At 43.7% G+C, this 144,179-nt stretch overlaps 1 protein-coding gene across 2 annotated transcripts; it reads left to right on the top strand.

Annotated features, from left to right (window-relative positions):
- The first annotated feature begins 30,791 nt into the window (after positions 1-30,791).
- On the top strand, positions 30,792-96,526 carry LOC141139205 (cysteine-rich venom protein tigrin-like). 2 transcript variants are annotated; one of them, XM_073625122.1, is made up of 9 exons: positions 30,792-30,923; positions 37,648-37,715; positions 41,345-41,476; positions 54,144-54,263; positions 55,882-55,972; positions 79,464-79,612; positions 84,103-84,200; positions 90,238-90,326; positions 94,196-96,526. In XM_073625122.1, exons 2-9 carry the CDS (start codon positions 37,653-37,655, stop codon positions 94,318-94,320), a joined length of 867 nt encoding a protein of 288 aa, XP_073481223.1. In that variant the 5' UTR covers positions 30,792-30,923; positions 37,648-37,652; the 3' UTR covers positions 94,321-96,526. The 2 variants fall into 2 exon arrangements, with proteins under 2 accessions (XP_073481223.1, XP_073481225.1); XM_073625124.1 differs by lacking the exon at positions 41,345-41,476.
- The last annotated feature ends 47,653 nt before the right edge of the window (positions 96,527-144,179 follow it).

Genomic DNA, 144,179 nt, shown 5'->3' with positions numbered 1-144,179 from the left:
CTGCACCCTGTGATCAGTTACAAAGCCTCCAGCAGCACTGAATGTGCGTTCTGAAAGAACGCTGGATGCAGGACAGGCCAGTACCTCAATTGCATACTGTGCAAGCTCTGGCCAGTGATCCATCCTCAAGACCCAGTAACCCAGGGGATTTTCGGTGGGAAAGGTGTCCAAGTCTGATTTTGCCCTTAGGTAATTCTGCACGATGTGAATCAGACGCTGGCGATGGTTGCTGGAACCGATCATACCTTGGGGCTGCGGACTAAAAAATTGTATAGGTGAGAAGCAGCACGAGACGAGGCGTGCTGCTTCTCACCTATACACCGGCTATTACCGAGGCAAGCCTGCCACCCTCAACCACAAGTCCCCACCTGCTGGATTGCCGCCCCCCGCGCGGGGCATGCTGGGAGATGTAGTCTGCTGCTCATGCACTGATTGAGACCTCTGACCTTCTAGAACTACAAATCCCGGAACCCCCGCGGCCGGCTCCTCCATCCCTTATCACAGCTTAATTTACCCCTATTGTGGTGCTTCTCCTGGGTGAGAGGATGGAGCTCCCTCCACCGAGGAGGAATCTTTGCACTATTGGAATCTTTTTTTCGCTCCTTTTGGGTAATTCACTGGTTACCTGGTCCGTGGAAGCGCACAGCCATTGGTGTATAGTGATTGTCTCCTGGAAGTGCGCCATTGAGGATGATCTTCTTTGAAGCTGACCGGTCACCTGTGTAGGAGGTCTGGGAGATCCTAGCAGCATTCCTGTTGCTCTACTAAGCCTATTTAGACCTCCCTGAGTAAGGGCGGTCGCAGGCTTTCTGGTAAGCCTCCATTGTTTCTATTGAAAGGTGACGGGCAGCACAAGTGGTGGAAAACATAGACCCTGGGTCACGCATTGGAAATCTTCCTTTTGGATATTTTCATTTATGAATTGTATTTGTCACCAATATTTTGTGTTTTTATATGCATGTTTATTGCAAATTGAGTAATTACATGTGGACTATCTTTTCACTTGACTTCTTTTTTGCACTGGATTATTGATCACTATTGTTATACTGGTAATATACTGTATACATTATCATTACACATATCATACTCACTTGTAGTATTTATCCGGCGCTGCACTCTTATTTTTATCTAAAACATTGTTAGGTGCACACTGTGCAAAGGACACAGTACACTAACTGTAAATACTGTAAAAATGCCTGCCTGTCAGTATATTATTAATTAAGAAGAGAATAACAGGAACGGATCTAGCTAAACTGAATACAGTGTGTGTGTGTATATATATATATATATATACACATACACAACACCTAGGATGCATATATATATACACAATACACTGTAAGTGCAGCTAACTGACTCGCCTGCCTACTCTATCTAACTTAAATCAAATGACACTGTCTCTCTGTCTATCTCTCTCTCTGCCGCCGCAACACACTACACAAGGCCACCACGCAGGCAGCCTTATATAGTGTGAGGCGTGTACTAAACCCCCTGAGCCATAATTGGCCAAAGCCACCCTGGCTTTGGCCAATTACAGTTCTCTGTACAGACGGCGCTGTGATTGGCCAAGCATGTGGGTCATAGTGCATGCTTGGCCAATCATCAGCCAGCAATGCACTGCGATGCCACCATGAATTATGGGCCGTGACTCCAATTTGGCATGAACGGCCCATAACGTTCGCAATTCGACGAACATGGGTTCGACTCGAACTCAAAGCTCATCCCTGTTCAGCAGGAACCGGCTGAATTTCTATCTGTATGTAGCCCTCTCTGTTTGGTAGAAGTTGATCTTTAGATGCCACACTGGAAACATTTTCTGCTATAAGAATACAATGCTGCAGAGAGAATGACTCCTCCATCCACCTTGCTTGTGGGCAATCGGTTTGTTTTTTGGGCTGAACAAAAAAAAAAAAAAAACTAACCATGTATACCCAGCTTTAGTTACACTAGTCTGTTATGATGTGAACTATCTCTGTCCATTCACAATCTCCAAGTCCCAGGTGTCAATCTGGCACTGTGGCCTGTCTGAGATTAAACAGGTCTGGACCTGTGCTCCCCACATGATAGGATAGCATAAAGGAGCAAAGACTGCGTAGAGAATACTCTTTTATGGTCAACACCCACCTTTCTCCAAACAGTTTTAGACCTGTTCAGGGACCCTTTCTATGCAACAGGTGTAAAACACCGTAACTATAAAAGAGACCATAAAAGAGAATGGTGTTGACCATAAAAGAGAATACTCTTTTTATGGTCAACACCCACCTTTCTCCAAACAGTTTTAGACTTGTTCAGGGACCCTTTCCATGTAACAGGTGTAAGACACAGTAACTCTCACTATCTGCATTTCTACACAACCCTTTCAAAAATAGGTACAACTCATGATAGAATGTGGTGTACTTTGACTGTTCAGTCAAACATTGGTGGTCAGTGGAGTAGGAACCTCCTAGATTGGTGGTCAGTTTTGGACACCCTTACATTGGTGGTCAGTAGGGATGAGCCGAACACCCCCCTGTTCGGTTCGCACCAGAACATGCGAACAGGAAAAAAATTCGTTCGAACACGCGAACACCGTTAAAGTCTATGGGACACGAACATGAATAATCAAAAGTGCTAATTTTAAAGGCTAATATGCAAGTTATTGTCAATAAAAGTGTTTGGGGACCTGGGTCCTGCCCCAGGGGACATGGATCAATGCAAAAAAAAGTTTTAAAAACGGCCGTTTTTTCAGGAGCAGTGATTTTAATAATGCTTAAAGTCAAACAATAAAAGTGTAATATCCCTTTAAATTTCATACCTGGGGGGTGTCTATAGTATGCCTGTAAAGGGGCGCATGTTTCCCGTGTTTAGAACAGTCTGACAGCAAAATGACATTTTGAAGGAAAAAACTCATTTAAAACTACCGCGGCTATTGCATTGCCGACAATACACATAGAAGTTCATTGATAAAAACGGTATGGGAATTCCCCACAGGGCAACCCCGAACCAAAATTAAAAAAAAAAAATGATGTGGGAGTCCCCCTAAATTCCATACAAGGCCCTTCAGGTCTGGTATGGATATTAAGGGGAACCCCAGCCAAAATTTAAAAAAAAAATTGACGTGGGGTTCCCCCTAAATTCCATACCAGACCCTTCAGGTCTGGTATGGATTTTAAGGGGAACCCCGCGCCAAAAAAAAAAAAAAAAAACGGCGTGGGGTCCCCCTAAAAATCCATACCAGACCCTTATCCGAGCACGCAACCTGGCAGGCCGCAGGAAAAGAGGGGGGGACGAGAGTGCGGCCCCCCCCCCCTCCTGAACCGTACCAGGCCACATGCCCTCAACATTGGGAGGGTGCTTTGGGGTAGCCCCCCAAAGCACCTTGTCCCCATGTTGATGAAGACAAGGGCCTCATCCCCACAACCGTGGCCGGTGGTTGTGGGGGTCTGCGGGCGGGGGGCTTATCGGAATCTGGAAGCCCCCTTTACCAAGGGGACCCCCAGATCCCGGCCCCCCCCCTGTGTGAAATGGTAAGGGGTTACTTACCCCTACCATTTCACTAAAAAACTGTCAAAAATGTTAAAAATGACAAGAGACAGTTTTTGACAATTCCTTTATTTAAATGCTTCTTCTTTCTTCCTTCATCTTCTTCTTCTTCTGGTTCTTCTGGCTCTTCTGGTTCTTCCTCCGGCGTTCTCGTCCAGCATCTCCTCCGCGGCGTCTTCTATCTTCTTCTCCTCGGGCCGCTCCGCACCCATGGCATGAGGGGGGAGGCTCCCGCTCTTCTCTTCATCTTCTTCTTCATCTTCATCTTCTTCTTCATCTTCTTCTTCTTCTTCTTCTTCTTCTCTTCTTCATCTCTTCTTCCTTCTTCATTTCTTCTGCGGGCCGCTCCGCATCCATGCATGGTGGGAGGCTCCCGCTGTGTGACGGCGTCTCTTCGTCTGACGGTTCTTAAATAACGGGGGGCGGGGCCACCCGGTGACCCCGCCCCCCTCTGACGCACGGGACATGACGGGACTTCCCTGTGGCATTCCCCGTGACGTCACAGGGAAGTCCCGTCAATTCACCGTGCGTCAGAGGGGGGCGGGGTCACCGGATGGCCCCGCCCCCCGTTATTTAAGAACCATCAGACGAAGAGACGCCGTCACACAGCGGGAGCCTCCCTCCATGCATGGATGCGGAGCGGCCCGCAGAAGAAATGAAGAAGGAAGAAGAGATGAAGAAGAGAAGAAGAAGAAGAAGAAGAAGATGAAGAAGAAGATGAAGATGAAGAAGAAGATGAAGAGAAGAGCGGGAGCCTCCCCCCTCATGCCATGGGTGCGGAGCGGCCCGAGGAGAAGAAGATAGAAGACGCCGCGGAGGAGATGCTGGACGAGAACGCCGGAGGAAGAACCAGAAGAGCCAGAAGAACCAGAAGAAGAAGAAGATGAAGGAAGAAAGAAGAAGCATTTAAATAAAGGAATTGTCAAAAACTGTCTCTTGTCATTTTTAACATTTTTGACAGTTTTTTAGTGAAATGGTAGGGGTAAGTAACCCCTTACCATTTCACACAGGGGGGGGGCCGGGATCTGGGGGTCCCCTTGGTAAAGGGGGCTTCCAGATTCCGATAAGCCCCCCGCCCGCAGACCCCCACAACCACCGGCCACGGTTGTGGGGATGAGGCCCTTGTCTTCATCAACATGGGGACAAGGTGTTTTGGGGGGCTACCCCAAAGCACCCTCCCAATGTTGAGGGCATGTGGCCTGGTACGGTTCAGGAGGGGGGGGGGGCCGCACTCTCGTCCCCCCCTCTTTTCCTGCGGCCTGCCAGGTTGCGTGCTCGGATAAGGGTCTGGTATGGATTTTTAGGGGGACCCCACGCCGTTTTTTTTTTTTTTTTTTTGGCGCGGGGTTCCCCTTAAAATCCATACCAGACCTGAAGGGTCTGGTATGGAATTTAGGGGGAACCCCACGTCAATTTTTTTTTTAAATTTTGGCTGGGGTTCCCCTTAATATCCATACCAGACCCGAAGGGCCTTGTATGGAATTTAGGGGGACCCCCACATCATTTTTTTTTTTTTATTTTGGTTCGGGGTTGCCCTGTGGGGAATTCCCATACCGTTTTTATCAATGAACTTCTATGTGTATTGTCGGCAATGCAATAGCCGCGGGTAGTTTTAAATGAGTTTTTTCCTTCCAAATGTCATTTTGCTGTCAGACTGTTCTAAACACAGGAAACATGCGCCCCTTTACAGGCATACTATAGACACCCCCCAGGTACGAAATTTAAAGGGATATTACACTTTTATTGTTTGACTTTAAGCATTAATAAAATCACTGCTCCTGAAAAAACATCCGTTTTTAAAACTTTTTTTTGCATTGATCCATGTCCCCTGGGGCAGGACCCGGGTCCCCAAACACTTTTTATGACAATAACTTGCATATAAGCCTTTAAAATTAGCACTTTTGATTTCTCCCATAGACTTTTAAAGGGTGTTCCGCGGCATTCGAATTTGCCGCGAACACCCCAAATTGTTCGCTGTTCGGCGAACTTGCGAACAGCCAATGTTCGAGTAGAACATGAGTTCGACTCGAACTCGAAGCTCATCCCTAGTGGTCAGTGAAGAAGGGCCCCATTGCCTTGATAGTCAGTGAAGAAGGTCCCCTTTACATTGGTGGTCAATAAAAAAGGTACTCCTGACATTGATGGTCAGTGAGGAAGGACCCAATTACAGTGGTGGTCAATTGTTAAGGGCTCCATACATTAGTGGTTAAGTAGAGAAGGTCTCTATTACATTTACAGTCAGTGAAGAAGAGTCCCCTTTTATTGATGATGAGTAAAGAAGGGCCTCCATACATTAAGGTTAGGTAGAGAAGGACCACCTTACTTTTGGTGGTCCATGGAGAAGGGCTCCATGACATCAGTGATCAGTAGAAAATGTCCCTCTTACATTGGTGGTAATTGTCATTGTAGAAGGGTCCCCTTACATTGGCGTTCCAGGAGAAAGGCTCTCCTACATTGGTGGTCAATGGAGAAATGTACCTTTACATTGGTGGTAAGTAAAGAAAGTCCACTTTGAATTGGTGGTCAGCAGAGAAAGTCTGTAAGGAAAGGCTTCTTTACATTGCTGGTCAGTAGGGATGAGCCCGATGTTCGCCTGTCCGCCGAATACTGAACATTATGGGGCGTTCACGGGAAATTTGAGTGCCTGCAGAATGCGCCATAATGAATGGCGAGACCGTCAAAATTGCAGTGCATTGATGGCTGCTCTGCTGTGAGAGCCAGGATTGGCCAAAGGCAGGGTGCCTTTGGCCAATCATGGCTCAGGGGGCCAGTATGTAAGGCTGCTTACACCGCGGCCGTACATAGTTTTATGAATGAAAGCAGCACAATGACATTTGTAAAGGAAAAAATAGGATTTTTATAACAGCTTACCTGTAAAATCCTTTTCTTGGAGTCACGGGTACCATTTTGACACTTTTTTTGGTGAATATGTAGGGTTACAATGTACCCGATACCTATTCACATAGGGGGGGCAGGGATCTGGGGGTCCCCTTGTTAAAGGGGGCTTCCAGATTCCGATAAGCCCCCCGCCTGCAAACCCCCACAACCATCAGGCAACGGTCATGGGGATATGGCCCTTACCTGCTTGAATAAGGGTCTGGTATGGATTTTGGAGGGGACCCCAAGCTATATTTTTTTATTTTGGCTCGGGTTCCCCTTAAAATCCATACCAGAATTGAAGGGCCTGATATGGATTTTGGGGGTCTGTTAGTCTCTAACATCCACCAGCTCCGGGATGTCGTCATGGAGGACTCCAGTGGCAACCTGTGAAACTCTGATGAACTCCATGCTCAAGAGGGTTAAGGCAGTGTTGGAAAATAATGGTGGCCACACAAAATATTGACACTTTGGTCCCAATTTGGTCATTTTTACTTAGGGGTGTACTCACTTTTGTTGCCAGCGGTTTAGACATTAATGGCTGTGTGTTGAGTTATTTTGAGGGGACAGCAAATTTACACTGTTATACAAGCTGTACACTCACTACTTTACATTGTAGCAAAGTGTCATTTCTTTAGTGTTGTCACATGAAAAGATAGAATAAATTATTTACAAAAATGTGAGGGGTGTACTCACTTTTTTGAGATACTGTGTGTATATATATATATATATATATATATATATATATGTGTGTATTTTTTTTCTAAATATATTGGAAATATATTTCTCTTCCCTGTGGGTTGCTTCATCTATAGAATAAATCCAAATATATTTATTTAAAATTAATGCAAAGAGGTCAGTTACAAAACGTTCTCTTCTTGAGCTTTTCCAGTTAATTCTAGAAAGGTATTTAAATCAAAAGGTCATTAAACAGAACTTCTTCCTTCATCCCGTGTCATGCATTACTGAATGCACACAAGTCTTATTGTCATCAGCAGGAAATAAAATCAGGGAAGTTTTCCAATGACTTGTCTCATAAAAATTGTCCTATCTTTTGTTTAGCAAATGAATTAATAAAGGTTCTGGAACAGAATAATTTAAAGCTAGCCTGACCTTGTCCATGCAGGTCAAAGTAATGGTTTCACTTTGCAGGAGAATGCCAATCTATCCCTTCCTGGTAACCCTTGCTAAGAAATTCAAAATTTACATAGAACTAGGTACTCTGCCTGTGCTGCCCCAATGGGGGCATAGAATCTATATAGACTGTTTTCCTAACCATTTTCTATGGATGTTTATATTTAGTTCACATGCTGCCATCTAGTGACCTTTTGTGGTAATGCACTTGTTTTCTCAAGTTTATTTCCCCTTATGTTATGACACACTTCCTTTGTATGTAATGCTTCACCCTTCTTCCTGTGTTTGTACTTCCTGTGTCATTGATGCAGCTACAAGCCACATGTAGCAAGTCACGTGTATTCTGCATTGTAAGCTACAGACAATATCATCTTTTGGCCGCATAAATACCACAACCTATTCATCTGTTTGTATCCTGTCATCTGCTGTAACCTGATGTTCAGAATAAAAGCATTGTGTGAATGGAATCGGTATTTGCTGAGTTCAGACTATCTGATGAGGATTGTCCTCAGTGATTATGTCTTATACAGGCCAGACAAGGGATAGTCGCTTCACAACAATCGGAGTCAGAATAGTCAAAAGATGTATAGAATCCCACAGCATGATGTGTATATGTGTGTGCCTGATCTGCAATCAAGCTAAGTGCCATCCGCCATCTTGTGAAGCACATGGTCGCACGAGGTTACTGCACCTCATGTGAATGTTAAAAACTGTTTCTCTACATTGAACTGTGTTACCCCACCTGTGTAAGCTGCTGCTCATCTTCTTAAAGAGACAGTACCATTTCTTGCAAAAACGTGAAAAATGTGTAGACAAGACTCTGAGAACCCCTTTGTGGCTGAACCAACGCAGATTTATTATGCCTCTGAACTTGCAGATGTACAGGGAGCAGATTCTGCAGATATTGCCGAACAGAGTGTAAGACCCAAACGTACAATAAAACACAGAAACTCAGAGAAAACTATGAAGCCACAAGAGATGAGTTCTCCAGCAATCTGTCAGACTTATGGGACAGAACTTCACACTGCATGTCAGTTTTGTCACACTTGAATGATCAACCAGCTGAACTAAGAGACTATAGATCGCTTATCTGCCGCGTACGAACACTACCAGTGGCTGTTTGCAAAATACACAGCTTTGCAGGACTGTAATATAGAGGACTCTTCAGCAGAACTGACCAGGGCTGATGCACTAAACCATCAAAGGGATCTCTTAGTGCAAAATGCCCAGTGTAAGGCAGAACTCCACATTGCTCAACTGCAGGAGACCAGATCTCACAGATCCACATCATCAAAGCACACTGCACTTTCTTCTAGATCCTTTTGCTCCAGAAGTTCAACATTAAGCGACAAGCTAATAGAGGCCCATGCAAGTCTGGAAGCAAATAAAGTGCGAAGCTCCTTTACGAGAAAATAAGCAGAAATAGAAACACAAAAGGCAAAGATGAAAGCTCAACAAGCAGAGGCAGATTCCCAATTAAAGATTCTGCAAGTGGAAAAGGAAGAAGCAGCTGCCCTAGCAAGGCTGAGAGTTCTCGAGCAAGCAATGGGAGAAAGTGCTAACTCAGACTGGTCCATCCCAGTGGAATCCCAAACCGAGTTGAACGCACCAGTGAATATGTACTAAAGCATAATGTTTGCAATGATACAGAGTTATCTTCTGTACGTCTTACTAACAACACTGTTCTGACTCTCAACACAGAGACCTCTCAGCTCCAAATGCCTGAGCCTCTTCAAGTCTACAACACAAGTGCATCTATGTAGCAAACTGCATCACCTCTTGCTGACAACAAGGTGACTTCCAGTGACAAGCCGCAGCTCAAGTCACAGCCAGCACAAGCCTTAGGGACTACACCACAGTTAAAGGCTCTTGCAACATAATTTCATCCTGGCAAACCTCACCCTACTTCACCAGAGAACTTTTACACCCGAAGGGTTCCACAAGTTACTTTGGCACCGAAGAGTGAGAGACCAGACTTGAATGACTTTGCCAGATATATGGTACGCCGCAAGCTCATTAACACTACCCTCTCAAGGTTTGACAACTGTCCGGAGAGCTACAGGGCCTGGAGATCAACCTTCAAAGCTGCCATTGCTGATCTGAACCTTACTACCAAGGAGGAACTTGATTTGCTCATAAAGTGGCTGGGGCCAGAATCTGAAGATTGTGTTAAAAGATTGAGAACAGTGCATGTTGACCACCCGGATGCAGGTCTTGTTGCTACATGGGAAAGACTTGAGCAAGCCTATGGTAGCTCTGAAGCCATAGAAAGCACTCTATTCAAGAGACTGCAAAACTTCCCAAAAATAGGGAACAAAGACTATCGCAAGCTCCAAGATCTGAGTGATCTTCTCATGGAGCTGGAGTTGACAAAGACAGACCCACGTCTACCTGGACTAAGCTTCCTGGACACTGCTCATGGTGTCAATTCAGTGGTGTCTAAACTGCCATACGGCCTGCAAGAGAAATGGGCACAACAAGGCTCAAGGTACAAAAGAGACTATAATGTATCTTTTCCTCCATTTGCATATTTTTGCAGGTTCATCAGTGATCAAGCCTGGATGAGAAATGATTTCAGCTTCAGTGAACCCAACTTGCCTACTTCATCATCTTTATCAAGGTATAATAACATAGCAGCTAAACGTAGAGACTTTAATAGAGCAATATCTGTTAAAAGGACAGACATCTCACCACCCGTATCCTCTCCTGCTCACCAGAGTGATTCAGGTGGCAGAGATAAAGACCCTAATCGTCAGTGCCCTATTCACAAGAAGCCTCACCCCCTAAAGAAATGTCGTGGGCTTAGGGCAAAGACGTTACAAGAGCGCAAGGAGATTCTTCAGAAATTTGGAATATGCTACAGGTGCTGTGCTTGTTATGGACATTTTGCTAAAGACTGTACAGTTGTCATCAAGTGCACAGAATGCAGTAGCGACAGATATGTTACAGCTATGCATCCGGGTCCACCCTCAGACAATTCACAGCAGCCTCTTACCTCCAGTCCTGTCTCAAGTCATGGTGGGGAGCAACAAGGTCATGCTCCAGCCACAGCTAACGTTTCTTCTTCATGCACAAAAGTCTGTGGAGAAGGCTTAGATCACAAATGTTGTGATAAGATATGCCTAGTCAAGATATACCCAAAGGGTCAACCTGAGGAAGCTATTAGGATGTATGCCATAATAGATGAACAGAGTAACAGATCCCTGGTTAAGCCTAAATTCTTTGAGATCTTTGGTATAGAGGGACACGCATCACCGTATACTCTCAGAACCTGTTCTGGTCGTGAAGAGACCTTCGGTAGAAGGGCCCATGAGTTCATGGTCTCTCATATCAATAAGGGAGAGGGCATACCCCTACCAACATTAGTTGAGTGTGACCAGATACCAGACGAAAGGGAAGAACTTCCTACTCCAATGGCTGCATATCACCATCCTCACTTGAGGCCCCTTGTTAATGAAATTCCTGCAATGGACATGAATGCTGAAATCTTGATCTTGCTAAGAAGAGACACTAGACGCTAGGAAGAGAGTTGTGAGAGACACAAGACTCTGATCTGGAACAACTGATGTTTATTTCAGTACTCACTGTACACTCCAACATGCATCTCAGGACAGGTATATCTTATTATGCTTCCTTACATGATGTCTGTTCCCCATCAAATTCACTTAATGTCCCAATCAATGACATTTTCCTGCTGGGCTCTGTGAGTGCTTTTATCCAGGTGACAATCCACACTGCCTTTGTCTCTCTCTCTCTCTCTCTCTCTCTCTCTCTCTCTCTCTCTCTCTCTCTCTCTCAGACTGATAGACACTTTGTAAATCCCATCCTTGTCGCCACTGTTATATTCTCTGAGTTGTGACAGACACAAGACTCTGATCTGGAACAACTGTTTATTTCAGTACTCACTGTACACTCCAACATGTATCTCAGGACAGGTATATCTTATTATGCTTCCTTACATGTGCTCTAAGATGGCTACCATGCCCCTTGACCCTTGTCATCACTCTTGGGTGGAGCCAGCCTTAAAGTGACAGTACATGTGGAACCTTCATGTATAACACCTTCCATCCTTCCCTAAAAAAAAAAGAAAACACAACAAAAACGAGAACAGGCACAAAAAATTAACTAATAACAGTCCTCCAAACACAGGAGATTCACAGGACTTCTCCCGCATTAAGATGTGGGACCAAGCTTCCAGGGACAGCTGCGGGGATAAAATGGTATTGGATCACTTTCGGCAGCCCCGTCGAAAGTCTTGCAAACGGTCTTGCAGCTAAAACCAGTCAGGAGGGCGACAGTGTCGTTGAGGGCGGACACCCAGCGACTCAAGACTGGAGGAAACCATGCTGGCCGGAATGGGCACCGGCGGGGCCAAGACGGGATCCACTAGCTCAGAGGGTGAACAGACCTCCGGACCAGGGCTGGAGGGCTCTGTTGGAGCTGAGCTCAAAAGTTCAGAGTCCCCCCAACCATCAGTCTCGGTGCATCCTGATCCGCTGGGGTCAGATCCTTGCGACACTGATGGTTCATCCGGCGTCAGGGATTCGGGCAGTTGAGAATGAGGACGCAGTTGGTCCACATGCCAACTGCAAATGGAACCATCTTCCAGGCAGACCCTATACATCTTGGGTCCCAAAGTCTCTGAAATGACAGCAAGAAGCCAAGGGTGTCGGAAGCCCCATAAGATCGGGTCCATACCTTTTGTTGGGCTGTGAATGGGGGGAGCTCATCGTGTCTGACCATCTTGTCTTGGGACTGCAGTACATGTTACTGGACTGTCCAAAACAGTCCATGGCTGCCGACCCAGAAGGAGTTCCGCTGCAGTTTTCCCAGTGGTTGCATGTGGTGTGTTTCTGTAAGCTGAAAGGAAGGAGTTCAGCTGCTGGGGTGACAGGGACTGTTATTTACTTGCAGCCACTGTAGCTTTGAAATAGCGTTTGAAAGTCTGCACAAACCGTTCTGCTTGACCATTTGTAGCAGGGTGGTAAGGTGTGTTCAGCTTGTGCTTGATGTTGTGGGCAGTCAGGAAACACTGAAACTCCTGACTGGTGAATTGTGCACTGTTGTCCGTGACGATTTCTCTGGGGTATCCAAACGTAGCAGCGAGATGTAACAGTATGGAAACTGTTGCCTTAGTCGTTGGCTAAGTAACAGGAATGACCTCCGGCCACTTTGAATGAGCATCCACTATGATCATGAAGGTGTGTCCTCTGATCGGGCCTGCAAAGTCCAAGTGTAGGCGAAACCAAGGAACCGCGGGCCAAGTCCAGGGCTGGACGCACCCTCGAGGAGGGTCTCTTGCAGTTTGTGCACATCCGACACAAGCATTCACATATGTCGTGATATCTGAGTCTAGTTTTGGCCACCCCACATGCCTTTTGTTTCATATGTGTGCCCCTGGGATGACCAGTATGTACCAAGTCCAGAATGTGTCTCCGGAGGGTCTGTGAAATGATCACTTGGTCTCCCCATAAAACACAGTTGCCAGCAACAGTTAATTCCATACGCCTATGCAAATAAGGTTCATAATCCTGTGTGACGGTTGCACGCCAACCGGACCATACCCAGGAGAGTATTATTTTTAGAAATGTATCCTTGGCTGTATGGGCTGCTATCTCTCCAGAAGACAAGAAGGACAGGCTGGTGTAACGACAACTCATGACCAGTGGAGAAGAGTCCACTGACATCCCTGTCAGTCGGGACATTGCGTCCGCATTAGCATTGACATCATGACCGCGATACTGGATTTTGTAGCTGTATGCTCCCAAGAATAGGGCATAGCGTTTGAGGCAGATCGCAGTTGTCTGAGAGATGCCTTTGTCAGGGCTAAAGATCTGAAGGAGTGGTTTATGGTCCGTTAGTATGGTGAATTCCCTACCATATAAGTAAAGATGAAACTTCTTAATTGCCCATATCAGTGCAAGAGCCTCTTTGTCAATGTGTGAGTAATTGCTTTCTGCTTTTGTCAAAGACCTGGAGGCAAATGCCACTGGTTTTTCTGACCCATCTGGTATGATGTGAGATAGTACAGCCCCCAGACCGTAGGGTGAGGCATCACAAGCCAAGGTGAGAGGCTTCTGGAGGTCATAGTGCATGAGCATGCATGATGCCAACAGCTTCCGCTTAGAAACTTCAAAAGCACGTTGGCATGCAGCCGACCAGTCCCATCTGGAGTGTTTCTCCAAAAGCTTGTTCAAAGGAAACAAGGTGTGTGTCAGATCTGGCAGGAATTTGTGGTAATAGTTCAGCAAGCCAAGGTATGATTGCAGCTGCTGGACATTGGTTGGGACTGGAGCTTTGACTAAAGCATCAACCTTGGCTTCCGTGGTGTGTATACCCTCCGCATCCACAAGGTGGCCACAAAACTCCAATTTAGGCACCATGAATTGGCATTTTGCTAAGTTCACTTTTAGACCCTGCTCTTGGAGTTTCGCCAACACAAGCTCCAGGTTCCGCTTGTGTTCCTGCTCTGTCCGTCCCGTGATGAGCATGTCATCTAGCAGGCTCTGCGTGAAAGGAATGTCCGCCAAAATGTCATCCATTTTTCGTTGCCAAATGGCTGGGGCGGAGGCTACACCAAACACCATCCGATTGTATACATACAGTCCCTTGTGGGTGTTGATGGTTAGAAACTTGCGGGAAGAAGGATGGACCTCCAACTGTAATAATGCTTGTCTGAGATCAAGCTTGGTGAACTTTTGACCCCCTGCAAGAGAGGCAAAAATGTCATCTACTCTGGGTAGGGGATACTGGTCTATCCCCAGTTGGGAGTTCAGTGCCATGCGGAAATCGCCACAAATGCGTAAGTCCCCATTTGCTTTCTTTACTGGTACAACTGGTGATGCCCACTCACTGTGCTCTACTTTTGAGATGACACCTTGTTCCTCCAGCTAACCTAGTTCCGCTTCCACTCCTGCTCGGAGTGCAAAAGGTACTGTCCGAACTTTGAAGAACTTAGGCTGAGCATTGGGTTTCAGCTTGAGTCTCACACAATCATGCTTTATTTTCCTCAACTGGTCATCAAATATCTTTGGGAACCGCTGCTTCAGGGACACCACCCATCCCTCATTATCTCCTAATGGAATTGTAACGGTGTTACAGGGATTTATGGTGATGTCTGGAATACCAAAGTGAGCAATCCAGTCTCTCCCAAAGAGAGGGGGTCCCTCATTTTCTAGGATATATAATGGCAGTCTCTTTGTCTGACCCTTGTACAATACCTGTACTTTCACGTAACCCAGTGGATGGAGCACCTGCTTTGAGTATGTCTGCAGTTTGGTGTTGGGCAGACAGTTGTTCAGGTCTGAAGTTGTCTCCATTGCTTCTGGGTGATAACTGAAAATGATGCTCCTGTGTCCACATCCATCTTGAGTTTCTTTCCCTCAACAGTTACCTCTACAGTCATTGCGGAGGGTGCTGAATGCATATGATGTATGTCTACTCTGTGGATCACTTCCCCATACTCTGACTCAGATGATGATGTATATCTTCCCACCATATATGTCTTTGTCTTGGGGTTCGAGAGGTTGTTTATCTCGCACCTTCTTGCTACAGCACACTCGTTTCAGATGGCCTGTCTTAACGCAATTATGACAGGTCTGATCCTTAAACCGGCAGACTTTGTGGTCATGGTCTGTATTCCCACAACGGTAGCAAGCTGACTCCCGGTTTGGTGGGGGTCTGTATTTCCAGTTTGCGGCAGTTGGCTTGACTGCTGTTCTGAAAACTTCCTGTTTCACGTCTTCCCTTCTGCCCTGGGGGTTCAATTTCTCTGTATCTTTCACAGATATTTCCATCACTGAAGCTATCTCAGTTGCCTTTGTAAGGGTAAGGTCTTTCTCTGTGAACAGTCTCTTTTGGCTAGACTCACTGTTCAGTCCCATGACAAACTTATCTCTTAGTGCAGTAGGTAAGTACTCCCCAAAAGAACAGGTAGAGGCTAGTCTGCGAAGGGCGAGCACATAAGCCTTAATTTCTTCACCTGGCTGCTGCTGCCTCTGATAGAACCGGAATCTTTCTGCAATCTCTAGTGGTTTAGGCTGGAAGTAATCCTCTATCAGGAGCTCTGCCAATGTCTTAGTTTCTGGTTTTACAGGGGAAAGGTGATCCCTAAGAGTGTCATATGACTTAGCACCAACCACTGTCAGAAATACTGCTACTTGCCTGTTGTCTGGGATGGCATTTGCACTGAAATACTGTTCCAGTCTCTCAACCCAGGAACTCCAGGATGTCTGTTCCCCATCAAATTCACTTAATGTCCCAATCAATGACATTTTCCTGCTGGGCTCTGTGAGTGCTTTCATCCAGGTGACAATCCACACTGCCTTTGTCTCTCTCCCTCTCTCAGACTGATAGACACTTTGTAAATCCCATCCTTGTCGCCACTGTTATATTCTCTGAGTTGTGACAGCCACAAGACTCTGATCTGGAACAACTGTTTATTTCAGTACTCACTGTACACTCCAACATGTATCTCAGGACAGGTATATCTTATTATGCTTCCTTACATGTGCTCTAAGATGGCTACCATGCCCCTTGACCCTTGTCATCACTCTTGGGTGGAGCCAGCCTTAAAGTGACAATACATGTGGAACCTTCAAGTATAACACCCTTACGCACAAAAACTCATTCTAGGCTGGGTAATCGTGGGCAACATATGCTTGGATTGAATGCGTACATCATCCGAGATCCACTCCTTCAAAACTTACATATTAGGAAACGGACATGCATCCCACTTCAAACAGTGCCCTCGCCATTATGAAGTAAAAGAGAAGCCTCTTGACATCATCCAAGTACCTGATGTCACTCCTAACCTTTGTGATGACAACCTAGGTACCACAGTGTTTTGTACTACAAGCGATGACGTCAAAATAGCCTTGTCAGTCGAAGACAGAGTTCATGAAAATAATGGACAAAGAATTCTTCCAGGATGAGTCTAACAGCTGGGTCAAACCATTACCTTTTCGTGCTGCAAGGGTTAAACTCCCAACCAATCGTGAACAGGCTCTATCCAGATTCAACTCACTTCAACGAACACTAAAGAACAGGCCTGAAATGAAGGACCATTTCATCGCCTTTATGAAAAGGATCTTTGACAACGATCACGCCGAACCAGCCCCACCACTTCAAAGACACGATGAGTGCTGGATAACTGCCTTTCTTCAGAGCGTATCATCCACGTAAGCCAAAGCAAATCAGGAAATCATCTAAACCTGAACATTGGCATTATGTTCCATCTGAAATCAACCCTGCAGATCATGCTACCAGGCCAGTGTCTTTGCAAATTCTTCTTGGTTAACAGGTCCTGAATTCCTGCTGGATCATTCAGATGAAACCACAGCCGAGGTCTTCAGTCTTCTAGAACCTGACAAGGATGCAGAGATTTGTCCTGAAGTTAAAACCCTCGTCACCAGAACTGAACAAAGACTCGTCTTGGGCTGTCAACGCTTTGAGCGTTTCTCCAAGTGGAAAAGGCTTGTGCACACCACCGCAAGATTAGTCCATATTGCAGATTGCTTCCACACAAAGCCCACAGATGCTCACTGTCAAGTTTGGCACGTGTGCTAAAAGCTTCTTTCTGCAAAAGACATTGCGGAAGGTGAACTGATCATAATAGGCAGTGTACAACAGATTGTCTTTGGCTCAGCAATTAAATGTATCCGTGTCAAGAGGGACATTGCAAAAAACAGTACAATTGCCAACCTGAATCCATTCATTGACAATGATGGCATGTTAAGGGTTGGTGGACATTTAAACAAGACTGAGTTGAGTGGGCAAGAACAGAATCCTCTCATTATACCTGCTCGCCATCACATTATCACTTTGCTCATACGGCACTACCATGAAGGGGTTAAGCACCAAGGTAGACACTTCACAGGGGGTGCCATAAGAGCTGCAGGCCTTTGGACTATAGGAGCAAAAAGACAGATCACAGCTACACTGCACAGCTGTGTTCAGTGCCGCAAACTGAGAGGGAACACCAGCAACAGCAAATGTCAGATTTGCCAGCTGACAGGTTATGTACCGACCCACCTTTCACTCATTTTGGTTTGGATGTCTTTGGACCATGGATGGTAACGGCCCACAAAACTCAAGGTGGCCAAGCAAATAGCAAACGATGGGCAGTGCTGTGAAGGGTTAGTGTGTGGGTATGGCGCTGTCCTAATTCATAGAAATACTTGGTAAATCGTGTGTAGCCAAATCCCATATGTAAAGTCGCATATAAAGTATAGACCAAAATTGCAAATAAAAAATTAAACGAAAATAAAACCAAACATAAAACAGCAAAGTGACCCCCTTTGGAGTGTGTAGGTGTAACGTTGTCCTAGTTTAAAAAATACTTTGTAAGTCGTGTGTAGCCAAATCCCACATGTAAAGTCGCATGTAAATTATAAACAAAATATGAACAAAATCGCATATAGCAAATTTAACGGCTAGGTTGGCCCCCTTTGAATTGGGGGAGGGGGGAAAGGGAACAGGGGAGGAAATCAAAAAATGACTTTAGTCAAAACTATTCCATCCGCATAAAAACCCCATATAGTGATTGATTTAAAAGTCTTTGACAAACATAACATTGCTGAATAATTACATAGGTTAAATCGTGACTAGTGCTCAGTGCAACTTAAGTGAAAAACTTGACATCTTTGTAAAAAAAGGCAGGTATTTGTATTAATCTTGGTGACCAGGTGCTCATGTCTTGTGATCGTGCGGACACTCACCAGCTTCTTTAACCCCTGCGGGGGTAATGCGCAGTCACAGTGTATGCCACTGTGCGGCAATCCACAGGCTGTTTCTGGGTCACGGTGACGTTTTAGGCAGCTTCTTTAACCCCTGCGGGGGTAATGCGCAGTCACAGTGTATGCCACTGTGTGGCAATCCACAGGCTGTTTCTGGGTCACGGTGACGTTTTAGGCATAAGAGAAGAAAGAGGAGATTCCATAGCGTAAAACCATAAAACACACTTCATTGAACGCAGATGACAGAATGGTACTCACATTTAAGCAGTTTATAATAGGCAACCAAGTGTCATCAAAACAGGAGAGCGTCAGATTTAAGTTGGTGATCCTCTGGGAGATGATGCAAAAGCGTCAAAATAGGCCACGCCCTACGTGTTTCCTCATAGGGACGTCAACTGGAGCGTGTGGGCAGTGCTGTTCACTTGCAAGAGTGTGCGTGCAGTACACATTGAAGTAATAGAATCTATGGATGCCTCAAGTTTCATCAATGCTCTAAGACGATTCCTAGTCATCAGAGGACCAGTCAAGACACTACGATCTGGCTATGGAACTAATTTTGTTGGAGCCTGTCGAGAGTTACAGCTCAACTCTAGGCCAGTCCAAGACTTTTTAGCTGAAAAAGGCTGTACATGGATTTTCAATCCTCCTCATTCTTCCCACATGGGTAGCTCATGGGAGAGAATGATAGGCATCACATGTAAAATATTGGATTCTATGCTTATGGACTTTAACTCCACAAGACTTACCCAAAAGATTTTAACCACCTTCCTGGCAGAGGCATCTGCCATAATCAATTCAAGACCACTTGTTCCAGTATCCAAAGATCCAGAGACCCCAACTATCCTTACTCCAGCTACACTTCTTACCCAGAAGCTTGGGTCTGTTCCTGTTCCACCTGGAAATTTTAAAGCAGGAAATCTGTGCTATGACCAGTAGAAACGAGTACAATACCTTGTCAACTGCTTCTGGAATCGTTGGAAGATGGAGTATCTTTCTACTCTGCAAGGATGCAGGAAATGGCAACGGCTGAACCCTAACATACAAGTTGGAGATCTTGTTCTGCTTAAGGAGCAGCAAGCTGAAAGAAACGAATGGCCCATGGGACTTATTGTAAAGAGCGTTCCTAGTGATGATGGTAAGGTACGTAAGGTGGAGGTGAAGGTTTCAAGACAAGGGACTGTAAAGTCTTTCATCAGACCTATCACGGAACTTATTCTGCTCTTACCCTTTGGAGAATGAACTTGTTTGTCTACGCTGCTGGATCCTACCCGTGACTTCAAGAAGAAAGTGTCTTGGACTTCAGTTGACATAACTTGAATCCTTAAATTAAGGGTTATTGTTATTGCATTATATGCATGTTCTTTTTATGTCTTTTAGGTCTTTAAGACATCTAGCAAATTACACTGTTTGTCATTTGCAGTTGCATAACGTTCTGATGTATATAGTGACATTTACCATGCGAGACAGGGGCTTTGCTGCCCCAACGCGGTATAGAATTTATATAGACTGTTTTCCTAACCAATTTCTTTGGACGTTTATATTTAGTTCACATGCTGCCATCTAGTGACCTTTTGTGGTAATGCACTTGTTTTCTCAAGTTTTAATTTTCCTTATGTTATGACACACTTCCTTTGTATGTAATGCTCCACCCTTCTTCCTGTTATTGTACTTCCTTTGACATGGATGCAGCTACAAGCTACACGTAGCAGGGAACATGTATTCTGCATTGTAAGCTACAGACAATATCATCTTTTGACCGCATAAATTCTACAACCTATTCATCTGTTTGTATCCTGTCATCTGCTGTAACCTGATGTTCAGACTAAAAGCATCTTGGATGGAATCGGTATTTGGTGAGTTTAAACTATCTGATGAAGATTGATCTTATACAGTGATTATATCTTATACAGGCCAGGCATAGAGGTCTCACAAGGGATAAATCACTTCACAACAATCGAAGTCAGAATACTTCCTCCCACCCTTATGTGACCACACACGAGTCTAGGTATTGGCTTCTTAAGCATTGAATGCTGCATTGGAGCTAGGTAAGGTGAGTGTCACATGTGCCCTATACTTTGAAGTGAGTGGCTCAATAGTGGGGGGGTATAGAGAAGTTAAATACAGTCTACTTAAAGACCATTCTGTAAAGTAAACCTGTTACTTTGCACAGTATCATATGTACTGATTTAACTATTTACAATTTTCTTCTATATTATTGTCTACCTTACATTGTATTGAATGTCCTTCATTTTTCCAGTTAAAATTTTTTCATGCAGGTTAAAGCAACCAATTTGTTTCAGTGCCCCCATCTCCAGCAGGGAATACTCACCTTTCCTTTTCCTCAATTTCCAGCAACTGGGAGCAATGGAAATACCTGACAACCATGGTATAAAGGCACATGTAACCCACCCTGTATATGACAGCACTAGTGCTTGGTGATTGACATAGTGTTGTCACATGGGGGTGTGGAGACAGCCCTATTTATACTATGACTTAAGTGATGAGTGGGGAGATTTTGGCAAAATTAATTTTGCAGTGAAATAACCCAGTTTGCTACTGGTGAAATGTTAGCAGCTTTAGTTTTGCATTTGCATCTTTTTTATTTAGTGCTTTTGTTTTTTTCTTTATTGTGCCTTTTTTGTGTATTAGATATACAACATTTGATAACTGTGTCCTGGAGTTTTATGTTTTGCTTTTTTGCCCAATGATGTATTTCTTACTGTGAAAAAAAATGTAAATTAATGCAGCACAAGAATAGGTCCAGGATAGTTAAAAAAGAGAAAAAATAAGCTCTTGTAACCCTCAGGGGCCATTCAAAGTGGAACCCCAGGTAAATGGGAAAATATACAGTATCTCACAAAAGTGAGTACATCCCCCACATTTTTGTAAAAATGTTATTCTATATTTTCATGTGACAATGTGATGGCCCATTTTCTATTCCATTCTTTTTATACTACAAAGTTTATATTTTTGCATATAAAGTGCTTTCTTATTCCTTGCTCAAAATGTCTGCTAGCAGCACCCCTCCCATCGAGTGAAGAATGTGTAACTAAGATGGAGCCTCGATCCAGGACTACACCCAAGATGATGACACCTAGATCCTGGAGGAAGTTCACCTTACATGCACATGACCAATCAGAAGCTACAAGTATCTAGATAACGCTATGCTAATGATGCACTCCTTCACAGCACTAGTTGCTCACCTATAAAACCCCATGTATCCAGAAACAATAAAGAAAGTATCATATATCTGAGCATGGTTTCAATGTGGTTCTTCTTGTGCATGCACCAAATTACATAGGCCTAATCAGGACGGGGACAGATACTAACCAAACGATTGGTCTGATCTATTTCAGCTGGCGCCCAACGTGGGGGCCTGGGTTGTGAACCAATGGACAGCCGATTGCGAGGACACCGAGGTGGACCAACGCGGCCGGGCTGGAGACTGATCACCTCCAGAGTACGGTAAGACATACCTTTCAGTACCTTACCAGTACGTGACCCATCTCCGTTGTTGGTCTATCTCTGTGTCTGATGTGGCTGCCGGCGGTCACCAGAGACAGGTAATTACTTGCCCGGGGTCTGTATATATGTGTCGGTTGTCCGAGAGGGAGAGAGAGCCCTGGAAAGTGGGTGGTTATACAGAGGGACTAATTTGACATGAAAACTCTCCCACCAGTGGCAGCGCGGTGTGCATGTCACAGGATAGAGGTGTCGGGTGCGCGTCATGGGTGGTGGCAGCGCAGTGATTCTGTGAAATCCGCTCCTGACCATCTCTCACCTCCCATGGGACTGATTAGTATGTCATGTCATGTCCTAAATGTGTATGTGGATTAATGTTTGGTATTCATGAGGGTGGCTGGGGTCTGTTGAGAGTAAAAGAATTAGGATATAGTCAGGAACTTTTAGGACGCCACCCTCTGAAACCCGAGGTCTTAGTCTTCCGCCTTAACGTCCACTACCCATTCAAAGAGGGTTTAGGAAAGTCGGTACAGCAGCTAGAAATAGAGGCTGAGCGTGAAGTGCACGGCATCGAGAGGTGCCCCTGTCACCAGGAACAGCCAGAAGAGTCTGAGGGGGCAGAGATAGACCGTGTAAGAAATCTGGGGTTTTTGCTGGGAGGGCCCCGGAAGAGGAGAGAAGATGGGACAGAAACTAGTTAAGTCAGAGAAGGGGGTTTCAGCGTGTGACCTGGTGGCAAAAAGAGAGGGGGTGGAGCATGTAAAGAAATTGGGAAAATTGGCAAAAGTATGCGGGATGACTGCAAGTGGAGGCCGGCTACAGCTGGAGGAATGGCGGAGAATAATGAAAGAAAAGAGAGGCGTTCTGCTGGATAACAATCTACTGAAAACAGCGGAAGCCTGGTATAATGTGCAAAGGCCATCCACAGAGAACAATGGATAGAGCAGGAGGTGCAGCAGGGGAAACATATGCCCTGTACACACGATCGGACATTGATCGGACATTCCGACAACAAAATCCATGGATTTTTTCCGACGGATGTTGGCTCAAACTTGTCTTGCATACACACGGTCACACAAAGTTGTTGGAAAATCCGACCCTGTTTCTGACAGGTACCCTTCCCCACTTCCGGGAGACTGCACTGTCCCCTCTGAAGTTTACCCCCCCTCCTCCTTCCTCCCCTGGGCCATTCAGAAAGTGCAACACGCTTCGCACATGTGCAGTAGGGAACTGGTCGGTTTCCCTTACCATGAATGATAGTGGCAAAACCCGAGAGCCAATCTGAAAATCGGCTGAGGTGTCGACATCGCTGGATCCCTGGACAGGTAAGTGTCCTAATATTAAACGTAAGCAGCTACAGTATTTGAAGCTGCTGAGTTTTAATGCTATCACGGGGGGGGGGGGGGGGTCTCACTGTGCCCATCAATTGCAGCCTCACTGTGCCCCATCAAACGCAGCCACTGTGCCATCAAACGCAGCCACTGTGCCCCATCAAATGCAGCCACTGTGCCCATCAAACACAGCCACTGTGCCCATCAATTGCAGCCACTGTGCCCTCAAACGCAGCCACTGTACCCATCAAATGCTGCCACTGTGCTATCAAACGCAGCCACTGTGCCATCAAACGCAGCCACTGTGCCATCAAACGCAGCCACTGTGCCATCAAACGCAGCCACTGTGCCATCAAACGCAGCCACTGTGCCATCAAACGCAGCCACTGTGCCATCAAACGCAGCCACTGTGCCCATCAATTGCAGCCACTGTGCCCATCAATTGCAGCCACTGTGCCCATCAAACGCAGCCACTGTGCCCATCAAATGCAGCCACTGTGCCCATCAAATGCAGCCACTGTGCCCATCAAACGCAGCCACTGTGCCCATCAAATGCAGCCACTGTGCCCATCAAATGCAGCCACTGTGCTCCATCAAACGCAGCCACTGTGCCCATCAAACGCATCCACTGTGCCATCAAACGTAGCCACTGTGCCCATCAATTGCAGCCACTGTGCCCATCAAACGCAGCCACTGTGCCCATCAATTGCAGCCATTGTGCCCATCAAATGCTGCCACTGTGCCCATCAAACATAGCCACTGTGCCCATCAAATGCTAACACTGTGCCCATCAAATGCTGCCACTGCCAGTGCCCATAACACTGATATAATGTATTCAATCATTGTACCTGCTGTCCTGGGGGTTTCCCTCATGCTCCTCTCTCTCCTCCTCCTGACATCACAGCCAGAACCCACCCCAGGGCCGAGGAAAAGATTCACTGCAGGAAAGCAGTGCAGGGGAGGGTAGGCAGGGCTTAAGGCCCCACCTGTCACCTGCTGCTTATGGGGGCGCGAGTGACACACGCCGCCCCCCAGCATGAGGAAAACCCCCCCCACCCGTCTTGCCGATTCCCGGCTCCCACCTCCCGCACACATGCAGCCCGCGGCAGCCAGATTTCAGTAGCGGCGCTGCGGTGTATGGGCGTGCTTGGCAGAGAGTGGGGGGGCGTGAGATACACGCCCCCACCCTCTGCCAAGCACGCCCATACACCGTGGCGCCGCTACAGAAAGCCGGCCACCGTGGGCTGCATGTGTGCGGGAGGCGGGAGCCGTGAATCGGCAAGACGGGTGGGGGGGGTTTGCTCTCATGCGGGGGGGGGCGGCCCTTTTTGCCGCGCCCCACAAAGTGCCGCCCTAGGCCTAGGCCTTGTTGGCCTAGGCCAAAACACAGCCCTGCCCGCCCCCTACAAATTGTAAAGTGCCCAGACCTTTTGACTCGAATCGTTGTCTCTTCCACCTGTCCACTTAATCTCTTGGGAGCAGATGTACTGTCCAGACTTCAGGCTTCCATTGTCTTTTCTGAAGATGGATCTGTTACTGTCTCTTCTCCACTGGGACTTGAGGACACTTCTGCACTGTGTTCCATCCCTCTGCTAATGTCCATAGAAGAATCACCTACTACTGCTATTCCACCGGATGTGATGGACAGAATTCCTGATTGTCTATGGTCCACGGGAGCTGAGGATGTAGGACACTTGAAGGTGCCACCAGTCATGGTGCAGTTGAAACCTGCAGCTCCCCTGCCCCGGAAACCACAATACACTCTAAAGTTAGCCCAATCTGCAGCTATTTCAAAGCATGTCAAGGCCCTCGTGTTAAATGGAGCCCTGATACCCTGTACATCTCCATGCAACACACCTCTGTTCCCTGTGAAGAAGAGAACCCCTAAGGGAGAACCAGACAAGTACAGAATGGTCGAGGACCTCCGAGCAGTTAATGAAGCTACAGTCTTAGACACACCTATTGTCCCAAACCCTCACCCTCTACTTGCGGGAGCGCCTCCGACAGCGACATACTTCACAGTGGTGGACCTTGCAAACGCATTCTTCAGTGTCCCCCTTCACCCCTCTTTGCAAGCTCTTTGTATCCGAACATCTGGGACATGCTGCAGGTGTACTCACCCAATCACACGGCAACCGCCTACGCCCCATAGGATATTATTACTGTCGGCTGGATGCGGTAGCAAGAGGAGGTCCATCGTGTCTGCGAGCTGTCTTTGCTGCACAAGCCTAGCTTGACAAAATTTTGGACTTGGTCCTCGGACACTTCCTCATTCTGCTTGCTCCCCATGACATTGCTGCCATAGTCAACTAGATCCAGCCGAAACATCTGTCCACTGCCAGACATTTGAGACTCCAATGCTCCCTCCTTCTACTGGACAACATAACTCTATCACGTTGTCAAACACTGAACCCTTCCACCCTCCTTCCACTTCCTGAGGGGGGGAATAGAGGAGGAGCCGAGACCTGGCTCGTCACCCCATGGCTGCTTTGAATTAATGCGGCTGGAAACCACACATCTCCCCACCGTGAGTGAAATACCCCTGCAGAATCCAGACCTAACAATTTTTGTTGATGGCTCCCAATTTGCTGATGAACGAGGAAAATACCACACAGGATACGCAGTCACCACTGAAAACACGGTTCTACAAGCTGAAGCCTTACCAAGGCCCTGCTTTTACAGCATCAGCATCAATGCTTTACAGCATCAATAACCAAAGAAGTCTGGGCTGCGCTGGGAGCTACCTTAGCGTTTGAGCTGGCCGGACAGTCTGCCCATCACCCTGTTCAGCATCAGGTACACACCAAGGGGAGAACACTCCCTATCCCTTTACGAGATTTTGTTTGGTTCAGCCTCTAGACTTGGTTGTTTTTTTCCACAACAGTTACAACTGCAGTCTGATGAGTTGACTAACTATATAACCGCATTATCACGACAATAAACCCGAATACATGCTCAGGTGTTTTCTTCCATTCCAGATCCTGAATTCGGTACAGGAACACACCAACTGCTGCCTAGAGATTGGGTGCTGGTAAAGAAATTTGTGAGAAAACATTCCCTTGAACCCAGATATGATGGTCCCTTCCAGGTCCTGCTGACCACAACCACATCTGTCAAGTTAGCTGGGAAGAACACTTGGATCCACGCCTCCCACTGCAAGAAAGTCCCAAACCCAGAGGACAAGACATTGACTGCACCATGATGTCTATATTGTATATCCTTTTCCTGTTAAATCTGGTGAGGGCTCAACAGGTGGCTATCACTAAGTGGGGGGCATCACACAATTTTGGTACAACTCATCCAACACACATGTAGCCACCTTCACCTTTGATTACTCTAATATAATTGATTGTCCCTCAGGAGCATGGCAGTGTCACTGGTACCGTAATGTCCAATATATATGTATCACAGACAACTATTGGGGGAAAAACTGCGATTACTGGGGATCGGTAGGATGGAACACAGGAACAGGAAAGGACAGACAAGAATGGAAAATCTTTGATTAGCAGAATGACTCTATGGAAATCCGGTACATGTTTGGATACAGGGAAAACTGGACATAGCATGGGGCTGACCCTGACTATAGAGAACCCCAGTCCCAGGGATGCAGGCATTTATATACTGGGAACCTGGGTAAATTGGAATACGGCAGGAGCAGGAGGAGGAAAATTAGGAAAATTCGAGTTAAAAGATATGTACAACTCCACTGAATGGCGGCCGTTTCAGGAACAAACTGATCCAATTAATCCCCTTACTCCCAAAGTCCGCGTACTAGACAATATGGTAGCGATGGCAAATCCCACCTTTGAGGACACCATGGCTGCAGAGACTGGTTTCTCTGACACCAATCTGTGGCTAGAATGGATGAAGTATAGCTTAGACAAACACATCAAGACCAACTGCTATGTTTGTGGTAGTGCTAGGCCACACCTGGGTACTGTTCCACTGTCCTTCCCTGAAGAAAGTGAGGAGTGCTTCCTTAGCCTGTTCACCAATACAACAACAAACCACTCATCATGTGAAGAGTGGAAAAAAGACTACCCCATAGTTATGAAATCCCCAAGGCCAAGCGAAGGCATCAACATTTACCCAGGAAACTATACCTGTCACTCAAATTATCAAGGAAGGGGGAGGTTCCTGGGTAATTTCACAGAAGGTTACTGCTCTACCTACAGTAATTTTCCAGGAAGGCAGGTACAGAACCAGGTCCAGTCCCTCGGCGATGTGTACTGGATCTGTGGAGATTTGAAAATTAGGACAAGGCTAGAAGGGAACTGGAACAGAGAGTGTGCCTGTCACGGTCCCTACCGTGCCCTGAAGACGGCCAGGCATGGTCACACCCCAAGTGGCTCAAGAAGGTATTGAACTCATAACTGCCTATTTAGTGTTCCTGTTTCTTTTCCTCTGAGCTACACCTCAGTTCCTTATGCTGCCTGCTTTCCAGCTTGCCTAGTTCTGCATGAAATACTAGGGCCATACTTTGGATCTTTCCTTGCAATCAGTACTTGTCACTCCTGGATCAGCTAAGGCAGGTTACCTAATCAGCTGGGTATATAACACTGCCTCACTCTGAGGGCTTTGTCAGTTCATTGTATCATGTTTTGCCAAGTGTTCCTGTTTTCTGTTGCAGTGTTCCAAGACTGACCCTGGCTTCAGACCCCATTTTCTGTTGCAGTGTTCCAAGACTGACCCTGGCTTCAGACCCTGGCTCTGTTTATCGTTTATCCTGACTTCTGGAATCCCTGACTACGACTTTACCTCGACTATCCCTTGGCAAATTCCTGTTAAGCCCCTGTGCACAGATTCACAGCTCAGGTAGCTTCTTACCTTGTTACCGTGAGCTGTGTGTATTTGCAAGGGTGAGCATACATTTCTGCAATATGGACTCCAACTAAGGTAAGCCCTTACATAATGAACTGACCAACTTGGAGTCCGCAGAGATGCACAAGATGCTTACCTCCCTTGCTCTGCAAGTCTTCAGCCTGGGCCAGACCGTTTCAGAGCTGCAGCAAGTATTTCAGTTATTTAAAGGCACAGTACGCCCAGCCCCGGAACCAGCATGTCCTGAGCCATTTGTGGTGATGCCAGAGAGGTTTGACGGTAGCCGTACATCATTCTTGAACTTTAGGATGGATTGCAAGCTGTTGTTTGCTCTTAAGCCTAGGACCTATGCCTCTGACTATATAAAGGTTTGCGCTTCCATCAACCTGCTCAATGGACAAATCAAGACATGGGCTCTTCAGCTTTTACAGGATAGGAGTCCAGTCTTGGACAGCTGGGAAGCATTTGTGTTTGCTCTGGACACTCACATTCCTGTTTCTAAGAAAACCAGTATTCCCAAGTCTGCTCTCAATTCACATGGCCTATGGGTACCCAGTACAGTTATTACTCCAAGCCATCCCAGTATGTGCCAAGATATGAAGCTTTAACCCCACAAAGTCTTGACGCTCCTGAGGATATACACACACCAACCCTGGAAGATGTGGAACCCATGGAGATCGGGGCTATTGGGTCCAAGTTGTCTGAAGGTGAAAGAGAGCGGAGGAGAGACTGTGGCCTTTGTTTCTACTGTGGAGGAGGGCACTTTATCTCTCTCTGTCCTACTCACCCACCTCGGCTAAAGGTTCTCCAAGTGGGCACTATTATAATCCTTCCTGCTACCCCTGAAGTTCCTGTGCCTTTTGTCCCTGCTTGAAGTTCCTGTGTTCCTGCTTGAAGTTTCTTGTGCCTGTGTCCCCGCTTGAAGTTTCTTGTGCCTGTGTCCCCGCTTGAAGTTTCTTGTGCCTGTGTCCCCGCTTGACGTTCCTGTGCCTGTGTCCCCGCTTGAAGTTCCTGTGCCTGTGTCCCCGCTTGAAGTTCCTGTGCCTGTGTCCCCGCTAGAAGTTCCTGTGCCTGTGTCCCCGCTTGAAGTTCCTGTGCCCGTGTCCCCGCTTGAAGTTCCTGTGCCCGTGTCCCCGCTTGAAGTTCCTGTGCCCGTGTCCCCGCTTGAAGTTCCTGTGCCCGTGTCCCCGCTTGAAGTTCCTGTGCCCGTGTCCCCTTTTGAAGTTCCTGTGCCTGTGTCCCCGCTTGAAGTTCCTGTGTCTCCGCTTGAAGTGCCTGTGTCCCCGCTTGAAGTTCCTGTGCCTGTGTCCCCAATTGAAGTGCCTGTGTCCCTGCTTGAAGTTCCGGTGCCTGTGTCCCCAATTGAAGTTCCAGTGCCTGTGTCCCCGCTTGAAGTTCCTGTACTTGTGTCCCCACTTGAAGTTCTACCTCCTGACTGTACGTATGCCTCGAATGACACCATGGTCTTTAAGCAGGACCTGGAGATTTTTGAAAGAGCTTTGCAAGCGACGAAAGTCTTTCCAGCAAGGACTTAAACAAAAAAGCCCAATGGGAATAAGGAAAAGTTTTCTAACTCTTCTATTGATTCATATAGTATGGACGTTGTTGACGCACTATCTGTTCATGTCCAGAAGGCATTCCTATGGGGGGGAGCTGTCACGGTCCCTACCATGCCCTGTGCATACGGCCAGGCGTGGTCATGCACCAAGTGGCTCAAGGAGGTTTCTTTGCCTCTGAGCCACACCTCAGTTCCTTATGCTGCCCCGTGCACAGATTTATAGCTCAGGTAGCTTCTTACCTTGTTAGCGTGAGCTGTGTGTATTTGCAAGGGTGAGCATACATCTCTGCAATATGGACTCCAACCAAGGTAAGCCCTTACAGTGCCCTGGCAAAGGTCATTATGCCCCATCCACATCCTCCCATATGACCCATCTTCCCCAACACCCTGAACCGTCAACCAACCATAGGAGAAAGAGGAGTGCTACTGAGGGAAGTTTTAACCCACATGCGTATATAGATGCCATAGGGGTCCCAAGGGGGGTCCCGGATGAGTTTAAAGCCTAAGACAAAGTAAAGGCAGGTTTTGAGTCTCTGATTCTCATAATCGCTGTCAACAAAAATGTAGACTGGATAAATTACATTTATTACAACCAGCAGCAGTTTGTGAATTACACCAGAGATGCCTTACAGGGGATTGCTGACCAATTAGCCCCCACACATTTCAGAATAGGATGGCCTTGGACCTTATTTTAGCAGAGAAGGGGGGTGTTTGTAAAATGATAGAAGGTACAGGGACATGCTGTACATACATCCCTGACAACACTGGTCCAAATGGTAAGGTCACCCTGGCCATCAAAAAGTTGGAAAGCTTATCAGTAGAGCTGAATGCAGGTATCTCAGACCCATGGGACCAATATTTTAGCTGGATGAGTGGGTGGAAAAATATTTTAGCCCAAATAGGTATAGCTGTCTTGATCATTTTGATCATCCTCGCTCTGATGGTTTATGCACCAACCAACAGCTCCCACTGCTGGATTCCCACACGTATTTTGACATGTCAATAGGCCATTGTTCACTGATTACTGAATTATCAGTGTTGAGAATCTTTCACTGTGTTTGATTTCTCATTTTATTCTCAACAGAGCTGTCCTGAAAACACAGCAGCAATTAAGTATTGCAATGTCACCATTGTTAATCCCATTGCCCAAGATTTTTGTTGGATGGATGTTTTCTCAGGTGCGTTCTTCACTCCTTCCTCTATTTTTGTTATCATTTCTAAGAAACCACATAGAGCATACCTTATTACTCATAAGAAAAGCTTAACAAGCGGACAATCAATAGTGGAAATTTTTTTTAAAAGGTGATCCGAGTTTAATTACATAAATCCTTTAAATAAATCTTTACACAACCCTTTACATCAATGGCTAAATCAATGATAGCATTGTTTTGACTGTTATAAATACAGAAATGTTCCTACGTACTTAAACCTGTGTGGGATCTACTTATCTTACACTTCTCTGGGAAACTGAAGAGTTATCAGGTATGTGCCTTCAAACTTTACTTGTTTGTTCACTGATAGCATAGATCAGCCTTTCTCAACCTTTTACCCTGGAGAAACCTTTATTTTAAGGTCTCAAGGAAGCCCTTCTAAAAAATATTAGATCTACAACTCAAGGTAAATGACCATGATTGTAAAGTCGTAGAAAGAAATAGAGCAGATCATTTTACAACATTCCCCGGATATAGAAGACAACAGTAATCTTAAAATGAATAATGTTGGCATAGACTGTGAAAACTGTAGTTTTCTTTTATATGCTACTTAGTGGAGAGTTGAACACCACCCCCCCACCACCACTACCACACACTGGTTGTCAGTGAAAAAGTAACCCCTTATATTTGTGGCCAGTGAAGAAGTAAACCTTTAAATCAGCCTTTCTCTACCTTTTATCAAAGAGGAACCCTTGAAATAACTTTCTGGGGGAACCCCTACTAAAAATGACTAGATATATCATGAGTTTTAGATATATTAGTGTGATGGTCAGTAGGAGGAATGCTCCTTACACTTGTGGTTATTGGGAGGAATTCCTCCTTACAGATAGCTTAAAAGATCATTGGTTTCAGTGGGAACTTATCTGAGAGGCAGAAATGTCTCATTGCTCAAGGAACCCCTAGCAATCTCTGGAGGAACCCTGGTTGAGAAACCCTGTTTTAACTGTATGTTAGTGGAAAGTGGAAAATTACCCTCTTACACTAGTGGTCATTGCAGGTGGCAACTTCTGAAGGAGCCATAGTTGAGAAAAGACTGGTATAGATACTGCTGTCATAACTGGGGAATTTGGATACATCTCTTGATGTTATAAGAACCTTCTTGGGTGCTAAGAAGACCTTTAAAGATAAAATCTGAGCATAGATTAAGGTTTGCCACAAAGCATAGTCTTGTAAAGGGAGATATCTAATTTTCTATCTGTAGGTGTTTGTGTTCACTGGTTCAGGCACCAATTATTTTTTTGCTTCAAATCTATCTAAAGCAAAAAAAATAACACAACATTTAGAACAGTGGTCTCAAAACTGTGGCCTCACGGGCCAGGTGTGGCCATTTGTTTGCCTTTATCTGGCACTCAAGGCAATATTCCTCCCAACAATAAGGGACTATTCCACCCAATGACAACAATGATAGGGCACTATTCCTCCCAATGAAACCAATGATGGGGCACTTATCCTCCCAATGATGCCAATGATGGGACACTCTTCCTCCAATGACACCAATGATGGGGCACTATTCCTCCCACTGACACCAATGATGGGGCACTTTTCCTCCCACATACACTATGAAAAAGGGGCAATTCCTCCCACAGACACCAATGGTGAGGGGAAATTCTTCCAACTGATACCAACAATTAGGCACTATTCTTCCCACCAACACCAAAGATGGGGCACCATTCCTCCCACTGAGACCATTTTGTACTCTCACTGGTCACTGTCCTGCCCTCCTAAAGTCTGAAGGGCAGTAAACTGGCCATTTTTTTTCAAAAGTTTGGAGTCTTCTGATTTAGAAGAAAATTGTATGCACTATTGGGGAAATTTACTTTCACATATGTCCCAGAGACAAAACAGAATGTAAGCAATTTCTCAAAAGTGAGGGCAAATCTCCTCCTAGACTGTTGTATCTGGAAAAAATACTTCCTATTGGAAGATCTCATTTTTTCCCTGGTAACACTCAAAATGTAGGATTTATCTGCATTGTCAATCCCAGTGATAATGATCACCAGGATATACAATAAGAGAGTGTATCTCCCGAATGAGAACACAGACAGCAATGAAAAGAAAAATTGGTTTTAGAAATACTTTAAAAGAAACCCTTACAGCGAGAATACAAGGGTGTGATTTCTGAAAATGTTAGTTGCGTGGTTGTAATTCTGCTTTATCCTGGTTCTCCTCCTATCTATCTCAGTGCACTTTCAGTGCCACTTAGAACTCCATCTCCTCTACTCCTCTTCCTCTCTCTGTTGGAGTACCCCAAGGCTCTGTCCTTGGGCCCCTCCTATTCTCGCTCTGTACCTCTTCCCTGGGCCAGTTGATAACCTCCCATGGCTTCCAATACCACCTTTACATCGATGACACCCAAATCTATCTCTCACCCCTCAACTCAGCCCCTCGATCTCCTCACGGATCTCAAACTTACTGAATGACGTCTCAGTATGGATGTCACACCACTTTCTCAAACTCAATCTTTCTAAAACTGAGCTTGTAATATTTCCTCCTTCCCGGTCCCCCCTCCCCATGACTTTACCATTAAGATCAACAGCACAACCATTGGTCCCTCCACACATGCCAGGGTGCTGGGTGTAATCCTTGACTCTGACCTCTCCTTCGGCCCACACATCCAATCACTGGCTAAATCCTGCCGCCTTAACCTCCGCAACATCTCCAGAATTTGACCCTTCCTGACTAATGACACCACAAAGCAACTTATTCACTCCTTGATTATTTCCCGCCTTGACTACTGCAACTCTCTCCTTAATGGCCTACCCTTACGCAGGCTAACTCCCCCTTCAGTCTATTACGAATGCTGCTGCTAGACTAATGCACCTCACTAACCGATCCCTGAGTGCTGCTCCTCTCTGCCAATCCCTTCACTGGCTTCTCCTACCCCACCATATAAAATTCAAAATTCTAACCACAACATACAAGGCCATCCACAACATCGCCCCCAGCTACATCAGCAACCTCATCTGCAGATATCACCCAAATCGTCCCCTCCGCTCTTCTCAGGACCTCCTGCTCTCTAGCTCCCTTGTTACCTCCTCTCATACCCTTCTTCAGGACTTCTTCAGAGCCTCTCCCATCCTCTGGAATTCCCTGCCCCGGTATATCCAATCAGCCCCTAACCTGTCCACCTTTAGGAGATCCCTGAAAACTCACTTATTCATGGAAGTCTATCCCACACCCACCTAACAACCCCATCAAATCATTCCCCGCATCTATTACCTTTTGTACCACAACCCCCCTCCACCCTCAATAATAACCCCCCTCTCTGCCTCTCCATCCTCAATAATAACCCCCCTCCCTGCCTCTCCACCCTCAATAATAACCCCACTCCCTGATTCTCCACCCTCAATAATAACCCCCCTCCCTGCCTCTTCACCCTCAATAATAACCTCCCTCCCTCCCCGCTTCTCCACCCTCAATAATAACACCACTCCCTGCCTCTCCACCCTCAAGAATAACCCCCCTCCCCACTTCTCCACCCTCAATAATAACCTCCCGCCCTGCCTCTCCACCGACAACAATAACCCCCCCCTCCCTGCCTCTCCACCCTCAATAATAACCCTCCCTCCTGCAGAAACAGCAGTGCACTGATGGTTAATGAGCGACAATGTAGTATGGAGGGGGGGTGTGTATTGATGAGGGTAGTAAGGGAAGGGGTCCTGTGTAATTATGGGGGAGGGGGTCCAGTGAAATGATGTGGGAGGGGGGTCCTGTAATTATGGTGGTAGTATGGGGTATGGGGGTCCTATGTAGTCATTTGGGTAGTATGGGGTAGGGAGTGAGTGCTGTGTAATGATGGGGGTGGGGGCGAAATTGCATAGGGGGAGGCCCAAGGAAATGTTTGCCCAGGGTCCAATTAATATTAAAGACGGCCCTGCTTGCATGATCAGTGACCTGGAAAAAACAAATCCATTGAGTAAGCCTAACTGTAAGACAACTAACATTTTCAAAAAGCGGTTTGCAATTCTGATTTGTCGCCATAATAGGAATAGAGGGGGAAATCTTTCGACCGGGACATTTGCTCTGATAACATCTGTCCAGGACAGCCTTTCTCAAACTTTTCAACACAAAGGAACCCTTGATACCCTATGATCTGGTCTCAGGGATCCCCTGCTAAAATTTAGAGTATCTATAACTCATGATACATTAGTGTGATGGTCAGTAAGAAGAATGCTCCTTATACTTGTGGTCATTGTTAATAAGTTTTCAATATATGATGTCTATATGTTTCCATCTTTCCTTCCCCCCCTTTTTGTTTTTTTTTTTTTAGTTATTTTTTGTTTTGGTTATGTTAGTTTGTATAATGTATTTGTAAGATGTTTGCTGGTATGCCATTAATGTATGTATATTTGTCTATTTGTACAATAGTTTTCCAATAAAACTAGGATTGAATACACTTGTGGTCATTGGGAAAAATCCCCCTCCCCCTTACAGATAGCTAAAAAGATCAATGGTATCAGTGGGTACTTATCTGAAAGCAGTGGCGGCTGGTGCTCAATATTTTTGGGGGGTGGCAAACCAACGCGGGAGATGTACGGAAAGGTGGCGATTTCTCCCCCCCTTCCCGCAGGAGATGGTTGGGAAGGGGGCATTCCCCCCCCTTCCCCCCCCCCGCAGGGGACAAACGGGAAGGCGGCGATCAGAGGCCTTCTTACCTTAGGAGGCAGATGACAAGGATCTGGGATAGGGGTGCTGCTCCAGGTTCTCCGGCTGAACAGAAAGTGGGTCCTGAGACCCGACTAGCCAGGAGTCCTAAGACTCACCCTTTTTTAAGCCGATTAGAGCCTCAGGCTCTAATCATGTGCGTCAAAAAAAACCAAAAACATTGAAATCCATGCTTCCGGCACCCTGCATGTAAATTAGGGGCTGGGCACATGGATTAATGAGATGGTGCCCCTGAGCCCCATATGGACGGACCCCCACTGTCTGAACGTCAGAAATTGCTCAATGCTCAAGGAACCCTAATTGACAAACCCTGCTCTAAGATGACATTTCCTCACTTTGGAGAGATTTCCTCTCGTTTTATTCTTGGGTTTACAGGAACTGAAGGTAAATCTCCCCAGTGGGACACAGCAATACAAATCTGACAGGGGTGCAGGGGGGGGGCTGCCATTTTTGTTAAGGGGCTTTAACTCTCCCCAATGCTATCTAAAATAAATTCTGTATAGCCAAAAATGTTGGCTATACAGAATGTTACCATATCAGTGTATGTATATATCTTGGCTATGTTTTCATGCCTTGAATGATGTCACCAGAAAAAATCTGCACCAATGGAAGGAGCACCAGATCAAATGAGAGTCCAGATTCATTTCTTGATTTGCGCTATAAAACAATGCACACCAATAAATTGATTTGGACTCTTATCATATGAACTCACATTCAAATTCCAGCTCATCTTGGATTATTTTTTTCTTCACTGATGAATGCATATCAGGGTCAACAGTCTAGTTATGATTTAACAACTAATTAGCCAAGACAACTTACTAGCCATTCCAGGTAAAAAAAAAATCTAAAGCCAAAAGTATAAGTTTTGTTACGGCTTACCAGCCCTTTAAGTGATGGAGTATTTCAGGAAAATACCCCATTACAGTCACTAAATGATGAGCATAGGAAAGATGATGAGCATAGGAAATAACCATATTAGATACAATATGGCTGTGCAAATTTTGAGACATTCAGGCAGCAAAGCTTATAAATAGATAGACCCCTTTCACTAAAAATGTGTGCTGTCCATGAAGAGCAGTTGAATCTGCAGAGGACAATGCCAAAGTGAAGGTAAGTATTGCAGTTGAGTTTTTTTTTTATTTTTTTTTATTTAAGGTATTAGGCAATATTTTTAATTTTTTTTAGTTGAAGTTGGAGGCTTGATTTGATTTTGTCTAGAACCAGAACTAATAAAGAATAAATATGTTTAGGCCTCATGCACACAGGACGTTTTGCAAACTCTCCTAGAAGCCTTTCTTCCTGGCCAAAAAAAAAAAAGCTTTTTTTTGTGCCAACTTTTAGCATCATTTAGGAGCATTCTGCCAGCAAATCAATCCCAAAAAAGGCTAAAAAAAAAAAAAAAGTTTTATTCCGCTCCTAGAACCTGAACCTTAAAAAATGCTTCTAGATTAAAATAGTGTGCATCGACACATAAGATAACACTATTTGCTTCTAGAAGTAGAAAAAAATGCTTGAAGCAGAGTTCCACCCAAAAGTGGAACTTCGCTTTAAGGCCTCCTCCCCGACTCCTGTTTGTGAAACAGAGCTTTTGGGGAGGAGGGGGGAGCAGGTCCCCAAATTTGACAGGTACCTGCTCCCACTTCCGTTCTGGTTGCCTAGGCGTACGGAATTTGAAGTTCTCCTTCCTGAAGTCTTCCGGGACATATGACAGGTTCTAGAAGACTTCGGGGCCAGTCACTGACCGCAGTGTCGCTTGCACTTGCGCACCCGGCTGTGAAGCTGCAGGCTGTCACAGCCGGGGGCCCATAGTAGAGGACACGGTGAGAACACGGCTGGGGTGGGTACACCGCTGGACTGTGGGAGAGGTAAGTGGCTGTTTACTGAAAGTCAGTAGCCACACTATTTGTAGTTGCTGACTTTTAATAAACAAACAAATGACTGGAACTTCGCTTTAAAATCTGCTGCTAGGAGCGTTTTTTTAAGCTAGTGTGCATGGAGTCTGAAGCTTGTAAACAACTCTAAAGCTTTTACATGCTTTTAGCCCCGTCAAGCGTTGTTTCTGCCCAAACTCTGCTGCTCCTGGACGCACTGGCAGTGTTTTTTTTTTTTCCTGCCTCTAAACTCTCCTGCCACTAAACGCTGTTAAAATCCAATGTGTGCATGGGCACTTAAGTGAACATGCAGGGGAGTTTAGTGGCAGGGGAAAAAAAAAAACGCCGGATGCCCCTAGAAGCAGCTGCAAAAGCGTCCAGTGTACATGAGGCCTTACAATTTATGTGACATTCAAACTATTGAAAAAAGTGCCAACAAATACACAAAATATGTTACAGGGCAAATGAAGACCATGCTGATCTCCACCCTCTGCCTGCTGGCCTTGATAGCACAAGCTGCTGCACAGGTATGTCATTTATGTTTTCTTTTCCATCATATAAGACCCAGTTTGCCTTCACTATACTTACCTTCATCCAGGGGCGTAACTAGAAATAGCAGGGCCCCATAGCAAAATGTTGTATGGGGCCCCCCTGCAAACAGCCCCCCCCCCCACAGCTGCCCTAGTGTCAATGCAGCGTGACCTGTGCCCAATGCAGCATGACCTGTGCCCAATACAGCATGACCTGTGCCCAATACAGCGTGACCTGTGCCCCATACAGCATGACCTGTGCCCAATACAGCCTGGTCTGCCTGTGCCCCATACAGCCCCACCTATGCAGAGGAAGAGGCAAGCCACCTGGATCAGCAGAGAGCGGGATTGCCCGCTGTAATAGCTTTCATTTGAATTTCCTGTCTTCCCGGTGCTTATCGTCACATAGCCCCACCTCTTGGCCCGACGCCTTTGATGACATCACATGTCCCGTAGACATGTGCAGGATGAAAAAATTTGTTTAGTTTAGTTTAGTTTCAATTCGTTATTTAACTAAATTCGTTTAGTTAAATTCGTTGAATTCGTTACATTCGTTTTCGGAATTCGTTTCGTTCCGTATTCAAACTCGAAAAAATTCGACCGCATTCGAAAAAATTCGACCATATTCGAAAAAAAACTATCAAATTCGAAAAAATTCTACCACATTCGAAAAAAACTGTCAAATTCGAAAAAATTCTACCACACTCGAAAAAAACTGTCAAATTCGAAAAAATTCTACCACACTCGAAAAAAACTGTCAAATTCAAAAAAATTCTACCACATTCGAAAAAAACTATAAAATTCGAAAAAATTCTACCACATTCGAAAAAAAACATTAACTGAATTTGAAAAACTATATTTGAAATTCGTATAGAATGAAATTGAATTCCAATAGAAAAGATTAGAATAGAAAATATAAAAGAATAGCATTCTATACGAAATTCGAATTTCGGAAGATGGCTTCTGAAATTCAAATTTCGTATAGAATGAATTCAAATTTGAATAGAAAATAATAGAAAAGAATAGACTAGAAAAACAATAGAACAGAACAGAATAAAATATAATATATATATTATATCTTATTCTATTCTGTTCTATTGTTTTTCTAGTCTATTCTTTCTACTCTATTCTAATCTTTTCTATTCAAATTCAAATTCAATTTATACGAAATTTGAATTTCGGAAGATGGTTATATATATATATATATATATATATATATATATATATATATATATATATGTATATATATATATGTATATATTATTATATTTTTTCTATTCTGTTCTATTGTTTTTCTATTATTTTCTGTTATATTCTAATCTTTTCTATTTGAATTCAAATTAATTCTATACAAAATTCGAATTTTGGAAAATGGTTATATAGAAATAGAATGAAATCAAATTCTAATAGAAAAGAATAGAATAGAAAAACAATAGAACAGTAGAGCAGAATAGAAAGAAATATTTTATATATATATATATATATATAAAACATCTTCTGAAATTGGAATTTGGTACAGAATAGATTAGAATAGAATATTTTATATGTTTTTCTATTCTGTTCTATTGTTTTTCTGTTCTAGTCTTTTCTATTAGAGTTCGATTTTATTCTATTTCATTCTGTTTCTGTATAACCATTTTCAGAAATTCAAATTTCGTATAGAATGAATTCGCATTCAAATAGAAAAGATTAGAATAAAATAGAAAAGAATAGAAAAACATAAGACCAGCATAGAAAAAAATACAATAAATATATATATCTATCTATATATATATATATATCTCTCTCTATATATAACCATCTCCGAAATTTTAGTTTCTTATAAAATGAATTTGAATAGAAAAGATTAGAATAGAGTAGAAGAGAAAAGACTAGAAAAACAATAGAATAAAATATATATATTATATTTTATTCTGTTTTGTTCTATTGTTTGTCTAGTCTATTATTTTCTATTCTAATCTTTTCTATTCAAATTCGAATTCATTCTATACGAAATTCCACTTTCAGAAGCCATCTTCCGAAATTCGAATTTCGTATAGAATGAATAGAATAGAATAGAAAAGAATAGCATAGAAAAACAATGAAACAGAATAGAAATTTATATATATATATATATATATATATATATATATATATATATATATATATATATATATATATATAAAACATCTTCCAAAATTCGAATTTCATATAGACCAAATCAAATTTGAATATAAAAGATTAGAATAGAATAGAAAATAATAGAAAAGAATAGACTAGAAAAACAATAGAACAGAATAGAAGAAAATATAATATATATATTATATTTTCTTCTATTCTGTTCTATTGTTTTTCTAGTCTATTCTTTTCTATTCTTTTCTGTTCTAATCTTTCGAATTCATTCTATACGAAATTCAAACTTCAGAAGCCATGTTCCGAAATTCGAATTTCGTATAGAATGAATTTGAATTTGAATTGAAAAGACTATTATAGAATATAAAATAGAAAAGAAAAGCATAAAAAAACAATAGAAGAGAATAATAAAAAAAAAATTGGAGCTATGTGATGTGAGCCCCGGGAACACTGGAAGTTCTAATGAAAGCTCTTACATCGGGCAATTCAGCTCTCTGCTGATACGGACAGCTCGCCTCTTCCTTTCCTCTCTCTTCCCCTGGCTGGGAGACTGTGCCGGCGGTGCTCTTATCCTCACTGGGCCCCACTCGGCTGCGGGCCCCATAGCGCCCGCATGGGTCGCTATGGTGGTAGTTACGCCCCTGCCTTCATCATTAGAACTATATGCTGTAAGAGAAAGATCAGATCACCCATCTCTAAGTGCTGCAGAATAGTCCCTTTGATAAACCATACCTCCCAATGTTTTGAGATGGGAATGAGGGACACCTATTAGTAAAAGCATGTAGGCATAGGACACGGCCCCTACCACACCCCCTTAAAAGGAGCATTAACCTAAAAAAAAGATTAGTAAACCCACTAGGGGGTTACTAAAAACACTAACACAACAACAACTAAATATTCTATACATACAATTTAACATGATTCAGTACCTAAGCAATATTTTTGCATACATTTTTTTACCAGCAAATAATTTTTCGCTGGTAATTTACACTTATTATTGACTTTTTACTCACTAATGGGTGTTAATTACCAGCGAAAATAAATTTTGCAGAGATACTAAACAGCTTGATATTGTATCAAGGTTTAACAAATCAGGCTAAGGCCCCTTTCACACGTGCGGACAGTATGTCTGTATTTCATCCATCCGTTTTCTGATGAAATACGGACATGCATGCATCCCTACGGGATAGCAGGTGTCAGCGGATGAACATCCGCTGACACAAAAAATATCATCCGTTCCCGCTATGGTCCGATTCTGCAGACGGAGGAAAACCCTATTTTTCTATCCATCTGCAGAGCGGATCGGATGAACACGGACAGACGGGGAGAGCGGAGATCTGACAGGGCTGTTCCGGGTTACCGCCCTGTCATCCGCTGGCTCAGCGGGGATCAACGGAGCGATCCCCGCTGAGCAAGCGGATGTTCACGGGGCGGATCATCACGGATCCGTCCCGTGTGAAAGGACCTGTTCTCCATGTTATCCATGCATTTATTGTAACCTTGGTTGTTCACAGTTTTCAGACCCCTCTGTGGCATTTTTACCACCTATCGAGGAAGAATATAACAATGCAAAACACAATAAAACTGTAAAGAAAAGGTCAGCTGGAAGAGAAGTGAATCTGCCTCCAGACATTGTGCAGAGATCGGTAAGTCAATTGTTTTAGGCTACTTTTACACTGAGGTGCTTTGCAGGCGCTAAAGTGCTAAAAATAGCACCTGCAAAGCACCCTGAAAGAGCCGAGGGCTTTCACACTGGAGCGGTGCGCTTGCAGGACGGTCAAAAAAGTCATGCAAGCCGCATCTTTGGGGCGCTGCAGGAACGGTGTATTCACCGCTCCTGCAGCGCCGCTTCCCATTGAAAACAATGGGGCAGCGCTGCAAACCCGCCGGCAAAGCACCGATGCGGCGGCGCTTTTAACCCTTTTTCGGCCGCTAGCGGGGGTTAAAACCGCCCCGCTAGCGGTTGAATAGCACCGCTAAAATGATGGTAAAGGGGCGCTAAGTATAGCGCCGCTTTCCCGCCAGCGCCCGCCCGCCTCAGTGTTAAAGTAGTCTAATTGTAAAGGCAAAAGTTTCCTGTGGGGAGTCTAAAATGAATAGAATGACCTGTGGACATTATTATAGGGACCTAGAGTCATCTGGACACATCTTTAGTTATTAGTTATCATCTGGAGTCAGAAAAGAAAATGTTTTAGTGAATGGAGAGTATGGATGAGCCAAAATGCCCTGGGTTCAGGGTTTTTTTTTTACCACTACTATTCCTTTATAGTGGTTTTTGAAATTTACAAATGCAGCAATTTAGAAATCAGATGAAAGGTTTAGCATTGGGAAACACTTTTTGAAAGATAAAAAGTGCAATTTATATACAACTATATAGAGCAGACCAAAATGAGAGGAAACAGAATTTACTCTTGGGAAGAAGTATTAAGGGGATATGACCACTTTGTACAATTAAAAGTCTAAATAGTAAACTTGGTACAAAGTTGTTCACTTCAAGGTCATGGCAAGTGAAGCGGGCACACTCTTCTGGAGGGAAAGAAGTTAACAAGGATTTTTTTCTACTTTCTTATACATTTTTCATAATTTTATGTGCTGCCAATCGTTATTTGTTTACTAGTATTTTTTCATATATATTTGTTGTCTAAATTGTGCATTTTGATAGGGGGCATATACATACCTCCCAACATTTTGAGATGGGAATGAGGGACATCTACTAGCAAATGTATGTAGGCATAGGACACTCCCCCTGCCACACCCCCTTAAAGGAGAATTAACCAAAACAAAGTTAAAGCGGGGGTCCACCTATCTATCGTTTTTTTTTTTTTGGAGTTCATTCACAAACTTTTCTTCTCATGATTATCTACTCACATGTTCTGTGTAATAAGTCCGCCTGTGTCCGATTTCGTTGTAAAGAATAACTTATAAAATTCACTGAAGGCGGTTTCCATCTTCATTGTGGGCATTTGAAGCCCACAAGCATGTATTTCCTGGATGCGGTGAATGCTGTGCTCCCAGCATTCACCGAGATGTTGTGATGACGCTGTTGCACAATGCATGCTGGGAAGCCTGAGACTAGCTCCCAGGGGACTGTGGGAGGTCTGGGAGAGGCTAGAAACACGCCTACTCCCATGGGAGGAAAACCAGGAAGTGCTAAGAAGATTAGAAAAAAAAAAGGTAATTACGGCGATTTAAATTTTTTTACACAGCATGTCAGCATCTAGGCAAGGAAGAGAATGCATAGAGATAATGTTCAAAATTTGTGTGGAACCCCGCTTTAAATAAATCCACAAGGGACTTTTTTTACCACTACTATTCCTTTATATTGGCTTTTAAAATTTACAAATGCAGCAGATTAGAAATTAGATGAAAGGTTTAGTACTGGGAAACACTTTATGAAAGATAAAAAAGTGCATCTTATACACAACTATATAGATCAGACCAAACTGAGGGAAAATTGAGGGGGAAAGAGGGACAGAGGGACATTGCTCCAAATCAGGGACAGTCCCTCTAAATCAGGGACAGTTGGGAGCTATGCATATACAATCCTGTGTGTGTGATAGGCAATGATTTACAGACTCAGCAGAAAAACATTGAGTTGTTTTATCCATAGCTCCCCTCTGTCCCTGATCTATATAGTTGTATATAAATTGCACTTTTTATCTTTCAAAAAGTGTTTCCCAGTGTTAAACCTTTCATCCAATTTCTAAATTGCTGCATCTGTAAATTTCAAAAACCACTATAAAGGAATAGTTGTGGTAAAAAAAAACCCTGTTCAGTTATTCTTTCCTCGTAGCTGAGCTCCTCCATGTTGCCTCTCCAGTACCGCAACATCCTTTTTGTGAAATGGTGCACCAAATTGAACTACATATTTAAAGTAGTAGTAAAGTTTAACCACTTACCTACTGGGCACTTTTACCCCCTTCCCGCCCAGGCCAATTTTTAGCTTTCAGCGCTGTCACACTTTGAATGACATTTGCATGGTCATGCAACACTGTACCTTAAATTGATGAACAGAGACGCACTGTACCTCCTGCTGTGAGCCGCAGCATATGTGAATCCAGCCTCCAGTGCGAGCTGTCACTGCTGCTGGGGTTTCTATCTTCACCCGGTTTTCTTTCTCGGTTGGCACACTCTGGTTGTTTGAATGGCCAGGCTGCAATGACATCACAATCGTGGCATGGTGCTCTGGATTCTGTGGCATGCTCGGTGCCCTAAATGCAGAGGATCTTTGCGCACATGCCTGTGACATCATTGGCTATTGCCATTGTAAATATTGCCTAAATCGTGCATATTTAGGAGACGTTCATTGTACCTACAGGTATACCTTATTTTAATCTTACCTCTAGGTACAAAATGGAAGTAGTAGTTTATGATTGCTTTAAAGGATAGGTTCACCTTTGGGAATATGTTACATTTCCCACTCGTTTTTAGCGAGGAACATGTAACACATTCCCAATTCTGCAGTTGCCGCCTGCTGCCCCCCCCCTCCACCCTGTGGCAGCAGTATGGGGAGAAGTTCTCTGTACTAGTTGCCACTATTTGAAAACAGTGTGGCTGTGCGGGGCCTTTGCTCACATGGCCGTGTCATTCAGCCACACAGCTCTGTGTGTCTGAATGAACTACAAGTCCCAACATCCTTAGCAGCTGTTGGCTTGTAGTTCTCAATGAACAACCATGGTGTTGTAGTTCATTGAGTGTCCCTTTCAGGGAGTATCGGCTTACCTGCCGATGTATGGGTAAGCCGATACACTGACAGTGTGCAGGAGACCTGTATGGTATCAGTGATCTGCTGATCACTGGTGCAATGCTTTCCAGGCTACTGCGACAAAAAATAATCAATGCACATTTTTTTACCTGCAAAAAAATTTGCATTTACTGTATTATTTTTTTTTTTTTAAAGTGAACGTATCCTTTAAGATAAGGTCCTACTAATGCTTCATACAGGGCCAAGCCTGTGCCTATTTTTTTTACAAGAAAGTTGCTTGCTCATTGTAGAAACTGCATGTCAGGTCACCTAGAGGCTGGGTGACAGATGCACACCGTTGGAATCAGGAGTGCACCACAAGGCAGTGGACCCTACGGCTGACTGCTGCGGATGGGAGTCCAGGTGGTAAGGAAGGCAGGGCCGCTGGAACACCAACACTGATCCCACCGGGGCTAGAGCGTAGGATTCCCTGGGGCGTGGAGTCTAAGAGCCAGCAGGTGTTCACCAGAGGCTCTAGAGGTGAGGATGGACTGGGCTGCAACTGGCTCCAGGTCGTGGCCCCCAGGGTCCCCCAGCTCACACCCACAGTAGGCAACAGGAGGATAGGGATAGTAAAGGAATAAGCCAAGGTCAGGGCCACAAGCAGACAAGGACAACAGAGTTCACACCAAGGTTCAGGGTCACAGGCAAACAGGGATAGTCGGGGACACGCCAGAGGTCAGGGTCACGAGCAGACAGGAATAGTAGAGAACATGCCAAAGTCGGTAACAGAAACAAACGTAGAGCACACGGCAGGCAGGAACAGGAAGCCAAACACACAAAGGTTGATCAGCAGGGCTGACCTGCAGTGCAGAGGTTAACATAAAGTTCTCTGATAGGAGCTGGGGTGGAGCCATGCTAGAGGAGAGTTAATAAAAGCAGTCAGGTGAGAGACAGCTGGTCTTTGGAGAAGAACACATGGAAACAGGTATGCTGACAAACAACCTCTATTGCATAACCATAACAGTACCCCCCCTCTTACGAGGCCTCCCCCTTCCCCACCTGGGACCAGGTTTAGAGGGGAACTTCAAATGAAACTTCCTCAACAGACGAGGTGCAAAGACCTCAGAAGCCTTAGTCCACGACCTCTCCTCAGGACCAAACCCCTTCCAATGCACGAGGTACTGGAGAATGCCTCTGCAGAGTCGGGAATCCAAAATTTGGCTAACCTCGTACTCCTGATTATCCTCAGAGACTGGCGCTGTGGTAGAGAGAGGACGAGAGAACTTATTGAGAACTAAAGGCTTCAGAAGGGCAACATGGAAGGAGTTAGAGATTTTGAGGCTTTTGGGAATCTGGATCTTGAAACAAACCGGATTCAGTTTAGAAGTTATGGTGTACGGACCAATGAATCTTGGGGCAAATTTGAGAGAAGGAACCCGGAGTTTGATGTTCCTGGTGGAGAGCCAGACTTTGTCTCCTGGCTGAAGAGAAGGCGGCTTACACCTGCGACGGTCAGCAAAATTCTTGAATTTGTTGGCAGCTTTCTGGAGGGAATCATGAACGTCAGCCCACATGGAATTGAATGATTCCTGAACAGTAGCCAAGGCTGGAATGTCAGAAGAACAGGTCATAGGAAGAGGGAGTTGAGGATGTTTTCCATAAACAGTGATAAAGGGTGTTTTCTGAGAACTGAGGTTGACATGATTATTGTGGGAGAACTCTGCCCACGGGAGTAGTGATGCCCAATCATCGTGATGAGCCGAGACCAAGGTACGGAGAAAGACCTCCAACTCCTGATTAACCCTCTCAGTCTGGCCATTGGATTGGGGATGGTAAGAAGAGGTAAAATCCAAGGTAATGTTGAGGGATTTGCAAAAGGCTCTCCAAAAACGGGACGTAAACTGAACACCCCTGTCCGAAACGACATGGGAAGGAACACCATGGAGGCGGAAAATCTCTCGTACAAAAATAGGAACCAAGGCAGAGGCAGAAGGGAGACCAGGAAGAGGAACAAAATGAGCCATCTTGGAGAACCGATCGATTACCACCCAAATGGCTGTATTATTCTCCGACAGTGGAAGATCGGTGATAAAATCCATGGCGATGTGAGACCAGGGCTCCTTAGGAATGAGCAAGGGCACGAGAAGACCAGCAGGGGCTTGTGTGGAAGATTTAGACTGAGCACAGACAAGACAACCTTAACATAATCTTTAACATCTGAGCAGAGGTTAGACCACCAGTAGAGACGACTGATGAGAAGGAAGGATCGGAGGAACCCAGCATGACCTGCCACCTTGGAATCATGTCCCCAATGAAGGATCTTAGCTCTTAGCTCCGTGGGAACAAAGGTCTTGCCAGGAGGAATTTTTGATTCCAGGGTGGTAGAATGGGCAACAATGCATGAGGTTGGAATGATCGGCTCAGGATCAGGGGTGGACTCCCCGTCCAAAGTGTCAAATGACCTAGAGAGCGCATCAGCCCGACCGTTGCAGGAACCAGGTTTGTACGTAATCGTGAATTTAAAACGAGAAAAGAAGAGACTCCACCTGGCCTGTCTGGGGTTCAGACGTTTAGCATTCTGTAGGTATTGTAGATTCTTGTGATCAGTAAAGATCGTAATGGAGTGAGGGGAACCCTCCAAGAGATGATGCCACTCTTCCAACGCCAATTTAATTGCGAGAAGTTCCCGATCACCAATGCCATAATTTCTCTCTGCCTGAGAAAATTTTTTGGAGAAGAACGTACATGGTTGATGTCTCTTCTCAAAGAACTGAAGAAGCACAGCTCCCACCCCCATCGAAGAAGCGTCTACTTCAATAAAAAATGGGTCCTCAGGATTTGGTCTCCTCAAGAGTGGTCCAGAAACAAAGGCCTGCTTCAGATCGTAAAACGCAGAGACAGCCTCGGGAGGCCAGTCTTTGGCATTCGCACCCTTCTAGGTAAAAACGATAATAGGCACGGCAATGGAAGAGTAATTCCTTATGAACTGCCTATAATAATTTGTGAAGCCAAGAAAGCGCTGTGTGGCCTTAAGGCTAGCAGGAAGGGGCCAGTTGGTAATCGCCTAGACCTTTCCGGGATCCATGCGAAGACCCAAACTAGAAACAAAACATCCCAGAAACAGGACCTCAGGACATTCAAAGGAACACTTCTCCAGCTTGGCATAGAGATTATTCTCTCTAAGGCGCTGAAGTACGGTGCAGACATGGTTCCTGTGAGCAAGCAGATTTTCAGAAAAGATAAGAATGTCATCCAGATAGATGACAACAAACTGGTATAGTAGATCCCTGAAGGTTTAATTGACAAAGTTCTGGAACACAGCTGGAGCATTACACAAACCAAAAGGCATAACCAGGTATTCGTAATGCCCGTCCCTAGTGTTAAACGCAGTCTTCCATTCGTCACCTTCCCGAATTCTAATGAGATTGTATGCACCTCTGAGATCCAACTTGGTGAAAATGGAAGCCCCCTTCAATCTGTCAAATAGCTCAGATATTAGAGGTAAGGGGTATCGGTTTTTGATAGTCACTGCATTTAACCCTCGATAGTCGATGCAGGGTCTGAGGGTACCATCCTTTTTAGCAACGAAAAAGAACCCTGCTCCTCCAGGCGACAAGGATTTCAGGATGAAACCTCTCTCCAAATTCTCGGCGACATACTCAGACATGGCCTGGGTCTCTGGAATGGACAGAGGGTAGGTACGACCCCTGGGTAGAGTTGCTCCAGGGACAAGGTCAATGGCACAGTCAAAAGATCTGTGGGGAGGAAGCACCTCAGCAGACTTCTTACAGAACACATCCCGGTAATCGCTGTATGCCGAGGGAAGATCAGAAGATACGGATGTGGTAGCAATGGGAAGTCTCTCCTTGGGGACCACCTTGAGAAGACAGGAAGAGAAACACGAAGGGCCCCAAGCCAGGATCTGCCCAGAGACCCAGTCCACATGTGGAGAGTGGAGCTGTAGCCAAGGAAGGCCTAATACAATGGGGGTAGAGGCCTTGGGTAGAATGAGGAAGGAAATCCACGCCTGGTGGAGTATCCCTACCGACATCCTAATAGGTAGCGTCTGGAAACGGATAGGGCCACCTGGGAGCACAGTGCCATCAATTGCCGAGATTACCAGTGGTGTAGCGAGGGGAGAAAGGGTAAGCTTCATGGAAGAAGCAGTTCTCCAATCCATAAAATTGCCGGCAGCCCCGGAGTCCAGATATGCTAGGACCGATTGAGGAGAAGGGCCTACATGGAGGAACACTGGAAGAAGAAGACGAGAAGGTGATGTTTCTGGGTCCAATACTCCACCTGCTAAATGTATTAGACCCGAGCGTTTCCCGGACGAAGCGAGCAGGAGTCACGAAAATGACCCTTGCCCCCACAATAAAGACACACGCCCAGAGTTCTGCGTCTAGCACGTTCTTCGGGGGTTAGTCTGGTCCGGCCCAGCTGCATAGGTTCCTCAGCAGGCAGAGGATGCTCCACAGGGCGACGAGAGAAGAGTTCTGGCTGCCTAGGACCTAGAGGGTGCTGGCTTCTTTTTTCTAGGGACCTCTCCTGGAAACGAATGTCAATCTGATTGCACAAAGAAATGACATCGTCCAGACCGGCGGGGATGGCTCTTCCTGCTAATTCGTCCTTCACTCGGTCAGAGAGGCCATGTAAAAAGGTTGCGACCAGGGCCTCATTGTTTCAGCTCAATTCAGCTGTGAGGATACGGAACTGAAGCGCATATTGTCCCACTGAACAAGATTCTTGGCGAAGGTGTAAAAGGGCACTAGCCGCTGAAGAAACCCAAGCTGGCTCCTCGAAGATGTTACGAAAAAGCTTCAAGAAGTCGGACAGGCTGGAAACCACCGGGACATTCTTCTCCCACAGGGGGGCAGCCCAAGCTAAAGCTTCACCAGAGAGGAGGGAAATTGTATAGGCTATCTTAGCCCGATCAGACAGAAAGTTTTGTGGCTGGAGCTCAAAATGAATGGTGCATTGGCTGAGGAAGCCCCTGCAGGCCTTGGAGTCCCCAGAAAAACGGGACGGAGCTGGCAGTGAATATGAATGTGTGGCTGCAACTGGTGCGATAGGTGCAGTTGCTGATTGCACTTGAGGCTGCAGGTTCAGGTTTCCCAAGGAGGCCTGGAGCTGCTCGAAGCGGGAAGCCAGATCCTTAAGGAATCGCATCACCTGAGTCTGATTAGATTCCTGGGCCTCGAGTCTGCGAACTATGCCCTGCAATGGATCGGCTGCAGGAAGCGGCACGTTAGCCGGGTCCATGGCTGATCAAACTGTCAGGTCACCTAGAGGCTGGGTGACAGATGCACACCGTTGGAATCAGGAGTGCACCACAAGGCAGTTGACCCTATGGCTGACTGCTGCGGATGGGAGTCTGGGTGGTAAGGAAGGCAGGGCTGCTGGAACACCAACACTGAGCCCACCGGGGCTAGAGCGTAGGATTCCCTGGGGGCGCTGAGTCTAAGAGCCAGCGGGTGTTCACCAGAGCCTCTAGAGGTGAGGATGGACTGGGCTGCAACTGACTCCAGGTCGCGGCCCCCAGGGTCCCCCAGCTCACACCCACAGTAGGCAACAGGAGGATAGGGATAGTAAAGGAATAAGCCAAGGTCAGGGCCACAAGCAGACAAGGACAACAGAGTTCACGCCAAGGTTCAGGGTCACAGGCAAACAGGGATAGTCGGGGACACGCCAGAGGTCAGGGTCACGAGCAGACAGGAATAGTAGAGAACACGCCAAAGTCGGTAACAGAAACAAACGTAGAGCACACGGCAGGCAGGAACAGAAAGCCAAACACACAAAGGTTGATCAGCAGGGCTGACCTGCAGTGCAGAGGTTAATATAAAGTTCTCTGATAGGAGCTGGGGTGGAGCCATGCTAGAGGAGAGTTAATAAAAGCAGTCAGGTGAGAGACAGCTGGTCTTTGGAGAAGAACACATGGAAACAGGTATGCTGACAAACAACCTCTATTGCATAACCATGACACTGCATTCTATTAGGGTTGCCACCTGTCCAGGATTCAGTCCAGGTTTTGAATCTTGTGTATGGGTTTCAGGTGGACTGAAACCTGGACACATTATTCAGACCAGGCTGGATAGTCACACACAAATTTGTTGCCATCTGGGAGTTTTGGGCGGCTGTCTGGGGGCAGGTTCGGTATCACTGGGGGCAGGGTGATGATGTCAGCAAGAGCAATTTGTTTACACCCACTGTTCACTATGCACACCACATTACTTCTCTCTTTGGGGCACCCAAAGATGTCCCAGGTTGCTAAAGTGTTTGGGTTTGGCTTGAAGAAAAGGTGGCAACCCTACATTCTATACCTGTCTAAATTGTGCTAAGAAGCTGATTTGGAAAGTATGCTGTATCAGTGGTCAAAACTTCCAACTGTAGCGTATTTGGGGAGTCTGTCCTGCTTTTTGAATTAAAGCTAAACTCCAGCTTTTGATGCACTTTACATAGTTTGTTTAGGCCATCTTGGGCCAAACTATGTGCCTCACTAACATGTGAGGCCGCTGGATGTACGGTAAAAACTGTATATAGATGAGGCTACATACAGCATTCCTCACTGTGTTCTGGGTGCGAGCCGAGATTTCCTGTCTCATACCCGGAAGACAGTAGAGTCTATCTGATTGGTGCTCAGCCATTCAGAGAAAGCAATGTACTCCAACAATGAATACAAAGTTTCCTCTGAATAGCTGAGTCAAAGAGGCAGGCTGATGATGTCACAACCTCTGACTCAGCCAATCAGAGGAAGCTTTGTATTCATTGCTTGAATACAATTCTTTCTCTAAATGGCTGAGCAACGATCAGATAGACTCAGATAGACCTTATCTGGAATATGCAGTTCAGTTTTGGGCACCAGTTCTCAAAAAGGATATCAGGGAACTGGTGAAAGTGCAGAGAATGGTAACCAAACTGATAAGAGGCATGGAGGAGCTCAGCTATGAGGAAAGATTAGAGGAACTGAATTTATTCTCTCTTGAGAAGAGGAGATATATAAGGGGTCCATATGGTGAACTTAGTGTTGAGTTATAAGGTCATCACAGAGGACAAGGGGTCACGCTTTATGTTTAGAGGAAAAGAGATTTCATCTCCAAATACGGAAAGGTTTCTTCACAGCAAGAGCTGTGAAAATGTGGAATAGACTCCCTCCAGAAGTGGTTCTGGCCAGCTTAGTAAATTGCTTTTAAAAAAGGACTGGATTCTTTCCTAATTGTACAGAATATAAATGGGTACTGACATTTATAGGGAAAGTTGATCCAGGAAATATTCGTTTGCCTCTCGTGGGATCAGGAAGGAATTTGCTGCTGTAGCAAATTGGGTCATGCTTTGCTGGGGTTTTTCGCCTTCCTCTGGATAAACTGTGGGTATAGGATTGTATGGGTTTTTTTTTTTTGTTTGTTTTTTTTTTTTGGTTGAACTAGATGGACTTGTGTCTTTTTTCAACCTAACTATGTAACTGTGTTGGGGGGATAATACAGGAAGTCGCGTCTAGAAACCGGAATACAGTATGGTATGCTGTATGTGGTCTCAGCTATATACAGTTTATACCGCACATCCAGCATCCTCACATGTTAGTGAGGGACATAGTTTGTTTGGACCAAGCTGGCCCAAATTAACTATGTAAAATGTATCAAATGCTGGATTTCAGCTGTAAAATTCACTGTCCTCTTTTCTTCTCATTTGTCTTTTTTTTTTTTTTTTTAAGTCTAATGTACTATTTAACCACTGATAGAATTATACTGCACTAAACATTTATCCAATCTTTAAATGATCGCATTTGTTATTTTGAAAGGCCAGTATAAGGCCTCCTGCATACAGACACCTAAAAACACCAAGTTTTTTTCAGGTATTTTTTTTTTTTTTTTTTTAGCAATCTAAATACAGCCTATTGTTTTTATTGGGCCTGTACACAGAGGTGTGTAAACGTACACTGTGTATAGATTAGTAAAAAAAAAAAAAAAATCTGTGTTGCTGGCCACACTTCCATGATTAAAAAAAGCTAGAAGGAATTTTATGTGTGTATGCATGTGCATGTACTCGTAAATATGTGCATGTGCTATACACCCCATCCTCACTTTTTTTTTTCTGCCAGGAATATCTGATGTTCAAACATCAGTTCCGTGTGCAAGTACCCTAAAGATAAGAAGTGGTAGAAAATCGTTTTTCGAATCAAAATTTAATTTTCGAAGATTCGAATGTATACGAATTTCTGAATGGACATAGTAACGAATGTCAACAAATCCGAAAACAAAATATATATCGAAATGAATGAATGCATTTGTTTTATTCGGATGACATCACAGGATGCGATAATAGTTCGGGCCCAAGGGGAAATAAATTAAATTTTCATATTAATTTGATAATTCGAATTCAGATAACGAATGGATCCTTGAATTTTGTTCCATTCTCTGATTCGGATGCACATGACGCCAGTCGATATTGTCCAATCAGCTCATGCCATTAGTCTTGGTGGATTGGACTAGCGTCCGAAAATATCGAATCCTTTCCGAATCGAATCTGTCCGATTGGATAATACATTGAATATAAAGCAATCTTCCATAAAAACCGCAACATTTTTCAAATACACCCAGACTAATGAATATACGAAACGAATGCCAAAGATACCAAACGAATTCTGAAAACCAATCGGTTAAACGTAACAAATGTGATGAAACGAAACTCTTCAATGAAGGGATGCATATGAAATGAAACAAAATGAATCAAAAGTTTCCGACGAGCACATGTCTAGTGAAAAAACACTTGTGGGTTTAACCAGTCATTTTTGCTTATGAATTCATCACGGTTCCAGTAACTGGGTGTAGGCGGAGTGTGTCTGGTTTTCCCAATCTGAGAGAGACCGCACACACACACAGTCCGGGAAGTTGTATAATATCTATATAAGCTTAAAAGAGGTCTTTGGAGAAAGTAACTATAGGCACTGGTATTCAAGTAACAAACCGTAGGATGTTCACACAGTTTCAATGTAGACTTAGTAAGGCACAGTATTCCAACAGTATATTACTCAGTAATGACACGTTATTGTAGAAGCATATTACTTGGCATTGCTGTGGTATAACACTCCGTAATGCACAGTAATGCATGTTAGCCAGAGGATGGCTTTTGCAGGAGAGGTGGTAATTTAGAGTATACATTTGTTGTACTCTATGTTGCTGAAGAGACACCTCAATTTTCTGCTCCGGTAAGTCTGTGGAGAACAAGTGGTGTCCCTGCGCTGGCTCTACTCGATCAGGGACCTCACCCTGCTCTAATAATTCGCCCTGACAAATGGCGTCTCTGTTCCTCACCTATTTACTTGCTCCAGGTGCACCCAAATTGTGTGGGCACCCTACTTTATAGAGTCCCACACCAACATGGCTGCCAGAGGTCCTCAGAAAATGTTGCGCACCAACAGACAGCTGCAACCTCTATGACAACTATGGAATCTCTCAAGGAACAATTTCCTCTAAAGATTCAGCCTCCTCAATATAGTGGCACAGCGCCACCTACTGGATGGAGGCCGAATTGCATCTGCCTACAAGGAGGGGACAGGAAGGCGTCCTTATAACTGTTTCTATTATTTGTGTAATGAAAATGACTGAATGTGATGACTGAAACTCTTTCAGGGTACTGATCCAGCAGCTAAACTGTCAACTAAGATGGAAGCCAACCGAATGGAAGCTCTCAATGAAATAAATATATGTAGAAGGGAAGCGAAACCAACTCCGTGCAACATGGCAGAAGCGGTGAGAATGTTTTTTAATGCTCAAAAAATTCCTTGCTGAATAAAGTATGAAGGCTGCCACTGCTAACCTCTTCTTCTGAAAAGGCTAATTGAATGGCTGTCATGCAATTTTATTGGTTCCAATACATTGAGTGATTGCTTCAAAACAAGTGTAAAGATTGGGAGTTGTACCTGTGCTCTGACTTCGTTAACTTCCGTTTTCCAGGGAAGGCTCAACAAATATTGAATTCAGAAGCATACAGTCAACTAGCATTTTTAGAAGGTCATCAGCAATGACAACTTACCATTTCTCACATTTAAAGCGCTTGTGTTATGCTGTATGAGAATTATGGGTATTATGAAAGCGTTTTATTCCCAATGTGCTGTGACTGAACTAGAATGTATGTTCACATAACCCCAAAGACACAGGGAATTTCAATTTCCATTACAATCTATGAAGTGCTTCACATTAGAGCCCAGTCACACCATTGCATTGTTCCTGCTCTAAAATACCCCAAAGTTGAAGGACAAAAATATTTCTGTTATTATCTGTGAAGCTCTTCACATCAGTATGTTGCATTATAGTACACTACAGTGTGTTCTTGAAAATCCATTGGAGATCCACCCTTTTTGTCAATGAAACGAATTGGCTTGAAGGATCTTCAAGGAAGACCCACTATGGGGAGGCTGACAGTAAGGCTTAACTTTTAATACATACAGTATGACTTTTCCAGGATGCACCTGAGCACTACAAAAGGTGTGTGTGGGCATGTCTAAGTGTCTGCTTTCCACTCTACCTGTCATTTGCCCTATGCCAAAAGGTTATAGTTAAAGGTTATAGGGAGTATTTTATGTGAGGGTTTGAACTGAAGAGGACAGTGTTATGCCTAGCCCATCTGGTGGGTCTTCCCTGAAGGTCCTTCAATCCAATTGGTTTTGTTGACCAAGAGGGAAAATCGTCAATGGATTTTCAAAAACACAAAAGGGTTGTGTAGAGGTTAGAGGGAGGATCGGTGTTATGTTTACAGACAGATACTGTTAGGATTATAGAGAGGTTTGGTATTGATATAGAATTAGTATTAAGGTACAGGGAGGGTTATTGAGGATTAGCTTAGAGTTACAAGGAAAGGGAATGGAAGGTTAATGTTAGGGAAACAAGGGGGTTGAGTGATTAAAGTGTCAGGGATGCAGGAAGGTTTAGTGTTAGGGTTACAGGGGGATCATCTGAAGGTAAGTGTTAGGGTTACAGAGTGGGTTAGGTTGAGCGTATGTGTAAGCTTTACAGGTAGGACTAATACGAGGGGCACCGGGTGCTGGGAGCTCTTTGTTGTAGACTGTGAAAGCTAATCTCTTGTTGCATTGAAGGTCAATGTATCACTCCTGGTATCTTATGAGTCCCTGAATTGAGTTTTGGAGCTCCAATTAAAATTAAAAACAACTCTAAATAAATGACATTTAAATATTTGCTCATTTTAATTACTGTTGGTTGATGCCTAAGGTGATGGCTTTGATTGCAAGAAGACGTTGTGTTATTCTGTACAAATGATTCTATTAGTAGTGGTCCATTAGGTATAAGTTTTAACTCTTGAAAGAAAAAACATGCTCCATTAGAATAACAACAGTGTGTTGTCCTTCTTTAGGTATGGAATACGGAGGCTGCAGATTTGGCTTTAAATTATGCAAAAGTTTGTACTACAGAGCACAGCGCACTAGCAACAAGAAGACTGTCAAGTAAGTTGCCTGATGTTAACTTATGAATGTATATAAATTATATGCTAAAAAACTGACCTGTGCTGGACAGGACCATGTTGGGATAGCTAGTAAGTCAGGTTTTAAAGAGGAACTCCACCCAAACATTTTATATGGTGGCAGATGTTTCCCATTTAAATATACACAGTGAGCATTGACTACCTGCATAGTTTTTAAAACTTTTTTTAGAGTGGGCAACAGATAGAAACACAAAGGTCAAAGATACCTTCATAGCTGCATTTGTCCCAATAGGGCATTTTCTGTGCAGTCACCAGGACTGGGAGGGAGGGAAAATCTCTCCAATAGAAACACAGACAGCCTGAAACCTGACCGATTTTCAAACTCTTCCTCATCCTCACTAGAAAATGAATAGGGTCTGTTTTGGAGTCCACTTACATTTTTATCTTAGCATTAAATCTATATGCCAGGCTGTCAAGGGCACAAGCTCATGATGACTAGCTATCTGGGGAGAGGATTTTGTTTTATGTAGGAGGGAATGAGGGAAAACTGTCAGAAATATTTGCAATCCACCAGTTTAGGCCAGCTCCATGTCAGTCACCCTGTCCATTTCTCATGCTCCTCAATTTATTGAGATATGGATGTGGACTGAATTTTAGCCTGTGGCCAATCAAGCCTGGGATGTCCCCCCCCCCTCCTCAGCCCAGAGGATGGTTCTGCATTTTGAAGTGACCAGGATTAAATGGGCCATAAATGTTTCTGATGGCTGGGTCAGGGATAGGATTTTGTATCAGTCCGATCGCAACAAGACCAATCACTGCTTGACTGTTGCAGTCAGGCACCATACAACCATTTTGTGGATCTCCCATAAGTTCTATGCACAGTACATATACCATTTCATGCAGTCAGGTCCATAAATATTGGGACATCAACACAATTCTAATTTTTTGGCTCTATACACCACCACAATGGATTTGAAATGAAACAAACAAGATGTGCTTTTAACCGCAGACTTTCAGCTTTAATTTGAGAGTATTTACATCCAAATCAGGTGAACGGTGTAGGAATTACAACAGTTTATATATATGCCTCCCCCTTTTTAAGGGACCAAAAGTAATGGGACAGATTAACAATCATCCATCAAACCTTCACTATTTAATACTTGGTTGCAAATCCTTTGCAGTCAATTACAGCCTGAAGTCTGGAACGCATAGACATCACCAGACGCTGGGTTTCATCCCTGGTGATGCTCTGCCAGGCCTCTACTGCAACTGTCTTCAGTTCCTGCTTGTTCTTGGGGCATTTTCCCTTCAGTTTTGTCTTCAGCAAGTGAAATGCATGTTTAATCAGATTCAGGTCAGGTGATTGACTTGGCCATTGCATAACATTCCACTTCTTTCCCTTAAAAAACTCTTTGGTTGCTTTCGCAGTATGCTTCGGGTCATTGTGCATCTACACTGTGAAGCGCCGTCCAATGAATTCTGAAGCATTTTGCTGAATATGAGCAGATAATATTCCCTGAAACACTTCAGAATTCATCCTGTTGCTTTTGTCAGCAGTCACATCATCAATAAATACAAGAGAACCAGTTCCATTGGCAGCCATACATGCCCACGCCATGACACTACCACCACCATGCTTCACTGATGAGGTGGTATACTTTGGATCATGAGCAGTTCCTTTCCTTCTCCATATGCTTCTCTTCCCATCACTCTGGTACAAGTTGATCTTGGTCTCATCTGTCCATAGGATGTTGTTCCAGAACTGTGAAGGCTTTTTTAGATGTCGTTTGGCAAACTCTAATCTGGCCTTCCTGTTTTTGAGGCTCACCAATGGTTTACATCTTGTGGTGATCCCTCTGTATTCACTCTGGTGAAGTCTTCCCTTGATTGTTGATGTTGACACACATACACCTACCTCCTGAAGAGTGTTCTTGATCTGGCCAACTGTTGTGAAGGGTGTTTTCTTCACCAGGGAAAGAATTCTTCTGTCATCCACCACAGTTGTTTTCCGTGGTCTTCCGGGTCTTTTGGTGTTGCTGAGCTCATCAGTGCGTTCTTTCTTTTTAAGGATGTTCCAAACAGTTGATTTGGCCACACCTAATGTTTTTGCTATCTCTCTGATGGGTTTGTTTTGTTTTTTCAGCCTAATGATGTCTTGCTTCACTGATAATGACAGCTCTTTGGATCTCATATTGAGAGTTCACAGCAACGGATTCCAAATGAAAATAGCACACTTGAAATGAACTCTGGACCTTTTATCTGCTCCTTGTAAATGGGATAATGAGGGAATAACACACACCTGGCCGTGGAACACCTGAGCAGCCAATTGTCCCATTACTTTTGGTGCCTTAAAAAGTGGGAGGCACATACACAAACTGTTGTAATTCCTACACCGTTCTCCTGATTTGGATGTAAATACCCTCAAATTAAAGCTGAAAGTCTGCAGTTAAAGCACATCTTGTTTGTTTCATTTCAAATCCATTGTGGTGGTGTATAGAGCCAAAAAGATTGGAATTGTGTCGATGTCCCAATATTTATGGACCTGACCGTATGTACACATACCCCAAAAATGTGTATGATTGGACGGAATTACTTTCCTCCCTTCTTAACTAATAATTTAGTTTTTACGAGAGATAAAATAGATTCCTCTGTTCATTGACATAAATCAGTTGTGGGTAGACAGTTCAGGGCCTTCTAGGTGTATAGGCCTCAGCTCCTGCTGGGCTTGTAGACAAAATGGCTAGGACTTCCTTTTGAGGCTCTGGGAGGCTCTCCACCGATACAGAGATGTGAAAATGTTATTGGCATATACAATAAGTGTCAGTTCTGGTCAACAGACGTGCTTTTTCCTTTCAACTTGTAATTTTGGCCCATCTGTCTAAGACTGATTAACGAATTAAGAGAATACTGCATCTTTAAAACCACTGAATTAAAATATGGACAATCATACAACTTTTACATTTATGTTACACAGGCTACCATACTTCACATATCCGCATGCATGCCATTAATCTGGCCTCCATAAATGGCACACTCTAAAGCCAGGTATACACGGGCTGAATGTCGGGAAACATTGGCCGGTGTATATTCTGTTGAGCGTGCAAGCTGAAAAACCAGCAACTGGTCGACTCCCGATCAGAGCTCTCAGCCAACGGCAGAGAGTGTTGATCGAAGTGTTCTGGCAGGGGGGCCGTCCCCCTGTCAGAACACAACAACTCAGCGAGGGGGGAGATCACTGCACTAATATCGGCTCAATAGTACAGCACCTCCAACCGGAGCTGATGAGGTTTTTTTTTTCGTTCAGCCCGCTGGGTTGTATGAAAAAAATCTTGTGGTGTGTACCAGGCTAAAAGCTGACCACACACTGTATACTAATTGAAAGGTTTGTTTTGAGTTTGTCCCCTAGTGTAGGGAAATTATACAATCAAATTGTATACTGGTGTGGTTGTAAAGCCTCAAGGTTTTTCACCTTAATGTATAGAATGCATTAAGGTGAAAAACCTTCTGTGCTGCAGCTCCCCCCAGCTGTAATGGACGCAGCAGCGGGACTCTGGAGCCAGCCAGCACTGTTTCTCCCTAGGGAAAGCGGATTTCTGTGGGAGTACCAGATGAAGAGGAGGGGCCTAGAGTGCAGGCAGTGCCTGGAGCACAGGAGGGGCCTGGAGTGCAGAAGAAGAGGATCTGGGAGGGTAGAGAGGGTAAAAAAGGGGGAGGGGTATGCCTATATATCAAGAATAATGTACAAGTGAATGTAAGAGATTACATCACTAAGGGAGCTAGGGAGGAGGTGGAATCCTTATGGGTAGAGCTCCAAAGGGATGAAGTTAAGGGGAAAATATTACTGGGAGTATGCTATAGGCCCCCTAACCTGAGGAAGGAGGGGGAGACAGATCTCCTATCACAAGTTGGATTAGCAACAAGGATGGGAAGTGTTATAATGGGGGATTTTTATTATCCAGACATAGACTGGGCGGAGAGAACCACACAATCGTCTAAGGCTCGCCAGTTCCTAAATGTCTTGCAGGACAATTTCATGGTTCAGATGGTAGACGCACCAACTAGAAATAAAGCGTTACTGGATCTACTGATTACCAACAATACAGACCTGATCACAGATGTGGAAATACGGGGCAATTTAGGAAACAGCGATCACAGGTCAATTGGCTTCAGTATAAATCACACAAATAGGAAACATATGGGGAATACAAAGACACTGAATCTCAAAAGAGCCAACTTCCCTAAACTACGAACCTTGTTAGAAGGCATGAATTGGGATAAAATCTTAGGAACAAAGAACACGGAGGAGAGATCGGTTTGCTTTAAGAGCATATTAAATAAGGGCATTAGCCAATGCATCCCATTGGGTAATACATTTAAAAGAGCGAACAAAAGTCCTGGATGGCTTAACTCCAATGTAAAAATGCATATAAAAGCAAAGAAGGCCTTCAAAAAATACAGGGTTGAGGAAGGACATCTGGTTACAAAGGATGGGGAGATAGCGAAGGTATTGAATTTATTCTTCTCCTCAGTCTTTACGAGGGAATCGGGGGGCTTCAGTAACCAAAACTGCAGTGTTTATCCTTATGACACATCACAGGAAGCACCTCCATGGTTAACAGAGGACAGAATTAAAATTAGACTTGGGAAACTTAACATTAATAAATCACCGGGGCCAGATGGCTTGCATCCGAGGGTACTTAGGGAACTCAGTCAAGAAATTGCCAGGCCATTGTTCCTAATTTTTACTGACAGTCTACAGACTTGAATGGTACCAGGTGATTGGAGAAAAGCCAATGTAGCACTAATATTAAAAAAGGGCCCAAAATACATCCCTGGGAATTACAGACCAGTTAGCCAAACATCAATAGTATGCAAGCTCTTGGAGGGGGTGATAAGGGACTATATATATAAGATTTTAGTAATGCGAACGGTATCATTGCAGTAATCGGCATGGATTCATGAAGAATCGTTCTTGCCAAACCAATCTATTAACCTTCTATGAGGAGGTGAGTTTCCATCTAGATAAAGGAAGACCCATAGACGTGGTGTATCTGGATTTTGCAAAAGCATTTGACACAGTTCCCCATAAATGTTTACTGTACAAAATAAGGTCCATTGGCATGGACCATAGGGTGAGTACATGGATTGAAAACTGGCTACAAGGGCTAGGTGGTGATAAATGGGGAGTACTCGGAATGGTCAGAGGTGGGGTCTCCCAGGGTTCTGTGTTGGGACCAATCCTATTTATTTTGTTCATAAATGACCTGGAGGATTGGGTAAACAATTCAATCTCTGCATTTACGGATGATACTAAGCTAAGCAGGGCAATAACTATCCACAGGATGTGGCAACCTTGCAAAAAGATTAATGGGGTGGGCAACTACATGGCAAATGAGGTTTAACGTAGAAAAATGGAAAATAATGCATTTGGGTGGAAAAAATATCAATGCAATCTATACACTCGGGGGGAGAACCTCTGGGGGAATCTAGGATGGAAAAAAACTTGGGGGTCCTAGTAGATGATAGGCTCAGCAATGGCATGCAATGCCAGGCTGCTGCTAACAAAGCAAACAGAATATTGGCATGCATTAAAAAGGGGATCAACTCCAGAGATAATTCTCCCGCTCAACAAGACTCTGGTCCGGCCGGACCTAGAGTATGCTGTCCAGTTCTGGGCACCAGTCCTCAGGAAGGATGTACTGGAAATGGAGTGGGTACAAAGAAGGGCAACTAAGCTAATAAAGGGTCTGGAGGATATTAGTTATGAGGAAAGATTGAGAGCACTGAACTTATTCTCTCTGGAGAAGAGACGCTTGAGATGGGATATGATTTCAATTTATAAATACAGTACTGGTGACCCCACAATAGGGATAAAACTTTTTCGCGGGAGTTTAACAAGACACTTGGCCGCTCATTAAAATTAGAAGAAAAGAGGTTTAACCTTAAACTACGTAGAGGGTTCTTTACTGTAAGAGCGGCAAGGATGTGGAATTCCCTTCCACAGGCGGTGGTCTCAGCGGGGACCATCAATACTTTCAAAAAACTATTAGATAAGCACCTGAACGACCGCAACATACAGGGATATACAATGTAATACTGACATATAATCACACACATTGGTTGGACTTGCTGGACTTGTGTCTTTTTTCAACCTCACTTACTATGTAACTATGTAACGTACCGGCCATGAATCATTGGCTGGTGTTTTGTCAAAAGAGTCAGCTCATCAAAATCTCCAATTATGTCACTTCCGGTGACTCTCCAGCAGCGGTAATTGCAGATTTTGACGACTTGGCTGTTTTCACAGAACACCGGCAGCGTATACAGTATAGTACAAGACGACTTGGTGGTTTTCACAGAACACGGCTAAGGAGTAAAAAAGTTGTTGCCGCCTTGGAGGCCATGTTGTTGGTTACTAATAGATCGACTAACAATGTCCACTGATTATATTGTGTACTGTAGTGTATACGCTGCCAGTGCTATGTGAAAGCAGCCAAGTCGTCTAAATCTGCAATTACTGCTGCTGGAGAGTCACAGGAAGTGACGTAATTGGAGAATTTAACAAGCTGGCTCTTTTGACAGAACACTGGGACTTGCTGACAGACTCCTGCTGTGTATAATCACAGTGGGAGTCGGCGGGGGGGCGAGCATGCAGGTCCCCTAAACCTGGAAGTAGCTAGTGATGTACCGGTACGTCACTTTGCCTACAGCAGACGCCCGTCTGCAGTACAATGCGGGCAGGTGGTCGTTAATTGGTTAAAGAACCAGCAGAAAGTCTAGTAATAAATGGTTGAATATATGATTTATGCAGGATTGACCATAGATTCACTGACAACTTAAAACTGGCCTCAATTTCTGATCTGTGATATTAAAGGTGAGTGGAGGTCATCGAAGGAAGCCTATGTGGCATTTGGTTGGAGAGGGCCAAGGGCACTACAGCACAGGAGTAAACTCATTTGTTGTAGATTAGCATCACTGGCAGACACTGGCTTGGATCGAAATGGCTATATTCTCTGACTTCCACAAACCAATTTACTTGTCCATATTGATTGTGCAATTATCTCAATCAAATTCTTTTTATTTTTATTTACTTAATACATTTACAACAATACAGACAGAACGTACAAATAACATCCCATAAAACAAAACAAATACTACATAGAAAAACCCACAGAAAAAAAAAAAACACCTCACCAAAACCGCTCCCACACAAACAAACCCCACCCATTCCTCCCACCCAGCACCTTGGAACATAAAACTAACAAGGGTGATAAAAAAAAGAACAAATTAATGCTTACTAAATAGAATGGACTAAACGTGACCATAGAGTACGACTCTCAGTGAAAAGGAATATGTATACATATTTAGTCACGTACAGCCCTGTAAATTTAAAGCAATACTTATAGTGCAGATTTGTCTATACAAATAACAGGGACAAAGACTCAAGCTATTGTGACCAAATAGCGTCAAACTTCCTCATGGAGTTCCTTAAAAAATATGTATATTTTTCCAAAGGAAATAATCCTATTAAGATCAAAAATCCAGTAAGATACGACAGGAGGATGGAGAGAGGTCCACTTAAGGGCAATCTGTCTACGGGCCACAAAAGGGAAATGCCTAATAGTATTCATGATGGGAGAAGTACAAATAAAAGAATCATGGTAGCCCAGTAAACACGTAAGTTGTTCAACCTATATATTAACATCTAGTAGCCCATTAAGAGTACTAACCACCTCCGCCCAGTATCTCTAGAGTTAGGGACACCTCCACAAAAGATGTATCAATGTACCTGTATTATCACATCTTGCACCGGTTGGGACAGATCTCAAGCCGATGGCATGCAAAAATTGAGGATTTCCATATACCCTGTGAAGGATAAAGATCTGAGTCAGTCTGTGTCATGGAGAGAGAGAGAAACAAGAGGCAAAGACCGAAGCCTCTATTCGGAAATAGGGCCAATATCTTGTTCCCACCCAGCCCTAGGGAGAATGGGATAATTCAATAGGAACTTATCTAACAGCGCCCTATATGTCACAGAGGTAAGACCTTTGGTTGACCTTGCTTGTACTATCTTATCCAGAACAGGGGTGGGAGGAAAGTATATCTTAACTGAAGAAAATTGAGCACATGGAGCACGACGAAATTTGAGAAATTGCTAAAACCTATTCGACTATAAAGAAAACTTTCCCCTCAGCTCTTCAAAAGTCTTGAGGCGGCCGTTCTCATATAACTGAGTTCGAGTGGTTACTCCAGATTTTTCCCATCACTGGAAACCCCTGAGAGCCAGAAATTTAGGAAATACCCCATATTAGGGTGTATCTAATAGGATAAGAAAAAGCCATAGTTTACTTAACCACTTACGGACCACCCGCCGTCATTATCAGAGGCATACATAGGGTCTCCAGCGCCCTTGGCGAGAATCTGTAACGGCGCCCCCCCCCCCGGCACCCCCCCCCCCCTTCGTTAAAGAGTTAGAATTTCAGTTGTTTGGTTTTTTTTACATCAATTTCCTTTAATTTTTAATTGTCTGCATATCCATTAAAGGAAATGTTTAGGTTATACAGTCACTTTTCAATTGTGCAGAGGGTGCTACGTACAGAGTGCAGTGTGCAGAGGGTGCTACGTACAGAGTGCAGTGTGCAGAGGGTGCTACGTACAGAGTGCAGTGTGCAGAGGGTGCTACGTACAGAGTGCAGTGTGCAGAGGGTGCTACGTACAGAGTGCAGTGTGCAGAGGGTGCTACGTACAGAGTGCAGTGTTCAGAGGGTGCTACGTACAGAGTGCAGGGTTCAGAGGGTGCTACGTACAGAGTGCAGGGTTCAGAGGGTGCTACGTACAGAGTGCAGGGTTCAGAGGGTGCTACGTACAGAGTGCAGGGTTCAGAGGGTGCTACGTACAGAGTGCAGGGTTCAGAGGGTGCTACATACAGAGTGCAGGGTTCAGAGGGTGCTATGTACAGAGGGCAGGGTTCAGAGGGTGCTATGTACAGACTGCAGGGTTCATGTAGAGTGCAGAGTTCAGGAGTCCAATTTTTCAGCTGAAATAAAGCCATGAATAGTATACAGTACAAACACTGTCTGCAGCCATGAATAATACAGCCACAGCACCTGTGATCATCATTATCATGCTGATTACACTGTACAGCCTGTGTCTTACTGTAGTGTATACAGGCTGTACAGTGTAATCATCAGCAAGATAATGATAATCACAGGTGCTGTGGCTGTATTATTCATGGCTGCAGACAGTGTTTGCACTGTATACTTGTACTACTCCCTAAAGGACTGCAAGGAATGTACCAGGCTGCAGAACAGTTGGAATACATAACAAGTAAGCCTGGGTGGAAGTGCAGATTTATATGAGTGGAGAGCAAAAACAGGAGAAAGTGAAGTGGAAAGGGGAGGGGTGATGAGGATCATGGGAGTGTGTTATTACTGCATGGTCTCTTCAGGAATCTTGTAGACATTTTGTACATGGAGGGGAAGTGCAGCTAGTGGTGAAAGGTGCCCACAAATCAGGAGAACTTCTCAGGAGGAAGGGCTGAGTGACGGAAGGAGAGGGTGTTGATGGGAGTGGAGAGAGCTCAGTGAAGGAGGAGAGCAACATTGCAGTGCAGTCAGTAGCAGATCACTCACCATAGATCACTGCAGGACTTTCACTCATTGCATGCAGCTCTTGTTCAGGCTTCTCCCCGCATGGGCGCTGCTTCATCCCAAACCCACTAACACAGAAAGCCCGCGGGACGAATTTGAAGGGAAGGACAATGCTCTTTTTGTACCCATTGGCCGAGGAAGCAGCTGCACCGCCCCCAGCTGCCTCCTCAGCCAAATGGGTAGCTGAAGCTCATCGTAAATGCCTCCCTTCTTCACCTGCCATCATATGGACCTCCCAAGTACGGAACTGTTGTTCTATGCAGGCAGGCTGGGAACAAATGTATTTTGATTTCCGTGCACTGTGTATGTCAGAGGGGAGAGATGCGGCTGCCATGCAAGTGTAGCTCGCGGCGTGCGGGAACCATGGCAACCCGCACACGCCGCTGCCATTCCGGGATTCAGACCTGATTCGCGGAATTCCAGGAGTGGAACTAATTTGTATGGAAGAGCAGTAGAACACTGCCAATTTGCGCCCCCCCTCGGCCTGCGCCCCTGGTGGGCGCCGGTCTCGCCAACCTGTTGGTACGCCCCTGGTCATTTACGTCGGTACTTTGAAGATGGATACCATTGTTATGGCAGCAGCTAGCTGTAGGCGGGCAGGATAAAGCATAGAATATTTTTGCCCGACAAGTTGTGCCATCATCTGCCAGCCTCACCACCTTGGGCCAATCAGAGAAAGTAGGTATTCTTTGATAAAAATGTGAGCCTTCTGAATAGTGGATAAGCACTCGTACTTTTGGCAGTGTGGGCAGGTGCCAAGTCTTGCTGGAAAATAAAATCAGCATCTCCATAAAGATGGTCAGCAGAGCAAAGCATGAAGTGCTCTAGAATTTCCTGGTAGAGGTCTGCGCTGACTTTGGACTTGAAAAAACACAGGGGACCAACACCAGCAGATGACATGGGACCCCAAATCATCACTAACTGTGGAAACTTCACACTGGACCTCATGCAACTTGGATTTCCACATGAAATGCAAAATTTTCCACAGTCCGTGATGATTTGGGGAGCAATGTCTTCTGCTGGTGTTGGTCCACTGTGTTTTATTAAGTCCAGCACAGCCCTCTACCAGGAAATTCTAGAGCACTTCATGCTTGCCTCGGCTGACCAGCTTTATGGAGATGCTGATTTCATTTTCCAGCAGGACTTGGCACCTGCCCACACTGCCAAAAGTACCAATACCTGCTTTAACCACTTGCCGACCGCCGCACGACTATATACGTCGACAGAGCGGCACGGGCAGGCAAAAGGACTTACAGGTACGTCCTTGCCTGCCCGCGGGTGGGGGGTCCGATCGGACCCCCCCCGGTGCCTGCGGCGGTCGGCAAATCTCCCCCGGCGATCGGTGGTGAGGGGGAGGCCATCCATTCGTGGCCCCCCCCTCGCGATCGCTCCCAGCCAATGGGATCATTTCCCTGCCTCTGTATTGTACACAGAGGCAGAGGAAATGATGTCATCTCTCCTCGGCTCGGTATTTTCCGTTCCGGGCCGAGGAGAGAAGACTGCAATGTGAGTGCACAACACACTACACACACAGTAGAACATGCCAGGCACACAAAACACCCCGATCCCCCCCCCGATCGCCCCCCGATCCCCCCCCAATCACCCCCCCCTGTCACAAACTGACACCAAGCAGGTTTTTTTTTTTGATTACTGTATTGGTGTCAGTTTGTGACAGTTACAGTGTTAGGGCAGTGAGTGTTAGGCCCCCTTTAGGTCTAGGGTACCCCCCTAACCCCCCCTAATAAAGTTTTAACCCCTTGATCACCCCCCGTCACCAGTGTCGCTAAGCGATCATTTTTCTGATCGCTGTATTAGTGTCGCTGGTGACGCTAGTTAGTGAGGTAAATATTTAGGTTCGCCGTCAGCGTTTTATAGCGACAGGGACCCCTATATACTACCTAATAAATGTTTTAACCCCTTGATTGCCCCCTAGTTAACGCTTTCACCACTGATCACTGTATAACCGTTACGGGTGACGCTGGTTAGTTCGTTTATTTTTTATAGTGTCAGGGCACCCGCCGTTTATTACCGAATAAAGATTTAGCCCCCTGATCGCCCGGCGGTGATATGCGTCGCCCCAGGCAGCGTCAGATTAGCGCCAGTACTGCTAACACCCACGCACGCAGCATACACCTCCCTTAGTGATATAGTATCTGTACGCATCAATATCTGATCCGATCAGATCTATACTAGCGTCCCCAGCAGTTTAGGGTTCCCAAAAACACAGTGTTAGCGGGATCAGCCCAGATACCTGCTAGCACCTGCGTTTTGCCCCTCCGCCCGGCTCGGCCCAGCCCACCCAAGTGCAGTATCGATCGATCACTGTCACTTACAAAACACTAAACGCATAACTGCAGTGTTCGCAGAGTCAGGCCTGATCCCTGCGATCGCTAACAGTTTTTTTGGTAGCGTTTTGGTGAAATGGCAAGCACCAGCCCCAGGCAGCGTCAGGTTAGTGCCAGTAGCGCTAACACCCACGCACCATACACCTCCCTTAGTGGTATAGTATCTGAACGGATCAATATCTGATCCGATCAGATCTATACTAGCGTCCCCAGCAGTTTAGGATTCCCAAAAACGCAGTGTTAGCGGGATCAGCCCAGATACCTGCTAGCACCTGCGTTTTGCCCCTCCGCCCGGCCCAGCCCAGCCCACCCAAGTGCAGTATCGATCGATCACTGTCACTTACAAAACACTAAACGCATAACTGCAGCGTTCGCAGAGTCAGGCCTGATCCCTGCGATCGCTAACAGTTTTTTTGGTAGCGTTTTGGTGAACTGGCAAGCACCAGCCCCAGGCAGCGTCAGGTTAGTGCCAGTAGCGCTAACACCCACGCACGCACCGTACACCTCCCTTAGTGGTATAGTATCTGAACTGATCAATATCTGATCTGATCCGATCAGATCTATACTGGCGTCCCCAGCAGTTTAGGGTTCCCAAAAACGCAGTGTTAGTGGGATCTGCCCAGATACCTGCTAGCACCTGCGTTTTGCCCCTCCGCCCGGCCCAGCCCACCTAAGTGCAGTATCGATCGATCACTGTCACTTACAAAACACTAAACGCATAACTGCAGCGTTCGCAGAGTCAGGCCTGATCCCTGCGATCGCTAACAGTTTTTTTGGTAGCGTTTTGGTGAACTGGCAAGCACCAGCCCCAGGCAGCGTCAGGTTAGTGCCAGTAGCACTAACACCCACGCACGCACCGTACACCTCCCTTAGTGGTATAGTATCTGAACTGATCAATATCTGATCCGATCAGATCTATACTGGCGTCCCCAGCAGTTTAGGGTTCCCAAAAACGCAGTGTTAGTGGGATCTGCCCAGATACCTGCTAGCACCTGCGTTTTGCCCCTCCGCCCGGCCCAGCCCAGCCCAGCCCACCCAAGTGCAGTATCGATCGATCACTGTCACTTACAAAACACTAAACGCATAACTGCAGCGTTCGCAGAGTCAGGCCTGATCCCTGCGATCGTTAACAGTTTTTTTGGTAGCGTTTTGGTGAACTGGCAAGCGCCAGCGGCCTAGTACACCCCGGTCGTAGTCAAACCAGCACTGCAGTAACACTTGGTGACGTGGCGAGTCCCATAAGTGCAGTTCAAGCTGGTGAGGTGGCAAGCACAAGTAGTGTCCCGCTGCCACCAAAAAGACAAACACAGGCCCGTCGTGCCCATAATGCCCTTCCTGCTGCATTCGCCAATCCTAATTGGGAACCCACCACTTCTGCAGCGCCCGTACTTCCCCCATTCACATCCCCAACCAAATGCAGTCGGCTGCATGAGAGGCATTTTCTTTATGTCCTCCCGAGTACCCCTACCCAACGAACCCCCCCCAAAAAAGATGTCGTGTCTGCAGCAAGCGCGGATATAGGCGTGACACCCGCTATTATTGTCCCTCCTGTCCTGACAATCCTGGTCTTTGCATTGGTGAATGTTTTGAACGCTACCATTCACTAGCTGAGTATTAGCGTAGGGTACAGCATTGCACAGACTAGGACACACTTTCACAGGGTCTCCCAAGATGCCATCGCATTTTGAGAGACCCGAACCTGGAACCGGTTACAGTTATAAAAGTTACAGTTACAAAAAAAGTGTAAAAAAAAACAAAAAAAAACAAACAAAAATATAAAATAAAAAATAATAGTTGTCGTTTTATTGTTCTCTCTCTATTCTCTCTCTCTCTATTCTCTCTATTGTTCTGCTCTTTTTTACTGTATTCTATTCTGCAATGTTTTATTGTTATTATGTTTTATCATGTTTGCTTTTCAGGTATGCAATTTTTTATACTTTACCGTTTACTGTGCTTTATTGTTAACCATTTTTTTGTCTTCAGGTACAGCATTCACGACTTTGAGTGGTTATACCAGAATGATGCTTGCAGGTTTAGGTATCATCTTGGTATCATTCTTTTCAGCCAGCGGTCGGCTTTCATGTAAAAGCAATCCTAGCGGCTAATTAGCCTCTAGACTGCTTTTACAAGCAGTGGGAGAGAATGCCCCCCCCCCACCGTCTTCCGTGTTTTTCTCTGGCTCTCCTGTCTCAACAGGGAACCTGAGAATGCAGCCGGTGATTCAGCCAGCTGACCATAGAGCTGATCAGAGACCAGAGTGGCTCCAAACATCTCTATGGCCTAAGAAACCGGAAGCTACGAGCATTTTATGACTTAGATTTCGCCAGATGTAAATAGCGCCATTGGGAAATTGGGGAAGCATTTTATCACACCGATCTTGGTGTGGTCAGATGCTTTGAGGGCAGAGGAGAAATCTAGGGTCTAATAGACCCCAATTTTTTCAAAAAAGAGTACCTGTCACTACCTATTGCTATCATAGGGGATATTTACATTCCCTGAGATAACAGTAAAAATGATTAAAAAAAAAAAAAAATGAAAGGAACAGTTTTAAAATAAGATAAAAAAGCAAAAAAATAATAAAGAAGAAAAAAAAAAAAAAAGCACCCCTGTCCCCCCTGCTCTCGCGCTAAGGCGAACGCAAGCGTCGGTCTGGCGTCAAATGTAAACAGCAATTGCACCATGCATGTGAGGTATCACCGCGACGGTCAGATCGAGGGCAGTAATTTTAGCAGTAGACCTCCTCTATAAATCTAAAGTGGTAACCTGTAAAGGCTTTTAAAGGCTTTTAAAAATGTATTTATTTTGTTGCCACTGCACGTTTGTGCGCAATTGTAAAGCATGTCATGTTTGGTATCCATGTACTCGGCCTAAGATCATCTTTTTTATTTCATCAAACATTTGGGCAATATAGTGTGTTTTAGTGCATTAAAATGTAAAAAAGTGTGTTTTTTCCCCAAAAAATGCGTTTGAAAAATCGCTGCGCAAATACTGTGTGAAAAAAAAAAATGAAACACCCACCATTTTAATCTGTAGGGCATTTGCTTTAAAAAAATATATAATGTGTGGGGGTTCAAAGTAATTTTCTTGCAAAAAAAAATAATTTTTTCATGTAATCAAAAAGTGTCAGAAAGGGCTTTGTCTTCAAGTGGTTAGAAGAGTGGGTGATGTGTGACATAAGCTTCTAAATGTTGTGCATAAAATGCCAGGACAGTTCAAACCCCCCCCCAAATGACCCCATTTTGGAAAGTAGACACCCCAAGCTATTTGCTGAGAGGCATGTTGAGTCCATGGAATATTTTATATTGTGACACAAGTTGCGGGAAAGAGACAAATATTTTTTTTTTTTTTGCACAAAGTTGTCACTAAATTATATATTGCTCAAACATGCCATGGGAATATGTGAAATTACACCCCAAAATACATTCTGTTGCTTCTCCTGAGTACGGGGATACCACATGTGTGAGACTTTTTGGGAGCCTAGCCGCGTATGGGACCCCGAAAACCAAGCACCGCCTTCAGGCTTTCTAAGGGCGTAAATTTTTGATTTCACTCTTCACTGCCTATCACAGTCTCGGAGGCCATGGAATGCCCAGGTGGCACAAACCCCCCCCAAATGACCCCATTTTGGAAAGTAGACACCCAAAGCTATTTGCTGAGCGGTATAGTGAGTATTTTGCAGACCTCACTTTTTGTCACAAAGTTTTGAAAATTAAAAAAAGAAAAAAAAAATTTTTTTTTTGTCTTTCTTCATTTTCAAAAACAAATGAGAGCTACAAAATACTCACCATGCCTCTCAGCAAATAGCTTGGGGTGTCTACTTTCCAAAATGGGGTCATTTGGGGGGGGTTTGTGCCACCTGGGCATTCCATGACCTCCGAAACTGTGATAGGCAGTGAAGAGTGAAATCAAAAATGTACACCCTTAGAAATCCTGAAGGCGGTGATTGGTTTTCGGGGTCCCGTACGCGGCTAGGCTCCTAAAAAGTCCCACACATGTAGTATCCCCGTACTCAAGAGAAGCAGCAGAATGTATTTTGGGGTGCAATTCCACATATGCCCATGACCTGTGTGAGCAATATATCATTTAGTGACAACTTTGTGCAAAAAAAAAAAATAATAATAAATTGTCACTTTCCCGCAACTTGTGTCAAAATATAAAATATTCCATGGACTCAACATGCCTCTCAGCAAATAGCTTGGGGTGTCTACTTTCCAAAATGGGGTAATTTGGGGGGAGTTTGTGCCATCTGGGCATTTTATGGCCTTCAAAACTGTGATAGGTAGTGAGGAGTAAAATCAAAAATGTACGCCCTTAGAAATCCTGAAGGCAGTGATTGGTTTTCGGGGCCCCGTATGCGGCTAGGCTCCCAAAAAGTCCCACACATGTGGTATCCCCATACTCAGGAGAAGCAGCTAAATGTATTTTGGGGTGCAATTCCACATATGCCCATGGCCTGTGTGAGCAATATATCATTTAGTGACAACTTTTTGTAATTTTTTTTTTTTTTTTTTGTCATTATTCAATCACTTGGGACAAAAAAAATGAATATTCAATGGGCTCAACATGCCTCTCAGCAATTTCCTTGGGGTGTCTACTTTCCAAAATGGGGTCATTTGGGGGGGTTTTGTACTGCCCTGCCATTTTAGCACCTCAAGAAACGACATAGGCAGTCATAAATTAAAGGCTGTGTAAATTCCAGAAAATGTACCCTAGATTGTAGGCGCTATAACTTTTGCGCAAACCAATAAATATACACTTATTGACATTTTTTTTACCAAAGACATGTGGCCAAATACATTTTGGCCTAAATGTATGACTAAAATTGAGTTTATTGGATTTTTTTTAGAACAAAAAGTAGAAAATATCATTTTTTTTCAAAATTTTCGGTCTTTTTCCGTGTATAGCGCAAAAAATAAAAACGGCAGAGGTGATCAAATACCATCAAAAGAAAGCTATATTTGTGGGAAGAAAAGGACGCAAATTTCGTTTGGTTACAGCATTGCATGACCGCGCAATTAGCAGTTAAAGCGACGCAGTGCCAAATTGTAAAAAGTGCTCTGGTCAGGAAGGGGGTAAATCCTTCCGGGGCTGAAGTGGTTAATGATCATCTTATCACTGTGCTTGATTGGCCAGAAAACTCACCTGACCTAACCCCATAGAGAATCTGTGGGGTATCGTCAAGAGAAAGATGAGACACCAGACCCAATAATGCAGAGGAGCTGAAGGCCGCTATCAAAGCAACCTGGGCTTCCATAATACCTCAGCAGTGCCACAGGCTGATCGCCTTCATACATAGTTACATAGTAGGTGAGGTTGAAAAAAGACGCAAGTCCATCAAGTCCAACCTATGTGTGTGATTATGTGTCAGTATTACTGATTATGTGTCAGTATTACTGATTATGTGTCAGTATTACGATTATGTGTCAGTATTACGACGCCGCATTGATGCAGTAATTCATGCAAAAGGAGCCCTGACCAAGTATTGAGTGCATACTATACTGTACATGGACATACTTTTCAGTAAGCCAACATTTCTGTATTAAAAATCATTTTTTTATTGGCCTGTAATTTTCGGAGATGGTGAATTTGGGGTTTTCATTAGCTGTAAGCCATAATCATAAAAATTAAAAGAAATGCTTGAAATACATCAATCTGTGTGTAATGCATCTATATAATTTATAAATTTCGCTTTTTGAATTTAATTACTGAAATAAATTTAACTTTTTGATGATATTCAAATTTTTTGAGATGCACCTATATATGTTATTCTGCACATCCACCTGCAGGGGGCGCGCTGCTTCTGCTGTGAATATTCACAGCAGAAGTCGATCTGCGGGTGCCAGGCACTCTGTGTCGTCTGGCACCCACTAATCGTCGGCAATACACACAGAACTGAGATATGCCTATGTAAGCAAAGGACTTCCCCCCACAATATCGCAGGGACTAAAATCCATTGCTTCCCCTAGTAAGAGCAGCACACAGTACACCTAAAAACACTGGCTAGGCACACAGTTAATGCTTTTGTCGCCCTAAATGTTTAACCCTTTCCCTGCCAGTGTCATTAGTATAGTGACAGTGCATATTTTTAGAACTGATCACTGTATTAGTGTTCAGGGGCATACCTAGAGCATTTGGCACCTGGGACAGATGTTATACCTGGCACTCCCTCAACTGTAAAATGTAAAAACATCCCACTGTGTGTGCCCCCTGCATACCTCTGATCCCCACAATATCTTTGACACTACCATGTATACCCTCTCCACAACTGCACCTCTGGACCCCTTTACACTACACTACCCCCCACAGCTCTGCACCCCTTTAACTACACAGACCCCCTGCATCTCGGGACCCCTTTACATTACACAGCCCTCGCATCTCTGGACCCATTTACATTACACAGCTCCCGCACCTCTGGACCCCTTTACGTTACACAGCTCCCTGCATCTCGGGACCCCTTTACATTATACAGCCCCCTGCACCTCTGGACCCATTTACATTACATAGCCCCTTTACATTACACAGCCCCCCACATCTCTGGGCCCCTGCATGTTACACGGCTCCCCAGCTCTGGACCCCTGAACATTACACAGCCCCCCTGCAGCTCTGGACCTCTTCACGTTACACAGCCCCCCGCAGCTCTGGACCCCTGCACGTTACACAGCCCCCCAGCTCTGGACCCCTGCACATTACACAGCCCCCCCAGCTCTGGACCCCTGCACATCACACAGCCCCCCAAGCTCTGAACCCCTGCCAATTACACAGGCCCCCAGCTCTGGACCCCTGCACATTACACATGCTCCTTCCCACCCCAGCCCTCTATTCAGTGCTGCTCAGTGTCTCTCTCCCCTGCTGTGAGCAGCAGAGTCAATCCAGGGGGCCACCCTGGGTGTCAGTCACCTGGGTACGGTCCACATCCAGGCACCACCACACCCTATCACAGCTCGCCTCTCTGCCCTGTCACAGCACCGCTGCCAGCCGGCCTGACACCCCCCAATGTGAATAAAACAGGAAGCCGGGACAGTTTGTGTTCCACAGCTCAAAACCGAAAGTGATGCAAAGACGCTGCTAACTTCCCCCTACGCGTTTTGTCACTGGGACATCATCTGGAGCGGCCGCAAAACTGTCCCGGCTTTCTGTTTTATCCAAAGCTCTGTATTAATAGGCTGAATGTGAGTACATCTTCACATCTATTAATAAATTATCAATTTTTTAACGGTAATACACTATAGAGATGTCTCTTTTCTGCATGTGGGAGCAATAAAGGGCAAGCTGAAGGAGATTATTTTATTCCTTACACCACAAACAGGGAAGCAACCAGCTGAAGCGGGACCAGGTTTTTCTGTTTGCTACAAAGTGGCAAATACTGTGAAGGCGAAATACCGCCGTGTGGGGTGAATGGTTCCGGTTAGTGCATTTCTTATGGGGCACCTCTTATGCTGCACGATGGGATTTTCTGACAACAAAATCCATGTTTTTTTTCCGATGGATGTTGGCTCAAACGTGTCTTGCATACACACGGTCACACAAATCTTGTCGGAAATTCCGATCGCCAAGAACGTGGTGACGTACAACACGTACGACGAGCCGAGAAAAATGAAGTTCAATAGCCAGTGCGGCTCCTCTGCTTGATTCCGAGCATGCGTGGAACTTTGTGCATCGGATTTTGTTGTTGGAAAATTTGAGATCCAGATCTCAAATTTTGTTTGTCGGAAATTCCGACAGAAAATATCCGATGGAGCCTACACACGGTTGGAATTTCCGACAACAAGCTCCCATCGAACATTTCCCATCGGAAAATCAGACCGTGTGTACGCGGCATAAGAAGCACAGAATGCAGTTTTTGAAGAGCACCTGTCAATTTTATTATTTTATTAACTTCATGATATATGGACTTTTAGTGCACCAGCACTTTCTCTAGTATCCACCAGTGGGTATCACGAGAAGGATATCAGTGTTTTGTGTTTGTTTTATATGCTGGCACTGTCGTTTTTACATATGCACGATATTTACATCTTTTAGTGTCACACCAGATTGTCGCATTAGAACCAAGATTTTTGCATATAAGGATTGCACTAATTATTGGTCTGTTTTTTTGCACATTTGCATCACAGCAGTGTTGCACTAGACTGTTGCATTAGAACCCAGATCATTTGTATATTAGGATTGCACATTATTGGTTTTGTTTTGAATCACTCTGAAATCATCTGCACAGATATCACATCAGGACACAGGGATCTACCCAATAGGTTTTTTTCATGTTTAGGTCCCATCAGGGACTCTTCACATGACAGGGGTGTGAGACATTTCACCCTTAAACAGCGCCATTTCTAGCCTCTTGGAGTTCCAAAGGATGAGAGAATTTTTGGAGAAATCCTCTAGGCGAGCATGGGAGGAGGTGACAAGGGAGCTAGAGAGCAGGAGGTCTTGGGAGGACTGAAGAGAGCAGCTTGGTTGGTATTTTGAGACTAGGTTAGTGATGTAGCTGGGGGCAGAGTTGTGGATGGCTTTGTAAATTATTGTTAGTACTTTTAATTTTATTCGTTGGGTGAGTGCAAGCCAGTGCCAGGATTGGCAGAGAGGGGTGGAGAACACTGAATGGTTGGTAAGGTGGATGAGTCTTGCAGCAGCATTCACTATGGACTGCAGGGGGGATAGTGTATGTAAAGGTAGTCCAATGAGGAGTGATTTGCAGTAGTCGAGGCGAGAGATGACCAGGGAGTGAATTAGAAGCTTGGCGGTTAAAAAGGAGCGTATTCTAGGGATGTTGCGGAGGATAAGGCGGCATGATTTGGACAGGGATTGGATGTGGGCTTGAAAGGACAGTTCAGAGTCTAGGGTTACCCCTAACACCCTGGCATGTGGGGACGGACTGATAGTTGTGCCTATGGTTGCCACCTCATCCCTTTAAACCCGAACACATATTAATTACACAGGTTCTGTGGCTGATTAAGGTGGTATTTAAACTCGCTTGGTGCCTTATCTGCATTTAATTAGCCTCAGAACCTGTGTAATTCAAAGGTGTCTGGGTTTAAAGGGATGAGGTGGCAACTCTAGTTGTGCCATTGATCTTGACAGAGAAGTCAGGGGAAGGGGCACGTGGGGGAGGAAATATTGTGAGCTTGGTTTTAGATAGATTCAGTTTGAGGAAGTGGTGTGACATCCAGGCTGATATGTCTGTTAGTAAATCAGTGATATGAGAGGAAACTGATGGGGTGAGCTGAGAGATAGATTTGGGTTTCATCGGCATATAAATGGTAGTGGAAGCCATGGGAGGCTATCAGCTGACTCAGGGAGGACATGTAGATCGAGAATAGTAGAGGTCCAAGGACAGAACCTTGGGGGACCCCAACGGTAAGAGGTGTTGGAGAGGAGGAAGTAGAGTTGTAAGTGACACTGAAGGTGCGGTGAGATAGGTAAGATTCGAACCAACGGAGAGCACGGCCATGGATACCAAGCAAATTGAGTTTTTTGAGGAGGGGGTGATCAACTGTATCAAAGGCAGCGGAAAGGTCCAAGAGTAAGAGTAGGGAATACTGACTGTTGGTTTTAGCTGTTAGTAAGTTGTTTGTGAGTTTTAGGAGGGCAGTTTCTGTGGAGTGCTGTGGACGAAATCCAGACTGAAGGGGATCAAGAAGGTTATTCTCAATGAGATTATCACTCAGTCGGTTGTAGACTAAACATTCAAGGAGTTTGGAGGTAAATGGGAGTAAGGGGATGGGTCTTAGGTTGTTAAGATTGGTGGGGTCCAGTGAGGCCTTTTTTGGTATGGGAGTGACTAGTGCATGTTTCAGAGGGTTGGGGAAGATGCCAGTAGAGAGGTTGAAGATATGAGTTAAAGAGTGTAGGATAGAGTCAGAGGGTGACCTTAGTATTTGAGAAGGATCGGGATCCAGTGGGCAGGAGGTTAGGTGGGTGTTAGAAAAAAGTTTTTTGACTTCCTCTCTAGAAGTTCGGTTAACAAAGAGTTTTGATTGTACAGGAGGACAAAGAGTGTAAAGTGAGGGAGATATCTGTAGAGTGGAGAAGATCTCGAGACGAATTGTCTCAATCTTATTTTTGAAGTGGTTAGCAATCTCCTGGGCATTGAGTAAGTTAGTGGGTGGAGGTAATGGCGGACAAAGTAGAGCATTAAAGGTAGAAAAGAGTTGACGGGGATTGCGTGGGAGGGTGTTAAAGCGGGGGTCCACCTATCTATCGTTTTTTTTTTTTTTTGAGTTCATTCACAAACTTTTCTTCTCAGCATTACATACTCACATATTGTGTGTAATATGTCCGCCTGTCTCAGATTTCGTCGGAAAGAATAACTTATATTATTCACTGCAGGCGGTTTCCATCTTCATTGTTGGCATTTGAAGCCCACAAGCATTTATTTCCTGGATGTGGTGAATGCTGTGCTCCCAGCATCCACTGCTCGTTCCCGCACATGCTCAGTGGCATCCTGGGAAGCCTGAGACTAGCTCCCAGAAGTCTGGGAGAGGCTAGAAACACGCCTACTCCCACGGGAGGAGAACCAGGAAGTGCAAAGAAGAATAGAAAAATAAAAGGTAATTACGGCGATTTAAATTTTTTAAACGGCATGTCAGCATCTAGGCAAGGAAGAGAATACATACAGATGTTGTTCAAAATTTGGGTGGAACCCCGCTTTATTAATGAGAGTGATAAAGTAGGCCTGTTTGGCAGCGTGGAGACAGGAATGGTATTTTTGGAGGGCAGATTTATATTGGCTGAAATCTTGCTGTGACTTTGTCTTACGCCACAGACACAAAAAAGGGATTCCTTTTACCAAAAACATGTAGCAATATACATATTTGTCTAAATTTATGAAGAAATTTGATTTTTTTTTTTTTTTATTGGATGTTTTATAACAGTACATTTTTTTTAAATTGGCGGTCTTTTTTTGTTTATAGCTCAAAAAATTTAAAAACGCAGTGGTGATCAAATACCATCGAAAGAAAGCTATATTTGTGGGAAGAAAATTGCACACACTTTGTTTGGTACAGCGTCGCACGATCGTGCAATTGTCAGTTAAAGTAACACAGATGGCCTGGTCATTAAGGGGGGTAAATCTTCCGGAGGTCAGGTGGTTCAAAAAATTTTTTGGGCTAGAGTTAGTTAAAAAAATGTACCTGTTCCATCCTACATACAACTTGAGAAGAAACCTATAGAACCTTTTGTAACCTGGAGACTGCCTGTATCACTTATCAAGGTAAACAAAAAATGGGTTTTATTATTTTTGTTACTTGTCTATTGATTGCATACCAAAAAGTCGAATCATCTTTGCAAGACGGTATTACCAAAAGAAAGCCTTGCTTGTCCTAAAGATCCTCCATGTTTGACTAAATAAACAGGCCTATAGTAGAAACTGAAGAATTGCTCTGGTCCATGGAGGGGGGGCAGGATGGGATGTACAGGTGTAAGAACTGCAGTGGTTAAGCAGAGAAAGGGAAATATATTTTAATGTACCAATAATAATGTTATAATACCAATATTAACTATCTCTTTTTTTCAATGTGTACAGCTGGCGTAGATTGTGGAGAAAGTCTTTTCTTTGCCAATTATGCTGCCTCATGGACCGAAGCAATTCAGGCTTTTTGTAATGAGTCTAAAAATTTTGTATTTGGCGAGGGACCCAAACCACCAAATGCTACAACAGGACATTATACACAGGTATGCTTTATTTTAAAATGTGTCTGTTGAATTTTATAACAATGTCTTATTACAACCATATATTATGTTTGTGTAACACAACTAAAAATGAGAAAAATGTAGCTGTGTGGGGAGAGAGTTAGTTCAGGAAAGGAGGACTAATGGAGCAGGGGCTTAAACATTTGACAAAATATGCAAAACCACTATGGCATGTTTGCTACAGAACCAAACGTTAAATATTACCACATCAGGATTTCCATAAAAAACAGCTGCACAGGTTATGAAAAAAGGTCAAATATACACTATATTGCCAAAAGTATTGGAACACCTGCCTTTACACGCACATGAACTTTAATGGCATCCCAGTCTTAGTCCGTAGGGTTCAATATTGAGTTGGCCCACTATTTGCAGCTAAAACAGCTTCAACTCTTCTGGGAAGGCTGTCCACAAGGTTTAGGAGTGTGTCTATGGGAATGTTTGACCATTCTTCCAAAAGCGCATTTGTGAGGTTAGGCAGTAATGTGGACGAGAAGGCCTGGCTCGCAGTCTCTGCTCTAATTATTCTCAAAGATGTTCTATCGGGTTGAGGTCAGGACTCTGTGCGGGCCAGTCAAGTTTCTCCACCCCAAACTCGCTCATCCATGTCTTTATGAACCTTGCCTTGTGCACTGGTCCAAATCATTTGGTGAAGAGGGGATTATGATGTGGGGTTGTTTTTCAGAGGATGGGCTTGGCCCCTTAGTTCCAGTGAAGTGAACTCTTAAGGCATCCGCATACCAAGACATTTTGGACAATTTGATGCTCCCAACTTTGTATGAACAGTTCGGGGATGGCTCCTTCCTGTTCCAACATGACTGCACACCAGTGCACAAAGCAAGGTCCATAAAGACATGGATGAGCGAGTTTGGGGTGGAGGAACTTGGCTGGCCTGCACAGAGTCCTGACCTCAACCCGATAGAACACCTTTGGGATTAATTAGAGCGGAGACTGCGAGCCAGGCCTTCTCGACCAACATCAGTGCCTGACCTCACAAATGCGCTTCTGGAAGAATGGTCAAACATTCCCATAGACACACTCCTAAACCTTGTGGACAGCCTTCCCAGAAGAGTTGAAGCTGTTATAGCTGCAAAGGGTGGGCCAACTTAATATTGAACCCTACAGACTAAGACTGGGATGCCATTAAAGTGCATGTGTGTGTAAAGGCGGGCGTCCAAATACTTTTGGCAATATAGTGTACATATAAACTATGTTAAAATCAAATACAATATTAAACATCCTATCCTAACATACATTTATATATAATTAGGCATATTATGCAATGTGTTTATAAACATCCGAGGTACGCCACTCAATGATTTCTAAAAGAGTAGAGAATCTTTTGTAGCTTGGTCCATTTTGAATACCCAGTCATGTGCAGGCGAAATAAACAGGAATTCACTCTATCCGTGATTTGTTAATTGAAGTGAATGCATTGACTATTAAGTGAAGATTCTTGACGCATTTAAAAAATGTTTATGTCAATATGTTTTTTTCTTTTTTTTTTAAATCGTTCTTTTCTGGATTTTTTAATGTGCACCATTCGTGGGCAGATGTACAGTACTGTGCAAACATTTTAGAGAGGTGTGAAGAAATGCTGTAAAGTAGGGATGCACCGATACCATTATTTTTTTACGAGTACAAGTACCGATACTTTTTTTTTTTTTTTTTAGTACTCGCCGATACCAATTACCGATACCTACCGCAACTGCTTTGTTTTCACTTCAGCTGTCAGCAATGGTACACAGCATTGAAACGTTATTTACAAATGAAATAAATAGATATTTGTTTTTCATTTTTGCGCTTTTTCAATGTGAAATGTGTAAATATATGTTAATATATATGTGCAAAAATATTCACTAACAAAGCAAACAAAAAAAAAGTTTTAATTGTTTATCGTTGATAAAATAGACGTGAAAAAAAAAAAAAAGCAGGAAAATAATAATTAAATGGAGGAGAGTAGGGAGTTAATTAAGGCTAATTAGAGTAAAATCAGGGGTTAAACAGAGGAACATTTGTTCGTCGCTTTGATCTGCAGATGAAGAAACAGAAAGACAAAAAAAGAAACAATGTTTCTTTTTATTTTAGTGTTTCAGTGGCTGAGCAATGTTGTTAATAAACATTGCCAGCTTTTTTTTTTTTTTTTCCACAGCTCCAATTACCGGACTTCTTTAACACTTTAGCTGTCAACAGGGAAGAACCACTGACAGCTCAAAGAACCGAGCCTGAAAGTATCGGTTTCAGGTATTGGTGCATTTGCATGAGTACCGATACTTGCGTAAATACTCGGTATCGGCACCGATACCGATACTAGTATCGGTGCAACCCTACTGTAAAGTAAGAATGCTTTCAAAAATATATATTTTAATTGTTTATTTTTTCAATGTATAAAATGCAAAGTGAGTGAACAGAAGAAAAATCTAAATCAAATCAATATTTGGTGTGACTACTCTTTGGCTTCAAACCAGCATCAATTCTTACAATTGCACGCTTTGTACACTTGCACAAAGTCAGGGATTTTAGAGGGTTAGAGTCAGGTGAATGATTAACCAAATTATACAAAGCAAGTGCTAACAATCATGAATTTCATATGTAGATTGAAACACAGTCATTAACTGAAATGGAAACGGTTGCATAGGAGGCTTAAAACTGGGTGAGGAACATCCAAACTCTGCTACTGCTATTTTCATGTCACAGGTCATACATCATGGCAAGACTGAGCACAGCAACAAGACACAAAGCGGTTATATTGCATCAGCAAGGTCTCTCTGAGGCAAGTATTTCAAAGCTGACCGGGGTTTCAAAATGTGCTTTTCAAGCTAGAAACGGGCAACGTTGAGGACCATAGACGCAGTGGTCGGCCAAGGTAACTTAATGCAGGATATGAAAGACACATCATGCTTACTTCCCTTCAACATTGGAAGACTTCACGCTGTATCATCAGCACAGAACCAGTGGAAACCAGTGGGACCCAAGTACATCCATCTATTGTCCAAAGAAGTCTGGCCAGAAGTGGTTCTCATGGAAGAATTGTGGCCAAAATGCCATACCTCTGACGTGGAAATAAGGTTAAGTGACTCAACTCTGCACGAAAACAAAGGAACTGGGGTGCACAAAAATGGCAGCAGGTGCTGTGGACTGATGAGTAAAAGAAATTAAATATTTGGCTGTAACAGGAGGCAAGTTGTTTGGGAAGGGCTGGAGAGTGGTACAATAATGACTGTTTGCAGGCAATAGCGGGGCATGGTAGAGGTTCCCTGCAAGTTCTGGGTTGCATTTCTGTAAATAGAGTTGGAGATTTGGTCAGGATCAATGGTGTCTTCAATGCTGAGAAATACAGGCAGATTTGTATCCATCATGCCATACCATCAGGGAGGCATGTGATTGGCCCCAAGTTTATTCTGCAGCAGGACAACAACCCCAAACCTACAGACAATGTGATTAGAACCTATCTTCAGTGTAAAAAAGAACAAGGAGTCCTGGAAGTGATGGTTTGGCCCCAACAGAGCCCTGAACTCAACATCATGAAGTCTGTCTGGGATAACATGAAGAGACAGAAAGATTTGAGGCAGCCTACATCTACAGAAGATCTGTGATTAGTCCAAACAACCTACCTGCTGAATGCCTTCAGAAAAGGTGTACATGTGAACCTAGAAGAACTGGTGCTGGTTTGAAGGCAAAGGGTGGTCACACCAAATATATTCATTTGATTTGGATTTCTCAGGATTTCTCTGCTGTTCATTTACTTTCCATTTTGTTGCCAGTGGTTTAGACATTAATGGCTGTGTGTTGAGTTATTTTGAGGTGACGGCACATTTACACTGTTATATGAGCTGTACACTCACTACATTACATTGTAGCAAAGTGTCATTTCTTCAGCGTTGTCACATGAAAAGATATAATAAAATATTTACAAAAATGTGAGGGGTGTACTCACTTTTGTGAGATACTGTATATTGTAGCTGACAATTCCTTAGATGTCATGGCTGCATTAGTTACCTTTTTTTCAGTTGAGCATTTTCAGCAAGTACAGAATCTTGTCTGAGATGAAGCATCCTTGACCTTTCTGGGAATTGACCTGAAACTGCAATAAATATTATATTCCTACTGTAAAATAGCCACCCCTCATGTAGTGGGAATGATGAGAGGAAGACATGTTTGAAGTCTAGTCTGGCTGACAGCCATGGTTTCCTCCATAGATACAGTGGAGGAGAAATTGTAGCCACCTTAGTACAGGAAGTGTGTTATTCACAAGATTTCCAGGTAAAGGAAAAAAAGAAAACTAACAAAACCACAACATCTAGAGATTGGTATATCGTTTAGACATTTTTGTTTTTATGTTTAGATACACTTTAAATGTTGTTGCAGTTTTGGAGGTGATGAAGATAAACTACATGTTTTTTTTTTTTTTTTATGGTTATACCTATTTCCCACCTAACAGTATGAATCTAATAAAATATGATTTCCAATTTCAGACTGTGTGGTACAGTTCTTTTATGGTGGGATGTGATGTCGCTTATTGCCCAAGCCGAAAAGACTACCAATACATTTACGTTGTCCGTATGTGCCCACCGTAAGTACTAATAACATATGTAAATGAATGACTTTTTATTTTAAATTGTATTATAAATATATAGGTCAAGCAAAAAGTGAGATCTGAGAACCATTGGAGATAGCCTATATAACGAAATTGCCTTTATTAAAACGACACCTAGAATTCAGGAACATGTATTCAATTAAAGTATAATTGTATCTCCTTTGCAAGATTTCAAAAGGAGTGCTCATTGATATCTTGCAATTAGATTTCCATAATTTGTTTCATATTTTTAAAGATATATTTACTGACAATAAATACTGACAATCCACTTTGTGGATACTTGATGGGCAGTGACATTTTCTTCTACTACTGTAGCTGGGTGTGATGCAGGCTGCATGTGCCTCTCTCCCTTCGCTTCCCTCTCCACACTGTCACTGTGCAGCAGCAGCTGCCACTCACCCTTGGCTTCCCTGCTGTGTGAACAGAGCCGATCCTGTGTGAAATCCCCACACATGTTCCTGCCACCTTCTTCCTGGCAGTGAGCTTGAGCCAATCAGAAAGCAAGACAGCTTGGAGCGTCAGAGAATGGATTTTCTGTGCGATGGAGGATCATGGGATATGTAGTCCTTAAAGGGGAGCTGTACAATACAAGTAAATAGAGGCTTATGACCGCAGAACTACTGCCACACAATTCCCTGCATACAGAGGAGGAGAAATACAGCATTAACAGAGCTCAAGAGAGAGAACAGCACAGGCAGCAAACAGATGCAGATCTGCTGCTGGGGTCTTCATTGGACACTGGGCAGACAGTGTTGGGAAACCAGTGTGTGTGGACTTGTGCTGTGCTTGTGTATTCCTTAGGACAGAGCCTGTGGGTATCAGAATGAAAGACTGGGCCACAGAGACTTGCTGTGCCTTGAAATCCAAGCTGGGGGGACCTGTTGTTATGTGCTACCACATCATAGAGGACCTGATCATGATGACTGAGACTTCTGGGAACACTGATTGGGCCTGGTCTTTTGTATACCGGGAGTAGTGAGTGGAACTATTGCGCTTAACCCCTTGCTGCTCACAGTTAATGCCTGTTGAACTGCCCCTTAATTAGTAGCCCATCAGCCATCCCTTGCATGCAGTCTTTAAGTGACAGCTACACGTGCACCACCTACAGACGGGTCCCAACAAAAGCCAGCCAACACTCACAATTAAGCACCCAGTGCTTTAGACACCAGCAGGGTTAACCCTTTGCCAGCAGCACATGCACCCACTATTGGGGCTGTATGCATAGAGTGCACTCAGGAACATTGAGTAGTTATCGCAAAGAATTAGTGAGGTTTCTTTTATGCCATTCATGATTGATGCTATTCTTACTGATACTGTGTGGACAAGTGTAGTGGAGCCTTATGGGGTGTAGGTCAATGGCTGTAGGTGAGGCTAATATTCCCGTTGGTTACCCTAATGAATTCTGTTGTCCTGTTCATGTGTTCTATGCATTGGTTGAACCCTACGGATAGGGTTGCCACCTGTACGGGATTCACTCGGACAGTCCGGTTTTTGAGTCATGTGTCCGGTTTTCAGCCCGCTTAAAACCCGGACACATTCAAAATAGATGGTGGCTCCCTCTATGCACGCTTTCGGGAGAGTTTGTTTATACCAGCCGGTGCAGAACCCACCCCTGTCACCACTCCGCTCTCGCGATCTCTCTCTGCTGTCGTATGAATTTCCGGGATTGTGGGGACGCTACTAAGCATGGAATGCCAGCGGATATGTGTTCGCCCCTGGTGAAGTGTCCTTTCCATCTCCGAGCTTCATACAATGCAGCTGTCAGAGGATGAGTTCCTGCAAAGTGCAGACAGCGATGTAGCGGGCGAGGGGTGCAGGATTAGACCAGGTGACATTGTACAGGCTCTTGCCGATACAAGAGCCTCGTTCACCAGGGTTAAGAAAGAGGCGGCGGTGCAGTGAACAGGAGGTGGGGAGGTTATGATCTCTAGCAGTGGAGAGCCCGTGGAGGAAGCAGCCATCGTGCAGCAGTGGCACCGAGCAGGTGTGCAAGTTACAACACACACAGTAACAGGTGGATACAGGGGTTGGGGGCATACTGTGTGCTCCCCCCACCCCATCAGCTGTCAAAGAGAGATCTGCTCCTCCATTCATATCTATGCCATCCTGGACATTTCACTACAAGGCAGCTCTCCTCTTCTACAGACAGGATCCATGCAGGAGAGGACACACAAAGCACAGACAATACACACATTACACACAATATGCATGTTGCGCACACACACACACACACACACATATATATATATATATATATATATATATATATATATATATATATATATATATATATATATATGTGTATGGTTGGAATTTTATTAAATAATGCAAAAATGGACATGTAGCCATTCACTTCCCAGAGAGAGAGAAGGGGGGGGGGTAAAAGAAAAAGAGAGAAAGGGGGAGCAACAAAGAAAAAAGGAAAGAAAGAATAAAAGATGGAGAGTACAAGAATGACGGCGTGTGTATACTAAAAAAAAAAAAAAAAAAAAAAACTACTAAAGTGTTCGGGTTTGACTTGAAGAAAAGGTGGCAACCCTACCTACGGACTAAGACTGGGATGCCATCAACGCTGTATCCTGGCCTAGACTGACTAGGGCAGCACTTTGCAGGGGGGCAGCACGGAAAGAGTCCCCGCCAGCTTGTGCTACACTGTTATGCCCTGTACACACGGTCGGACATTGATCGGACATTCCGACAACAAAATCCAAGAAACTTGTCTTGCATACACACGGTCACACAAAGTTGTCAGAAAATCCGATTGTTCTAAACGCGGTGACGTAAAACATGTACGTCGGGACTATAAACGGGGCAGTAGCCAATAGCTTTCATCTCTTTATTTATTCTGAGCATGCGTGGCACTTTGTGCGTCGGATTTGTGTACACACGATCCGAAATTCCGACAACGGATTTTATTGTCGGAAAATTTTATAGCCTGCTCTCAAACTTTGTGTCGGAAAATCCGATGGAAAATGTGTGATGGAGCCTACACACGGTCGGAATTTCCGACAACAAGGTTCTAGCACACATTTCCCGTCGGAAAATCCGACCGTGTGTACGGGGCATTAGTGTAGCGCCAGTCTTATGGGGCAGACTGGGCAGAGAGGCAAATCAGTCTAGTGCCCCCATAAAGCAGCCGCACTGCTTCCGGTATGCGGGCGGACGGCATTCCGCAACCACTTCTAACTTTGACCGTCCTATCATCCTGGACCACAAACCTTCCTCACTGTGCTATATGTTTTCTGCTGCACCATTGGCATGGTTATATCTTCTTAGTTGTCTACATAAATTTATCAGAAATTTGTGCTTAAAGTAAAACTATAGGCAACACTTTTTTCTGCACAGTCGACCCGTACTGTAGCAGTAAAACATGTTGTTTTTGGTGTATTTACAATATTGGCAAGCTCTCTTCCCTCATTAGTAGGGGATATACAGGCATCCCCCGGATTACAAACAAGACAGGGTCTGTAGGTTTGTTCTTAAGTTGAATCTGTTTGTAAGTCTGAACAGGTACATTTTTTTAAGTGTAGCTCCAGCCAAAAAAACTATTTTAAGCTTTTTGAATAGCATAGGGAAGGGTTATCACCCCTGTAACATTTGCTTTGCTGTCTCTGCCCCTGTTCAGAAGATTTCAACTCACTTTCTGTCCCAATGACAATTGGATTTTGAAAATTTTGGGTTGTTGTGGAAACAAGCCTTGGTAATAAAGCATCAGTGGAGACACCTTTTTCCCATAGTAACTCTTACAGGAGTGAATTTCCCTTCCTAGGGGTAGTTTTCCTCTCACTTCCTGTTGTCCCCCTCTGTTTGTAAGTAGGAGTCGTTTGTAAGTCGGATGTTTGTAAGTAGGGAACCGCCTGTAGTGGAGAAAATAATTATTTGATCTCCTGCAGATTTTGTAAGTTTGCCAAGTTCAACCAAAAATCCAGAAAAAAACACATAAAATAAATGCTATAAATTAAGTTACAGTTTAGTGAGTAAAATAAGTATTTGATCCCCAAGCAAAGCATGACTTAGTACTTGATGGAGAAACCCTCGTTGGCAAGCACAGAGGTAAGATGTTTCTTGTGGTTGGTGACCAGGTTTGCAAACATCTCAGGAGGGATTTTGGTCCACTCTTCTTTACAGATCTTCTCTAAATCCTTATGGTTTCTTAGCTGTCTCTTGGCAACTTGAAGTTTCAGCTCCCTCCATAAATTTTCTATAGGATTAAGGTCTGGAGACTGATTAGGCAACTCCATGACCTTAACGTGCTTCTTCTTGAGCCACTTCTTTATGGCCTTGGCAGTATGTTTTGGGTCATTGTCATGCTGGAAGACCTATCCACATTCACTGTGTTTGGAGAAAGAAAAATTCAGACTATGTCCCTAAGAACACCATCCCTACAGTCAAGCACAGAGGTGGAAACATTATGCTTTGGGACTGTTTCTCTGCTAAAGGTACAGACTGACTTTGCCGCATTGAGGGGCCAATGGATGGGGCCATGTATTGTAAAATCTTGGATGAGAACCTTCTTCTCTCAGCCAGAACACTGAAGATGGGTCATGGATGGGTCTTTCAGCATGACAATGACCCAAAACTTACCGCCAAAGCAACAAAGAGAGTGGCTCAATAAGAAGCACATTAAGGTCAAGGAGTGACCTAGCCAGTCTCCAGACCTTAATCCTATAGAAAATTTATGAAGTGGTCTAGCCAGTCTACAGACCTTAATCCTATAGAAAATGTATGCCTTTAGAATTTAGAGAAGATCTATAAAAAAGAGTGGATCAAAATCCCTCCTGAGATGTGTGCAAACCTGGTCACTAACTACAAGAAACGTCGTACCTCTGTGCTTGCCAACAAGGGTTTCTCCCCAAGTGCTAAGTCATGTTTTTTCTTGGGGATCAAATAATTATTTGACTCACTGAACTGCAACTCAATTTATAACATTTGTATCATTAGTTTTTTTCTGGATTTTCGGTTGATATTCTGTCTTTATCACTTAAAATACACATATGATAAAAATTATAGATCCTTCATTTCTTTGTAAGTGGGCAAACTTACAAAATCTGCAGGGGGTCAAATAATTATTTTCCCCACTGTATATGGTACATGTTTTGTTTAGGCAGCAGCTGCTATTGACACTTTACTATGTATGTTTTTGATTGTATACCATAAGTTCAGGTATAATTTAAATTATAGGTTTTTATTGCTGTCTGTGCCCCTGTTAGGGAGATTCATCCTTTCCTTTTGTCCTGCTTACCATTATCATTGAAAGTAAAAGTAAATCCCAAATTTTGGGTTGTCCCCAGAAAAGTAATAAAGGGGAAATCTTCAACTGGGCACACTAGTTCTGGTGGCCTGGAGAGACCCAAGAAATTCCCTTAATTTGCAGGGATTTCATCTTAGTTTGCTATGGGACAGGAAATAAAGATAAATCTCCCCAATGCAACATAGATTGCAAAAAAAAAAATCTGACAGGGGTTTTTGCCTATAGTTCTAGTTTAAGAAAAGAAAATTAATGCAGCCACCGCATTTAAGGGTTTGTAAGTGGCAATATATATATATATATATATATATATATATATATATATATATATATATATATATGACCTTATAATTTGTTGGTATTTTGTGTTGTTATTTGAACTGATTTAACCACTGCTTTTTTTGAACAATTGAGAACTATCCCTGATCCATTTTTTATATTTTTGCACCAACAGTTCATATTTTTTTTTTAACAACCTTCTTCTTCTAGGTCCAAATAATAGTGATACAGAGTGTTTGGACCCAGAAAAATATGGTAGACCGCTGAAAGCTTGTCCTTGAAAATTGAACGTTAGTTGACTGTTCTTCTGGGGACAGTTCTCCACCGTTCAAAACAAGGCAGTCATTTAATTTGTTCAAATAACAACACAAAATGGCAACAGATTAATAGAAAAAAATATCACATACATTTCTAAACTGTGTTGTTGGAAGTGCAATAATACAGCTATAATCATCTTATATGTGACTTGTTTGGTAACTAATTCAGTGGAAATATCGTTGGCTCCGTCTACACACCATATACTCAAGGAGCACCTTGTGGGATGTGCCCGAAAAATTGCAATAATGGATTATGCAGTAAGTATTTCAAATTTATTTTAAAACATCACTTTACATAACAAAAACTCTTGAAAGTAGAGGAAGGATAGTGTTTGGGTTAATGTCAATTTCAATATACACTCACCAGCCACTTTATTAGGTACACCTGTTCAATTGCTTGGAAACATAAACTGCTAATCAGTCAATCATGGGGCAGCAACTCAATGCATTTAGGCATCTAGACATGGTGAAGAAGACTTTTTAAAGTTCAAACAGAGAATCAGAATGTGGAAGAAAGCTGATTTAAGTGACTCTGAACAGGTCAAGGTTGTTGGTGTCAGACGGGCTGGTCTGAGTAATTCATAAACTGCTGATCTACTGGGATTTTTACACACAACTATCTCTAGGGTTTACAGAGAATGGTCCGATAAAGAGAAAATATCCAGTGAGCGGAGTTGTGTGGACGAAAATGCCTTGTTGATGTCAGAGGCGAACAGGCATACTGGTTAGAGATGATAGAAAGGCAACCATAGCTCAAATAACCACTTGTTACAACCAAGGTATGCAGAATACCATCTCTGAACGCACAACACATCGAACCTTGAAGAAGATGGGCTACAGCAGCACAAAACCACACCAGGTGCCACTCCTGTCAGCTAAGAACAGGAAACTGAGGCTACAATTCGCACAGGCTCACCAAAATTGGACAATAGAAGAATGAAAAAACATTGCCTGGTCTGAGTCTCAATTTCAGCTGCGACATTCAGATGGTAGGGTCAGAATTTCATGTCATCATGAAAACATGGATCCATCCTGACTTGTATCCATGATTCAGGCTGGTGGTGGTGTAATGGTGTGGGGAATATTTTCTTGGCACACTTTGGGCCCTTTAGTACCAATGGAGCATCCTTTAAACGCCACGGCCTACTGTGTTGCTGACCATGTCCATCTCTTTATGACTACAGTGTACCCATCTTCTGATGACTACTTCCAGCAGGATAATGCACCATGTCACAAAGATCAAATCATCTCACCACTGGTTTCTTGAACATGACAATGAGGTCACTGTACTCCAATGGCCTCCACAGTCACCAGATCTCAATCCAATAGAGCACATTTAGGATGTGGTTGAACGAGAGATTCACATCATGGATGTGTGGACAACAAATCTGCAGGAACTGCGTAATGCTATCATGTCAACATGGACCAAAATCTCTGAGGAATGTTTCCAACACCTTGTTGAATCTATGCCACGAAGAATGAAGGTAGTTCTGAAGCCAAAAGGGGGTCCAACCCCGTACTAGCAAGGTGTACCTAATAGAGTGGCCGGTGAGTGTATGTTGTGGTTTTTATGTACAACGAAAGGAAAGAGCAATTCCAGACAACAAGCAAGAACAAATCAGTGAACTTTTAGGCTGGGTTCACACTATTGCGAAATAAATGTGGGTTTCCCCGCATCGAATTCCCATGTCAGTAGATTGTGACCGGCTCTCAATGGAGCCGGTTCACATATCTCTGGAGCAAATTGCAAAGGAGTCCTGTGCGTCTTCTGGTCCATTTCAGGTCTGAATTTAGCCAAAAATTTGGACCGAAATCAGACCTGAAATGGTGAACCAGGACACACTGGACCCCTGCTGTGAGCCGCAGTGTACGGCAGTGTGAACCCAGCCTAAAGTATTGCAACTGTGTATTAGACTATTCAGTTTACCTTAAATATTATGAATATATATATAATGATATATACAGTAACTATGGCAACAGAGGTCCAGTCTCATCTATTTTGTATACTCTAAAAATGTCCCTTTCCTCCTACGCTGGCGGATCCTATGGCCATTGTGCTTGCGGATGTCTCCTTTAAGCAGACACTTGTGTATGAGCAATCCTGTCAGGTTCCCAAAGTCGACCATACATGGATCAAAATGTATCCAGTTCAGCAGGAACCAGCCAAATTTCGATTCACGGGGTATGGAAAGGATTGTTTTACAAACCGCCCTATCAGATTTCCCCCACTCTATCAGTGCCACTGCCCCACTGTCAGGATACAATAGCTCAGTGGGGAGTGTTCCCCCATCCACATTGAGTATGTGGATGAGAGAATCAAGTCTCTTTTTTTGTTTTTGTTTTGGGTAATCAAAAAAAATGACTCCCCTATGGGCTGCCTAATCTGAGCTGTGTGCATCCATAGACAAGCACAGCAATTGGGACACCACACACATGCTCCATCCTCCTCCCAGCGGGTTGACTGATGGCAGCAGGAGCCTGTTGCTTCAATGCCTTCATTGTCTCCACAAGAAAGTTTGGGGGAACAATCGATCCCAAAGATTACAGTAGTGACAAGGACAGCAGGTAAATGTTTGGGGATCCAACCCCCTACATCACTACAGAGTATAGCAGTGAGTTAGGGGTTTAAGGACAGAAATAAAGCAGACAACAGGGAACAATGACATCTGGCAATCTTGGAAGTATCAAATCCCGAAACTGAAGCTTTTGCATGGAGGGAAGGTAGGAGACATGGGCCCCTAGAGAGATCAGTATAAAGCTGGGTATACATGAGCAGAATTTCCTCCGGAATTTTTCTCTGTTCATTTTTAAAATCATTAGTGGGGTCAAATTGATGTTCTTTTTTAACCACAGTGACCAGAAACTTCGAAGGAGCAGAATAGAAAATTTTTTGGAATGTACAAATTTCTAACAGTGTGTGTAGTTTTGTTCAGGAAAAGTCCATTCATTCCAAAATCAAATGTTGAAGGCAAAAGAAAACTTTCAAATGACAATCAATTGTACGTAGGATTTTCATACAAATTCTACTTGTGTATACCCAGCTTTAGAGTTAAAGAGGATGTAAACCCTGATGGGTTTTACTTCCTCTTTTTTCCCCTGCAAAGTAAAAGCATATTGGGCTAGTATGCATCGCATACTAGCCCATTATGTGCCACCTACCTGCAAACCAAGCCTGCTGGTGGCCGCATCCATCTTCGCCCCTCTTCCTTCCGGGGCCGCGGAATCTGGCTCTGTGACTGGCCGGAGTCGTGTGACGTCACTCTCCCACATGCGCGTGGGAGCCATCAGTCAAGGCACTTGCTAGTGAAGAATTGACACGAAGGCCCGTTTCTTCACAGCGCATGCGCATTACAAGGTAAGTATCTCCGATCTAAATGGTGCATGTTTAGGAGATATTTACAGTACCTATAGGTAAGCCTTATTATAGGCTTACCTATAGGTACAACTTCCGCATTGGGGGTATACAACCACTTTAAAGTGTTACTAAACCCACAACAGTAAAATCAGTCTGTATATGCAGTAAAGCATGCTTGTTATACTCACTGTGGAACCTAACGGGTTAATCCTCTGCATTGTGTAAAAAGGCTGTTTGATCCTATCTTCTCTGATCCTCCTCCACTTCCACTGTCCCCAATCCATCTGCTGATAGTACAGAGCCCTAGGAGGCACTCTGCACATGCTCACTTTGGTGTGTATTACTAGAGTTGTTTTTTTTTTTTTTTTGGGAGGGTACATGTGATCAGCACAGGGCCAATCAGCGCTATCCAGACAGAGGGTCAGGGGTCCTGCAGACTCGTAGGACTATCAGAGGAGAATGAAAACTCCTCCCACAAGCTTTAACCAGATACTGATAGAAGTCACAAGACTGCTATATACTGCTGATGAGAAAAGGTATTTAGCAGTTTATATGCATTTCCATGTTCTTTTTACTGTGGGAGACCAGATATAGTGAATGCAGGCTGCTGGTTTTAGTAACACTTTAAGTACAGAGAATATTATTGGGAATTATCAGAGCAGACAAATTTGCCTAGGGGTTATGAGTGGATAGGCACACAGTAGAAGTATTTATTCTTTAAATCATCATTTATTCACCCATTAATTCTTTCATGTCATCTTTTTCACTGCAGCCAATCCATGTCCCTATAACTTCGAGCCCAAAGGGTGCAGTGACTACAAATCAATGTGCTCAAATGATATGGTGAGCAGTCAATGCCCAAGAACATGCAAGTGCACCAATGGTGAAATTGTGTAACTTCTATGTTATGTCTGATTGCATCAAAATCCAAAAGGATATTTATGTTCATCAACGCTCTGTACAAGATTTTAATGAATGTTTTCTTCTGAATGCTTACATTGCACAGTATATTAATTTTCACGCTATTATCAACTAACACAACTTTAAAAAATATATGCAATTCTGAACTATGTTGTGTACCTCTGTATGCACACATTTCTATTTCTGTAACCTTTTGGAGACGTGGCAATGTTGTTTCAGATTATATATATTAAAAAAATGAGCAATTCTTACCAGTCACTGTATTGGCGATCTGCTGAATCTGGCTGTGCGATCCATTTTCCAAAGTTAACCAGTTTACCATTTTTGCCTTCCAGTCAATGGACCAGTTAGTATTATTATTATAAAGCATTTATATAGCGTCAACGGTTTAAGCAGTGTGTAAAGATACCAGTAAGAGTTTGCCTGATCCTGTCAAAAGAGATTGTACTGCACACACCTTTAAGCCCCGTACACACGTGTCAGGAGACATCGGCCGGTTCAATAAAAAACGTCCGACATTTGGCCCGTGTGTATGCCAGCTGGTCCCACAGAAGCCGGCTTCTGTCGGACGTGCATGCTGGAAAACCAGCAGCCAACCAGCTCCTGATCAACACTCTCAGCCAATGGCGGGCGGCCGTCCCCCTGTCAGACCACAACAGCTCAGCAGGGGAGATCGCTGTACTAACATCAGCTCGTTAGTACAACGGCTCCAACTGGAGCTGACAACCCCCTATGTTGTGTACCAGGCTTTACCAATACTTCTGTGCCATGGCATCAACATGTATTTGTCCCTATTTTGTCTCCACTAATTGCTTTTTAGGACTGGAATGGAAGGTGTAACCAAAATGTAAGAAAATAAGTGCCACAGTTAGTACAAGTCCAGGAAAAGTTTATTATTCATGGTAAAAAGTCAGAAGACAAAGCCAACACATTACAGGGTCTCAAGGCTCCCCCTTCATCAGGGCTTGGAAGCTGGCTGTAATAGAGGCTATACACCCATAATCCAGTGGCGGCCCGTCCATTAGTGGTGCAGGGACGCTGCATGTGTCCAGCCCCCTAATCTACATGTGGGGTGACAGACGCATGGATTCCAATGGGTTTTTTTTAAGCACATGATTAGAGCCAGAGGCTCTACTAGGCTTCAAAAAAAGGTGGGCCCGGGGCGCAAAGGATTGCGCCAGAAGCACACCCACTTGTGTGACAATAATGAATGAATAGTCACTATTGCCACACTGATTCTCCTCCCGGCCAATCAGTTAGTGGGTCCTGGGACTTGTCACTCCTAGGAGGAGGAGGAGGGAGGAGACGCAGAGCACACAGAGGAGAAGAGGGAGGAGATGCAAGGCGTGATGCTGGGGCGGAGGAGCGCTGCCCACGACCTAGATGGGGTAAGTGTGGGGCCGACCGACTGACCGGGGGGGGGGGAGTGACAGGAGGAACGGGCGCCCCCCAAGAAAAAATATACCACCAGCCACCATTGACCCATACCCAGACTAGTGTATCATCATGATGTAATTTTGACTCCACTAATTCCTTAGTAGGCCTGGAATGGAATGTGTAAGCAAAGTGTAATAAGATGAGTGCCGCATGATTCAAGTCTAGTAATTGCAATCTTGGTAAAAAGTTATAAGATCAAGCCAGTGCATTTCAAGGGCTCAAAGCTCTTCCTTCATCAGGGCTTAGACGCTGGCTGTAATAGAGGCTTACACAGGATACTTGAATGTAAGGCAATGCAAGTTATGACAGCAGTGTAATCTCTAACTGACTGTCTGACTCTCCACTTGAGCTCCCGAAGTGCGTTGATTTTGGCTTCTGACTACCAAGATCAATACATTTTTACTGGACTCGAGCTAACCTGTGGTGCTCTCATCTTTTTAAACTTTGCTTGGGCTTTCCCAGGAAACCTCAGGGATACCCAGCATAACAGGAAGCTGCCTGCCTTGAACTAGAGGTCAAATGTGTTTTTTCCCTTCTGGATTCAACTTTTGCATTGAATGGAATGTGGGCTTTACTAACACAGAAGCGAGCTGGTAAGGGCATCTAAATAAAGCTCTTTTTGATTTCCATTCACTGATCCACAGCAGATATCTGCTTGCTTGATTGAAACTTTTCAACCAATCATTGATATAATAGACTGCAAATAGAATGTAAAATTCTGTAATAAATATACAATATGACTATGTACCTTTGTCTGTGTGTTCTTCTTTAGTGTACTGTTTGGGGGGGTAACAATTGCTGTAATCTTCAACAATAGCCAAATATTAGGGCTTAACACAATAAGATCTACTTTCCGATATGATCTTCCTGATCTGAACATTAAAGGCTAAGTTCACTTTTTTTTTCTTTCTAAAATCCAGCTCCCCTATGTAGCAATATGCCATTAATGTACCTCTGTTGCACAAAAATACAAGTTTCTTTGATTTTGAAAACAAGGCCTTACCTCATCCATAGCTATATTTCTCAGATCACTTCAGAAAGTGATATATTTACTGGTATACAGGCACAGACAGGCCAGCCAGTAAGACACAGGAAGGAGTTTACTAGCTGATCTCATTAGCATACCTTCACCCATCAACTAAGATTTCACAGCACCCCCGGCATTCATCCATGTGTGCATTTGCATGGCTTCCCCAGCGCCCCTTCAGATAGGCTCAAAGTGCATACTAAATTCCCTGGGGCCACATGCAGCCCACATTACACCCCTGATGTAGTTCAAGAGCCTGCCTGATTGGATACAGAGTGATTGGACAGATAGTGTGTCCTCCTATTGTATAGTTTTGATAAATCTAAAGGAGATTGTATGGAGCTGGTACATTCAGATTGTATAGTATATGGCCACATTTATACACGTAAAATTACCTAGCTGCACTTTCAGTGTCATTAATTGTTAACAGCACACCAAACACAGAAGCAAACACACATTTTGCCACATGAAATAACAGGTGACAAATGCAGTAAGAAACAGGCAAAAATGTCCCACGAGCTACTTCGCCATGTGTAGCGCAGCCCATTGTAATCAACAGGCTGCCTTATGTGTGTCACTGGAAAAACGAGCCAAAAAACATGCACTCCCACTATTCGAGGTGTGAATGGGGCCTGAAAGTAAAATTGGTGCATTTACACAAGAACAATGAGGCTCCATTCACATTTCCAAAGGCATGGCAACTGCACTGAAAATGCGCGCTTCTCAATGTGTTTCAGAAATGCTGCAAATTTGCATTGTGTTTGTGTTGTCATAACATGTTAAAGGCTCCCCAAGTGCGGCAAACGCACCAAAAACTGCAGTAGCACACAGGAGCTTATCTGGGGCGATTGTCATGCGCAGGGCAGCCCAATCAAGTGAATGGGCTGCCCTATGTGTGACAAGTGAAAACGCTCAAAAGCACCCAAAACAAACGCATGCGGGAATGGGAGTTTTCACTACATGGAGATATGAGCGAGGCCTGATAACAGAGTGTCCCTGTCCACTCCCTGCTATATAATCTTATAAAGATGGCCATACACTATGCAATCTGATTGTACAATTACCTTTAGATTTAGAGCAATTCATTCAATTTGTATCCAATCAGACAGGCCCTTGTACTACATACCCTCTTCTGTGATGCAACAAGGAAGTGAAGGCTTCTGGGAGATGACCTAACGGGAGGTGAAAGCTGAGAGACCATCTGAAGGTAGTGATGGAATCTGAAAATCCATTCAAAAATACAAATAAACTGACAAGATTCTAAACCTCCCGTGGATTAAGCAAATGAGAGAAAAGTACATTGGGATGGCTGGGCAAGAAATAGCATTGGAAAACGCTTCTATTTATTAAGAAAACTGAAATTCTGCCTGAAAAGGTGAACTTTAACCAACAGCTGTGCAATTTAACCACTTAAAGACCGCCTACCGCATATATACTGTGGCAGGGCGGCTCTATTGCGCAAAAACACGCACCTGGGGGCTCGCGCGCCCATTGGACAGAGGGGGAGCAAATCATCAGTTCCAGCGGAGCTGATGCCTGCCGACCACCCGCGTTAGTTCCTCAGAAAGGCAGAATGGTGATCTGCCTATGTAAACAAGGCAGATCGCCGTTCTGTCAGGGGAGGGACACAGAGATTTTCTGTTCCTGCAAAGCAGGAACACAGATCTCTGTGTTCCCCCATTCAGTCCATCCCCCCACACAGTTAGTAAGCACCTCCTAGGGACACACTTAACCCTTTAATCACCCCTGATGTTAACCCCTTCCATGTCAGTGTCATTAGTACAGAAACAGTGCATAAATTTTAGCACTGATCACTGTAATAATGTCACTGGTCTCCAAAAAAGTGTCAGTTAGGTGTCCAATTTGTCCGCCGCAATGTCGCAGTCCCATAAAAAATCACTGATCAACGCCATTACTAGTAAAAAAAATTAATAAATAAAAATACAATAAAAATATCCCATAGTTTGTAGCCGCTATAACTTTTGCACAAACCAATCAATATACACTTATTGGGATTTTTTTTGTTACCAAAAATATGTAGCAGAAAACATATTGGCCTAAATTGACGAAGACATTCAATTTTTAAAATGTATTTATTGGATGTATTTTATAGCAGAAAGTAAAAAAAATTTTTTTTTTTCAAAATTTTCGCTCTTTTTTTGTTTATAGCACAAAAGATAAAAACGGCAGAGGTGATCAAATACTACCAAAAGAAAGCTCTATTTGTGGCCTGGTCATGAAGGGGGTAAAACCTTCCAGGGCTGAACTGATTAAAGACCTACTTCACTGAGTTATAATTTAACCACTTGACCACCGGAAGGCTTTACCCCCTTCATGACCGGGTAATTTTTTGTTACTTTAACTGGCAGTTTCTTAATCATGCAACACTGTACACAAATTACATTTTTATCATTTTTTTCACACAAATAAAGCTTTATTTTGGTGGTATTTAATCATCTTGATATATAAATGAATACATACCAAACATTTTGAAAACAAAATACATTTTTTGCAGGTTCTGTTATAAAATTTTGCAAATAATCTTCCTTCATAAATTTGGGACAAAATATATTCTGCTACATTTCTTTGGTAAAAATAACCCAAATGAGTGCATATTATTTAGTCTGTAGGGAAGTTATAGAGTCCACAAACTATATCTATATAGTTATTTTAAAATGAATCAGTCCTGATGTATTCATGGCCTATCTAATTTCTTGAGGCCCAAAAATGCCAGGACAGTACAGATATCCCCCAAATGACCCCCCTTTTTGAAAGTAGACAGTCCAAGGTATTTAGTAAGAGGTAGGGCGAGTTTTTTGAAGTTGAATTTTTTTGTCACAATTGTTTGGGAAATTAAGAAATAAATAAAATGTTTTTGCTGAATGGTGACAGTATATAAAATAAAATAAATATTTTTTATTACATTTGTTAAAACATTTTTTTCTTTTTTAAAGATTATTTTTTTTTCAAAGACTTTATTTCTTTTTTTTTTTTTTTTTGCACACTCTCATCAGAGTACTTCAATGTCACTCTAGTGATACTGTACTACTCTAGGGAGGTGATCAGGGTTTTTTTCTTTTTTTTTTAACACTATTATGATCTGTGATTGGCTACAGCTAATCACATGGTACAGGGTGCTGTGATTGGCCCAGGTACCATGTGATAGCTGTGGGCCAATGACAGCATCACAATAGTAAACAAAACAGTCATGAATGGAAGCTATGCATGCTATGCATGAATCTATCCATTGGTCATAAAGGGGGTGGCTGGAGAGAGGGTGCGGCGCCTGTGTGCCCTTTTGGACGGGCCGCCACTGCACATAGTGTAAAACCGTATGATGATTTATTAAGAATAAGCGTTGCTAAAAACTTACACAGATCCAGTAAAAATCCAACAATAAATACAAAGATTCCTTTTATTCAGGTCACAGGATCCTCTCTGCAGGCTGCACTCTGGATTTTAGACAGGTTTTCAGTGGTCTCTGGTCTCAGGGTTAATTGGACACAGTTCAAAATCCTTCCTTTATGCTCTCATCCCATGTCTGGACAGGCTGACCCCAATAATCCACTTAAGTGGGTTACGCAAATTAAATATTTGGGATTAGATGACAAACTCGGTGGAAGAATACATAGGCCTTAACATTTCCCCACTGCTTGCTACTCTAAATTGGAAGCTAAATGCAGTAGTACCTTGGATTACGAGCATTATTCGTTCCAGAAGAATGATTGTAACCCAAAGTACTCATATATCAGAGTTTCCCCATAGGATATAATGGAAACTCAGATAATCTGTTCCACTGCAACTGCTAGTGTATGCAGTACCTCACGTAACCAGAGGTAGGGGGGTGCCGGAGACATTCGGAAACCCTCAGATGCACTCGGAGAGGCTCATAGAAACTCGGGAATGGAGTGTTTCCAAGCGGCCCCTAATGGCTCAAAGCGGCACCAGCGCCCCCGCACCTCTGGCCAAATGCGGTACTGCACACCCCAGAGGCTTGAATCCTGCTCAATTTGCGAGACAACGCTCGCAGACCGAGTCAGGATTTAAAAAAAAATAATAGCTCGTATTGCGAAATGCTCGTAAATCCGAGGTATTACTTTACCTGGAAAAATCTTCCACTGTCGCTCATTGGTAAGATAAATTTGATCAAGATGAAAATTTTGCCTTTATTTTTGTATGTCCTTATAAACTCCTCGGTGTGGATTCCCAAATCAATTTTTAAATCAATTGACAGTTTCCTTTCGTCCTTTTAATGGCACGGAGGGACTCCTCGTCTTAAACTAGCCATACTATAGCAGCCTTGAGGGGAAGGGGGTGCCTAATTTCTATACATTTTTTATTGCCGGCCAATTGACAGTTGCTCACCGCTGGATGACTACTCCCTTGGATGATGCCTCTGTATCCTTAGAGGCTGCCCGTGTGGGTTCAAATTAGGCTCTTTTCCACTTAGTGTACAGAGGTCTGAAATCCCCCTACCCACTTACCTCTTCTATGCGTTCAGTTATAAAGGCATGGTCTGTGGCACAGGGGTTTTTAGTCCTGGTTGGCTATTTCCCAACCTACTACTGTGGAGAAATCCAAACTTAACACATTTTTCTGTCAATACCCCGATCCGGTAGTTTGGACCAAATATGGTATTAAGACTCTACAACATATAGTAACTAATGGTTCCCTGATGGCCTTTAATGATTTTAAAGAGCGCTAAGGATTGCCAAACTCACAATGTTTTAGGTATATCCAACTGAGACACGCTTTTTGCTCTCAATTTGAAAGGGACCCTCTTGATCTTGAACCCAGTGACCTAGAACTACTGACACGCAGTGACTCATTATCCAAACCAGTATCCATTCTATACAACAGTGGTTCTCAACCTGGGGGTCAAAAGATGATTTGCCAGGAGTCACCGAATCCTGGGCAGTTCCTAAAGACGGCACCGCTCTCCCAGTCTTTTTGCGGCCGCCCAGCAGGGCAGTCCCAGGAGCCTCTTCGCAGCTGCCCATTCAGTTCACGACATGGCTGTGGGGCAGAGACTAGAGGTCAGCTGACTGGTGAGGAATTTGAAGTGGGAGGGGCTGGAGGAGACCCCATCTCCTGATTTTGGGATAGGTGTCACTGCTACGAGACACCGCAAAGTCGGAGACACAGTGAGTAACACTACCTGTGATTATAGTTGCCATTAAAAGTCCCCACTACAGTTCTCAGATCAGCAGATGACCTTAATCAAGAGCACCTAAGTTAGCTGATCAGAACTCCCCCCGCCAGCACTGCCTCTGATCCCAACTCCCCGCCAGCACTCCCACTGATCTCAACTCCCCGCCAGCACTGCCACTGATGCCAACTCCCCGCCAGCACTGCCACTGATCTCAACTCCCCGCCAGCACTGCCACTGATCTCAACTCCCCGCCAGCACTGCCACTGATCTCAACTCCCCACCAGCACTGCCACTGATCCAATTCCCCCCACCAAGGAGTAAAAATAGAGAATACATGGAAGGGAGAGAAAAAGAGGGGGAGGAACAAAGAAAGGGAGGGAAAGAACAAGAAACACAGCTAGAGAGAGGGATGGGGAAAAAAACAAAAATATAGAATAGAGAGGTAAAAGGGAAAGAAATGAGAACAAAGAGTGGTACATCCTAAAATGTACCATAAGGGGTTTTAATACTGTATGAGTGAAAGTGACACAGGGAGCGCTAAAAGTCGGTGGGTTAGGGGCGCAAATGACTTGTATTGCCTTGGGTGCCGACAACCCACGCTACGAAAATAATTTTACTGTTAGGGGTCCCCACAACTTGGGAAATTTTATCAAGGGGTCAAGGCACTAGAAAGGTTGAGAAAGGTTGAGAACCACTGCTATACAAGGACCTCTTTCCGGAGACGGTCCAATTAATGGAGCCCTGCAGACTGGCCTGGGAGGCCTTAGCTCCTGGTCTAGACCAGGACGATTGGGAAGACATTTGGGAGGCTCCATTTAAGTGCCTAGTCTCCACTAGAGACCATTTGATCAATTACAAATATTTACACAGAAACTACCTTACCCCCCCCCCCCCCCCACTAGGCTAGCTAGGATATTTAGAGGCCAACCCTCCCTCTGCTGGAGATGCTCTGCACCCCTTGCTAATTTTATGCACATTTTTTGTCCTAACATTAAGCTATTTTGGCAAGAAATTGCAACATGTATCCAATCAGTCACCTCCATTTAATCCCCCTTTCGGTTGAAGTATGTTTGTTGAACATAGTTGAACCTTTGGCTAGCACTAGGGCTATACACACTATTCTCACTCTCTTATTGTTCTATGCCAATAAACTGATTTTTTTGTCATGGAAGAGGTCATCTGCTCCATCTTTGGTATCCTGAAAGTCACTGGTTAATAAAGCAGTCCCTCTTTGCAAAGCTATGTATTTGAATAGAGGGGCCCTGGCCAAATTTGATAAGTTATAGGGAGGGGGTGGATGGCATCTACAGACACAGCTTCTGATTAAATCCACATATATGTATTATATGTTCCTTTGTACTGGCTGAATAGCTGAGGGGAGTGTACTAATAATGTTATAATCTTCTGAGTGCTTTTATGGAGTTTCATTTTCCTGATGGTGGGAGGGGTGGAGGGTTTTGGGAACTGTAATAACTGTATTTGTTCATATGGTTGAAGATGTCATCACGCCAGAGTAGCTATATATCTGCCTCCTGATGGAGGTTCATGAATTGTGCATGTTTTGTATGGGCAAATGTGGGGTGTTTTTTTAAATTTTTTTATTTATTTTTTTCTCTTCCTTTGTTTAAGTTTTGATGTAGGCTGGTACTGTTCTTATTGTGACCGGTCTGTTTGTTTCCACAATATGTGGTTTTCTGTTGTATACACCGGTTCTAAAATTTCAATAAAATGTAATTTACAAAAAATAAATAAATTACAAAGATTCCTGGGTCAGGATCATGCCCCCCCGATTACGTCACATCTGACGATACATGTAGGGCGGAGTCTATGTCTGTCAACACCACGCTACTTTGATATCTGTACCAGTGGATCCTGACCCCAGGATCTTTGTATTTATTGCTGGATTTTTACTGGAACTGTGTAAGTTTTTAGCAACGCTTATTCTTAATAAATCATCATATGGTTTTACACTGTGGATACTCTTCTCTTCTTTATGGGACATCCATGAGAGCGATTAGGAACCAGCAAGGTCCACCATGACATTGTCTTCACTTTGTTCAAATGGATGGATTTGCCATGATCTGTGATTCCATGCTTATCTAGACCCTTATGCCCTGTACACGCGATCGGCTTTTCCGACAACAAATGTTGGATGAGAGCTTGTTGACGGAAAGTCCGACCGTATGTATGCTCCATAGAACATTTGTTGACAGAATTTCCGCCAACAAATGTTTGAGAGCAAGTTCTCAAATTTTCCGACAACAAAACTTGTCGGAAATTCCGAGCTTGTGTACATAAGTCCACGCATGCTCGCAATCAAGCAGAAGAGCTGCAGTGGCTATTGAGCTTCATTTTTCTCGGCTCGTCGTACGTGTTGTACGTCACTGCGTTCTTGGCGATCAGAATTTCCTACAACTTTTGTGTGACCGTGTGTATGCAAGACAAGTTTGAGCCAACATCCGTCTGAAAAAAATCCACAGTTTTGTTGTTGGAATGTCCGATCATGTGTACGGGGCATTATAATGTGGATTCTAGGGTTCTGGTAATGCACATCTTTCTCAATTACGGTGAAGGTGCACTCGGGTGAATGGTCATTAATTTCCTCTTGGACACGTTCTTAAAGGCTTTGTTTCCATACATTGCATTTACTATTTATCCTCACATGGAAACATGTTATGGACTGTTGTTTGACACTTAATTTGTTTTCACCATTGTAGCTCACATAGCGCAGTAATTCAGGTTTTACATGTTTTTTACACAATTTGTTCTGTTGTGTTATTCCCAGCAGCTTTTTTGTTATTTTTATTTGTATATCTTCTTTTCTCACCTGCGCAATAATTTTTTTCTATTCATACAGCATTTTTATTTTAAACCAAATGGGTTGTTTTACAGGGTGAAGGTTTACATACTGTACTTGTTAAAGTTTGTCTGACAAGTTCATACAAGTTTATATAGTTTGCTTTAAAATGAAGGATTTATGTGTGTCACTTCCTAAGTTACTTCGTTCACTTCAGGAAATAAAACTCTAATATGACTCTCAAATTTGTAACAACACTCAGGCAAACATGTTTGTCAAACAAATTTTTGTGTGAGTGCAATTAGAAAAAAATAGCTGTCTAACCACAATCTGGATCCTTCCCAAAGTGTCTGGCTGAAATTCTTTGAACAATAAAGTCATTATTCCATTCCAAGGAATGTCCCACAAACATTACGTTCTAAAATTATTTCCTTGTAAACATTGGCAGACAGACAAAGATTTAAACCCTAACTAATGCCATTTAGTTCTGCGCATCATAAACAATTGCCGTTTTCTTGAAAGGAACCTTGTAGGAAAATGCTAGGTCTGCTTTATTGACAACGCCGTACCCCCAAAAATTATAACTTAACCACTTCCAGTCCTGGCCAAATTCTGATATTTCTCTTCTACTGTACATGTAAAAAACATCATTTTTTTGGTAGAAAATTACTTAGCACCCCCAAACATTATATATATTTTTACAAAAGCCATAGAGAATAAAATGGTGAATGTTTAATTTCACATAATATTTGCGCATTGGTTTTTCTATTTTTTTGGGGGAAAAATATACTAATGGTCTTTAATGCACAAAAACACTATATAATGCCCAATTTCATTTTTTTTTTTATATTTCATGTTTTAATTTAATAAAAAAAAAAAAAAAATGTTTTTTTATCTGACATGTTGCTTTAAACTGACTTCATCTGCAGACCGAAGTTCATCCCTTTGATCTGTAAATGAATAAACAGAAAGATACAAAATGAAGCAAAGTGTCTTTTATCTTTCTGTTTCAGTGGCTGATCAATGTCGTCATAAAACATTGCCCGTCTGCTTTTTTTTTAACCACTTCAGCCCTGGAAGAATTTACCCCCTTCCTGACCAGGCCATTTTTTGCAATACGGCACTGCATCGCTTTAACTGACAATTGCGTGGTCGTGCGACATTGTACCCAAACAAAATTGATGCCTTTTTTCCCACAAATAGAGCTTTCTTTTGGTGGTATTTGATCACCTCTGCGTTTTTTATTTTTTGCGCTATAAACAAAAAAAGAGCGTCAATTTTGAAAAAAACACAATATTTTGTAATTTTTGCTATAATAAATATCGCAAAAATTGTTTTAAAAAAACAAATTTCTTCATCAGTTTAGGCCAATATGTATTCTTCTACATATTTTTTGGTGAAAAAATCGCAATAAGCGTATGTTGATTGGTTTGCGCAAAAGTTATAGCATCTACAAAATAGGGGATAGATTTATGGCATTTTTATTATTTTATTTTTTTTACTAGTAATGTCGGTGATCAGCGATTTTTATTGTGACTGCGACATTGCGGCGGACAGATCAGACGCTTTTGACACTTTTTTGGGACCAATGACATTTATACAGCGATCAGAGCTAAAAATAGCCACTGATTACTGTATAAATGTCACTAAATGTCACTGGCAGGGAAGGGATTAACACTAGGGGGCGATCAAGGGGTTAACTGTGTTCCCTAGGTGTGTTCTAACTGTGGGGGGATGGAACAGACTAGGGGAGGAGACCGATCGGTGTTCCTACTTAGTAGGAGCACAAGATCTGTCTCCTCTCCCCTGAGAGAACCAGGATTTGTGTGTTTACATACACAGATCCCAGTTCTCGCTCTGTCACGAACGATCGCGGGTGCTCGGCGGTCATCGCGCCCGCCGGGCACGTGCATCGCCTCCGGGAAAATGCTGCGGGCGCGTGCAGGGGAGCTATCCTGCTGCAAAATCATCTTAAAGAGCCGACGTACAGCTACGTCTCGTGCAGGGGAGCCATCCTGCCACAGTATAACTGCGGCGGCTGGTCGGGAAGGAGTTAATTTCTCATAATATTTGTGCATTGGTTTTTCAAATGCAACGTTTTTGGAAAAATACACTAATGGTCTTTAATGCACAAAAACACTATATAATGCCCAATTTAATTTAATTTTTTAATATTTACTGATTTAATTTAATAAAAAAGCAAACTTTTTTTTGTTTTTTTACTTGACAGGTTGCTTTAAACTGACTTCATCTGGAGACCGAAGTTCATCCCTTTGATCTGTAAATGAATAAACAGAAAGATACAAAAACGAAGTGTCTTTTTATCTTTCTGTTTCAGTGGATGATCAATGTTGTTGATAAACATTGCCTGACTGCTTTTTTTTTTGACAGCTCCGATTGCTGGGACTTTGTTTACACTTCAGCTGTCAACAGGGGAACCGCACTGAAGAGACCCAGAAAAAAAGTGGCATACTAAGCAACAATATAGGGGATCGCTGGGTAATTACCTTAGGTGTGTGCATGTAGGCAAAGCATAGCTGCAGATTGCAGCATCTACACGTGTGCAGCCAAAGGAACTGTGCTCAAAGACGTGCCTTATATACGCCCCACGCGCACGGGGGTTCCCTCCAATGTCACACATGCACGGCAAATGCGGGGAGGGGCCCCAGCCCGGATGGCATGCGCCACCTGTAACTGATGCCAGCATCCCCAGCTGAGTTGGCCAGGAATGGAAAACTTGCGCTCCCGCCATGACACCCAATTGGGCATCATGCATGGAGCACGGTGCGTGACACCGATGCGCTGAGGGCAATCGTCCGATCCCCCCACACACAACCCCCCGCCCCAGCCAGGGCGGAAGGAGAGGGAAAAGGGGGGGCGCACAGAGCGCATCGCAACACCCGGGTGACAGACAAGGAACAGCCCAGATGACAAGGCACCCATACCTATACTGCCAGAACTGTCGATTTTGTGCATAATGTGTTGCCAATCCCACACCTAGATGGCAGGGGAACACTGCCAGTCTAAAAACCAACTGCCTCCATCCCTATTTGTATGTATAAAAGGGGGAATTGGGACTTTAGATGAGACGCATAAATGTATGTGCCTCCATCCCAGGTTCAGGTAAATAAAAAGGGGGAAATTAGGACCATTCATGCATGGTTTTTCATATGACATTACCCTTATATATGACATGTACCACTGTAACGCATTTACATTTATGTGTTAATAAACATGTTCACATATCTTTTAAACCACAACCAGCCATTAGCCTCATTTAAAGTCCCAATTTCCCCCTTTTTATTTATTTGGTAAAAAATACAGCCATAACTTTATGACTACTGACAGGTTAGCTGAATAACACTGAACATCTTGTTACAAAGGCATCTGAAAGTCGATGGGATATACACTGTTCAAAAAAATTAAAGGAACCCTTTTTAATCAGAATATAGCATCAAGTCAATTAAACTCCTGGAATATTGATCTGGTCAGTTAAGTAGCAGTGGGGGTTGTTAATCAGTTTCAGCTGCTTTGGTGTTATTGAAATTCACAATAGGAGCACTAGATGGGCAACAATGAGACAACCTCCAAAACAGGAATGGTTTTACAGGTGGAGGCCACTGATATTTTTTTCCCTACTCAACTTTTCTTTTTTGAATAATCTTTATTTAACATTTTAATCTTACACATAAGAGAAAACAGAGACGGGAAAAATAAAAAAAGGAAAACAACAATTTAATAAGTATATTAAAATATAGTAATATAGAAAAAATATCACTGTCAGAAACCATGAAATCAAACCGAGATAGAAGTACAGTTAAATCACACTTGTTTAATAATAAAAGTAAAAAGAACAAACATAGTCAAAACATAGCCAAAGTTCAGTAACTGGAACAGATAGTCAGCCAAGCCATAAGTCAGGGAGGACAGACCATATTGGCCCCATAAAGAATGAGGAAGGACATCTGGTTACAAAGGATGGGGAGATAGCGAAGGTATTGAATTTATTCTTCTCCTCAGTCTTCACGAGTGAATCGGGGGGCTTCAGTAACCAAAGCTGCAGTGTTTATCCTCATAACACAACACAGGAAGCACCTACATGGTTAACAGAGGACAGAATTAAAATTATACTTGAGAAACTTAACATTAATAAATCACCGGGACCAGATGGCTTGCATCCGAGGGTACTTAGGGAACTCAGTCAAGTGATTGCCAGACCGTTGTTCCTAATTTTTACAGACAGTCTATTGACTGGAATGGTACCAGCTGATTGGAGAAAAGCCAATGTAGCACCAATATTTAACCAGTTGCCGACCGCCGCACGACGATGTACGTCGACAGAGCGGCACGGGCAGGCAAAAGGGCTTACCTGTACGTCCTTGCCTGCCCGCGGGTGGGGGGTCCGATCGGACCCCCCCCGGTGCCAGCGGCGGTCGGATCGAGGTCAGGGTCGATCAAACGTGAGGGGGAGGCCACTCATTCGTGGCCCCCCCTTGCGATCGCTCCTGGCCAATGACAAGCTTCCTCGGCTTCTGTGAATGTAAACAGAAGCGGAGGAAGTGATGTCATCTCTCCTCGAGCCGGTCTTTTCGTCCGGCGCCGAGGAGAGAAGACATCCAAGTAAGTGCACCAACACTACACATACAGTAGAACACGCAGGCACACTTGTCACCCCCCTGTCACCCCCCAGTCACCCCCCAGTCACCCCCTGATCACCCCCCTGTACCCCCTGTCACTCTGACACCAATAGCAGGTTTTTTTTTTTCTGATTTATTGCATTGGTGTCAGTTTGTGACAGTTACAAGTGTTAGGGCAGTTAGGTTAGCCCCCTTTAGGTCTAGGGTACCCCCCTTTAGGTCCAGGGTACCCCCCTAACCCCCCTAATAAAGTTTTAACCCCGTGATCACCCCCCGTCGCCAGTGTCACTAAGCTATCGTTTTTCTGATCGCTGTATTAGTGATACAGGTGACGCTAGTTAGGGAGGTAAGTATATAGGTTTGCTGTCAGTGTTTTATAGCGACAGGGACCCCCATATACTACCTACTAAAGGTTTTAACCCCTTGATTGCCCCCTAGTTAACCCTTTCACCAGCGATCACCATATAATTGTTACAGGTGACGCTGGTTAGTTGGTTTGTTTTTTGTAGTTTATTGTAGTTTATTACAGTTTTAGGGCACCCGCCGTTTATTACCCTATAAAGGTTTAACCCCCTAATTGCCCGGCGGTGATAGAAGTTAAGTTTTTAGGATCAGATAAGGTCTGCGTCGCCCCAGGCAGCGTCAGGTTAGCGCCAGTACCGCTAACACCCACGCACGCAGCATACACCTCCCTTAGTGCTATAGTATCTGAACGGATCGATATCTGATCCGATCAGATCTATACTCCCCAGCAGTTTAGGGTCCCCCAAAAAAACGCAGTGTTAGCGGGATCAGCCCAGATACCTGCTAGCACCTGCGTTTTGCTCCTCGGCCCAGCCCAGCCCAGCCCACCCAAGTGCAGTATCGATCGATAACTGTCACAAAACACTAAGCACACATAACTGTAGCGTTTGCAGAGTCAGGCCTGATCCCTGCGATCGCTAACAGTTTTTTGGTAGCGCTTTGAATCAGTCGCTGACAGTCAGGAGCTTTTTTGCCTGTGAGTCTCACTAGTGTACCTCTAAATTTAGAGCCCAAAATGGCAAATCGAAGGTACACTAGTGAAGAGGCCTACACGTTTCTGAGCATGACAGATAGTGAAGAGGAAGTCACTCATCTGTCAAGTTCAAGCTCAGAATACGAACCTGTAGATGACAGCGGCTCCATGACAGATAGCTCTGACGACAGAGTTGTGGTCCCTGCTAGGGTCAGGCGTACCAGACCCCGATCTTCTTCTTCTGTCCTTGAAGTGCAAGAACCGCAGGGCTCTCGTATGGAGCAGAGAGATACTAGTGCCGCTACTCCTTCTGGTGAACTGGCAAGCACCAGCGGCCTAGTACACCCTGGTCGTACATCCAGCACTGCAGTATCACGTGGTGACGTGGCGAGTCCCATAAGTGCAGTTCAAGCTGGCGAGGTGGCAAGCACAACTAGTGTCCCGCTGCCACCAATAAGACAAAGACAGGCCCGTCGTGCCCATAGTGCCCTTCCTGCTGCATTCGCCAATCCGAATTGGGTACCCACCACTTCTGCAGCACCCGTACTTCCCCCTTTCACTGGCCAACCCGGAATTCAGGTGGAAACAGTTGACTTTATGCCACTGGATTTTTATTCACTGTTTTTCACCGAAGATCTCTATAGATCTATTGTGGACCAAAGCAATTTATACGCTGGTCAACACATCGCCGCTAATTCCCAGTCCTCCCTTGCCAGAGATTGGAGACCAATTACGGTCTCCGAATTTAAGATCTTTCTGGGCCTTTCCCTCAACATGGGCATAACCAAAAAGAGTGAGTTGCGGTCATATTGGTCCACTGACCCAATTCACCATATGCCCGTGTTCTCTGCTTCAATGGCCAGGGCACGATACGAGCAGATTTTGCGGTTCATGCACTTCAACGACAATGAACTCTGTCGTCCTCGTGGAGACCCTGCATACGATCGGCTCTACAAAATTCGGCCCCTCGTAAACCACTTCAACCAACGTTTTGCAGACTTGTTTACCCCCCATCAAGTTGTCTGCGTTGATGAGTCCCTGATTAAGTTTTCTGGCCGCTTGTTCTTCAAACAGTACCTTCCCAGCAAGCGTGCCAGATACGGGGTCAAGATGTATAAGCTCTGTGACAGGGCCACAGGCTATACATGTAGATTTATGGTTTACGAGGGCAAAGATAGTCACGTAGAGCCGATAAACTGCCCTGACTACATAGGAAGCGCTGGCAAGATAGTGTGGGACTTGGTGTCACCCTTATTCGGAAAGGGGTACCACTTGTACGTGGACAATTATTATACGAGCGTGCCACTTTTTAGTCACTTGTTTGATCAGCAGATTGGAGCATGTGGCACCGTGCGACCTAATCGCCGGGGCTTTCCCCAGCGGCTTGTAGAGTCCCGTCTTAGGCTGGGGGAGAGAGCCTGCTTGAAGTATAATAATTTGCTCGCTATGAAGTGGAGGGATAAGAAGAATGTTTTCGTTCTCACCTCCCTTCATGCAGACACGACGACCCAAATTACTACGGCGACTGGTGTTGTGGAGAAACCCCTCTGTGTCCACGAATACAACCTTAATATGGGAGGGGTGGACCTCAACGACCAGTTGTTGGCGCCGTACCTAATTGCCCGTAAGGCCAGACGCTGGTACAAAAAAGTGTCTGTTTATTTATTTCAATTGGCTTTGCTGAACGCTTATGTGCTATACAGAGCTTCAGGACAGACTGGATCCTTCCTTAAATTCCAGGAAGAGATCGTCAGAGCCTTCTGTTTCCAGACGGTGCTCCACCTCACCTTCCCAATCCAAATGCAGTAGGCCGGCTGCATGAGAGGCATTTTCCTTATGTCCTCCAGAGTACCCCTACCCAACAAGCCCCCCAAAGAAAATGTCGTGTCTGCAGAAAGCGCGGATTTAGTCGTGACACCCGGTATTATTGTCCCTCCTGTCCTGGCAATCCTGGTCTTTGCATTGGTGAATGTTTTGAACGCTACCATACACTAGTTGAGTATTAGCGTAGGGTACAGCACTGCACAGACTAGGACACACTTCCACAGGGTCTCCCAAGATACCATCGCATTTTGAGAGACCCAAACCTGGAACCGTTACAGTTTTAAAAGTTACAGTTATAAAAAAAAAAAAAAGTAAAAAAAAAAAAAATACACAAAAAAAATATAAAATAAAAAAACCAAAAATAGTTGTCGTTTTATTGTTCTCTCTCTCTCTATTTTCTCTCTATTGTTCTGCTCTTTTTTACTGTATTCTATTCTGCAATGTTTTATTGTTATGTTTTATCATGTTTGCTTTTCAGGTATGTAATTTTTTTATAGTTTATTGTGTTTTAAACATTTTTTTGTTTTCAGGTACGCCATTCAGCTGCAGCGCGGATTTATTTATCTTGACAGCAACAGCGTTTGCTCCCACGATACATAAAGCCATGACTCCAGCGCTGTCGGAGGTGATTTCACCACCACAGTTACATACTTCAGCATATATGCCGAAGCGTGGGGGCAGAAGTGGGTGGAGGAGCGATTTGCTCCTGCCTTTTGCGGGAGGATGCCCCCATGCTTCGGCATATATATATTTTAGGTAGGCACAGGTTGCATTAAATGTTTTATTTTTTACTATGGTGTTTTTTTTGTATTTGCTTTGCAGGTATGGTAAGTATTACTGTTATACTGTAATGTTACTTTGTTTTTTGTTAACCATCATTTGCTTAGCAGGTACGCCATTCAGTTGCAGCGCGGATTTATTTATCTTGACAGCAACAGCGTTTGCTCCCACGATACATAAAGCCGTGACTCCAGCGCTGTCGGAGGTGATTTCACCACCACAGTTACATACTTCAGCATATATGCCGAAGCGTGGGGGCAGAAGTGGGTGGAGGAGCGATTTGCTCCTGCCTTTTGCGGGAGGATGCCCCCATGCTTCGGCATATATATATTTTAGGTAGGCACAGGTTGCGTTAAATGTTTTATTTTTTACTATGGTGTTTTTTTTGTATTTGCTTTGCAGGTATGGTAAGTATTACTGTTATACTGTAATATTACTTTGTTTTTTGTTAACCATCATTTGCTTAGCAGGTACGCCATTCAGTTGCAGCGCGGATTTATTTATCTTGACAGCAACAGCGTTTGCTCCCACGATACATAAAGCCGTGACTCCAGCGCTGTCGGAGGTGATTTCACCACCACAGTTACAAACTTCAGCATATATGCCGAAGCGTGGGGGCAGTGGGTGGAGGAGCAATTTGCTCCTGCCTTTTGCGGGAGGATGCCCCCATGCTTCGGCATATATAAATGGTGCATGTATGCCCATCATTAGAAGTGGGTGGATGAAGGGAGGTATTCTAATGGTGGGCATACCCACCGATCAATATCTTTTTTTCGTTCAGCCCACAGGCTGCATGAAAAAAAAGTTTACAATATATGCCCAACAAGGACCAGCAACGTACTGGTATGTTGCTGGACTTTGAGTGGTTATACCAGAATGATGCCTGCAGGTTTAGGTATCATCTTGGTATCATTCTTTTCAGCCAGCGGTCGGCTTTCATGTAAAAGCAATCCTAGCGGCTAATTAGCCTCTAGACTGCTTTTACAAGCAGTGGGAGGAAATGCCCCCCCCCACCGTCTTCCATGTTTTTCTCTGGCTCTCCTGTCCCAACAGGGAACCTGAGAATGCAGCCAGTGATTCGGCCAGCTGACCATAGAGCTGATCAGAGACCAGAATGGCTCCAAACATCTCTATGGCCTAAGAATCCGGAAGCTACGAGCATTTCATGACTTAGATTTCGCCGGATGTAAACAGCGCCATTGGGAAATTGGGAAAGCATTTTATCACACCGATCTTGGTGTGGTCAGATGCTTTGAGGGCAGAGGAGAGATCTAGGGTCTAATAGACCCCAATTTTTTCAAAAAAGAGTACCTGTCACTACCTATTGCTATCATAGGGGATATTTACATTCCCTGAGATAACAATAAAAATGATTTTCAAAAAAATAAAAATGAAAGGAACAGTTTTAAAATAAGATAAAAAATCAAAAAATTAATTAAAAAAAAAAAAAAAAAAAGAACCCCTGTGCCCCCCTGCTCTCGCGCAAAGGCGAACGCAAGCGTTGGTCTGGCGTCAAATGTAAACAGCAATTGCACCATGCATGTGAGGTATCACCGCGAAGGTCAGATCGAGGGCAGTAATTTTAGCAGTAGACCTCCTCTGTAAATCTAAAGTGGTAACCTGTAAAGGCTTTTAAAGGCTTTTAAAAATGTATTTAGTTTGTCGCCACTGCACGTTTGTGCGCAATTTTAAAACATGTCATGTTTGGTATCCATGTACTCGGCCTAAGATCATCTTTTTTATTTCATCAAACATTTGGGCAATATAGTGTGTTTTAGTGCATTAAAATTTTAAAAAGTGTGTTTTTTCCCCAAAAAATGCGTTTGAAAAATCGCTGCGCAAATACTGTGTGAAAAAAAAAATGAAACACCCACCATTTTAATCTGTAGGGCATTTGCTTTAAAAAAATATATAATGTTTGGGGGTTCAAAGTAATTTTCTTGCAAAAAAAAATAATTTTTTCATGTAAACAAAAAGTGTCAGAAAGGGCTTTGTCTTCCAGTGGTTAGAAGAGTGGGTGATGTGTGACATAAGCTTCTAAATGTTGTGCATAAAATGCCAGGACAGTTCAAAACCCCCCAAATGACCCCATTTTGGAAAGTAGACACCCCAAGCTATTTGCTGAGAGGCATGTCGAGTCCATGGAATTTTTTATATTGTGACACAAGTTGCGGGAAAAAGACAAATTATTTTTTTTTTTTTTTTACACAAAGTTGTCACTAAATGATATATTGCTCAAACATGCCATGGGAATATGTGAAATTACACCCCAAAATACATTCTGTTGCCTCTCCTGAGTACGGGGATACCACATGTGTGAGACTTTTTGGGAGCCTAACCGCATAGGGGACCCCGAAAACCAAGCACCGCCTTCAGGCTTTCTAAGGGCGTAAATTTTTGATTTCACTCTTCACTGCCTATCACAGTTTCGGAGGCCATGTAATGCCCAGATGGCACAAACCCCCCCCAAATGACCCCATTTTGGAAAATAGACACCCAAAGCTATTTGCTGAGAGGTATAGTGAGTATTTTGCAGACCTCACTTTTTGTCACAAACTTCCTCTTCATTTTCAAAAACAAATGAGAGCTGCAAAATACTCACCATGCCTCTCAGCAAATAGCTTGGGGTGTCTACTTTCCAAAATGGGGTCATTTTGGGGCGGTTTTGTGCTTTCTTGGCATTTTATGGCCTTCAAAACTGTGATGGGTAGTAAGGAGTGAAATCAAAAATTAACGCTCTTAGAAATCCTGAAGGCGGTGATTGGATTTCGGGGCCCCGTATGAAGCTAGGCTCCCAAAAAGTGCCACTCATGTGGTATCCCCGTACTCAGGAGAAGCAGCAGAATGTATTTTGGGGTGTAATTCCACATATGCCCATGGCATGTTTGAGCAATATATCATTTAGTGACAACTTTGTGCAAAAAAAAAAAAAAATTGTCACTTTCCCGCAACTTGTTTCAAAATATAAAATATTCCATGTACTCATCATGCCTCTCAGCAAATAGCTTGGGGTGTCTTCTTTCCAAAATGGGGTCATTTGGGGGGGTTTTGTGCCATCTGGGCATTTTATGGCCTTCAAAAATGTGATAGGTAGTGAGGAGTGAAATCACAACTTTACGCCCTTAGAAATCCTGAAGGCGGTGCTGGGTTTTCGGGGCCCCGTACGCGGCTAGGCTCCCAAAAAGTCCCACACATGTGGTATACCCATACTCAGGAGAATCAGCAGAATGTATTTTGGGGTGCAATTCCACATAAGCCCATGGCCTGTGTGAGCAATATATCATTTAGTGACAACTTTGTGCAAAAAAAAAAAAAAAATTGTCACTTTCCCGCAACTTGTGTCCAAATATAAAATATTCCATGGACTCAACATGCCTCTCAGCAAATAGCTTGGGGTGTCTACTTTCCAAAATGGGGTCATTTGGGGGGGGTTTGTGCCATCTTGGCATTTTATGGCCTTCAAAACTGTGATAGGTAGTGGGGAGTAAAATCAAAAATGTATGCCCTTTGAAATCCTGAAGGCGGTGCTTGGTTTTCGGGGCCCCGTACGCGGCTAGGCTCCCAAAAAGTCCCACACATGTGGTATCCCCGTACTCAGGAGAAGCAGCAGAATGTATTTTGGGGTGTAATTCCACATATGCCCATGGCATGTTTGAGCAATATATCATTTAGTCACAACTTTGTGCAAAAAAAAAAAAAAAATTGTCACTTTCCCGCAACTTGTGTCCAAATATAAAATATTCCATGGACTCAACATGCCTCTCAGCAAATAGCTTGGGGTGTCTACTTTCCAAAATGGGGTCATTTGGGGGGGGGGTTTGTGCCATCCTGGCATTTTATGGCCTTCAAAACTGTGATAGGTAGTGAGGAGTAAAATCAAAAATGTATGCCCTTTGAAATCCTGAAGGCGGTGCTTGGTTTTCGGGGCCCGTACGCGGCTAGGTTCCCAAAAAGTCCCACACATTTGGTATCCCCGTACTCAGGAGAAGCAGCTGAAAGTATTTTGGGGTGCAATTCCACATATGCCCATGGCCTGTGTGAGCAATATATCATTTAGTGACAACTTTTTGAATTTTTTTTTTTTTGTCATTTTTCAGTCACTTGGGACAAAAAAAAAAAATATTCAATGGGTTCAACATGCCTCTCAGCAATTTCCTTGGGGTGTCTACTTTCCAAAATGGGGTCATTTGGGGGGGTTTTGTACTGCCCTGCCATTTTAGCACCTCATGAAATGACATAGACAGTCATAAACTAAAAGCTGTGTAAATTCCAGAAAATGTACCCTAGTTTGTAGGCGCTATAACTTTTGCGCAAACCAATAAATATACGCTTATTGACATTTTTTTTACCAAAGACATGTGGCCGAATACATTTTGGCCTAAATGTATGACTAAAATTGATTTTAATGGATTTTTTTTATAACAAAAAGTAGAAAATATCATTTTTTTTCAAAATTTTTGGTCTTTTTCCGTTTATAGCGCAAAAAATAAAAGCGGCAGAGGTGATCAAATACCATCAAAATAAAGCTCTATTTGTGGGAAGAAAAGGACGCAAATTTCGTTTGGGTACAGCATTGCATGACCGCGCAATTAGCAGTTAAAGCGACACAGTGCCAAATTGTAAAAAGTGCTCTGGTCAGGAAGGGGGTAAATCCTTCCGGGGCTGAAGTGGTTAAAAAGGGCCCAAAATACATCCCTGGGAATTACAGAACAGTTAGCCTAACATCAATAGTATGTAAACTCTTGGAGGGGTTGATAAGGGACTATATACAAGATTTTAGTAATAAGAACTATATCATTAGCAGTAATCAGCATGGATTCATGAAGAATCGTTCTTGCCAAAACAATCTATTAACCTTCTATGAGGAGGTGAGTTGCCATCTAGATAAAGGAAGGCCCGTAGACGTGGTGTATCTGGATTTTGCAAAAGCATTTGACACAGTTCCCCATAAACGTTTACTGTACAAAATAAGGTCCGTTGGCATGGACCATAGGGTGAGTACATGGATTGAAAACTGGCTACAAGGGCGAGTTCAGAGGGTGGTGATAAATGGGGAGTACTCAGAATGGTCAGGGGTGGGTAGTGGGGTTCCCCACGGTTCTGTGCTGGGACCAATCCTATTTAATTTGTTCATAAACAACCTGGAGGATGGGATAAACAGTTCAATCTCTGTATTTGCAGATGATACTAAGCTAAGCAGGGCAATAAATTCTCCGCAGGATGTGGAAACCTTGCAAAAAGACCTGAACAAATTAATGGGGTGGGCGACTACATGGCAAATGAGGTTCAATGTAGAAAAATGTAAAATAATGCATTTGGGTGGCAAAAATATGAATGCAATCTATACACTGGGGGGAGAACCTCTGGGGGATTCTAGGATGGAAAAGGACCTGGGGGTCCTAGTAGATGATAGGCTCAGCAATGGCATGCAATGCCAAGCTGCTGCTAATAAAGCAAACGGAATATTGGCATGCATTAAAAGGGGGATCAACCCAAGAGATAAAACGATAATTCTCCCACTCTACAAGGCTCTGGTCCGGCCGCACTTGGAGTATGCTGTCCAGTTCTGGGCACCAGTCCTTAGAAAGGATGTACTGGAAATGGAGCGAGTACAAAGAAGGGCAACAAAGCTAATAAAGGGTCTGGAGGATCTTAGTTATGAGGAAAGGTTGCGAGCACTGAACTTATTCTCTCTGGAGAAGAGACGCTTGAGAGGGGATATGATTTCAATTTACAAATAGTGTACTGGTGACCCCACAATAGGGATAAAACTTTTTCGCAGAAGAGAGTTTAATAAGACTCGTGGACACTCATTACAATTAGAAGAAAAGAGGTTTAACCTTAAACTACGTAGAGGGTTCTTTACTGTAAGAGCGGCAAGGATGTGGAATTCCCTTCCACAGGCGGTGGTCTCAGCGGGGAGCATTGATAGCTTCAAGAAACTATTAGATAATCACCTGAATGACCGCAACATACAGGGATATGTAATGTAATACTGACACATAATCACACACATAGGTTGGACTTGATGGACTTGTGTCTTTTTTCAACCTCACCTACTATGTAACTATGTAACTATGTAACGTAGAGAAACAGCAAGCAGGATATGGAGCCAGAAGAGATGTCAGCAAAGCAAGTCTTTAAACAGGAACGCAGGAGATCGTCACTGTGATGTTGACCAAGGCGAAGGCAGAGCTCCTCTGGATTGGTTGGTTTAAGTAGGCAGGACTGACGAGCAGGATATCATCAAGAGCTGAGTAACTGTGGAGAGAGATGGGAGCTGGCAAATAGTCGACAGCTGAGCGGCCAGCTCAGAGAAGGAAGGGCTGAGCCCAGCCCTGACAATCACTCACAATACAGAAAGACACTGAGAGCTATATCATCACTGTAAATACACAAGGGAAATCACGGACATTTGTCTCCCTGTGGACATATTTCCTCTCCCAACTGGAAGACAGTCCACCCACGGATCCTAAAAGAATTGAGCTCTGTCATTTCAAGGCCATTGTTTCTATTATTTAGGGACTCATTAATGACGGGTTTAGTACCACTGAATTGGTGTAGGGCCAATGTGGTGCCCATATTTAAAAAGGGATCAAAGTCTTTACCAAGTAACTATAGACCTGTTCGTTTAACTTCTATAGTCGGGAAGATACTGGAGAGTTTAATAAAAGACCACATAGACGAGTTCTTGTTGGAAATAAATATTTAAGCAACAGACAGCATGGATTCATGAAAGACAGAAGTTGTCAAACAAACCTTATTTCTTTTTAAGAAGAGGTAAGTAAAACCTTGGACAGAGGGGTGGCTGTGGACGTGGTATACTTGGATTTTGCAAAAGCGTTTGAGACAGTTCCCCACACACAGCTCATGTGTAAGGTAAAGGAGACATCATGGAGATATAATGTTCCCAGTGATCAGGAACAGCGATCTCTGTTCTGATCCAGTGAGCTCAGCCCCCACACAGTTAGAACATACCCAGGGAACACAGTTAACCCCTTAATCACCCCCTAGTGTTGACCCCTCCCCTGCCAGTGTCATTTATACATTAATCAGTGCATTATTTTAGCACTGATCATTGTAATAATGTCACTGGTCCACAAAAAGTGTCACTTAGGGTCAGATTTGTCCGAAGAAATGTCGCAGTCCCGCAAAAAATCGCAGATCGCTGCCATTAACAGAAAAAAACATAAAAAAAGCCCTAAAAGTCCATAAACCTTCCCCATAGTTTGTAGACGTGCGCAAACCAATCAATATACACGTATTGCATTTTTTTTTTTTACCAAAAATATGTAGAAGAATATATATTGACCTAAACTGATGAATAAATTATTTTTTTTAATATATATTTTTTTGGATATGTATTATAGCCGAACGTAAAAAATATTGTTTTGTTTTTTTTTATAGCGCAAAAAAGAAAAGACGCAGAGGAGATCAAATGCCACCAAAAGAAAGCTCTATTTGTGGGAAAAAAAAAGGACGTCAATTTTGTTTGGGTACAACAATGCACGACCGCGTGATTGTCAGTTAAAATGACGCAGTGCCATATCGCAAAAATATGGCCTGGTCATTAAGGGGGTAAAACCTTCCGGGGTGAAGTGGTTAATACAGTAGAAATCAGAGGGCCCTGCTCATTAGAGATTACAATCTAAGAGGGAGGGTAGTATTAGACGCATCCTGTTCCAGGAATTATGTCTTGTGATCTGGAAGTGTCACTGTTTCCAACCTCCAGTAACACTTAATATTTACATTTGTAATTTCTGGTACTACAATGTTCTACATTTTACATGCCTGGGCCAAACAATACTAGGTGTGGTTCCTATTGAGAACTATTGAGGAAGTGTACACGGATTATACTGAGTGTGGTTTAACTTTGTTATATACAATGTATTTCGAAGTGAACCCGGCTAGTTTAAAAACCCTCTTCTGCGTACCTCTCTAGTTCTACCTTGTTGAATATAAAATGCCTTTCCCCGCCTGTAGCACTACCCCTGCAGAAGCTGCTGGTGAATGGTATTTTCCACTCGCATCCAGACACAAGAAACAGTTGTTGAGCTTGTTTGTGTTGTTTTATTAGGGGTGATAACTTGGATGGGATAAAAGGGGTTATGGGATGCCCAACTTGACTTAAAAACGATAGATGAGGACAACTCACTCCCTATGTACAAAAAATTTTTGGTCTGTTCTCCCTCCTGGCCTTCAACAGTCTTTGGTGATCAAAAGCAAAAGCCCCTTAAAGGAGTATGGGAATCCATTTCTTTTCCCCCATCATACTTATCTAGGTGAATGCAGCATCAGTTCGATGCTGCATCTGTCCCCCGCCACCTCTGCACTGAGAACCGAAGCATCGAACCCCGCCGATGGCTCGGTTTTCTTGGCCCCTCAAGCAGAGAACTGCTGCCTGTCAATCAGCAGCTCTCCTGCTCTGCTCCTACACGCTGCGCTGTGGAGGGGCGGGGAGCGGCCGTCTCAGCCTCTCAGACGTTTGCTGAGAGGCTGAGACAGCTATCAGTCCAGGCACCTGGCGGATCCAGGCTCCCAGAGTTGACTGATATTGGTTTGGCCCAGCAGAGAGTGGACTTCAGACCACTGTCTGCTGAAAACAGGTCACAGGAGTGCAAAATGAATTGCACTCCTGTGACCCATAGGAGAAGCCCAGCCAAACAAGCTCAGGCTGGACTTATCCTTTAAGGACTAGGAACTCTCATTCCCTTTTAGAAAATAGTACAGTGTGTTGTAAGCTGCATTTAAGAGTATCTCCAACTTCTCCATAGAAACTGCTCCCAGCTCTACTGCCTGCAGGAGCTACCAGCCCTCCTGGCTGCTTGTCCACCAGCCCTCCTTGCTGCTCCAAAGATCTGCGAACCTGGACTGCTTTGTGTGTTGCCCAAGCTCACTGGAACGGAGTGTGAATCCCAAGCATCTGCTGCTGGCAGTGCCGACAGAGGAGGGAGCTCATCCCAGCTCCTACAATCACTGGCGGTAAAGAAAGGACTACCTGAAGATGCACATCTGTGCTGTCCCTAAACTAGATGTATGAATGGCAACCTCAGTCTGGACTCCGATCAGGCCACGCCCCCAACATGTTTTATTTCGCCCCTTGGAGCTTAGTCATGGGGACCGCAGATCAACCAGGGCAAAGGATAGGAAAGATTAAGCACCATGCTGTCCTGAAAGGCTTTTCTACATGTGGCAATCTCTCCCCTTGTGAATCCCTGGGTGTGCTGATGTACTGACTGTCCTCTTTGTTCCCTCCTGCTCCTCAGGCAAGATTCCTTTCAAACTATAATGCTGTCAAGATCTTCCCAAGCCAGCTCGAGCCCAACCTCGAGGCAGAGCCCCCTCAAACCCAGGGGACCCTCCTAGGCCACTGACAGACTCCTCGGCACTCCATCTTCTACCCGTCTCCCCTGTTAGTATGGCTCATCTATATTTAAGGGCTGACTCAGCCACCTTGCCAGGACATTCTGCTTGCCAAGTTCCCTCAAGTATGAAGATCAGCCCTCCTGGCCTCCGTCCACTGACTTCTATAACTTTCTCCAAATTTCAAGATCCAGTGGGAGGTACCAGAGATCTGCCTCTGTGAGTCATCCAGCCTGACCTGCAGTAAACCCTGACCCAATTTCAGACTTCACAAACTAACCATGAGTCATAACATAAATTTGCCTGCACTAACACTAGTAGCACACTAGAGTGTGTTACACACCCTTAATGGGGTTCTTTCATAAGAATACTGTATTCTGATTATGAGCATCAAGGTTGGAGTCTGAATATGATCCACAAATTCTAAATGTGTTAAAATCCTGGAAATCCAATACAGCAACAAGACACGAATACATTTTGGCTTAGCATCTTGTTGCTATATTGGATTAATGGGATTTTACCTAATAAAGTATTTGTGGATCATATACGGACATCCAGCCTTGATGTTTCTCTGAACTAACTATGGAGGGCCGACCGTAATGGCTCAGAAGTAGAGCAATGCTTTGCACATGTCTAAGATGATGAAGCCTGTCATTTTTCTCTTCCACAGTCTAGTGCCACATTGGTAACATAAAAAAAACATGGCAGCACACAGGACTGGGGTAATTCACAAACCTGACACTTCCAAATTATAGTAAAGCCTTTATTACTGGAAGAACCAATTTAAAGTGAACCTATCCTCCATCTTCTCTGTGGCCATTTGCCATCACAAGCCATTCAGCTTCTCTTGTTTTTCCTCCACTGTAAGGTCCTTACTTGAATCAAGGCTTCTATAATGATGTGTTCTGTAGTACTGCGATCCCAGGGTGTCCGCATGATGCACTCTCAGGGGTAGTGGCGGATGGAGGGATCTTCTTTTGAGGGAGTGGCGAACAAGAACCCCCCCCCACCCGGACGCATGGATAGGGGAGGTGGCGACCGTGCGCCCTCTATGAACGGGCCACCACTGCTCAGGGGGTGGTTCCATGATGCCACAGGCTCATAGTAAGTGGGTTGAATGACATGGATGTCAGAAGACCAGTAGCAGAAGCAGAACAGAACTTCTGCAGGAGACAGCAACAGGCACGAGGCAAGTATTGCAGTGAAAGCTCGTTTTTTATTTTATTTTAATACACATTGAATGATTCATTTTTTAAATCTACAATCTAGATTTTGTTTTGTCTTACTCTGGATTAACTATGGTTTCAGGGTTCAGGTGTTTTTTATGTTTATAAATGTATTTATTTATTTTTGTCTTCTGGTTGAGCTTAACCACTTGACCTCCAGAAGATTTACCCCGCTTCATGACCAGGCCATTTTTTGCGCTACAGCACTGTACCCAAAATAAAATTTATGTCATTTCTTTCCCCACAAATAGAGCTTTTTTTTGGTGGTATTTGATCTCCACTGCGTTTTTTATTTTCTGCGCTATAAAGAAAATAAAACGACAATTATGAAAAAAAAAATGTTTTACTTTCTGCTATAAAACATATCCAATAAAAAAAAAATCAAATTTCTTCATAAATTTAAGCCAATATGTATTCTGCTACATGTTTTTGGTAAAAAAAAAATCCCAATAAGTGTATATTGATTGGTTTGCGTAAAAGTTAAAGCAACTACAAACTATGGGATATATACAGTAATGGATTTTTATTTATTTATTTTTATACTAGTAATGGCGGCAATCAGCGACTTATAGCGAGACTGCGATATTACAGTGGATGGTCTGACACTGACACATTTTACACTTTGTGGGAACCAGTGACACTAATACAGTGATCAGTGCTAAAAATATGCACTGTCACTGTACTAATGACACTGGCTGGGAAGGGGTTAAACATCTAGGGCAATCAAAGGGTTAACTGTGTGCCTAACCTGTGTTTGTGTGTACTGTGTGTGGTTTTTACTAAGTGATGTGATGGATTTTTTTCCCCTGCTTTGAGTTCTGCATTCATTACATATACAGAGCTCTGTCCTGCCTCTCTCCTCAATGATCAGTGGCTGCTGGTGGACATCCATTGGCTGGCACCCGCTGATTGGCTTCTGCTGTGACAAATCATGCATGCACCCTCTACCTGGAAGTGCAGCATCACGTATATATACATGATTTTGCACTGCGCGGCCACCCTGTAACTGTAAATCTGCTATGGGGTGGTTGGCAAGCGGTTAAAGTGATATTAAACCAAAAATGTAATATATTGCAAGTTACCAATCCTTAAATGCGGTGGCTGCATTTTTATTCTTTAGGCTTTTTTTTAGGCAGTTATCTGGCCAGTAACACACCTCCTGTATTAGAGGACTTTTTGCATTGGCATTAATGCACATTTAGCCTTGCTAGCTTTTAGCAGCGTTTCTCTGCCTCTATTCAAAATCAGTGGTTCCCTATGGGAACCCATTGATTTGAATAGAAATCACACCATAAGCCGGATCATGATTATCCGACTTGCGGTGCGGCTTGTGTGCTGAGGATCTCGAAGGGGAACCCTCTCCAAAATGGGAAAAAAAAAAAAACTGACATGGGGTTCTCCCCCAAGAGCATACCAGACCCTTCGGTCTGGTGTGGATTTCAAGGGGAACCCCCACGCCTAAAAAATTGCCTTATCCGAGCATACAGCCCGGCAGGCCGGGAACCATACCAAGCCACATGCCCTCAACAAGGGGGGGTGGGTGCTTTGGGGCAGGGGGGGCCCTGCCCCCCCCACCCCAAAGCACCCTGTTTCCATGTTGATGGGGACAAGGGCCTCTTCCCGACAGCCCTGGCCAGTGGTTGTCGGGGTTTAACAAGGGGGCCCCCAGATCCCGGTCCCCCACCCTATGTGAATGAGTATGGGGTACATTCTACCCCTACCCATTCACCCCAAAAAAAGTATCAAAAATAAAAATAGTACACAGGTAAAAGTAACAAAGTAATTTATTAAAGCAGCTCCGGCGTCTCTTCTCCTTCCGATTTCTTCTCCATCCGGCGATGTCTTCATCCTCCGGTTCTTCTCCCACCGCTACTGTATTCTCTCGCTGCTGGTTCTCCTCTCTCCGCTGTCTTCTTCCGCTGCCAGGTCTACTCTCTCTGCTGTCTTCTCCCACTGCCGGGTCTCCTCTCTCCACTGTCTTCTCCCGCAGCCGGGTCTCCTCTCTCCGCTGTCTTCTCCCTCTGTTCTTCCTCCGATGTTCTCCTGACGCTCTCTTTTCCCCCCGCTGTAATGCTGGGTCCGCCGTGTGCCATTACTTATATAGCCATGGGGAGGGACCATCCTGTGACGTCATCCGGAGGCCCCGCCCTTTGTGACGTCACCGCCCCATGGCTATCATAAGGGGAAGAGGCCTCCGGATTACATCACCGGTAAAGGGAGAAAGCGCCAGGAGAACATCGGAGGAAGAACAGAGGGAGAAGACAGCGGAGAGAGGAGACCCGCAAGTGGGAGAAGACAGCAGAGAGAGGAGACCTGGTAGCAGGAGAAGACAGCGGAGAGAGGAGAACCGGCAGTGGGAGAAGACAGTGGAGAGAAGAGAACCGGCAGCGGGAGATGACATCAACGGATTGAGAAGAATCAGAGGATGAAGACATCGCCGGAGGGAGAAAAATATGGCAGGAGAAGAGACGCTAGATCTGCTTTAATAAATTACTTTATCAAAAACCTGTGTACTGTTTTTATTTTTGACATTTTTTTTGGATGAATGGGTAGAGGTACAATGTACCCCATACTCATTCACATAGGGTGGGGGGCTGGGATCTGGGGACCCCCTTGTTAAAGGGGGCTTCCAGACTCGGATAAGCCCCCCGCCCAGAGACCCCAAGAGCCATCGGCCAGGGTTGTCGGGAAGAGGTCCTTGTCCCCATTAACATGGGAACAAGGTGCTTTGGGGTGGGGTGCACAGGGCCCCCTCTGCCCCAAAGCATTCACCCCCCATGTTGAGGGCATGTGGCTTGGTATGGTTCCTGGCCTGCTGGGCTGCATACTCGGATAAGGGTCTGGTATGGATTTTGTGGGGGGGATCCCACGCCAGTTTTTTTCTCCATTTTGGCGAGAGTTCCCCTACAAGGTCCTCAGCACAAAAGCCACAATGCAAGTCAGATCATCATGATAGGGATAGGGAATCATTGATTTTGAATAGAGGCAGAGAAAGCTGCTAAAAGCTAGCGCGGCTAAACGTGCATTACCGCCAATGCAAAAAGCTACTAAAAGCATGTTTTTACAGCCACTTTTTCCTGGCATTGGTAGTGGCTTTGCAGCTCGTTTTTTTCTAACGTCCTATGTGCATGAGGCCTTACTGTACCTTAGCCACTGAAATTAAGTTTTTAGAATAAAGTTTTTTCAACACTTTTGGTAATTTTTTTTGTTTTATTGCTGTATTTTTTTGTAATTGGTGTACTGTACATGTATTTTTCTTTGATTTCCACTTTATATTTTGGTATTCTTTTACAAATCTTGTTATTAAAGAATTCAAAAGAAAAGTCCTGTAGTAGGAACAAAGGTACAATGCTTGTTGGTTTTTTGATGAGCCGTTTGATTTCTTTGATGGGTTTCTGTGGTGCAGATAGGATTTTTATCTATGCCACAAAACCTACCCTGTGGACAAATCTATTGCTCTTTGAACAATTAATAAAGAAGACTGGCAACATACAGTATATCTGCAGGTGGCACTTCCAGACAGTTGATTGTCATTATAATGTATATACCATTTACTCTATCAAAAGGTAGACTGGGAAGCTATTTAATACCAGTGGCTGATTGGCTGCAACCCCTAATCAAGAAAAGTTTTCCAACATTCTCCAGGGAGAGTCACACACTGATCGAAATGCTGTTGGTCCATGTTGAACCGGCCAAATTGCAGTCTGTCTATGGCCAACTTTAGTTGATTTTTATAGCTGATCTCCCAGTTTTCTGTGATGTTAAACATTTCAATACTAGACAATTTTACCTCCCTCCTGCCCAGGCCAATTTTCAGAGCTGTCACACTTTGAATGACAATTGCGCGGTCATGCTACACTATACCCATATGCACTTTTTACCATTTTTTTTACACAAATAGAGCTTTCTTTTGGTGTTATTTCATAACCACTGGGGTTTTTATTTTTTTTATAGATAAATTTAAAAAAGGCAGAACATTTGGAAAAAAATGAGTTTTTCTTGGTTTCTGTTATAAAATTTTGCAAATAAATAATCTTTACCCATAAATTTAGGCCAAAATATATTCTGCTACATTTCTTAGGTAAAAATAACCCAAATCAGTGCATATTATTTAGTCTGTAGGAAAGATATAGAGTCCACAAACTATGGTATAGATATTTTAAAATGAATCAGTCCTGAGCTATTGATGGCTTATCTCATTTCTTGAGGCCCAAAAATGCCAGGACAGTACACTATGGCATATATATATATATATGAAAATTGATCAATCCTGATTGCCTTTCTCATTTATTTAGATCCAGAAATGCCAGGGCAGAGTACAGATATCGCCCCCCTCCCCCCCCTTTGGAACGTAGACAGTCCATGGTATTTAGTAAGAGGCATGGTGAGGCATGTAATATTTTGTCACAATTGTTTTTATTTACATATTTTTTTTTTTTTTTACATACTGTCACCAGTACAGTGCAGTGTCATCATATAACTGAGTCAGGGACACTGTTGACAGTATGTATAAAAAGAAATAATATTTTTATTTGTATTTATTTTCCTTTTTTGTTTTTACATACTGTGACCGGAGCAATACAGTGTTACCATAGTAACACTGCACTACTCTGGGGAGGGGGTCGGGATCTTTTTTTTTTTAGACACTTTAATTGCTTACAGCAGTGAATTGAAACTGATTAATTCAGTGTTTATTGTTGTGATTAGCTGTGATTGGCTACAGCTAATCACATGGTACAGATGGGCTGTGATTCGCCCTGTCTGTACCATGTAATCACTGTGACCAATCAGAACTAGCAACACAATTGTACACAATGGATGGCATGAAGCAAGGAAGCTATCCATTGTTTACAACTGTCATGTGATTTGTTGTGATTGGCTACAGTGATCACATGGGACCAGTAGCAGGCTGGTACACTGATCAGTCATCTGCTGTGTCCAGTGGACACAGCGGGTAAAAGAGTGCAGCGAAGTGCGGCCCAGGTGGGCCGAGCAAGATGCGTTCTGGGGAGGGTGTCATACGATGTCCTCCCAGAACAATGGCCCAAGTGGGAAGCAGTTAAATAATTTATTTGGACCAAGCTTCCTCTGATTGGTTGAGGCAATCAGAAGCTGAGTCTATGGTTTTTAGAGGTGATCTCCATGTTTTCTGTGACTTTAAATATTTCATTTGGGCCAAGCTTCCTCTGATTTGCTGAGGCAGGGATGCGGGCTGATGACGTCAAAATCTCTGACTCAACCAGTCAGAGGAAGCTTTGTATTCATTCACAGAATACAAAGCTGCATATTAATGGTTGACCAACTCTGCATTGTTTGGAGTGTGAGAAAGGAAGTGTGTACTGTATGTAGCTGAAGTTACCTGCAGTACATACAGTGCTTACAGCCAGTGCAACACTTAGTGAAGGAAATCGTTTATTTGGACCAGCTTGGCCAAAATGAACTATTTAAAGTGGTTGTAAAGGAAGAAAGTTTTTTTACCCTAACGCATTCTATGCATTAAGATAAAAAACCTTCTGTGTGCAGCAGCCCCCCTCAGCCCCCCTAACACTTACCTGAGCCCATCTCTATCCAGGGTGTTGTAGGAGAGACTCGGCTGCCTGGGTCTCCCTCCCCTCATTGACTGAGACATCAGTGGAGCGCCATTGGCTCCAGCTGCTGTCAATCTAAGTCATTGAGCCAATGAGGAGAGAGAGGGGGTGGGGCCTAGCCACGGCTCCGTGTCTGAATGGACACACAAAGCAGCGGCTGTGGTGCCCCCATAGCAAGCCGCTTGCTGTGGGGGCACTTGGCAGGAGGGAGGGACCAGGAGCACCAAAGAAGGACACGAGAAGAGGAGGATCCGGGCTGCTCTGTGCTAAACCATTACACAGAGCAGGTAAGTATGACATGCTTGTTATTTTTTTTAAACACCAGAAAAATGAGACTTTATCATCACTTTAAAGTTACAGAAAATGGGGAGATCAGCTTTAATTTTTGTACTTATTGTTTTACTGCTAATAGCAAGTTAAATTCATGAATTATTATGTATAAAATAACTAATAATAATGTAAGAGCATAAGCAGCACAAATATGAGTGCCAAAAACAAATAGGGGCTTGTTCACACCAGCATTATACCGTGGCCATCATACCGTGTATTTTGAAGGGAGCTCTGCTCATGCATCATAAATGATGCATTGCACTGTTCTTTTTTTCCCAACTTTATTTAAATTTCGCAAAGTAACATTTAACTTATTTTTGGTCATCTCAGCACATTGTGAATTGTGTGTACTGCATTACAACATGCTGTGTTGCATGTCCTACCCACAAGTTGTGACTGTGCTACTTTTTTAAGTGCATATCACTGCAGCCAATTGTGTGAACTGAACTCATAGGACTGAAAGCAAATTGCCTTGTCTATGTCTATGTGGAATGACTGAGTTGGATAAATGCATATGCTGTGAACAGGCCATAACTAGTGCACACACAAAACGTGTTCAAATTGATGTGTACTGAAAACAAAACTGGACATACAGTCTTTCAAAGCTTAGTTGAGGTACATTATCTCTGGCCCTGTTGGCTGTTAATATCAACTGCACACATTCTTCTAAATTATCTGTTGTAAGTTAGGCATACAGCATCAGGTAAAGATCTCAAATCAGCATACATTTTTGCACCTTCTGACCTCAGATCAGCCCCAATCCATACTAGGGATGAGCCGAACACCCCACTGTTCGGTTCGCACCAGAACATGCGAATAAGCAAAAAATTTGTTCAAACACGCGAACACCGTTAAAGTCTATGGGACACGAACATGAATAATCAAAAGTGCTAATTTTAAAGGCTTATATGCAAGTTATTGTCATAAAAAGTGTTTGGGGACCTGGGTCCTGCCCCAGGGGACATGGATCAATGCAAAAATAAGTTTTAAAAACGGACGTTTTTTCAGGAGCAGTGATTTTAATAATGCTTAAAGTGAAACAATAAAAGTGTAATACAGGCATACCCCACTTTTAAGTACACAATGGGGTTTATTTACTAAAGCTGGAAAGTGCAAAATCAGGCTCCCTTCTGCATAGAAACCAACGAGCTTCTAACCCCAGCTTGTTTCATTAAGCTTTGGTAATAAAACCTGGAAGCTCATTGGTTTCTATGCAGAAGTGAGCCTGATTTTGCACTTTCCAGCTTTAGTAAATAAACTCCATTGTGTACTTAAAAGTGGGGTATGCCTGTATTCCTTTAAATTCCGTACCTGGGGGGGTGTCTATAGTATGCCTGTAAAGGGGCACATGTTTCCGTGTTTAGAACAGTCTGACAGCAAAATGACATTTCAAAGGAAAAAAAGTCATTTAAAACTACTCGTGGCTATTAATGAATTGCCGGTCCGACAATACACATAAAAGTTCATTGATAAAAACGGCATGGGAATTCCCCACAGGGGAAACCCGAATCAAAATTTAAAAAAAAAATGACGTGGGGGGTCCCCCTAAATTCCATACCAGGCCCTTCAGGTCTGGTATGGATATTAAGGGGAACCCCGGACAAAATAAAAAAAAAAAATGGCGTGGGGACCCCCTCAAAATCTATACCAGACCCTTCAGGTCTGGTATGGATTTTAAGGGGAACCCCGTGCCAAAATTTAAAAAAAAATGGCGTGGAGTCACCCCAAAAATCCATACCAGACTTATCCGAGCACACAACCTGGCAGGCTGCAGGAGGGGGGGGCGAGAGAGAACCGTACCAGGCCACATGCCCTCAACATTGGGAGGGTGCTTTGGGGTAGCCCCCCAAAACACCTTGTCCCCATGTTGATGGGGCAAGGGCCTCATCCCCACAACCCTTGCCCGGTGGTTGTGGGGGTCTGCGGGCAGGGGGCTTATCGGAATCTGGAAGCCCCCTTTAACAAGGGGACCCCCAGATCCCAGCCCTCCCTCCTGTGTGAAATGGTAAGGGGGTACAAAAGTGCTTCTTCTTTCTTCTATCTTCTATCTTCTTGCTTTTTTCTTCTATCTTCTATCTTCTTTCTTCTATCTTCTATCTTCCTCCGGTTTCTTCCTCCATCTTCTTCTTCTTCTGGTTCTTCCTCCGGTGTTCTCGTCCGGCATCTTCCTCCGCGGCGCCGGCGTCTTTTTTCCTTCTTCTTCTCGGGCCACTCCGCATCCACCATGATGGGAAGCTCCCACTGTGTGACGCTTCTCCTCTTCTGACGGTTCTTAAATAACGAAGGGTGGGGCCACCCAGTGACCCTGCCCCCCTCTGACGCACGGGGACTTGACGGGGACTTCCCTGTCCACCCCCTCTGACGTCACGGGGAATGCCACAGGGAAGTCCCCGTCAAGTCCCCGTGCGTCAGAGGGGGGCAGGGTCACTGGGTGGCCCCACCCTTCGTTATTTAAGAACCGTCAGAAGAGGAGAAGCGTCAAACAGTGGGAGCTTCCCATCATGGTGGATGCGGAGTGGCCCGAGAAGAAGAAGGAAAGAAGACGCCGGCGCCACGGAGGAAGATGCCGGACGAGAACACCGGAGGAAGAACCAGAATAAGAAGAAGAAGAAGATGAGGAAGAAACCGAAGGAAGATAGAAGATAGAAGAAAGAAGACAGAAGATAGAAGAAAGAAAATAGAAGAAAGAAGAAGCATTTAAATAAAGGAATTGTCAAAACCTGTCTCTTGTCATTTTTAACATTTTTGACACTTTTTTTGTGAAATGGTAGGGGTACTTTTGTACCCCCTTACCATTTCACACAGGGAGGAGGGCCGGGATCTTGGAGTCCCCTTGTTAAAGGGGGCTTCCAGATTCCAATAAGCCCCCCGCCCGCAGAGCAGACCCCCACAACCACCGGCCAGGGTTGTGGGGATGAGGCCCTTGTCCCCATCAACATGGGGACAAGGTGTTTTGGAGGGCTACCCCAAAGCACCCTCCCAATGTTGAGGGCATGTGGCCTGGTATGGTTCAGGAGGGGGGGCGCTCTCTCATCCCCCCTCTTTTCCTGCGGCCTGCCAGGTTGCGTGCTTGGATAAGAGTCTGGTATGGATTTTTGGGGAGACCCCACGCCATTTTTTTTTTTAAATTTTGGCATGGGGTTCCCCTTAAAATCCATACCAGACCTGAAGGGTCTGGTATAGATTTTGAGGGGGACCCCACGCCATTTTTAAAAAAATTTTGGCCGGGGTTCCCCTTAATATCCATACCAGACCTGAAGGGCCTGGTATGGAATTTAGGGGGACCCCCACGTCATTTTTTTTTTTTTTAATTTTGGTTCGGGGTTCCCCTGTGGGGAATTCCCATGCCGTTTTTATCAATGAACTTTTATGTGTATTGTTGGACCGGCAATTCATTAATAGCCGTGAGTAGTTTTAAATGACTTTTTTTCCTTTGAAATGTCATTTTGCTGTCAGACTGTTATAAACACAGGAAACATACGCCCCTTTACAGGCATACTATAGACACCCCCCAGGTACGAAATTTAAAGGAATGTTACACTTTTATTGTTTCACTTTAAGCATTGATAAAATCACTGCTCCTGAAAAAATGGCCATTTTTAAAACTTTTTTTTGCATTGATCCATGTCCCCTGGGGCAGGATCCAGGTCCCCAAACACTTTTTATGACAATAACTTGCATATAAGCATTTAAAATTAGCACTTTTGATTTCTCCCATAGACTTTTAAAGGGTGTTCCGTGGCTTTCGAATTTGCCACGAACACCACAAATTGTTCACTGTTCAGCGAACTGGTGAACAGCCGATGTTCAAGTCGAACATGAGTTCGACTCGAACTCAAAGCTCATCCCTAATCCATACACATTGTACCTCAGATCAGCCAGACTCTATGCATTTCAGACCTCAGATCAGCCCAATCCATACACTTCAAACCTCAGATCAGCCACACTCCATGCATTTTAGACCTCATATCAGCCCAATCCATACACTTCAGAACTCAGATCAGCCCAATCCATACACTTCAGACCTCTGATCAGCCCCCATATATGCATGCACTGCAGACCTCTGATCAGGCCATCTGTATACATTAGACCTAAAAAAAAACATCCATAAACCTCAGATTAGCCCCAATGCATATATTTTATACCTCAGGTCAGCCCCTATCCATAAGTTTCAGTCCTCAGATCAGCTCCAGTTCATAGACTCCAGACTTCAGAGCAGCCCCAATTCATAAATTTAAGATCTCTGACCAGCTCCAATTCATAGACTTCAGATCTCAAATCAGTCCCAATCCATAAACTTCAGACCCCAGATCAGCCCTAGTCCATACATTTTAAAATGCAGGTTAACCCCAATCCATATTGTGGGGAGGTGTAGTGTGGTGTGGCAGCAGTAAACACTCAAAGTCCAGTAGCAGATAACAGAACATGAATTAATGTAAATGTTCAGTAGTTACAACAAACCTGGTGGGAAGGCGCCCAACACTCACTCACAGAATACAGCAGAAATGTGTAGCAGAGCAGGTATTGTTGTGCCGACAGCGTATGTCTTAAGGGGGGGAATGCAACCTGACCAGTCTGTACCCAAATGGGAAGGTGTCTAGGAAGAATGACCTATCCCTGTCCTTTCCCTACTCATCTGAAACACGCACAATCACATTGGAAGTGGGGGGTCAGCATCAAACTGGATAGCTTCCCCAGTGACCCAGGAAACCATAGAGGAACCATGTTCCTCTTGACTTCCTCTCCCCTGCAATGCTGCTATGTTTGAGTACCATCTGCAGGAGAAAGTACACCTATACCTGCCTACACCTACGATTCAAACCTCGGTTCAGTCCCTCTCAATACACTTCAGACCTCAGATCAGCCTCAGTCTAGACCAGTGGTTCTCAACCTTACTAGTGTCGTGACCCCTTGATAAAATTTCCCAAGTTGTGGGGGCCCCTAACAGTAAAATTATTTTCGTAGCGTGGGTTTTCATCACCCAAGCAAGTAGTTTGTGCCCCTAACCAACGGAAATTTAGCGCTCCCTGAGTCACTTCCACTCGTACAGTATTAAAACCCCTTATGGTACATTTTAGGATGTACCACTCTCTTTTTTCTCCTTTCTTTCCCTTTTATCCCTCTCTATCCTAATTTCGTTTTTTTTCCCCATCCCTCTCTCTAGCCATCTTTCTTGTTCTTTCTCTAATTCTTTCTCCCCCTTTTTCTTTGTTCCTCCCCCTCTTTCCCTCTCCCTTCCATGTATTCTCTATTTTTATTCCTTCTCTTACTCCTTGGTGGGGGGGGGATGGGATGAGTGGCCATGCTGGCGGGGAGTTGGAATGATTGGCAGTGCTGGGGGGAGTTCCGATCAGCCAACTTCAGCCTTGATCAAGGTCATCTGCTAATCTGAGAACTGTAGTGAGGACTTTTATTGGCAACTATAATCACAGGTAGTGTTACTCGCTGTGTCTCCAACTTTGTGGTGTCTCGTAGCAGTGACACCTATGCCGAAATCAGGAGATAGGATCTTCTCCAGCCCCTCCCACTTCACATTCCTCACCAGTCAGCTGACCTCTAGTCTCTGCCCCCCAGCCATGCTGTGAACTGAATGGGCGGCTGAGTGGGCGGTGTGGGCTTCAGGAACAGCCAAGATGGGTGGCCACAGGCTCCAGGGACAGCCCTGCTGGGTGGCCGAGAAAAGGCTGGGACAGCAGTGCTGGCTTCAGGAACAGCCCAGGATTTGGTGACCCCTGGCAAATCATAATTTGACCCCCGAGGGGGTCCCGACCCCCAGGTTGAGAACCACTGGTCTAGACACTTCAAACCTCAGATCAACCCTAAACCCTCAGCTGTTTTACTGATATCAAGGAGGTGGTGGGCAGGTTTTGTAATTGATAGCCTAAGGAGCTGCCAATTACCACCAATGCTCTCATGTGCCAGCTCAGAAGGCACATGAATCAGGTATTGCCGATGGCTGGTATATTATACTTTTAGCTCTTTGATATTAATAATTATGGCATGTCATTTTAAATTCAGAATTAAGCAAATATAGATTACTACTTAAAATAATGAATTGTACTTTACAATGCTCTTAATGGATTCCTAGTGTAGCACCCTCTAGGTAGGTAAGTGCTAGAGTTAGAATTATTTGGAGGACAGGTAAATTTAGGAAGGCAGTCTGGCCTGTTTGTTTTGTTCTGATCTGGGCTGGGAGTAGCTTGGAGTAGCAGCTGGTGACCCACAGGCAGTCTCACTGAGACATCCCTCTTTTTTCCAAGGTTTGCTAGAAAGATCTGGAAAGAGAGGGGGAGAGGAGAGGTGGAGCTGCCTGGGGTGTTTTGGGGAGTCCTGACCAATCCCCAACCTGGATTGGCAGGGGGCAGGACTCCTTAAATACCTAGGGTCAGCCTAGCTGGGGAGGAGTTGTCGAGTGGAAGAGCTGGAGTGAGAGAGTGTGGAGCCTGTCGGAGGCCTTTAAGGGAGCTCCCCAGTCTGGGGGGTGACCTTGGGCCTGGGCTCAGATGCAGTCGGGACCACCTTCAGGAACGCATGACCATGGACCAGAGGCACAAGAGGGAACAAAGAGAGGACAGCGGGAGAGGGCACTACTAAGAGATTCCAGGGAGGACAACTGGCCGCAGCCAAGAGGGCTGGTGAGTGAGGCACAGTCAGGGGGACTGGGGAGGCACTCCTGAGAGGACTGGGAGCATGTAGTCTGAGATGGGTGCAGAACCAGAAGAGTGGACTATGGTGAAGTGGGCAGTGTAGAGAGGCAGCTGCAGCCAGGAGGGGTGGCAGTGCCTGATGATGGCTTACTGGGCTCAGTAGCCACATGTAGGACAGCTATCACCAGTTACTTTCTATTTTGCTACACTATAGGGGCCCACATCCCCTGCCTGCAAAGGGCAATTGCTAAAGACCTGGCTGAGCCAGTGCCAGGCCTAACTACTTTGTACTGGCTGTGCCTGAAGATTAGTGAGGAAGCAATGGGCTGGAGGAGAAAGCAGTGAAGATTAGAGAGGAAGGGATGTGCTGGAGGAGAAAGACCTGAAGATCAGAGAGGAAGTGATGTGCAGGAGGAGAAATGGAGAGTATATACTGGACTGTATATAGTTGTCCCAAGCAAGTTCTACCAATTCTACTGGGCATCCCGTACTTCCCTTACCCCATCCAAGTTCAATCCCCTCAATAAAACAAAAAAAAAAAACACAGCATGTGGATTGTTCAATGTTCTGAGTGTTTGAGAGGTGAATGTCGGGCTGGGCAGGGTGACAGACCATCTAAGATTTCAGTAGCCCTTACGGGGGGGACCACTACACTATAACAGAATATGACAGATAATTGTTTTGGATGAGTAAACTGGGACTTGTTTTACATGTAGACAATGAACAATATACCAGCTTACTAATGCCCTGAGGTATGTTGTTTTACTTTAATATGTTGGTCAGTGTTCTTCTTTGGAAATAAAAGAATTATAGTTTATTTGCAAAGTACACAGAGGAAGTACAAATGATGGACACGTGGAAGGAAAGACAGTTAACAAGCAATTGTCTTTGGGATTGCATGAGTAACATCCTTTGTTTCCTTAATATCAGAATTAAAGTAGACCAATATCCAAATAAAAAAATCTGAATTTTAATCAATATGGTCAACATTGGTCACATAACCTCTACAGATGATGAGGATCATAGTTCAGGTAGATTCCCCCTGATGAGTTTCTACAGAGTCCTTGTCGTTAGTGCTGCATATCATGTGACCTGCCATAGGGCAGAGACAGGAACTGAGTACAGGTTACTATTTCTAATCTCTTCTGAAAATGCAACTTTCCTGGGTTCATACTAATGTGCGGGATGGAGGAGAGGCCTTTTTCTTTTTATGAACGTTGGAGCCCAAGATTCCACTCTTGTAGTATGGGTCTATATTCATATATAACTTTAGTTATTGAATTACAAGAAACTTAGTAATAGTTTTAAGGTGATTACACACATATATATATATATATATATATATATATATATATATATATATATATATATTTCTATATATGTATAATGTATGTTTCTGAGCTCACAGACGGTCATTCACAGATGGTCACATTGTCTTGGGATAGGCTTTGTTAGTACCAGATAAAACCAGCTTTTTCGCGCCTTCCATCTAGCCTTTAAAAGGTCAGACAATAGAGCAGGCCGGGGAACCTCGTTGAGGACATGAGTGGTCTTGAACAGTGGTCTTGACCTTGAACAGGCTGTCGGCTTCCAGAACTATCTGAGAATTCAGAAGTTGAGGGGTTCCCTGGATTGAATGCTGAATTTATCCTGTATTGTAACATCTGTAATACATCTTTAATCAAAGCTAAGTAAATCTCTTTTATTACATTCTTTGTTTTGTGTGTTTTAATCATTGCATTTGCTGACCACATATCTAAAAGGGTAAATATATAAATGAATCTATGAATAAATGTAACACAGAATTTAACCCCTTGTTACATAATGGCACTGTGAGCAGGATATTTAACCCTTTCAGTGCTGGTTTGAAGTGCAGTGATTAATCCTAGTAATACTGTTGTGAATTGTAATGTTTTTTGACAATTGGGAAACTGTATTATTAGTGTGCACTGTGATGGGAGGTTTGTTGCTAGCTTTGCTTTGGTGGCAGTTAGTGGCAGATATGTTTAACTGGATAAAAAAAGCGAAAGGGGGAGACAGTCGAAAGAGCCCCATCTCAGAGTGGGCAGATTCTAGACGCTGGTCTACTCTGGCTCGTGAATTGATCAAGTATCAGGATGCATTTAAAGTGGAAGACCCCCGCCACTGTCTCCTAAATCTTGACTTGTTTCGATATTCAAAATTGGAACAGAAAGCTGCATTTATATTAGGATGGATATTTTTGCAGGCACTGAGACAAAAAGGGGGTAGATGGTCGAATGTTTCCACTCATTGTGTGCTTAGCGAGCCCCCGGCAAGCTTTAGATTTTTTGAGATATAGAACAGATGAGCTGATGACCGCGTTAGGTGGACGAGTGGCCCTTTTGCTGGTGCTCACATAATTGTTCTTTAAGGTTTGAAAACGATGAGCAGAAAACAGGTAGGAAAAGGAAAAATATGACCTGTGTTGATGCTTAGATTGTGATTACTGCAGTAATATATGTGTTGAGTTTAAATGTTGAGCTTTTTTGTTGGTTGTTTAGCTAGCTATTGGTGAGGAAAAGTTGTTGTATGGATGATATGTAAAAATGCATTTGGCTACTGATGTTTAAGTGAGTTTTTTTATGTTTAACTGAAAAGATCAGTAGTTAGCAGGAATGGCTGCAGCTTACAGCATCCCCCTCTGCCCCCCCCCCCCCCCCCCGGACAATGGACAATAGTCCAGAATTTTGTGAAAAGAAGAGCTGCAGCTGTAGACTGTATTTGTGAGAGTCTGCATGAATGGAGACGATCCCTTAAAGCGGGGTTCCACCCAAATTTTGAACAATATCTGTATGTATTCTCTTCCTTGCCTAGATGCTGACATGCCATTTTAAAAAATTTAAATCGCCGTAATTATTCTATTCTATTCTTCTTTGCACTTCCTGGTTCTCCTCCCGTGGGAGTAGGCGTGTTTCTAGCCTCTCCCAGACTCCTGGGAGCTAGTCTCAGGCTTCCCAGGATGCCACTGAGCATGTGCGGGAATGAGCAGTGAATGCTGGGAGCACAGCATTCACCACATCCAGGAAATAAATGCTTGTGGGCTTCAAATGCCCACAATGAAGATGGAAACCGCCTGCAGTGAATAATATAAGTTATTCTTTCCGACGAAATCTGACACAGGCGGACATATTACACACAATATGTGAGTATGTAATGCTGAGAAGAAAAGTTTGTGAATGAACTAAAAAAAAAAAAAAACGATAGATAGGTGGACCCCCGCTTTAAGAGAGGGAGATTCCCCCTTAACCCCCCCCCCCTTAAAAAAGCTTGTGCCTGTGAAAAGCAGGACAGTGCTGAACATCTGAGAAATGTCTAATCATGTTGAAAAAATAATATCCTAGTTGAAATTGTTAGTTTTGTTAAAATCTAGGATTATTTGAAACAAAGAAAGTAAATGGCTGATTGATGTTAACACCCTTTAAAATCCTGAATAGCAGTCATGATGATTATAATTCTATTGGTGAATGTAATAGTGTCATGTTCTAGGATACAACGCTAATGTTTTTTTCATTAATACAGAAGGAACCAGATCTATTCCTAGAAGTTTCGTAGATCTGTATGGTATTGAACAAGAGGTTGCAATAGAAACATCAATATGAGTTTGGTGATGTACAGTGGCTTGCGAAAGTATTCGGCCCCCTTGAACTTTTCAACCTTTTGCCACATTTCAGGCTTCAAACATAAAGATATAAAATTTTTATTTTTTGTGAAGAATCACCAACAAGTGGGACACAATTGTGAAGTGGAACGAAATCTTTTGGATTTTTGAAACTTTTTTAACTAATGAAAAAATGAAAAGTGGGGCGTGCAAAATTATTCGGCCCCCTTGCGTTAATACTTTGTAGAGCCACCTTTTGCTGCGATTACAGCTGCAAGTCGCTTGGGGTATGTCTCTATCAGTTTTGCACATCGAGAGACTGAAATTCTTGCCCATTCTTCCTTGCAAAACAGCTCGAGCTCAGTGAGGTTGGATGGAGAGCGTTTGTGAACAGCAGTTTTCAGCTCTTTCCACAGATTCTCGATTGGATTCAGGTCTGGACTTTGACTTGGCCATTCTAACACCTGGATACGTTTATTTGTGAACCATTCCTTTGTAGATATTGCTGTATGTTTGGGATCATTGTCTTGTTGGAAGATAAATCTCCGTCCCAGTTTCAGGTCTTTTGCAGACTCCAACAGGTTTTCATCCAGAATGGTCCTGTATTTGGCTGCATCCATCTTCCCCTCAATTTTAACCATCTTCCCTGTCCCTGCTGAAAAAAAGCAGGCCCAAACCATGATGCTGCCACCACCATGTTTGACAGGGGGGATGGTGTGTTGAGTGTGATGAGCTGTGTTGCTTTTACGCCAAACATATCGTTTTGCATTGTGGCCAAAAAGTTCGATTTTGGTTTCATCGGACCAGAGCACCTTCTTCCACATGTTTGGTGTGTCTCCCAGGTGGCTTGTGGCAAACTTTAGACGAGACTTTTTATGGATATCTTTGAGAAATGGCTTTCTTCTTGCCACTCTTCCATAAAGGCCAGATTTGTGCAGTGTACGACTGATTGTTGTCCTATGGACAGACTCTCCCACCTCAGCTGTAGTTCTCTGCAGTTCATCCAGAGTGATCATGGGCCTCTTGGCTGCATCTCTGATCAGTCTTCTCCTTGTCTGAGCTGAAAGTTTAGAGGGACAGCCAGGTCTTGGTAGATTTGCAGTGGTCTGATACTCTTTCCATTTCAAAATGATCGCTTGCACAGTGCTCCTTGGGATGTTTAAAGCTTGGGAAATCTTTTTGTATCCAAATCCGGCTTTAAACTTCTCCACAACAGTATTACGGAGCTGCCTGGTGTGTTCCTTGGTCTTCATGATGCTCTCTGCGCTTTCAACAGAACCCTGAGACTATCACAGAGCAGGTGCATTTATACAGAGACTTGATTACACACAGGTGGATTCTATTTATCACCATCAGTCATTTAGGACAACATTGGATCATTCAGAGATCCTCGCTGAACTTCTGGAGTGAGTTTGCTGCACTGAAAGTAAAGGGGCCGAATAATTTTGCACGCACCACTTTTCAGTTTTTTAATTGCTAAAAAAGTTTAAAATATCCAATAGATTTCGTTCCACTTCACAATTGTGTCCCACTTGTTGGTGATTCTTCACAAAAAATTAAAATTTTATATCTTTATGTTTGAAGCTTGAAATGTGGCAAAAGGTTGAAAAGTTCAAGGGGCCAAATACTTTCGCAAGCCACTGTATAATGTTTTTGCACAAATGTAATGAACACCATATAATGTTCTTGTGAATTATTTCAACCATGGTTAATGACAACTTTGAATGGACGTCCTTTAATGAAAATCCATGTGGTGATAATTAATTAAGTAATATGAGCTCAATTAATAAGGGTTATAAAAGTGCACTCATGAATAACAGAAATAATGGCCATATGTTTTGTTGTTTGTGGAAAGTGTTGGTTAAATGTGTTTGTTGCTAACTATTTGTTACTTTCTAGGAAGGAGCTGTACTAACATCACACTAAATAACCTTTTTGTTTTGTTTAGTTCCTAGACAATATTAAACGACATCAATCCACCTGTCTGATATGGTTTGATGTCCAAGAACTAAAGATGAAGATTACAGTCAAACTGAATAATTTATGTTGTTTTTGTTGTTATTTTTATGCAATATGCAAATGTACTGAAAGTTTTCATTGGAACTGATTGTAAACCAGAGCAGCTAATACTCTCGATGCTGCATAATAGATTTATAAGGGTTTCCTCTCATTGAGTTGAATATAAAATGATATAGAACAAATAATGTTTGAATATTGACAGCAAGATTTTTTTGATATCTGGAATTATATAATACTTGAAATGGTTTGAATGGTGTAAGAATACCCAAACATTTACATATTGTTCTTTTCTGTGTATATGTAAGCTAAATTATGGCAGCATCTACTTCTGTATATTCTGACATAATTATTTTGGTGGAACTGTAAGGCATTACCACTGTGGGAGTGTGCCTGGGGTTTGACATATAAAGTACATTTTTCTGCATGATTGACAGTTTAAATTTAAAAATATCATTTTGTTTATCAAGGAAAAAAAAGTATTTATGTCTACTTATAACTGTACATTTAGGTTAATATTATTGCACTGAACACAATTTTTAAGTCTTTTAACATGAGGTGTTCTAGTGTTATATATATGGTCAGATATATCTGACACTCAGTGATTTTTTGACCACCCTGTTCTATACACCTGAGTTTTCATAAAATATTCTTGGTAAAGAAAAAGAGTTATAAAATAGGTTCTCAGGTTTTGTTTTCCTCATTTCTCCTTGATTGCTTGGGGTGGGACTGGCATGTAGAATACAGTGACACGTATGCATGGGCATATTATATGCACATATTGGGATCAGTGTAGACAAGAGCCAGTTAGCTTGCCAGAATGTCTTTAGAGTGTGGGAGATCAAAGTGCATAGAGGAAACACACATGAACTAGTTTAAAGTTGGGCCTATAATTTGAGACAGAGTAGTGTATAGTTCAGGTGGGGGATGAGTAATATACCTGTAATAATATTTCACCTTTAATGTAGAAAGCTGAGTTTTTCAGTGTTAAGACAGGTCACTAATGATTATCGATTTGCCTGTTCAGAAATCTATAATGGGCTATATGGGCATTGTTGTTAATTAAGGAATGTTGGACTGACATATTTGGGAACACACCTGCCATGATGTCAACTAGAAGCATATTGGAGAAAGAAGACAAACACTTTTGACAGCAGCAACGGTCTATAAAGTCTTTACCAATGATCAGCAGCTGAACGGTTGGTGCAAGTTCCACCTGTTCTGAGGGTCGAGTACCTGAACTGTTCCATCCGCTCTCATGGTTAAGTACCTGAATCTGATGGTGAAGTACTTGAACTGTTTTATCTGCTCTGATGGTCATGTGCCCGAACTGTCTGTAGAAGTTCCAGCTACTATGTGGTTATGTGCCTGCACGTCTATGACTTGTGAGCTGCAATAGTCCGAAGGATATGGACTTTGCATTCTACAGTTCTTTCAGTTCTACAGTGTTGCAAGTGTTATGCTGCAGCTGCGATCTGGTAACCGGATGTCTAAGACTCTGCTGTCCATCACCAGATACGGAGAACTTTGACAAGTATCTATGCGTTTAAACTCTTGGAAAGGAAAGTTTGATGCTCATGCCTGTACTTTCAAAAGGAAGTTTGGTGTTATTCTGTTAGTCCAACATATAGTTATTTTTATAAGCCTGGACATTTTTTATATTTTTCAGCCCTAACATAGCAGAATGAGATTTCCTGGACAGGTAAATCAGACAGAGAAAGTGGGTCAAGAGAACTTTAGATAAATAAGACGAGGTGTGGAAGGATGTAAAACTGTTATACATTGATTTACATGTGGAAAATACCCAAGGGGTGGGATATATGGGACCATATTTAATAATGAGGAGTGTTTCGGATACATACTCATAATACTGGAAATGTGAAGGATGAAATTAATGAAGTCAGAAATGTTTATATTGGAGTACAAGCGAAAGGACTACCTTAAGTAGAACATCTTGATATATCTATAAGTAATCCTGAGTATTATAAACTAAACTAAGAATCTTGTAAGTCAAGGGGTGGAATGTAGTATGGGTCTATATTCATATATAACTTTAGTTATTGTATTACAAGAAACTTAGTAATAGTTTTAAGGTGATTACTTATATATATATAATATTTCTATATATGTATAATGTATGTTTCTGAGCTCACAGACGGTCGTTCACAGATGGTCACATTGTCTTGGGATAGGCTTTGTTAGTATCAGATAAAACCAGCTTTTTCGCGCCTTCCATCTAGCCTTTAAAAGGTCAGACAATAGAGCTTGCCGGGGAACCTCGTTGAGGACATGAGTGGCCCTAGATCTTGAACAGGCTGTCGGCTTCCAGAACTATCTGAGAATTCAGAAGTTGAGGGGTTCCCTGGATTGAATGCTGAATTTATCCTGTATTGTA

Source organism: Aquarana catesbeiana, linkage group LG04 (assembly GCF_042186555.1).
Source record: "Aquarana catesbeiana isolate 2022-GZ linkage group LG04, ASM4218655v1, whole genome shotgun sequence".
Lineage (NCBI taxonomy): Eukaryota > Metazoa > Chordata > Amphibia > Anura > Ranidae > Aquarana > Aquarana catesbeiana.
The sequence above is the reverse complement of the archived record's forward strand: the minus strand, read 5'-3'. Positions and strand labels throughout refer to the sequence as shown.

Excerpts from the sequence above, each read along its gene's own strand:
- LOC141139205 (XM_073625122.1), top strand. The coding sequence starts at position 37,653 with ATGAAGACCATGCTGATCTCCACCCTCTGCCTGCTGGCCTTGATAGCA. Across the intron at positions 54,264-55,881 it reads CGTGCAACATGGCAGAAGCG|GTATGGAATACGGAGGCTGC; the intron begins GTGAGAATGTTT and ends GTCCTTCTTTAG. Across the intron at positions 84,201-90,237 it reads GTTGTCCGTATGTGCCCACC|TGGAAATATCGTTGGCTCCG; the intron begins GTAAGTACTAAT and ends TAACTAATTCAG.